This window comes from Pangasianodon hypophthalmus, chromosome 24 (assembly GCF_027358585.1).
Source record: "Pangasianodon hypophthalmus isolate fPanHyp1 chromosome 24, fPanHyp1.pri, whole genome shotgun sequence".
Classification (NCBI taxonomy): Eukaryota; Metazoa; Chordata; class Actinopteri; order Siluriformes; family Pangasiidae; genus Pangasianodon; species Pangasianodon hypophthalmus.
In genome coordinates this window covers 10363624-10507802 of record NC_069733.1, presented here as the reverse complement: position 1 = coordinate 10507802, position 144179 = coordinate 10363624, and the positions used below count along the sequence as shown (strand labels likewise).

At 38.0% G+C, this 144179-nt stretch overlaps 7 protein-coding genes and 1 non-coding gene across 10 annotated transcripts in view; 4 read left to right on the top strand and 4 right to left on the bottom strand.

The window, feature by feature from the left end:
• The window catches only part of sv2ca (synaptic vesicle glycoprotein 2Ca), a 31201-nt gene extending 2093 nt beyond the window's left edge, over positions 1-29108 (top strand). The window contains exons 2-13 of the mRNA XM_026931611.3: positions 3541-4219; positions 13545-13725; positions 15810-15961; positions 22197-22330; positions 23079-23168; positions 23745-23855; positions 23954-24042; positions 24153-24317; positions 24694-24827; positions 25091-25294; positions 26092-26251; positions 26467-29108. Of these exons, the coding sequence (XP_026787412.3) occupies positions 3631-4219; positions 13545-13725; positions 15810-15961; positions 22197-22330; positions 23079-23168; positions 23745-23855; positions 23954-24042; positions 24153-24317; positions 24694-24827; positions 25091-25294; positions 26092-26251; positions 26467-26650 (2193 nt within the window). The 5' untranslated portion in view covers positions 3541-3630 and the 3' untranslated portion in view covers positions 26651-29108. The remainder of the gene's footprint in view (positions 1-3540; positions 4220-13544; positions 13726-15809; positions 15962-22196; positions 22331-23078; positions 23169-23744; positions 23856-23953; positions 24043-24152; positions 24318-24693; positions 24828-25090; positions 25295-26091; positions 26252-26466) is intronic.
• A 6795-nt stretch (positions 29109-35903) lies between these two features.
• iqgap2 (IQ motif containing GTPase activating protein 2) lies at positions 35904-77666 on the top strand. Its single transcript, XM_026931152.3, has 38 exons — positions 35904-36175; positions 41348-41447; positions 50006-50162; positions 50601-50678; positions 51585-51661; positions 53790-53857; positions 54432-54545; positions 54931-55109; positions 55993-56080; positions 56249-56412; positions 56782-56869; positions 57248-57408; positions 57912-58078; positions 58367-58491; positions 58799-58962; positions 62899-62989; positions 63283-63450; positions 63712-63854; positions 63970-64140; positions 64918-65001; positions 65383-65454; positions 65676-65745; positions 65861-66069; positions 66232-66384; positions 66595-66758; positions 67062-67286; positions 67424-67564; positions 68036-68120; positions 68255-68487; positions 70034-70166; positions 71578-71680; positions 72113-72254; positions 73510-73597; positions 73968-74180; positions 74644-74804; positions 74889-75032; positions 76433-76541; positions 76772-77666. Exons 1-38 carry the CDS (start codon positions 36130-36132, stop codon positions 76883-76885), a joined length of 4992 nt encoding a protein of 1663 aa, XP_026786953.2. The 5' UTR covers positions 35904-36129; the 3' UTR covers positions 76886-77666.
• Positions 59181-62852, bottom strand: f2rl2 (coagulation factor II (thrombin) receptor-like 2). Its single transcript, XM_026931154.3, has 2 exons — positions 61180-62852; positions 59181-61013 (listed from the first exon to the last, which is right to left on the bottom strand). Exons 1-2 carry the CDS (start codon positions 61274-61276, stop codon positions 59983-59985), a joined length of 1128 nt encoding a protein of 375 aa, XP_026786955.3. The 5' UTR covers positions 61277-62852; the 3' UTR covers positions 59181-59982.
• A 128-nt stretch (positions 77667-77794) lies between the features above and the next one.
• On the top strand, positions 77795-81187 carry f2r (coagulation factor II (thrombin) receptor). The gene is made up of 2 exons (XM_026931283.3): positions 77795-78202; positions 78431-81187. Exons 1-2 carry the CDS (start codon positions 78133-78135, stop codon positions 79597-79599), a joined length of 1239 nt encoding a protein of 412 aa, XP_026787084.1. The 5' UTR covers positions 77795-78132; the 3' UTR covers positions 79600-81187.
• ssbp2a (single stranded DNA binding protein 2a) lies at positions 79958-103951 on the bottom strand. Of its 3 annotated transcripts, none has more exons than XM_053228789.1 (17): positions 103808-103951; positions 95855-95927; positions 93560-93621; positions 93387-93471; positions 88070-88150; positions 85478-85537; positions 85312-85378; positions 84929-84999; positions 84768-84829; positions 84589-84637; positions 84444-84479; positions 84303-84360; positions 83498-83568; positions 81823-81901; positions 81683-81711; positions 81467-81565; positions 79958-80573 (listed from the first exon to the last, which is right to left on the bottom strand). In XM_053228789.1, the coding sequence occupies exons 1-17, from the start codon at positions 103855-103857 to the stop codon at positions 80544-80546; spliced, it is 1062 nt and encodes a 353-aa protein (XP_053084764.1). In that variant the 5' UTR covers positions 103858-103951; the 3' UTR covers positions 79958-80543. The 3 variants fall into 3 exon arrangements, with proteins under 3 accessions (XP_053084764.1, XP_026787085.3, XP_053084765.1); XM_026931284.3 differs by having other exon boundaries at positions 85312-85369; XM_053228790.1 differs by lacking the exon at positions 103808-103951 and adding an exon at positions 103658-103783.
• A 4269-nt stretch (positions 103952-108220) lies between these two features.
• Positions 108221-118989, top strand: zgc:110626 (uncharacterized protein LOC550588 homolog). Its single transcript, XM_026931427.3, has 7 exons — positions 108221-108781; positions 109416-109460; positions 111134-111194; positions 111285-111432; positions 111516-111612; positions 113157-113413; positions 113688-118989. The coding sequence occupies exons 1-7, from the start codon at positions 108508-108510 to the stop codon at positions 113832-113834; spliced, it is 1029 nt and encodes a 342-aa protein (XP_026787228.1). The 5' UTR covers positions 108221-108507; the 3' UTR covers positions 113835-118989.
• LOC113537217 (U5 spliceosomal RNA) lies at positions 116103-116217 on the bottom strand. Its single transcript, XR_003403729.3, has one exon. It is a non-coding gene; the product is annotated as a U5 spliceosomal RNA (small nuclear RNA).
• A 2212-nt stretch (positions 118990-121201) lies between the features above and the next one.
• LOC113536866 (piggyBac transposable element-derived protein 4) lies at positions 121202-123214 on the bottom strand. Its single transcript, XM_026930994.3, has one exon. It carries the CDS (start codon positions 123212-123214, stop codon positions 121202-121204), a length of 2013 nt encoding a protein of 670 aa, XP_026786795.1.
• Positions 123215-144179: the final 20965 nt, after the last annotated feature.

Genomic DNA, 144179 nt, shown 5'->3' with positions numbered 1-144179 from the left:
ACAGTCTGCTCAGCACAGAGCGTGCACCAATGCATCTTATCGTTAACACTACACCATATACGATTATGTTTATTCTTTTTTGTGCCTTGCTCAGTTTTGTGACTCAGACCCTATAAATGCTGAACTTTCCAGAAGACTATAAGGCTTTCAAGGTTGTATCCTTGAAACGGGCACTTCATCAGTGATGCTGCATTGCTGAAGCTTTTACATGAACGGTCACAAAGTTCAAATATATCAACCCACTGTCGTGACTCACCCTCATTAGATTGTATTTTAAGCAAATGGGCAATTTGGAGCTAAATAATTTATTACAAGAACATTGGTGAGTCGGTGTCCAGTAATTTTATTACTCAGCTATGCTCCTTTCAGAGAAAGAAAGCAATGTGATTAAGTCTCAAAGTCAATGTAACCTGTATACTGGAAATAATTCTTATTTAAACCCACAAAACTGCACACCAAACACTCTCACAACACACAGTAACTAATATTTTTATATTCATATTCCATTCATTTCTGTGGATGACCATGCCAACATTCACGGCACATTGGTATGCAGAAAGAAGCAGGTGAGGAATAGATCGTTGGCTCTGCTCACATGCTGTGCCATCTCACTGGGGTAAAGTTGGCTCATCTAAATGAACATATGTCTACTGCTTGGATCAGGATCTGCCACGGAAATCCGCAATCCTCAGCGCGGCTCCTGTAGCTGGGAGTGAGTGGCCACTCTGCCCACTGAGCAGCGTCTTTATTGAATCACCTGCAGAGCAGAGCAGAGCGGTCGGCCGTGGACTTATTGAGAGCGACAAGGCTGATAAGATCATCCAAGCCTCTTTTGTTTTAGTGCTCAGTGGGTTATGGCATTGTGCCACATTCTGATACAAGGATGGATTGAATTAAGGCTGGAATAGAGGTATTAGTTAGAAAAGCTGTGACTTTATTAGAGCTTAATTAAATAATAGATTAATAGCTTAATAGGTTCATTGCACTAATCAAGAGCAAAATAGGTACATGAAAAAAGAGCTAGCAATGGATTGCTGTCTTTAGGAAATTAGAAAAAAAAACCTCTTCACTTTCAAGTGTGTATTTATTCCCTGACAAACAGTGCCTCCAAGAAATATGGGACATCACGGTGTGCTTTTCCATTTGCATTTGTTGCCCCACGCATATCTCATACCATTCTCCTATTCATCTGTCTGCCTGTCTCTCTCTCCCTCTCTCTTCTTCCTCCCCCATTCTCCGTAATAGCATCAGTGCCTGATGCAATCTTTTAACACAAGATGTCCTAGGCTTCTCCTTATAGACAAGCTTATTCACTTTCCGTTTTGATTTGATTATATCCGCCTCCAGCCATTAGGAGATTGGACTTGGCTGATTCCTGCTGGCTGACATTAATGAAAGGAACCATTACTTTTTCCACTTACCTTGTTTTTCGATTATTCTTTTGGATATGTCTGTCAAGGTCTAAAATGACAAGTGTACGCACACAGGAAACATGATCTTTTGTCTGTTAGAGATTTAGGGTTTTTTAAATTCACATTATAAATGGCATTTGCTGAAATATCCTGCATGCGCTGCTAGAGTAAAGCCATGCTCTTTTTTGACCCATTCAGGAATATAGCTCTGTGTGCTCGTAAGCATTTATTTATCCTTGGAGACAGTAACCTTGAATTTATGAACTCATTTTCTATAATAAAAAAAGCGATATTTATTAAAAAGAAATGGCTCTATAATTTAAACACAGTCCTAATATTATTTGTATCCTCAAAGAACTGACTCTCAAAGATAACACATAGCCTGCTTTTTATACATAACTAGAACACAAACTTTCAAAAGCTTATGATAGGCATTGTGATGTTTTTTTTTTTACTGTGATGTTGTGATGTTTTTACTTTTATAAGTCATGACTACTTTATGAATTGTTTAAGCACATTATTTTGCTTAATGTCCATGCATATAAATTTTGACCTGTTTGGTTCTTTTAAACACTGAAGACAGAATCAAGTGTGCAAGACCTAGTTTCAGTTTTCTTGTGCATGATCACACCTAAATTATAAAGTAATTTTTTTTTTTTTTTTAAAAACTGACATTTCACATAACCAGACTTTCCATTATTTAACCAGACTTAACCAGCATTTTCATTTCTCTTTTATAACCTGAAAAATAGCAGCAGTTGTTTGATTGAGACTCAACAGAATGCCAAATCAGAATTAGCTAGCTAAACCGTCTACCACCATGAGAAAGAAGTGCTGTATTTCATTGTGGGTTTAGTGGCGAATCTCATCGGGGCTCTCAGAGAAAGTGCAGAGCTCTGTCTCACTGCCTCGCTGACAGACAGCCGCACTACATCCATCTAGCATATAATGGAGGGCTTCCCTGCCTGACCACTGCATCCCACCAGCATACAACGAAAAGTTGGCCACAGCACCCTTCTGATCGATTCAGATTCTGTTAGAGCATCATCTGGAGGGAAGAGTACAAATCTTTAAGTAAATGACACAGCTTATATATATATATATATATAAGCTGTGTCGTATATATATGAGGCATTTTACCACTGACAAGTAAGAAATAAAACACAATGAGGCATGCTGTTAACCCTTTCGTGTCCACATTTTTAGAACTTTAGACCATTTTTTAGACCAAGGCTGTTTTTACATATATTCGAAGCATTAGATTATATGTTGCTCCTCCCAGTCCATCATTTCTGTCTTTGTTAAACATGGCACATTTTTAATCCGTTTATTATTATGGTGCATCCAAATACAAGTCCCTGTCAATGAGTTACTATAGAAAAAATAATGTTTAAGTTAGAATGAATGCATTAATGTAAACCTTTTTTTTTTTAATTGGTAAAGTGTGCTGTTATAGAAAATTAATCAAGACCTTCTGACTAATCAGTTTTGAGAATTAAACAGTGCTGTGAGATATAAAATAATTTTTGCATTGCACCTACAATATGATCATGCACTAAAGGAAATCACAATACTGTGTTCAGCATGAAGACCCACTCTATCTTCTGCGGAACACTGCATCATATTTTCGCTTTTATCCAAGACAATCCATTGATGGCCATTACTTTCTGACAGATGAAGCATAGTGGTCAGTTAATGCAAATGGCAAAAAATGACTGCAGCATCACTGAGCACTCTGCACCTGACTGAAAAGGTGAATGTAAGGTTTAAAGACAATGTGAGATGGGCAACCTTTTTCTTCTGTAAAGTTATATGCGAGTGAAACAGGTTCAGCATTTTCAAGAAATTATATTTTAGCAAGTGAAAATATTATTATTAACTAGAGCGGATTTCACATTTAGGCTTTCTCAGTGAGGTCAAACAATAAGAGCCAAATTTCTCAAAACCTAAGACATCCATTACGCTTGTAAAACAGTATAATACTTGTGAGCCGTGGAGTTAATTAGGTGAATGTTTTAAGGGAATTGATGCATAATGTTACTGATTTCCTTAATACATTTGTACAAAACAGCTACAATCTAACTTCTCACTAATATAAACAAGAACCTTCTCCTCACTTTTTCTTTAGGTCCATCCAATGAGAGCCAAGGTGTTTTGGGCCGTTCTATTGTGATTACTACCATCTCCCTCTCACTGGGTCAATCATTTCAGTTCTGCCATGGACGACACAGACCCCCGGGACCACCTGTCCCTTATTAAGGGGGCTAAAGATATGGTGAGGGAGGCCAAACGGCAAGCTGCCAAGAAGGTCAACACGGTGGTTGACCGAGCATCAGATGAGTACTCACACAGCCGTGCCTATCACCGCTTCCAGGACGAAGACGATGGTGAATACTATGACCCGCCTCAGGGCAACTACACAGGCGATCACGCCAACGATGAAGAAGGTTCCAGTGATGCCACCGAAGGCCACGATGACGAGGACGAGATCTATGAGGGTGAATATCAAGGAATTCCCTCTGAATCCGGACATAGGGATGGACATGTGGCCTTGGGGCAACCTGTAGCAGATGGCCTTAAGGATCGTAGGGAGCTTGAAAGTGAGAGGCAAGCAGATGAAGAGGAGCTGGCGCAGCAGTACGAGCTGATCATCCAGGAGTGCGGCCACGGCAGGTTCCAGTGGCAGCTGTACTTCACACTTGGGTTAGCACTCATGTCTGATGGTGTGGAGGTTTTCGTAGTGGGCTTTGTGCTGCCCAGTGCTGAAACAGATATGTGCATGCCTGATTCAAGCTCTGGATGGCTAGGTAAGATATCTATTGATCCAGAAATATGATAAGCTAATACATAATGCACTGACACATATAAGGTTTAATGATATGGCACATTGTGAGGTTAGATCAACATGATGACACAATTTCACTCATAAAATTTTGTGTGAAAAGTTGCAGATAGTTTAGGTTGATGAAAGGGGTAAGGTTAGTGATCATCTTATGAGTGGATTGCATTGAAAACTTGCAGAATGTGTGACATTCCATTTGAACATTTTCTACTATATACACAGTACTGTGCAAAAGTCTTAGGCACATGCAAAGAAATGCTGTAGACCAAAGATGCCTTCAAAAATAATGAAATTAAATGCTTCTACATTAAAAAATTCTATAAAGTAAACAGTATTAAATGAAACAAAGTCAATATTTGGTGTGATGACCTTTTGCTTTAAAAAAATTGTGGTCTCAGTTTGTGCAGTTTTATAAAGAAATGAGCTGTAAGTGTTACTGAGCATCTTGCAGAACCAGCCACAGTTCTTCTGGAGACTTTGACTGTCACATTTGCTTCTTATTTTTGCAGTAAAACCCAGCAGCCTTCATTATGTTTTTTTTGTCTGAAAAGTGTCTCTTATGTAACATGCTGCTTTCTTTACTGACATACAACCATTTTTAATTTTGTGCTGGAAAACTAATGTTTGTAAATCTAAAATGTTTTTGTACTGACTAGATAATGTAGAAGAATAAAATAAAAATCTATAACAAAGTTTGTACTAAAAAAATAAGGTGCCTAAAACCTTTGCACAGTACTGTAGTTCTGAAAGCTACAGGCTTTCCTGAAGTGAAATGTGTTTCTCTTTTGTATGTTCACTGTTTATGGACACTTTTGTATGTTCAAAAGTTTATGGACACTTGATCACACCTATATGTGAGCCTTCCCCAAACTGTTACCACAAAATTGGAAGCACAAAATTGTACAGGATGTCTTTGTATGCTGTAGCATTAAGATTTCTCTTTCCGGGGACTAAGGGCCCAAACATATTCCAGGATGTGCCCTGTGCACAAAGTGAGGTAAATGAAAACATGGTTTCCCGAAGTTGGTGTGGAAGAACTCGAGTGGCCTCAACCCCACGGAACACCTTTGGGATGAACTGGAACACTGACTGCACCCCAGGCCTCCTCACCCAGCATCAGTGCCCAGCCTTGCTAATGCTCTAAAAACAAACAAACTTAGCTTTAAGCAAAACGACTGCATTTACTGCTACATTTGTTAAACTGACTCCTTACCCAATGTGATCTTTGGGTAAGGAGTCAGGAAGCCTAGGCAAGATTAAAAAATAGATTAAAAAACATTTCTGTGTTGTTTCGGTGAAATATATTGTGGTTTAGTGGAGAATTTAGACTTAGAGTCATCCGATGGGTTTTCTCAAACAGCATATGTCCCTACTAAATGAAAAAGCATGTTGTTCTTCTTCTTTCGGCTGCTCCCGCTATGAGTCACCACAGCAGATCATTGGTCCGCTTATTTGATTTGGCACAGTTTTTACACCGGATTTTTTAGTCCGGGTTTGGGACTGGCACTGGGAGTGCACTGTTGTGTGCGGGGTTGGTTCCGTGGCTGGGAATCGTACCCGGGCCACGGCATTGAGAGCGCCAAGGCCTAACCATTAGTCCTCCAGGGACCCCACTAACTTAAAGAGCATAAATAATAATAAAAGAAATGTTGGAATTGGCATCTTTATACAAAAAAGTGTTATTAGTGTTATTCAGAGGGAAGATTTTGTCTTGGATACTCTATAGTTGTCAATAAAATTTGCTTTATTTCTGTTCCTGATTAATCAGCTCTGACCCAAAACCTCTCTCTCTTTCCCCCTTTCTCCTCCACGTCCCAGTCTGTCTGGGGAGAGCCCTGTGGGCATCACTCTGCTTGCCTTCTTTCCTGGTCCCTCTCTCACTTTGTCCTTCCTCTGTCACTGTCTTTTAAGACATAATCGTGTGTGGCCACCCGTGACCAGTGCTGCATCCTGCCCTTTCAGATTTAAGATCTTCATCACATGAGAGGATTTTTTTTAGGTCTTTGAAAAGGAGACAGAAAAAGCGGCTAGAGACAACATCACCAAAACACTGCTTGAGATTTATAAAACTAGAATAGTGTTTTAATTTAATATCAAAAGTAAAACCAGTACTTGCCAATCCTCTCTTTCTTTCTACCACTGAAGTTTCTCAGTTTCTCTTTAAACTGTTCCGGGAATCAGTTCATTATTTTTCAGTGATGTGTGCTGAGATGAAACTGCTTTCTCCAGATGTATTGCAGGAAAAACATTTTGAAGTTTTAATCTCTTATCTCAGTGATTTTTGGTTATTGGGATAATGATGATGACCACTTTTTGATAACCTTAACCTTAATTGCAACTTAAACCTGTCCTAACGTCTACTTACTGATAGCGATCAGTATAGAATTCTGCAGTATAACTAATTATTCCTGAATTTTAAATATTTCATGAAATCTTTTATCTCTGTATAATAATTTCTGAATTTCTGGGTAAAATGGAAAAGTATGGAACAGAAAAGCCTAAATGAGTTATAAATCAAACAGAGAGCTACATCATGTTCAAAGGCATTGAAGGCTAGTGCAAATCAGAAGCGCTGTATCAGTTTCTCTGTAGTTTCTACAGACACCAGTCAGCATTTTAACATTGCCGACCTCTTAGTCCTGGTCTAGGACTCTTGCCATATCCTATCTACTTTCATCCCACTCTTCTCCCCTGCCCCAGTTCAGATAGTGCCGTGTCTTTTCTGTCTCATTCTCCATCTGTCTGTAAATTCCTGTAATGGACAGCAAGGAGAAAGGACAGACATAATCAAAGGATAATTAAAAAGCCCAGAATGTGGCAGATAATTACACACATTTTAAACACTTCAATTGTGTACTCGTAGCATGTATGTATGTACTGTGGCATTGGTGTATGCATTCTTATACATTCCAAGTCTGAGTCACAGTTAACCTAATGGTATTAGACAGAGAGAGAGGGGTTGGGGGGAGACTCAAATTCAAATTAAATTAAGAAGTGTGATTAGTGTACTAATAATAGTGCAAATTAGTGAAACAAAAAAGGGGTGGAATAACTTGAATAGCATATAAGACATGATACAGTGGGCTCTAAAGTTAATATAATAATAATAATAATAATGATAATAATAATGATAATAATAATAATAATTAGTCTGAAATGTATATTTGTTGTAAACTATGCGTGTCCTTTCAGCTCCCAAACAGCTCTGATGATAATCTTTTTTTCTGCAGAGTGGACTAATACTTTATTATGTTCTTTACTGACATAGAAGCATTTCTCTGAAACATTAAATTTTGGGGGAAATGAATGTTTCTAAATCTTAAATGTGCTATTTTTGTATATTTTGTTCCTCTGACAACAATGCATTTTGCATCTATGAGAAAATTTCTATTAAAAAAGCCCTAAGACTTTTGCACAGTAGTGTAAATGCAAGTTTATGTAGTAGACAAACGGAAATGAGATAAGATAAAGATCTCTGAAGATCAGATTTGATTTTAACTCTAGAGCAGCTCTAGAAACACGAAAACAGCTGTCAGGCTGAATCAGGAATTTTTAACATTTCTGTAGGCCATAATTTTACAAAGACAGTCACATTTGTCAAGGAAATAAGGGAAAGTGGATGGAAAAGGTTCTATTATGAATTCACTTCTGCAAAAAAAAAAAAAACTTTCTGCTTTCTCAGTGTATTTACACTGAACCCGTTTATCATGTGTCCACTAAGAAATCGTTTCATTATCCAACTCCTTCATTGCTAAATCAAGAAATGAACATTAACCAGACTACAGCAGGCAAATCAGGCGAATGAAAAAGAAAGTTGATACATTATACAATTACAATAATGGACTGTGCTTTGAGCGGGTTGTGTAGTCAATTCCATTAATTCTGTCACAGAGCCAGAAGGCTTTTCTCCATCTACTCTTTTTTATTTTCTCTCTCTCTCTCTCTCTCTCTCTCTCTCTCTCGAGACTTAAAGCAGCTGAGCACGGCTAAACTGCAGTGAAGTCACACAACTGCAGAGATTACAGCTAAATGACTCCTGTGTGTGTGAGTGTGTGTGTGTGTGTGTGTGTGTGTGTGTGTGTGAGAGAGAGTGTGCATGTAAGAGTCTAAGTGATTCATTCTGCAGCAGCCATCAGTCACCTGGCATTTTAATTCTCTTTTCTAGTCATTATATTCATCCCTGTAATCATGTGCTTATGACCTTTTCCTCTCCTATTTTTAGTAAACACAAAGACAGACCTACAGTGTCAATAAACATCAAAAAAATAAGCAAGCTGATGCCTTATACTCAATATTTCAATTGACAGACTTGCTTAGATAAGCAGCTTGAAGTAAAAACAGAGTGAGGGACAGAGAGCGAGAGCTTAAACATTTGCAATCCAGGATTTTCTCTGAGGATCTGAAAGCACTGAAAAACCTTCCCTTCCCTTCCCGTCCCGTCCCTTCCCTTCCCATATTGTCCTGGTCTCTTCTATTCTGCTCGCATCCTCGTTGTCTTGTCCTCTTTTTTTCTAGTCTCTTCTGTTCTCATCTCCTCCTCATCATCTCTTCCTCCTCTTCTCTCCTCCTTGTTATCTCGTCATTGTGTCTTCTGTTCTCATCTCGATCTCAATACTTATGTTCTTTTTTCTGTTCTCATCTTGTCCTGTTTTTTCTCTTCTCTTTTCTGTTCTCATCTAATCCTCATTTCTTCTCTTCTATTCTCTTTTTTGTTCTCATCTTGTCCTCACCTCTTATGTTCCCATCTCTTCTGATAACTTTACAATCTTTGCACTCTACCCATGCCCCCTGTGTGGCTTTGAGCTATGTAGAGTTGATGAGCTACCCTTTCAGCCCTCGATGGGAAAGTGTAGTAGTAGGTGAATGTTGTCCCTTCCAGCATCTGCACTAACACAACACCCCCCTCCCCCATCTCCCATAGCATTTACCAGCACACTTCTGCGCTCTGTACCATTCTACAGCATCCCACTTTCCCATCATGTCACATCTCCTTTAGTACTGCTCAACTATTCCTTCAGCCTGTGTTTTAAGTGGCTGTGAAAAATAACCCAGATTAATATGCATCTACAAGCAAATGGACAATTTCTCAGCATGACAGATATAAGAGGTTTTCATTTTGAGATGCTCATGTACTAATTTGCTATGAACATTTTTTGTTCAAGTAACCAAAAATAATTATCAGAAATAGTGAACAAGTGCTGTGAATTACCTATTGCAAAATAATATACTCATCTACCTTCTTAAAGGTTCTGCTGAATCACTATTACTTTAATTGTAGCTTTGGGGATGTGACTGGCATATTAAAAGCTGTGAAAGGGGCAATGCCTTTGACTTTTAATATTGAATGGGGATGATATGATGTGACTACATATCCATTTAAAGTTTAGAGATGATCGTGTTCTTGGCAGAGTGTTGTGTATGGTGGCCCATCGCAAAGCAAAGTTACTGCTACCACTCAGAAGTTGATTATTTTCCAATAACAGTGTTCTATTTCTCTTATACCACAGCAGTTTACCAAGAATTACAATTTATTAATACATGACAGTTTTTACCCATTTATAGTTATATTTAATGTTGTGAAATGTCCTCGAAACAAGTTAGTTCCTGTTATGACTTACATTATAACAGCTACAAACAGTTGTTTACTCACCAGCCTCTGTCTCGAAATTAATAAGACAAAAAATGTCTCCTAACAGAAAACTTCACCATATCAATGATAATTTTTCTTGTTACTACAGTAACAGTGAAATATTAGAACAAGTCCAGTATAAACCTGTTATTTGAATTACGGCCAGCACACCTTCTAATTAGTTCTTTTTCTTCCTTAAAATGTCTTATCAATATTAATGCTGTTTTGTTTACAGTAATGTTAAACTTGCTTCTCAAGTTATATCCACTTGCAACATGTAACAATGACTCTCCATGATCATTTTTGATCTGCCAGTACTACACAACTCAATATTCAATGATTTAACTAAGGACTGTGTTTTGTGCTTAGATTTTAAACCAATGTACCCTAAAAGAGCTCAAGGGCTCATCACTGTGCTGTCATCATAATATTGCAGACTTGTGGACCCATTTGGTAAACAATGAGCGGGTGAATCTTCATTTTCTACACCAACTCTTCACCTCATATGAGGGTCTGTTATGTAATAGATAATCAATTGTATTTATTCATGCTTTGTTTGTTTTAATTGCTTAATTTTCTATTAGTAAGCCCTAAAAGATACACTTAGCAAACAAAATACACTATATAGCCAAATGCTTCATCTGATATGAGAGTCTGTTATGTAGTAGATAATCAATTGTATTTATTCATGCTTTGTTTGTTTTAATTGCGTAATTTTCTATTAGCAAGCCCTAAAAGATACACTTAGCAAACAAAATACACTATATGGCCAATTGCTTGTGGACACCTGACCATCATACCCATATGTGCTTTCTGAACATCTAATTTTAGATTTGCTGTTGTAATAACCCCCACTCTTCTGGGAAGGCTTTCCACTAGATTTTGGAGCGTGGCTGTGGGTATTTGCTCATACAGCCACAAGAGCATTAGTGAGGTCAGGCACTGATGTTGAATGAGGAGGCCTGTGGTGCAGTCAGAGTTCCAGTTCATCTCGAAGGTGTTCAGTGGGGTTGAGGTCAGGGCTCTGTGCAGGACACTCAAGTTCTTCCACGTTAACCTTGTCTTCATGGACCTCGCTTTGTGAACAGGACCAGTGTCATTCTGAAACAGGTTTGGACCCTTTGGTTCCAATGAAGGGAAATTGTAATGCTGCAGCATACACAACATCCTGTACAACTGTGTGCTTCCAACTTTGTGGCAACAGTTTGGGGAAGAAACACATATGGTTGTGAAGGTCAGGTGTCCATATACTTTTGGCCGTATAGTGTATGCCTAATATATTTATCCATTTTTAGCAGCATTTGCATTTACAAAATGCTGATACAATTCATTTCAATTTACACATTACTTTTATGTAATGTCCTGCTGACATTATATACTGACAGGCACAATTTTTTAATACAGCCATATTTTTAATGCCCTCTTAGTGTCCTCCACTTCACTGACATCAATACACTAAACAGTGCAGGGTAATGCAGGATTTCTGCCCTGAAATAGCCATTTTTGTACCCAGTATCTAAGAAAGAAAAAAAATGAATGTAATGTGTATCCCCCTGAGACAAGGCTTTTCCAAGTCAGTGATTCCCTTCTCATTTTCACATGCTGTGCACTGCTTGCTGCTGTACCAGCAAAACACTTTGCTGCCTTTTAATGGGTCTTATGTTTGTTCTGTAGCGGCAGAACATAGATGCTTGCTCATGCAGAAAGCTACAACTCAGATGTAGGGCAGTGCAAGATGTTTCTTGGACTTCTTCTTCATTGTGCATCAACCATACATGCTTTACTCAGGCACGTCTGTAGCTGAATCATTACAGAGAGCTTTTGTGTCTTGTGAGCTCAGAGAAGATGAACCAGTTTCTCTATTTACCTATTACAGTGAGACAGAGAAAGCGGACTGACTCTGCATACTGACTGCAGCAATCTCATTCTGTGTCCCTGAGCAAAGGAACCTGATCTGCACATTAATTTAATGTCTCTGTTTTATAAAGGGAGCACAGTGGTGTACGCTTTAGTGAACCTGCAGGCTGATTACATGACACTAGCTAATAACCTGCTGAAAAAAATGTATTCAGTATATTTTAATAATAATATTCCCCATGTCTCTAGACCGACATTGTGATAGTTTAACTGACTTCTCAGTCACTATGTGTAAATACAGATTCCCACATACTAGATAGGTGTACCTAATATACTGGCTATCCAGTATATGTTACCCTTAATGCTGCCATTAAACTCCAAGGACTCAACTATTGATGAGAAGAAAATGTACAGTTCATGTTAGGTGTTTATTCCATTCGAAAGTGCAGGTGCAGATTAGAACATGACAGGTCGGAAATAGAGATTAGATCAGCTCTGATATCAGTAAAATTAATTGTAGTAACAGAGTTGAAACAGACAGGCTTTGGGGATATACCAAAAACCCCATTAAATACAACTGAATAAAATAAAATTAAATATTCATGAAAAAAGAATTTCAAAAAGAGTTAATAAGTAGGAGACTGGGCGAGCTAATGTTTAAATATTATATATTGATAGGATGCATTTTTAGTTAAATGCCAGGAAGTGGACAGATAGCCCAAAGTGCAGTTTTAAAACCAATGTAGCATGTAGAAAAACTGAAACTTGAAGCTGGGAAATAGTCAGGTGATTAAATCAACTAAACTGGTAAACATGAAGCATGCTGTGATTCTTTCTTCTTCTAAATAAAAATGGCTTGGACTTAGCACAGACAAAATTAACACAGAAAAAAAAAACTGAGTCCGTGTTATTGAAAGGGAGTAGTGTGATTGCAGACAGGTGAGTGTCATTAGTGATCAGGTGACTTTGAGCTGGGATGGGAAAGGGATTTGACTGGAGGTCATGTGATGAGGTTGTGGGCTGAGGATTATGGGAGTTATTCAGAAGTTGCAGACACAGCCATGAGTTTCAAGCACCACCTGGAGACCAACAACCAACAGAAAACTCTAATAAATAAAAATTTTATTATGACAACTACCAGTACAGATTAATAAATTAGATGTTATTGGATTGGATAGATTAGACATTCTTACTTTCATTGATTATCACTGCGGTTTTACGTCTGGAAACATCTGGAAAAAGAAACAAAATGACAGATTTTTGCATGTTGAAGGCGCTGATGAGTTTTATATAATTGCAATTTTCATTCTGTATTCAAGCTGCAGTACTACTGTACTTTTCTGTTTCATTCAGTAGTAATTGTTAAAACTCTGTAAAGTGTATTTGATTGTGTATCATAATAAAAATTACTTTAAATTGTATTCCAAATGCATCTCTTTACATATTCACCCCATGCCAACTATCTGTAAATACATGATGTGTCAAAATGTTATTGTTCTTTAAAGTTAAGTGTGTTGATGTGAGATCACTAACATTTATTTTATTGGGTTTAGTTATGGAAACTCTACTACACAGTGCTGTTAGTTCTCCAAATAGATGTTCCATAAAAAATACCTGCTTCAAGCCAAGTACATGGACAAAAGGAATAAACCCAACCCAGTGTATTTTTTGTGTGATAATACGGCATTTTTCCAAAGCGTTGCTTCTTCTATATATGTATTTTCCTGTCTGAAGTACATGTACCTCCTGTCTCTGCTCATCGACTTGCTCTCTTTTCTTTCCTGTTCCCTTTCCCATCCTGTAGGTAGCATTGTATACCTGGGGATGATGGTGGGGGCTTTGTTCTGGGGGGGTATGGCGGATAAAGTGGGCCGGCGACAGTGTCTGCTTATCTGCATGTCCATGAACGGCTTCTTTGCCTTCCTGTCTTCCTTCGTACAAGGCTATGGCTTCTTCCTGCTCTGTCGCATGATAGCGGGCTTTGGGTGAGTCTTCTGTTCCCCCTACTAAACTTTCGATAAACTTTTGATAACTTTTGGCTTTCTGTAAGTGTTAACAAGATGCCATTGAAAGATACAACGACATTGGAAAATGCATGGCCATGGCCTTAGCAAAAGTTTATCAAATCGGTGAGAAAACCCTTTTAGAAAACTGACTTCTGATCCAGAATGCTTGTTTGTGTTTGGATGTGCCTCCTGTCAGTCATTTTCTAGACACACTACTCTACCTGCCACCTAAAATCCTGGGGGTGGAGCTTTGTGAACATGGGTCAGAATGGGGGAGTGGGGTCAAGGAGTGAAAAAAAAAAAAAAAAAAGCATTCAAATGTCGAACTCACCATAGCTGTTTTTTCCAACTTAATGTTGAAAAAAAAAAGAGAAAGACTAATCTTACATAATGCACCTTTAAAGGCCCATAAGTGACAGCATGTACTTTTGATTTATGGAAACAACTCCTGAATGAATATACACCCAGTAAGTATTAAATGGAGCAGAACAATAATTTGAATATGCTTCGTCTCTGCATTTTGACTAGTTCCTTCTGGAAATATAGCATGGCATGACATTATTTTATACAGTATATGATTTAATTTTTTTTTACACTGGTGAAAAAAAGACACAAACAAGACACATGCATGGAACATACATCCATGCTAAACAATACGGACTGTTTCTCTCTGAGTCTGAACACTAGTTGATCTTGAAGGTGTCACGAGAAATTATCTATTAGGGATCTTTTATCAAATCTCTTCTAAATGAAAATGCCTTCCCTTTGCTTTGCTAGTGTTTCTTTGGATAGATAACACATTTTGTCTGTTTAGATCAATAGTCACTGCAGTGCTGCTTTTTAGACTCTCAGTTTCTGTCATTACTAGAAGTAGCTTGTGGGTTTCTACTTACAGCACTTGTGTCATTAGAATGATAGGATTGTTATGTATGTGAATTAATGTTGTATCTCGTTTTGCTAGTTTGATGCTGTTCTTTGCTGTAAATATGCATATAAAATGAGAAAAAAATTAAATCACTTGCTGGATGAATATAACCATTCTAATTTTCTTCAAAATTAAGTAAACTATAACTTCTTAAAAGGAATTATATTAACTATACCTCTTTGCAATGCTATAAAACAATTAGCACCCTGATCCCATGAAAAACTCATACATACAAATTTGAAGGTGGCAAGCAAATGTGGTTGGATTTCCTTACAATTCATACGAATGATGTCATAAGGATTGATACAAATGCTAACCTCACGTCTAAACTTAACCTTTGTAACTTTTCAAATGACTTAAAGGAAAAAATCCACCCAAAAAACACATTAACTATGTTTATATAGAAATAGTATTTCTTAGATGTTTCTGGTGCTAATTTGTTGGTTGGTACTAATGCTGACATCACACAGGGATATTGCTAGCACAGTTACAATGGTGTTTAATACGATTAAAAAAAATTCTGCGATCTCAAACATAAGCGATAATGGTCAGGTTTTGCTGTTATCTCCTAAAAACAAAAGAGCAAGATCTTCTTTTCTCACTCACCAATTTTCAGTGATGTGCAATGACATATTAATGAGAAAACTAATGTAAAAGTGGAGATAACATAAACTAGTTAGTGATCTATGAAATGATGAGCATTGAAGCTACACTGTTGAAATGAAAATAGACTGTCAGTGTTGAAACAAATAAAAAATAAAAAAACTTAAGAATTTTTTTTTTATGAAATAAATCTTGGACACCACTGAAGAGCAGAGTTTTTTTTTTTTTTTTAAATAGTGTAATCTAATTAATTGTTCAGAGTGAATTTTTAAAACTTTTATTTTACTTAATGGTTAAAGATTTTTGAATGTTTCAAATTAACTTACCATTACAAACACATGAGCACTACTAACATTTCCTAGAACATTTGTTTTATTGGCCTGAGAGTACAAATGAAGTATAAGAGAAGCAATTTCATGTTGAAGGTCGGTCAGCACAAAGATTGCCTCTTTTATCTATTGGTCAACGAATGTACAGGATTCTGATTTAAACTATTATCTAAATGATGATCATGATTTTCTTTGGTCTTGTTTAGGATTGGTGGGACGGTACCTATTGTGTTTTCCTACTATGCGGAAGTCTTAGCAAGGGAGAAACGTGGAGAGCATCTGAGCTGGCTCTGCATGTTTTGGATGATTGGGGAGATCTATGCTTCTGCCATGGCCTGGGCTATCATACCTCATTATGGTAAGCGAGGAGGCTCATAAACATTTTACAAATTTTTCCTTGCTTTGTCTTTATTACATTGTGGAAAGGTATACTGCTTGAAAGAGCATTATAATGATTATGCTTCAGAAAAATATTATATACTGCACTGTGTGTCTAGAATTAAACCAATGACACATAGAGTACAACTGCTATTTAGGTCTATAAGGTCCATCAAATAAACATGAGCTAACCCTGAGGAATCCACATATTCTCACTGCTATCATACATTAGTGTAGTCCACAGTGGCAGATCAGGGAAGATATAAATTTGTGGCAACTTTAGGGCATGTTCATTTCCTAGACACACTACTCTGCCTGCCACGTAAGATCCTGGGGGTGGAGCTTCGTGAACATAGGTCGGAATGGGGGAGTGGGCTCAAGCAGTAAAAAAAAAAAAAAAAAAAAATCATGTAATTTTAAAAAAAAGAAAGAAAGAAAGACTAATCTTACATAATGCACCTTTAACGGAACATAAGTGACAGGGTGTACTTTTGATTTATGGAAACAACTCCTTAATGAATATACACCCAAAAAGTATTAAATGGAGCAGAACAATAATTTTAATGTGCTTCGTCTCTGCATTTTGACTAGTTCCTTCTGGAAATATAGCATGGCATGACATTATTTTATACAATATGTAATTTCTACTGCTTGAAAGAGCATTATAATAATTATGCTTCAGTTATATATTATAAACATTACTGTGAGTCTTGAATTAAACCAGTAGCACATAGAGCACAAATGCTATTTAGGTATATAATGTACATCAAATAAACATGAGCTAAACCTGAGCAATCCAAATATTCTCACTGCTATCATACATTATTGTAGTCCACAGTGGCAGATAAGGGAAGATATAAATTTGTGGCAACTTTAGGGCATGTGCTGAGCCTCTGTCCCCTGGCTGGCAGTGAGGGGTGTAAGTGTGTGTGTGTGTGTGTGTGTGTGTGTGTGTGTGTGTGTAGCTGCAGCGCTTTAGGTTAAGTGATTAATGGGTGCCAAGCACGCTGCAGGATATTTAAAGGATGAAGGCGTTCCTGTGGGAGGAGGCAAAACACTATGATGTATGAGGATTTCAATGCTGGGAATAAGCTGCACTCATCAGAGGAAAAACTAAAGTATCAGGCAGATTGTGTATGAGACAAAGAGACATTCAGCCTGATTGCTGGCTTATGTGCATTCTTCTTTTATTAATAGTATTTGTGTTGGTTTACAATAATTCAAGAGTAATGACCTTTTCTCCTTGTTTAGTGAAGCATTGTGCAGACAGAGGATGATTTATGAACCCACAGTTAGTCGGATTTGAATATTATAGTGTATAAGGCTGTGTCGTTACCATTCAGGATGCTGGGGGGTCAGTCAAAAAAATGACCAGTCAGAAGTAAGCATGTAGTGATAGTTTTGTCACTGTTGGTTAAGCTGAGCTCAAATGCTCTCTTTTTCTCTTCGTATTCCTTTGTGTTCTCTCTCTCTTTTGTTCATCCCTCCACTGCCTATAATGCACCCGGGTTCAACTACGTGCCAAGCATGCTACAACTCATCCCACTTGCTTTTGCGATCAGCAGAAATGGAGCAGTATCCCGCAGCAGTGTAAAGGCAAGCTCCCTGAATGGCAAGATATCTCGCTAGCACCCAGGGGTATGCTGGTGATGGATGGTTATGTGTTAACCACTTAATTTTTCTTAAACAGTCCATTACATTCTCCCTGCTGGTTCTTCACCTCTGCCAAGCTATGCGACGCTGTCTGAATAACACAGGCAGCAACTGGAGCAGCTTAAACTGCCTTACAAACTGAGCGAATATAAAGTATTAACTATCTGTCTTCATGCTTTAGGTCTGTGCTGCATCATTCACTTGCCTATGTACACACATGTCTGCGAGTGCACATAGACACCCTTGTTGTCATCATCTGCACACCCACAATTGTGTGGATGAACACAAATACAGGCACATGTAAAAATGGTGCCTGGAAATGAAAAAAACATTTGTGTCTACAGAAACAGCTGAAGATTCTTTTGCTAAAATGTTCACTGCGGTCTGCTTTTTGGAGGGAGTGGAGGGAGGATAGTGCAACTGTTTTTTTTTTTTTTTCATTAGCTCTGAGTAGGTTGCTTGACATGGCAACATATCACATCGCAATTCTTGGAGACATTTTTAAAAGGAACATTTTTATGAACAATGTGTATCACAATATTTATTTTTGTTAACAACATGCCAAGGAAATAGTATATATAGAAAAGTGGAGGCTTTTATAGCCGCAAAGGGGGAGCACCTTCAGATTAATGCACATGGTATTGGATTGTTCAGCAAGCGCATGTGGAGGTGATGGTCAGGTGTCCACATACTTTTGACTGTATAGTGTACACTGTTTGGTCAATTTACTACATTATTGTGAGAAATAGCAAAAGAGAGCAAGAGTGCTGATGAATTTCAGGCAGCAGTGTGTTGGCATGAGCTGAATTACCTCTCGATCATGTATTATTAAAAAAAAAATTTTGTTAAGATGCCTGCTGCAAACTCAGTCATCCATATATTCAGTCAATTATGTACATAATCCATGTAATGGGATTTCCAATAACATCGTGAAACATGAGCTGTCTGGGTCTGCCTGCTGCTGCCTCAGATAGAAGGGAATTATAGCAACACATATATATATGTACACACATATGCACAAAGATGATACATGTGGTCATTTGTTTTCTCTCTATTTCTTTCAATACAGACTACACTATTCATAAAACACCAAGCTTAAAACGTCCCATCATCCATCACCCCCTGTGTGTTCAACACCCACACTAATCCATCCATGTATAATTTATCAAAGACTCGTTTGAATATGTCATTGGATTTATTCAGAGCTCAACATTTCCTTGCTTTACCTCCCCTCAGCCCCGGAAAAAAAAAAAAAAAAAAAAAACACCCCTTCAACTCCCACACATCAGTGGGTTTCTGTTGTAGTAATTTTCCAAGAAATAAAATACAGTTCAAAAGTGTGTGGAGGATGAATTTGTGATGCAAGGACAAATAATGTGTTAAAAACAAAAAGAGCCACAGAAAGATCAAGTGATTACTAATTATTTATTAACACCAGTGTAAGGTTTGACCCCGCGTTGCTGAGTGGCTTTCAGGGACATCAACTATATAAGTATATTTTAACACGTCTGACCTTCGCCTCAGGTAATGAGACAGAGACTGATGTAGATGATCAAAGTGAGAAACAGAGGTAGGCAGAGCCTCTGTCAGTGGAGTTGGAATAAATGTTTTTAACAGAATTTAGAAGGATAACTTTACTTCTGGTTGAGATGCAGAAGGGGAATTTGAAATTTTCGGAACGGAATGTAAGTTAACACTTGAGGCATGAGAAAAGTACACAATAATATAGACATCTTGAAATACCTTATTAAAAATGTTACCATTGTTGCTGTAAAAAAAATCATGGTTTAATTTGGAGTGAAATCTGGGATACAGATAACAAATTTCTTGTAGTGATATAAATAGGTATACACACACACACACACACACACACACACACTTGTTTATATCACTACAAATGGAACAAGGGGATGGATTTAAGACATGCCCTTAGAGATTTGTGGTTTTTGATTGATTCTGAGATCTGATGCTGTGTTTACTTTTTGGGTGTTATTGTGCCCCCTGTTGGATGAAGAGCTCAGCACTCATTTGGGCATCCTCATATCTGACCATCGAACAGCTTTTTATATTAATACAATCAACATACATATTTAATGTACAGTCATATTTAATTTTGGATATAATTCAACATTTGACCTAAGCACCTTCTTCTGTGTGGAAAAACAAAAGCATCCTTTATACCACAATATTACCACAACAAATTGTAATATTGTGTATTTATAAGTGTATTTATTTATTTATTAACGCATTTATTATTATTATTATTGATATTATTATTATATAGAGTGTATTTTTTCAAAATTAATGTGCCATTAAATATTAAGTAGGGCTACAATGTTTTTTTTACTTACGTCTTTTTATAGTTTTATAGAATATAGTTATTTTTTTCTATAGTAACATGCTGAGAAAGACATTACACACTGTACCTTCAACTTATTTTTAATATATACATTTAGTAAACAGAAACTCCCCACATATCTCTCTGACTATGTAAGCAGTACACATTTTTTTGTTGAATTTGTTGAATTTTACTTCCAAATGCTCTGGCGTTTGACTCAGACACTTCAAATGTGAGCAGTTGACATGGTGTGCAAAATTAACAAGGAAGTCCCTGTGGAGTGAATTAAATAAGTGAGAGCAGAAAAAAGCACCCCTCTAATTCAAAAATACATCACATTAACCTGTCTCTGTTCACCGCATGCTGCCTGCTGCCGCATTTTCCCTCCATATGCAGGAACAGAGTGGCCACTGAGAATGTTAATTACGTTCTCATTTTAATGACCCCTATTGTGGATATTTTCTGTAGAAGATTCAGTTAATTAACCATGAATGTCTCTGAGGTCACCCTGATATGCACGTTTACACTAATCTACTCATACCTGAGACAATAAAAAAGGTCTAGGTGCCAAGGCTAATGGTAGATAATGGAAAATAACTTTTTGGCTTAGGGTTCTCATCCCATTTGTCTCATTCCCATTTGTCTTTATATCCATTACTTATCACTGGCCTACTTCCTCTTTTCCTTCTCTTCTTGTTTTCTCTTTCTCTTTTAAATTCTTGATAGGAAAATTCTCTTCATTCTGACTGAAATCAACGTACATTTATTTAAACTATAATGAGTCACAGACATGCTAATGAGATACAGCAGATGTTGCTCCACTGAAGATTTTCCAGCAGTTCCAGGAATAATTGCATGGATTTAGGTGATCAGTCTTCACAATACTACCCTTCTGCTCTGTCCTGTAGCTATGCCTCTGCTAGAACTCCTTTCATGTATCAAAATGACAGGATATGTCACTCACATGTGAGTCAACAGATCAATGTGAAATCACTAGACATCACCGTGTCCACACAGGTTTCCTCAAAGCTTGTTTGGATGATTTATGGTCCCTGCTGTTGAAAGATGTTGTATTTGGAACTGTTTCTGAAAGAGAAACTATCCGTTGTAGGATTTTACCTTTAAAGTTTTCCAAATCATAAAACAATTTCTTCAGATAGCGTGCCATGATTTATCGCAGTTCAAGGATGATGTCATATAGCAAAGGTTGGAGCCTATTTGGAATAATAAATTTGTTTATTTGTGTACCAGCTATAATTAAAGGTCCTTGTGATGACAGGAAGGTTGGGAATTCAAATTCCAAGACACTTGGATCTTGACCTTGAATTGCTCAGCTGTTGCTCTGTATAAATACATAAATGTACTGGTACCATTTTACAATAACAGTACATGAATAATCATGCACTAATACCTGAATTAGTATTTACTTAAATATGAAATAATCATGAGTTAAGGCATGTACTAATCACAAACTAATGTACTAACTGAAACTATTGAACTAACCGTAACTACGATGTGAGTTATAAATTCATGCGTTAGCAATGACCAACTCAAGTACATGTTAGGACATGTTTGTTAGTTAATGTATTAATTAACACATCGGGGTAAACTAAGTCAAACCTGCTCTATAAGAAGGAATATGAATTAAATGTGCATAATTTCAAATTGTCTATATAATTTGCCATATGCAGCTGCGTACACAAACATCATTGGATGGCCCTGGATTACTTTCCTAATTTACACTGATCCTCTTTATCGAACGTAGAAAGGAAGGCACTACTAATCAACACCAATTTCATCTCAACCCATTTTGCATTTCTCTTCAAATTCCCCTGTCTCAGGGCATTGCTCCTTTACCCACAAGGGTGAAATTAATACAGTAATATTTATTCATTTACTGGATGCTATTATCTATTAACAATTACCAGTGTGTTAAAAACAAAAAGTTTGTTATGTAAGATTATTTTCCGGTGTTTTAGTCTGACAATGATGTACTCTTCATTAATTTGTGATTAGTACATGCCTTAACTCATCATTAGTTCATATTTAAGTAAGTATTAATTCAGGCATTAGTGCATAATTATTCATGTACTGTTATTGTAAAGTGGTACCAGTGTATTTTATTTTAGATTTACTGTAATGTACTGTGTAAGTAAAATGTTCCTTTAAAGCCTATGTTATTTCATTTTGTTATATTACTTTTTTGTGCATTTTCTATATTCAGGATGGAGCTTCAGCATGGGTTCAGCATATCAGTTCCACAGCTGGAGGGTATTTGTAGTGGTGTGTGCTCTGCCATGTGTCTGCTCTGTGGTGGCTCTCACCTTCATGCCAGAAAGTCCAAGATTCTACCTAGAGGTAGGGAACGTTGTGCACTGTATGGTGCACACTATGGATCTTTTATTTTAGGAATAAAACATGATGTTCTGTTATTGAAAAAATTCCAATAACAGTAAGTAAGTTTCATTCCTCCTACTTTTCATTCCTTAGGAATAATAATTGTCATGCAACATCCACAGAACAAGTTAGTTCCTGTTATCACTTAGGTTACAGCAGCTATAAACAGTTGTGTCATCACCAGCCTCTCTATCTCTCCATTGAAATTAATAAGACAAAAAATGCATCTCATCATTTTACCTAGTAACCACAAAACCCCCCGACCTGAAGACTTTCCCATGTCAGAAAAGAAGTAAAGTTACAGCTTTACCTCTGACTGTTACATAGCGCTGACACTGGAGACTCCTTCTAGAAATGTTGACGTCTCCTCACAGAAAACATCACCATATCCACAATTACACACATTTTTTATCTGTTTATGTGTTAAACAGTCTCTGTATAAGTTGTTACCATAGAATGCTAACATATTAGAACAATTGTGTTAAAACAAACCTTCCAGCACTGTGGTATAACCATGAATAACATCCTTTTATAAATGTGTCAAAGTATTGCATATCGTGACTCTAAGTTTCACATCTTGTCTTTATGCTGCAGTTCAATGCACCATACAGTATAAAGTCTATAGAAATAATCTTATAAAGGAAAACAGCTATCTTTGAAGTTAAGTCAACCAGCACATGCTAGTGTTTAATCCCACTAATCCCCTCAGGTGGGGAAGCACGACGAGGCCTGGATGATCCTCAAGCAGATCCATGACACCAACATGAGAGCACGCGGACAACCGGAAAAAGTCTTCACTGTGAGTTGAGCTGACGATTAAGTGTTTTAGCATGATGACATTGCTAAAATGTGCTGGTGGCCGTCTGCTGCCTTGTTATGTGAGCTTTCAGAGGTTTCGTGTCATTCACAGATACGCAGAAAGACGTAAAGAGAGACGACAGCTTTTATCAAGGCTTAACACACACACACACACACACACACCAGATGTGGATATTAAGCTCACTGTCATAATAATATTCACAGTTCTTATTTTACATTATACTAAATGTAAAGTAAGAACTGTGAATATTATTATCAAGCTCACTGTCATAATAATATTCACAGTTCTTACTTTACATTTAGTATAATGTGCACGAAATACAAAAAAAATTAAAATCTTGAAATATTACTGTGTAAAAATTATTACTCTGTCAGTGAAAACAGGCCACAATGAAAGTTGCATGTACATAACCAAATATGTACAGTGCCCTCCAGAATTATTGGCATCCTTCATAAAAATAAGCAAAAGTTTCTATAATGTATATGTATTATATTTTCAAAAAAGCTGGAAGAAACAACTAAACATTTGGTTCTCTATTTTTTTTTCTGTTTGTAGGTAAATAGAATTAAAATCCCAAAGCAGATCGATGAGTTTGTGGAATTGCACCCAGAGACCAGTAACCTTGTCTCCAAAGTTATTTTCCGAGTGAAGACAGAACTTTATGGGGTGAGAATGACTGACTGGTTTACCTTTAATTCAGCTGGATCGTTTTTTATATCATGTTTGGATCTAATTCACATATCTATAACTATTTTCTTTCACAGATCTGGCTAACCCTCATGAAGTGTTTCAATTATCCAGTGAAAGATAATACTATAAAGCTGGCCATTGTGTGGTTTACGTTGTCATTCGGGTAAGCATTTAGTCTTATAGGCATTCTCAGGGAACGTTAAAGTGTGTTTGAGTGATGGAAAGCCTACAGATTACATTTTCTGTGTACCTTTTCCTGTCAAATTTTTGCAGGTACTATGGCTTGTCTGTGTGGTTCCCTGATGTGATCAAGCACCTTCAGGCTGATGAGTATGCTTCTAAAGTGAAGAGGCACATTAATGAGCAAACTGAGGACTTCACATTCAACTTCACATTAGAGAACCAGATACACATCAATGGTGTGTTCATCAACGACAGGTACACTAGCCTCATTAAAGATAATAAATTTGATGTATTACGGAAAGAATTGTGTTCAAAGCACAGGGAGGCAGGGTAATCACAGGCACATCTCTGTTCATCGGTCAGTGAGAAACAAGAACGAGGTACATGGAGACAAAGGTTTGGTAACATATGATACTATACTATGAGATTTATCAAAACACAAAAAAATGACATGAAGGCACTGCTTGTTGCTCTAGGCAATGCAACATGTGCTGAGAAGGGGGATTTGTGACAGTTGATTACTGAAATATTGCTAATGTCAGCTATTTGACACAGATTTGATTATATTATTATATAATCCATATTACTATGGATAGTGTCTGAAGTTTTCGTCTTTTTATCGTTTGCGCAGATTCATAGGTATGAAATTCAAGTCAGTGACTTTCATCAACACCACGTTTCAAAGCTGCTACTTTGAAGATGTGACGACTGTGGGCTCATTCTTCCGAAATTGCACTATTATTGATACTTCCTTCTCTGACACAGGTAAATTTACAGGGAAAAAGTTTGAAAACAGTCCTCACTGGACCAAACTAAAATTTTCTAATGTAGTTTTAGTGGTTAGATAAGACTATAGTATATTATAGACTATTATATATATAGACTATATATAGTATATTATAGGTGTATTATTTATTAGATTGTTAAATGTTAAATGTCATAAGACAGCAATTTGATAGCCAGAATAAGTATCATCTGTGTATCCAGAATTTGAATGGAATTGACTTGTTATAAATCTTCATGCACAGATATTGACGAGTCCAAACTCATAAACACGAAAGTCACAAACAGCACGTTTGCTCATAACAAAACGGGTTGTCAGATGACGTTTGATCATGACTACAGCGCCTACTGGGTCTACTTTGTCAACTTCCTGGGGACGCTGGCTGTGCTACCAGGAAACATTGTGTCCGCACTGCTCATGGATAAAACAGGACGCTTATCCATGCTGGGTAAGAGAAACATTTGTTTGATTACAGCTTATCTAGGGGTCCACATTTTTCTATTTTCAATATAATATTGATATCAGAGCTCTGAGCATTGGATAATGTGCAATTCTGAGCTGATACTGACATGCTTTAAGTAACTGCGCAACACTCTGAATGCTTTTATTTGAAAATTATGTGAAATTAAAGACAGCTATTGTGTTATGTTCATATGCAAGATCTGTATTGTATCCATCAGTATCATACACATTCATGGAATAAAATATGTAGTATATTAGAAAATCCAATATACAGTCTGATACTGATGCATCATCTTAGACCATTGAAGCTGCGTCACAATATCAGAATGGTACATTCCTAATCTTACACTCTCATAAAATTAGAGTGCTAGGATGTTGCTAGGATGGTACCCTTATCTTTTGTACCTGTAAGGAAGATTTAAGGAACGTAATTGGATCATAATTACCTTTTAGAGGAAAGCTTCACAAGTGCACTATATGCACGTTTCTAGGTAGATACATGTTAACGCGCAAAAGGTGTGCGCTCGAGAGTATCACATCGTAATGGTATAGTTTAGTGTATAAGTGATATATTTGTTTAAGTTAAAAGCTGACATTTCATATAAAACAAATTATGTAATAAGCACATGTGTATGAAAACTCATTATGATTATGATTTATAGGCTTCTATCAAGATGCAAGTATATAAGCTACTTTTTTAAAAATGAAACAAGTGTATCACAGGTAAAATCAGAAATTTAATCTCCACCAAACATGATTTCTGTGTGTTCTGTGTGCTCACAGGATTCTCCATGATACTTTCTGGGATCAGCTGCTTCTTTCTGTGGTTTGGCACAAGTGAGGCCATGATGATCGGAATGCTGTGTCTTTACAATGGCCTCAGTATCTCTGCCTGGAACTCACTGGATGTGGTCACAGTAGAGCTATATCCCACTGATAGGAGGTATGTATGGAACAGGAACACACAAGCTTACAGCACACTCACATGTGCCAGTATAAATACTATTACAACATACTGTTAATGTACCACCATTGCAATCTCTCTTGCTTCACTGTTGACCTCTCACACTAACATGTAGACCAGCATGAACACCATTACCTCATAATGTTAATGCAACAGACTAGAATGCAATGCTTTGGTCTCTTTCTTACGTTTAGAGGGACTGGCTTCGGCTTCTGTAACGCCTTGTGTAAGCTGGCAGCAGTGCTGGGGAACCTGATCTTTGGCTCTCTGGTCAGTATTACTAAAGCCATCCCGATCCTGCTGGCATCCTCTGTGCTGGTGTGTGGCGGTCTGGTGGGACTGCGGCTCCCGGACACAAGGTCCAATGTCCTGATGTAGGAAGTCAACAGCTTCACTCAGCCCATGTATCTCCTATCCATTTTTACATTGTTTGAGGCATCCTTTTCCATTTTGAAAAGCTAAATCATGAACTAGAAGAAGAGAAAAAGACAGAAATATGAGAAATATGATTACGGTAATGGAATTTGCAGAAGTAAATGCTTAAGCTTAAGCAGACGTGAGTGATAATGTGAGTCATATTATGTCTGAGGGCATTGCGGTTATGAATGGCTGAAATGAGTGATGCATTTAAATCTAAACATACAGTTAAAGATCAGAAGCCCAGGAGGATTGTGAATCAATTTCCTAACACTCTGTGTTACATGTATGGTACTACAGATCGCATTATTGTCTCTCTATTTTTAAGCAGCCTGCAAGTCTCATACAGTATGCTGATGGTATGATGCTGGAAGCTGGTACTGATAGAAGTGTAAATATGAATGCCTCCTTTTATTAAGATGCTTAAAAAACTCTTAATGAGCATCCCTAAGAGAGCCCTTAACTGAACATGATGAGCAGGACTGGGAGAACTATGCAGCTATATCACAGCTATCATACAGATCATAGGAGCTGAAAGAAAAATATGGTTAGAGTCAGCAGTTATTTTGTTTATTAGGACTCACTATAGCTGTATGATTGATTATTAATTAATCAGCATATGACTTATTGACCATAAAATGTCCTAATGCTTGTGTGTATAGGAAGTATAACTGCTGAATAAATAAAATAGATTCTCCACAGTTTAACAAGATACTGTCACACAAACATTTACATTAACTCACCTCAAAAGTGTTTCATACCAGTGCAAAAAAGTATTAATGCACATACATATCAAATGCAGTAAGTGAAAATAATTTACTTGGAGCTAAATCTAAAAAAAAAAATCACATTCCTGCTCTTTTACACATATTGTCGAGGACTTTTAACATTGCTTTATTGGAGTAATTGTAGCAAATATGTTAAAATTGTGTGTGTGTGTGTGTGCGTGTGTGTAAGGTCAAATGGTAAAAGAAGCTTTTCACAACATCCTATACACATGAACCCATATCTGGAAATACTATTGGCCTTTAGAAACTGTGCCTCTCCTTTGTTTAACTGTCACTCACTCTCAGACAAATAATCTTGACAAATAATCAAACAAACTCCACTTAAAACAACAAAAAAATAATAAATAAATAAAAAACCCTTTAACGACACAACACTGTGCTTCAATGAGATTTAATTTTCATATTTTTTTTTTACACCTAGGCGTCATTAACAGTGTAGGTTTTGGTGACCCTGAGGTTTAGAAAGACCATCTTAAACATGTAGATTGTCCATCTGGTGAGTCTAAACCAACATGAGTTCATGAAGTTTATTATAAGTTTGTTAAAGGTTGTTACTGTACACTTATTCACAATTATACAGGTACTACTGACCTTAAAATAATTACTTTAAATATAACCATGGACTGGAGATTGGAAGTCTTTATCAAATCAGTTTCAAAATATACCAGATTGGAAGTAATTATTGTAGCTCTAATTGGATAATTCATGTAACTTGTGGTGTCTTTTAATTGTGTTCATCCAGAATCGGAGTCAAACTACCTATTTATTTATTTTTGATATTATATCATCATTATGTGCCTCCACAGGCCATAATTTTCCTGACAAGGATACTTTCTATGTGCTGCTATATATGATTGGTGTCTGTCATAACAACATTATAATTGTTGACACTACTGTTTTAAAATTTGGCAAAGACATTCATCTGTTTTTAAAAATACTATTTTACAAAGATTCTAAGCCATTTTGTTGTAAAATAATAATAATAATAATAATAATAAGGTAATATATAATAATACGAAGTGTCCTATACTGTTTTTGATTAGGCCTCTGACAAACCAAAGTGACTTACTGCTGTTTCACTCTCAGCAGAGCTAAGCAGTCTCTGAAGTAGAGGTTTCTAATAGGAAAAATAACTGTAGCTAATTAATTAATTTAGCCAAATTTTAATGAAGCAGTGTTTATCACTATTAGGATGCATAATATAATGTTATAGTAGATTGTTGTGTGTGTCAGCTTATGTTTGTATGTGTTGCTTATGAATGTGTGTGTATTTGTCTGTAAAATATTGTATATACTGTACGATACAGTGTGTGTGTGTATTGGTGGACACAAATGGACAACGATACAACATTTTCATCTTTCATTAAACTACAGCGAAAAAAAAAAATCCTCTCAACCATCCAACATCACAGACAACCTTGCATGTGCGTATGAAATAGTCTGTCTTTGTGCTCAGTTTTGAGTTTTCATGTCCCCTTGCTGAGGGACAATCAGAACATGATTATTTGGAGCAAACAAAAGAATGTTACGCTGCTCTGTGTTTTATGAAGGTTGTGTGTATAATTTGTGAGCATAAAAATACTGAAAAAAGCATACTTTTGTGAAATTAATAAAGATATGTGTTGAAATGATTTTGCGTCTTTGTGAGAAAAAAAATGAGTGCATGCTTATAATAAAAATAAGTACACTTAAGTGCAAAAGTTTGGATTCCACATGGTTTTTGCTTAAAAATGGACAATTCAATAATATATTCAATAATTGTACAATGTAAAAAAAATTAAGTTAAACTTAATTGTCTTGTTGCAGACTACTATCTAAACTGCTAAGCAAAATCAACTGAAACATAGTTTTAAAAGAACAAAAAGAGAGAAATCCAATTTTTGTCATGACTTTCTCTTAACATACAGTTTGACCACTTTGACCACTGTAATAATGAAGGAACATCTGTGAAACCTAATGATCTACATTTTTTGATTATGAAAGTAGAGTTGAGAGTGTGCTTTATTGATCCCCAACGAGAAATTTCATGTCACAACACCCACAACACAACGTAACAAGGAAGACTAAGACTTAACAGTTCACAAGACTTTAGCAGTGCACAATAAACTCACAATATACTATAAGAAGCAATAAAAATACACATATAAAGAGCTCTCAGAGTTATTTAGAGAATATGATTCCTGTACAGATTAACTGTATGAAATATGTTGCAGCTTGGCAGGTTTAAAACTGTACATTAGTCATGTGTGATGAGCAGTTGTGGTAATGTGTGTATAAAAATGTACAGTAGTAAGTAAAGTGGCAGTGTATGTGTAAGAATGTGCAGTGACCCTATATAAGATTTTGTTGTGCAATATGCAGTGTAGTTGTTGGGTATGCAAAATCAGTAACCATGTCCATCGTCTCCAATATCCACACAGCTCCCCAACCTCGTTGTTGACTCATTGCAGAGTCGGATAGCAGTTGGCAAGAATACCTTTCTTTATTACAGCAAAGCTGCTGTAGTCTACTGGAGAAGAAGCTCTGCTGTTTGGCCAGTGTGGCATGGAGTGTCTGCTATTGTCCATGATCCTCTCAGTATTGTCCACCTTCACCTCCAGGGTGTCCAGTTTGCAGCTTAAGCAGCTTCTTTGCATTTCCAGCTCTGGTGCTGCTCCCCAACTGATTGCAGCAAAAAATATTGTACTTGCAACCAGTACAATATTGTACTTGTAACCAAAGTTGATTATATAAAGGGTATACAAATTTTCACACTCAACAGCATCTATTTACCAATTAAAATTTTTAACAGAGACAATGATAAATGAAAAATAACAGTGCAAGTGCAAGTATTAAATTATTTGGTTATTTTCTGTCATTAAAAACCCACTAAATGTTCAGTAGTTTATTAAAGCAATCCCATTTTCTCTAGTTTTCACTTGGTATGTTTGCACTTGTAGCAATCTAGCCATGGGGGTCACAGTCCAGTGACTTCTGTGCCGGTCCCAAACCCGGATAAATAGAGAGGGTTGCGTCAGGAAGGGCATCCGGCGTAAAACATTGCCAAATTTAATCATGCGAATTGTCAGTACTCCGAATTTCATTTCATCGGTCGATGCACGGGTTAACAACGACCGCCATCGGCGCCGGTGACCTACAGGGCTACTGTTTGTCAAAGAAGTAGAGGAGGGAGGAGAGTACGTAGACAGAGAGAGAAGAGGAAAGGTAAGAGTGTAGGACTGAGAATAGGAACTCTGAATGTTGGTACTATGACAGGGAAAGGTAGAGAGCTGGCTGATATGATGGAGAGAAGGAAGGTGGATATACTATGTGTACAGGAGACCAGGTGGAAGGGTAGCAAGGCTCGTAGTATAGGAGCAGGATTCAAGCTGTTTTATTATGGTGTGGATAGTAAGAGAAATGGGGTAGGTGTGGTCTTGAAGGAGGAGTTTAGCAGAAATGTTCTGGAGGTGAAGAGAGTGTCAGACGGGGTGATGAGTCTGAAGTTAGAGATTGAAGGGGAGATGTTGAATGTTGTTAGTGGTTATGCCCCACAGGTAGGTTGTGAGTTAGAGGAGAAAGAGAGATTCTGGAGTGAATTAGGTGATAGAGAGTATTCCCACTGGTGAGAAAGTGGTAATAGGAGCAGATTTTAATGGACATGTGGGTGAGGGGAACACAGGTGATGAGGAGATCATGGGCAAGTTTGGAGCTAAGGAAAGGAACCTTGAAGGACAGATGGTAGTGGACTTTGCTAATAGGATGGACATGGCTGTGGTTAACACTTATTTTCTGAAGAGGGAGGAGCATAGAGTGACTTACAAGAGTAGAGGTAGGAGCACACAGGTAGACTACATCTTATGTAGAAGAGGCAATCTGAAAGAGATTAGTGACTGTAAAGTGGTAGTGGGAGAGAGTGTAGCCAGACAGCATAGGATGGTGGCCAGTAGGATGACTTTGATGATCTGTAAGAAGAAGAGGTCAAAGATAGAGATAGAGAAGAAAACCAAGTGGTGGAAGCTGAAAAAGGAGGAATGTTGTGAGGACTGGGAAACTACAGCAGAAGTGATCAGGGTGACAGGAAGAAAGGTGCTGGGTGTGTCATCTGGAAGGAGGAAAGAAGATAAGGAGACTTGGTGGTGGAATGAGGAAGTTCAGGATAGTATCCAGAGGAAGAGGTTAGCCAAGAAGAAGTGGGACATGGACAGGACTGAGGAGAGTAGAGAGACAGGAATACAAGGAGTTACAGCACAGAGTGAAGAGGGAGGTGTCTAAGGCCAAGCAGGAGGCATATGATGAGTTGTACACTAGGTTAGACACTAGAGAAGGACAGATTGTACAGACACTTGTACAGGTTAGCTAGGCAGAGGGATCGAGATGGGAAGGATGCGCAGGAAGTTAGAGTTATTAAGGATAGAGATGGAAGGGTGCTCACAAGTGAGGAGAGTGTACAGAGGAGATGGAAGGAGTACTTTGAAGAGCTGATGAATGAGGAAAATGAGAGGGAAAAAAGAGTAGAAGGGGTGACCTCTGTGGAACAGAAAGTAGATAAGCTTAGAAAGGATGAAGTCAGGAAGGCTTTGAAGAGGATGAAAAGTGGGAAGGCAGTTGGTCCTGACGACATCCTGGTGGAGGTCTGGAAGTGTCTAGGAGAGGCAGCAGCGGAATTTTTAACTAGTTTGTTTAACAGGGTTTTAGAGAGTGAGAATATGCCTGAGGAATGGAGTAGTGTATTAGTGCCGATCTTTAAGAATAAGGGTGACGTGCAGAGTTGCAGCAACCATAGGGGGATAAAGTTGATGAGCCATACAATGAAGCTATGGGAAAGAGTAGTGGAAGCTAGGTTAAGGAAGGTAGTGGAAACTTGTGAGCAGCAGTATGGCTTCATGCCCAGAAAGAGCACAACAGATGCAATTTCTGCTCTGAGAATTTTGATGGAGAAGTATAGGGATGGTCAGAGGTAGTTGCACTGTGTGTTTGTAGACTTGGAGAAAGCGTATGACAGGGTGCCAAGAAAAGAGCTGTGGTACTGTATGAGGAAGTCAGGAGTAGCAGAGAAGTATGTCAGAGTGGTGCAGGACATGTATGTGAGGAGCAGGACAGTGGTGAAGGTGTGCTGTAGGTCAGACAGAGGAGTTCAAAGTGGAGGTGGGACTGCATCAGGGATCAGCTCTGAGCCCATTCCTGTTTGCTAGGGTGATGGACCAGTTGTCAGAGGAGGTCAGACAGGAGTCTCCTTGCACAATGATGTTTGCGGATGACATTGTGATCTGTAGTGAGAGCAGGGAGCAGGTGGAGGAAAACCTGGAGAGGTGGAGGTTTGCACTGGAGAGAAGAGGAATGAAAGTCAGTCGTAGTAAGACTGAGTACATGTGTGTGAATGAAAGGGAGGGAAGTGGAACAGTAAGATTACAGGTTGAAGAGGTGAAGAAGGTACAGGAGTTTAAGTACTTGGGGTCAACAGTCCAGAGTAATGGAGAGTGTGGGAAAGAGGTAAAGAAGCGAGTGCAGGCAGGTTGGAAAGGTGTCGGGAGTTCTGTGTGATAGAAAAATATCAGTGAGAATCAAGGGGAAGGTGTACAAGACAGTGGTGAGACTGGCCATGCTGTATGGTTTAGAGACAGTGGCAATGAGAAAGAGACAGGAGTCAGAGCTAGAGGTAGCAGAGCTGAAGATGTTGAGGTTCTCTTTGGGAGTGACAAGGTTGGACAGGATTAGGAACGAGTACATCAGGGGAACAGCTCATGTTGGACGTTTGGGGGACAAAGTTAGGGAGGCCAGATTAAGATGGTTTGGACATGTTCAGAGGAGTGAGAGTGAGTATATTGGTAGGAGAATGTTGGACATGAGCTGCAAGGCAGGAGGCAAAGAGGAAGGCCAAAGAGGAGATATATGGAGGTAATAAATGAGGATATGAAGCTAGTGGGTGCAAGCGTTGAGGATGCAGAAGATAGGAATAGGTGGAGAGTGATGATTCGCTGTGGCGACCCCTGAAGGGAAAAGCCGAAAGAAGAAGAAGAAGAAGAAGATGTTTGCACTTGTAGCACATTTTGAGTGATCTGCCACATAATTTCTTGAGTTGACATTATTATCTGTCATGTATGGCATTACATCAAGGGAATAGTTTGACATGAGTAGTTTGACATGAATAGTTTGAAATTAAATATACACAATCTTCTTTTTCCCCAAAGGGAGTCAATCATCCTACTTATCTGAACTCAAGCTATGGTGCTAAAGTTGCTAACAAGTAAGGGAAGCTTATAGTTAACAGCTGAGCATTGTGCAAACTGCATGTCATCACACACTTATTCATATATACTGTAGTTTCAGAATATATCATAGTGTATTTAAATGATTGAATATGTATCTATATTAATAAAATAGATACCTGAAACTCTAACTGCAACTATATTATCCTTAAAGTCACTTAAAATACAATTTTGCTTTCATTTCTTTGGGCCAAACCTGAATATACCTGAATCTAATGCTTGTATGGAATGATACTGTACTGTGTTCCAGCTTCAAAATGCTGCTGCTACTAGCTATTGCTTTCAGCTCTGTGGTCCACGTCTGCCCATTTTTGAAGACACAGTATGCCAGTGTCAGAAGACAAAGCAAATCTCTCTGCACTTGTTTTAACAATTCAATACAGTGAGTGTCTTATGACTTGGGTATGCAATTTGCAATAATTTTAACTGGTAGCTAAAAGATTCTCTTTATTGTTAGGAACAGAACTCCAGTGGAAAACTAAAGAGGCAAACATCTGATTTTTCTTCTGACCAGTGTTTAATGCCACTATGTTAGCCACAGTCATAAATACGTCAATAAAATTAGGATACATTGATCTCACAGTTATAGACGTGACTACTTTAAGAGACTACTTTTTGTGATCTTAAAAGACAGTACAATAGCAATACAAATATGCAAGTAATAGATATGATACTTCTGTTATAAATAACTTTTTATACGGGTTATATTAGACTCCAGAACTAACTACATAGCAACTAAGGATAACTACTTAGAGACTGCATAGGTCAGATATACATTTCAACATTGCTGAACCACTGAACTGTTGAACCTGAACCGTTGCATTACATAGGCCACTCTGTGGCTTACAGTTGTCACCACTTCATTCATCGTTATCTCCACTATTAGAACAGTCCTGCTTCCTTCTTTGTGTTTCCTCTTTCTCTTTGACTTCCTGATAGGTGAGTACTCTTCATTTGTAGTAGGGCATCCAGCATATGTTCCTTTATTTAAACAAACAGCTGTATATTTTTGTCTATTACTTTTATGCTTTGTTTCCTGGGAAGGTCACCTGAAAGTCAACCTCTGTGGATGGGATCAGCAGTTATAACTGATTTATGAAAGACTACAGAACGGTAATTCATCCATCACAAAATATATATATTAAATTGTAGGATACCTTTCCTTGTTGCTTGGGTGGTTCATCTTTTGTACATTTAATAGGTATCTTTTAACTGGGGTGCATAAAGCTTTACTCTAATTAAACGATTTATTACTTAAACCAATTTAAGGATACAGTGGTCCTTAATGGCCAGTGACGTACCTTAAATATTTTTTAAAGGAACAGTATCCAGAAGAATTAAAGGTGCATTAGGTAAATTGGTCAATTGGTCAAGATTAGGTCTCTAACGGTTAAGTAAGTGGATCTGAATAAGATTTGAATTTTTTTTTAACCTTTGAGCCTGTCCCCCTTTTCCCACCTATAAACCCAAAGTGGTGGTTCAACTACAGTTAGCATTAGCAAAGACTGTCATGACATCACTTTCATGCTCACTGTATAACACAAACACACAAAATCCAGCTCATAATTATTTTTGAGAATGGTCTCGAGTGCAGTCGCTTCCCTTTTTTCTTCACAATAAGCTCTTATGTGCACAAGGCTGTGGTATTTAGCATGTCAGCAGGGGTGGAGTGAAGGTGTGTGAGGGACTGTTTATAAAATGACTGACAGGAGGGCTATGTAAACACAAACATGCTTTCCGGACCGTAACGCAGTTTTCCAAACAAGTTTTCTCAGCCATAGAATACTTTTATCCTGAGGTCACGGCTTAAACCATCGTTTTTTATCATGTTGTACACATTTTTCTCCAGCTTATTTGTATTATTAGTAAGGAAAAAAAATTACTATTGTAGCTTTAAAGGAACAAAAGATATCCCTGTGAAATATATATATACATATATATATATATATATATATATATATGTATATATATTTCACAGGGATATCTTTATATATATATATATATATATATATATATATATGCATTCAGTACTCAACCACATACTGTATATTTTAACTTCCTCACAGGTCATATTGTATGTCACGTGTTGTGCCCTTGTTTGTTTCCCGCCTTTTCCGCCAGGTGGCGCTGTTTACGTCACTCCACTCTGCGCTCTTTCAGGGGCGATATGAGCAAACTGACAGTAAAGGAAACTGTTAGTGACAGCCACTGAGAGCAATGGGAAAGCTGTTTCACACCAGACCGCAGACATGACAGGACACTTTTTTTAAACAGAGTCTGGCTAAAAACACCGGGATATACTTTCTTTCAAAGTCATTATTCAGCAAGGTCTGAGAATAAAGAAAGTGTGAAAGGAAGCGCAGTTGATGTTGGGAGTGTAAAAAGGCGAGGGCACAGTGACAGGATGTACTATGAAGACGGCGCCACTTCACACAGACCCCGCTATGGATGTAAGTACACAAATTTCATTTCATGTCATGTGTCCAGGGTGACTTTTTTTTTTAAACCACTCAAGGACGTCGGGTCATGAGAGAAGTTGTAGGCTAAAACTCAGCAGCAGTGGTTATAGCACTTCAAACACTTAAAGTTGTAACATAGAGTACAGGTAGCTAACCTGTCAGGCCATGGCATACTCTCTGTGGCCATTTTGCTGCCCTGATGTTACAACAAGCTCATATCTTCCTGGGCGTTTTGGTTTATTTAGTCACTTATTTTTATTTTATTTATCTATCATTCAACCAAGTGATACAGTAGATATGAGGCAAGAGAACCCAAGGCTCAAATCAAATCCTGAGGCATTTAGTCACTGTACTGACAGTTTGAATAGGGATTAGTTAAAGGAAGGGCTTGCAAACTTTCTCTTGTTAAACATTAGCTTTGGCAGTTGTTAAAGCACATGATATCAAAGAATTAAAAGCTCTAAATGACTTCCAAGTAAGTACATGAGAATTTTTAGTGCTGTCAGTTGTCCAACACTGGATGTGTCATATGCAATGAGAATCCTGTACTGTAAATGGACAGATCACAGCAATACTTTGCTTTATGTCGGAAATGCGTGTTATATATTTCGATTTAGAATATGTCATTTGCATGATGTTCGGGTTCACGTTTGATTTGGATAAAAGCCTGTTTCTCAATCATTTTGGCAGTCTGTGAAAGTTGCTTTCTGGTTTAATATTAACCCAAACTTGCTCCACTAGGTCAAATGTAAATTTGGAGTTTTGCTCGCCAGTCTTAGCCTACTCATTCCTGCCATGTTTGCTTTACACAAAACCTACCATCGCTGTTGAGCAGTCCATCATGTTCCTGTTAACCCAATAACATCCCGGCTTATTATTAAGTTATTCTACAAGCACATTATTCAGCAACCACTACGAATAATTCACTGCAGTGAAACTAATATGAAAGGTATGCAGTAAGAGAGAGGAATGTAAGTCTGGACTCATGTGTGAGTTCTGGGCTTTAAAATGGGGTTTAAATGCTGCCAGTGGATAAATGACATTTGAAATTATGTGTTTAGTTTATGAGGTATACAAATAAATAGCTCAGAGTGCCAAGGACAGGCAGATTCTGTGTCCAGGCTATTAGTTTTACATCGCAGTTGCCCGGTGGACACGTTGGTTCAGCAGTTGTATGTAGCTACACTATATGGCCAAAGGTGTGTGTACACCTGACCATGACACCTATATTTTCTTGCTGAACTTCCCATTCCAAAGGTATGCCATTAATATGGAGGTGGTCCCCCTTTTACTGCTGTAACAGCCTTCACTTTTCTGGGAAGGCTTTCCACTAGATTTTGGAATGTTGCTTGAGGATTTGTGATCACTCAGCCACAAGAGCATACAAGTAAGGTCAGGTACTGAGGTCAGGTACTGATGTCAGACGAGGAGGTCTGCAGACCTTCCAAAGGTATTCAGTGGGGTTGAGGTCAGGGCTCAGGCCACTCAAGTTATTCCAATCTTGGCAAATCATGTCTTTATTTGTGCACAGTGGCATTGTCATGCTGGAATAGATTTGTGGCTCTTAGATCCAATGAAGGGAAATTGTAATGCTACGGCATACAATGACATTCTATACAATCATGTGCCTCCAAATTTGTGCAGGCCCACGTATAGGGGCCATGGTCAGGCATCCACAAACATTTGGCCATATAGTGTATGTTTAAGCTACATCAATGCTGTATCTATAGCATGGGCTTCTTGGTCCAAATACCACAACCTGCTGCACTACACTCATCAGCTGTGTACTCAGATGACAGATTTTCAGAATCAGGATCACACAGTTATGTGGAAACACTGACTAAAATGACCAAAATAAAGCCCAGTGCAAAGCTGTCAAGTAACTCTTCTGCTGTAAGTAGCAGTAACCTTGCAGCATCTGATAGCCGAAACTTTGCGCAATGAGTTGCTGACTTCTTGTCGAAGGCACAAACACAGTGACGCATTAGAAACATTGTTAGAAAAGGTAATAATCATATATTCATTCCTTTAGCATAATTAATTAGGTTTCCTGGCTATCAGAACATGGGAGCTTCCACTTGCATGTTGGGCTAGCAAATGAATTCATCCCTGAGTTTGGATAGTTGCATTTGGACTTAAAAAATCAAGGTGTATGAAAATACTAGAATTTTCTCAGTGCTCATCCAGAAAGCTTCAATTGGAAAACAGGATCTTCATCCATATTCTACAAATACACTTCCGCATATTTTGCCTCAAGTAAACACAAAAGCTCCCAGTTCTGTTCCTTACAGAATGAAATAGAATTAACTGACATATCTTGTACTAGTGTTGTGTATTTGTACGTGCTGCACAGTGTGTGGCAAACCATTGATTGAGTCACATCCTGTTAAAGGCATCCCTGGAGAGGGTGTGTGTGTGTGTGTGTGTGTGTGATTTTTAAGTCAGAAAACTTTTTTAATATGTATGCAAAAATTTTCATCACATTCTGGTTCCTGCCAAAAAATAAATCTGCACAGAGGAGAAACCCCGGTCAGTGTGGCTGCCTGTGTGTTTCTTGGGGGTGTGGCTTTAATGGGAGCACTGAAGAAATGGGCTGTATTTGTATTATTTTTTATTTTTAAAGCATCTAGTCTCAGCTGTCTTCTGCCAGAAATGCAGTCTATACCATCAGTGTCTTGGAAAGTGAGGAATTATATAACCAGTTGGCCTTGGAGACCTGTATTGAGTGCCAGAGATGATGGTTGATACACATCATGACCTAATCATTAATTATGAAAGAAAAGTGAGATAAGCTAAGAGTTACATCTTGCTTTGCTGGGCCATTTTTAAAAGTGTAACATGCTTATTGGAATGGTCCAGTAGAACAACTTACTAGATATAATATTTAATAATTTATTCATTCATTAATTTTCAGTTACCACCTGTTCAGGGTTTTGGTGGCTCTGGAGCCTATCCTGGGAAAACTTGTCTCAAGAGAGAACACAGTCTGGATGGAACACCAGTCCACTGTATTATTTAGCTTTTAGATATCACAATACCAGTCTATCCTTTATTCACAGCTTATGGAATTATCATAATATTGTATTATATATTCCTCCTGGAGAGACATTTCTGTCTATTTGTTTTTTGTCTGTGATTCTTACAAGGGCCGCTAAAATTATCAAAACTATTATCATGCTTGATAGTAAAATAATGTCTTTTAAATGAACAGAAAGGGGTTTTCTTTCACATTGTACATTATAAGCCTATATTACTTCAAACAAATAGGCCTAACTCTGTGAATTAAGGCATGTTAAGCGGCTCTTTTAAGGGCTAAAATAAGCGTGTAATTAAATGCACCAAAATCAGTAAGTATCAATACCTAACATTAGTTAATTATCTTTAATTTTAGCTAAATTCATGAGCCCATAATGTAACCAATTATGTTTAATTAAATGAGATAACTCATGATCTACACTCAAATAGAGTGTGCAGCCCTGCTTTACTGTTGATCATTTACTCCCACATGGGGTCTGATGTAATGTTTTTAGTGATCCTTTCTCTTAGCAGTGAGGTGGCCATGGGTAGATGGAAGCTTTAAGGTTGAAAGCAATGGCTGTGCGATGAGGCCCACTGGAGATCATTTGGCAAGCCACAGCATGTATGTCTGAGCTAAAAGTTTGCCAGGCTGTTAATCATGATGAGGCTCTCATTTACAAAAACAAAGGCAAGCATGTGATTGTGTCATTAGAATTCATTTTTGTTAGGTAAGTGGAGATTGGGAAAACAGTTGGTGTTGCGCTGGCTGCATTCTGTGTGTTCATCTTCTGGCACAAAGTGATAATGATGAATCAGTCAGCACATGATGCGTGTCACATGCTAATACATCATACACAATAAACTGTTTTCATGCACAATATTTACTAGATGTTATGTTTATGAAAGTGATGTCCTAAACATTTTTTTTGTTTTATTTTCAGCATCAGTGGTACCCAATACTGATTCTATCTTTACATGCCCACACTAAAGTTTCTGTAGTGTGCAAACGTCAGTAGTGGGATGGCGACATGCTTTAAGATAATTTCTGTCCTGTGGGCTGTTGTCATTGTCATATGGGTCAACATCACATGCATGGAATTCATATTAAATCAGTTAGTGGGTTGTATCCAAACACAGAATGTGTTAAACCAGAGAAAACACAATTCTAATGCTGTTGTGTCTCAGGATCAGAGTTTGTCAATCCTGTTAAAACTTATATGTACTGTATATGTTTTTAATCAACAGCCGCATCAGTCTCTTCTCAGTCATGTTAGGACATCACTGCCATGCTGATATCATGAATACCATGCTAAGAAAATAATACCATTTTCACCCGGATAATCAACCCTGAAGATTATTTTTTCAATAACAGCACATGACCAACATCTTATGCTATAGAAATTTACTACTGCTAACAATAATTTATTTATTAAACAATGTCATAATTGTTTTTCTGTTTATATGTTGTTACATTTTATTTATAGTTACTTGTCTTATTTAAAGCACCGACTCTGATAATGTCTCACAGAATCATACCAGCACTTGCAGACAGTTTTTAAATGTTTCCAAACTACTGTCAGAGCTGCTTTTATAGAGCATTAATCAACACCTTCTGACCAGGGTGTGGTGTAAGTGGTTTTAATATGTGGTGGTCTTAATAGATTCATAAATATTACAAAACATCCTTCAGGTACATTTCCTAGTGTCATATGTGTAGACAAAGGAAGCCAAAAGTCAAACTGTAGCCCCATTTTGTCATCTATTATTACAGACAGAACACACCAGTTAGCTCTTTTGCAGCAGGTATAGTTTTGAAGTGAGCGTGCTCTCTGTAATCATAGGCGAGAATCAAACACACTTGTGGCACTGATACAGCTGATCTGTAAGTGTCAGGCAGGAACTCACCCCATTATAAGGATCAAGAATTGTTTTGATTAAGGAAATCTCTTAATAATTGTACCATCAGAAAGACCTTGATTTCTATGTTTTTTTTTTCTAGTTGTCTAAATTAACCTAATGAGCAAATTGTCATGTTCATTGCTGGTAGAAGATTGGTATGGTGGCACTGATTGGTTATGTGCAAATTGAAGGTGGTGATTTTTGTGCTTCAGGTTCTGATTGTCAATTCTCCTTTGTTTGTTACAGCCATTGTGGATGATGAGAGGCTCTCAGCAGAACAAATGGATGAAAGAAGACGGCAAAACATTGCCTATGAATATCTCTGTCACCTAGAGGAGGCCAAGCAGTAAGTTAACACTTTAAGCTTTAGAATTGTCAAGGCTCTTTATCGGTTTATGCAGGTCTTTTTATCAGATTGCCCTGCTTGCATTTGTGAGGTTTATGGACAGATCGTGATACTTCAGCTCTGTATGCAAAAGTAATTAGCATTGCTGATTGACATTATCTGATTGTGCTATGTTTTACTGCACATGTTTTATGTTCACTCTGAAGTGTGATGACTAGGGCTGGGTGGTGTTTGAAAATTTTTTTCATACCTTTTTGTGATTGTGAGAATGAATAAACCACGCATTAACGTAACAGTAAACGTTGTTAATCACAAAGCCTATACTGTTGATATACTATATAATTAGCAGTGTATGTATACTCACCATCCACTTTAATAGGAACACCTGTACACATGCTCAGTGTATACAAAGCTTCAGTTAATGTTCATATCAAACATCAGAATGGGGAAAAAGTGTGATCTCTGTGACTTTAACCGTGGCATGGTTGGTTTGCCACCTGGGCCAGATGGGCTGGTTTGAGTATTTTAGAAACTGCTGATCTCCTGGGATTTTCACCCACAGCAGTCTCTAGGGTTTACACAGAATGGAGCAAAAAACAAAAAAACATTGAGTGAGCGAAAGTTCTGTGGGTGGAAACGCCTTGTTGATAAGAGAGGTCAGATGAAATTTGGCCAGATTGGTTCGAGCTGCCAGGAATGATATAGTAACTCATATAATCACTCATTACAACCGTGGGGAGCAGAAAAGCATCACAGCATGCACAAAACATTGAACCTTGAGGTAGATGGGCTACAATAGCAGACGACCTGTGATCCAAGAACAGGAATCTGAGGCTATCATGGGCATAGGCTCATCAAAACTGGCCAGTTGAAAATTTGAAAAAAATAAAATAAAATCACCTGGTCTTTTTCCAGTCTTCAACTGTCCAGTTTGGGTGAGTCTGTGCCCATGATAGCCTCAGATTCTTATTCTTGTCTGACAGGAGTGGAACCTGATGTGGTCTTCTGCTGTTGTAGCCCATCCACCTCAAGGTGTCATGTGTTGTGCCTTCTGAGAAGCTTTTCTGTGCACCACATTTGTAAAGAGTGCTTATTTGAGTTACTCTAGACTTCCTGTCAGCTCAGAGCAGTCTGGTCATTCTGCTCTGATCTCTGATCAACAAGGTGTTTCAGCCTGCAGATCCACTCAAAGGATGTGTATTTGTTTATTGCACCATTCTGTGTAAATTCTAGAGACTGTTGTGTGTGAAATTCCCTGGAGATCAGCAGTTTCTGAAATACACAAACCAGCCCATCTGGCACCAACAACCATGCCATGATCAAAGTCACAGAGATCACACTTTTCCCCCATTCTGATGTTTGATGTGAGCAATAACTGTAGCTCTTGACCTATATCCGCATGATTTTATACATGGTGCTGCTATATATATATATATATATATATATATATATATATATATACATATATATATATATGTATATTTACAGCTCTTTTAAGGCTTAAAGAAAAGGCAAAGTGTCAACTATATATTTATCAACGATATACTCATACACGTATATGTGTGTATATATATATATATATATAGTTGATACATATATAGTTGAGACTTTGCCTTTTGTTTTAGCCTGAAAAGAACTGGCCCTAGCATTGTCACCTACAACATGACATCACATTGTGGTTAACAAGCCTTATTTATGAAATCCACAGAGAATAACTATTCAATACGCTAGCCAACTAGATAGATAGCTGTTCTCACACTTGTAACAGTAGCTAACATTCTCTTGAAGAAGTCAGAAAGCTGATCTGTAAACTGTTTATTTCTGTGTTCGGTGATGATCTCTGGTGATGACAAAGCAGTGCTGCTATTCATGCACTCAAAAACACTGCAGTTTTATTGACAGAAACGAATACCATGTTTAATCAAATGTTTCATCAGGTTTGACATATCACCTGACTGTAGAACTACTAGGTTAAGGCATTTTCTGCACTTGGAACTGTTCTCATTTTACTTTTTTGAAGTACAGCGAGACTTTAGACCTTTGCAACATATTTATTTTCACTCTCAGTGCATTAAGAATCCAATTAGACTGTAAAGTCTTTATATATTTTGTTTTCATTTTCTTTCTAATATTTAATATTTTTAATAATGCTTAATGATGTGATTTTCGTCCACAGTATCAAAAATAGGTACCAAATTGTTCAAGACTTTCTCAAAATTCTTCACTCGATGCCTTTCGTATACCAGTTTTTGGTACCCAGCCCTAGTGATGACAGCTAGTGCATGCTGGAGTTCAGGGTATTTTAAAATAAGGAATGCTCAGTTTAATAAAGAGAAGATTAGTGCATTATCAGATGTCAGTTGTATTATAAACAAAGGATAAAAGAAAAAAATGTGCAGCATGGATTGTTTGAGCCATTCTGACCTGTTAGCCAAAATCTTCTGTCAGCTGTGAGTCAAAACTGCAACCACAGGTGAATACTGCCACGAACAAAGCTTCACATGCTGCTTTTCTACAGATTGCATGACTCTTACCCATGACTCTGTCCAAAGCCTCTGTTCCAGGAAACCTGTCAAATTGCATTAGGATTATAGTGCTGGTCACTAATTGGCCTGTAAAGGTCCTACAGGCATTATGTCCTACTGTTCTACTTGGCAATTATGAGTCACAGAAACCTGACCATTGTCGCAAAATGCTCCTGCAGTGTCACAGGTTATCCATCGAATAAATACTGTATAAAAGAGTGAGGTCATTGCAAAAGCTTTATAGGTTTTTTTAATCTAACTGTACAAATCTCTGTAGGTATCAAACATCTTTTGTGTTGAATTCTACAAGGTATGTCACAGTGAGACAGTATACTGTGAAAAGAATAGATGGTAAATTTGATTTTTAGAAATTGTTTTCCAAGTCTAAATGCTTTAAAACTTAAACTCCTATTCTAGTCATAGGTCATGTAATATTATCCTATGCAAAAGTCAGAAGTATAATGAGATGTGACAAATACAGCGATATTGAGTTATATAATTTTTTACTTCTTATTCTGTTCCACCTCTATGTACCACACTCCTGTAAGTTTCCTTTGCTTAATTTTAGTGACATGTATGGCAGTGTGTAGTTTGGCAGCTGACAGGCACACACTCTTTCCCACACTTTTTTCCCTCCTGCTTTACTGACGAGACTTTGTACCTGCTGACTTAAGTAAATAATACATGTTTACCCATGTGTGCTAAATAGATAAGAGTCCTTTGGGAGAACATTTTTCCCATTAACTGTCAGTGCTGTATGACGTTAAAGATCTATCAGTTTAGTCTACTAGAGGTTGTGATATTAAGTGAGAATGACTGCTGTGCAGATCACTTCTAATCCCAGAGAAACGTGTCTTTGAGTCACAGCTTTTATTTTACTCCTCCATCAGATCTTTCACTTTCTTTCAGCTTTTCAAATCAATGTAATTTTAGATATATTACTATCTGCAATCAGTCCTAAACCCAGTGGGCTGTAAAAGTAATTTTAAGAAAGTCCTTTGCAATTTAGTGGACAAAGTTTTGCCTATATGGTTAGCATATTTACGTGTACAGTACCGTTGATTCTACCATACAGTCCTGGATTAATTTTAGGAGGGCACATATTAATGAAGTTTAGTCGTGGAGCAAGGAAAGTGACAACATTATATGCAATATATTTTTCCCCCACTGTAGAAAGTCACCTAGTGCACAACACTGTCAGCATGGTTACAGGGAGAGGGTCTTTCTCTTCCTCTGGTACATATGAGGCTTGGCTTTTTTTTGGCAATCTGGTATTCATGTCAATTAAGTCATAAGTTTATTATTATATTTTACTGATCTTATCTGTGGTTAGAATCGTATTATATTAAACATAATAAGTGTTTAATTTCAGGTATTTGTACATTCTATAATAAAAATGAATAAAAAATAAATAAAATAACAGTCAGTAATAAAATGACAGTTATGTGTACACTTCCGTTGTGCAGTTTCAAGTCTCAGAATTACTCTCCAAAAGTAGCAACTATTTTTAGGAAGTAAAAACGAGATATAAAACTAAATTATATATAAAACACAGACCAACTGAAATACAAACTTTTGTACAACTATATTAGTAGAAACCTGTAAAATCAAGTACAAAATTTTATACCAATATAGTAAGGTTATCTATTTAAATTTGTACTGTGTAGGTTTGTTCACTTAAATAAACTGAAACATTACCTTTGATATGCAGTGTTCCCTATGCACACAACTGCTATTTGTAAAATTCACATGAACAAGATGGTAAGAACAGTAATGAATGTTTAAAGTTGCAGTGATTGGTCATAGGGCTTTAGTAGTCATAGCTTTTCATTCACATAAAATTCAATGAAATTAATGATACTTTAAGACTACTAATAAGTGATATTAGCATGAGGTTGGATTCTTTCTGCTAACTCAGTTATAGGGTTGATGCATCTCTCAGTATTGGCCCCATTGAAGCCACTACATTTCGTAGTGAGATGGCCCTACCTATTAACCCCTTAAACTCACAGTCTGTTATTCAGTTTTATACAGTCTATTATTACAGTATATTATTCAGTATCTGCTCGGCTTATGCAGTATTGAAGTGTTAGATTTTACAATTCATTGTTTAATCTTTTTAGGTCAAAATCTTCGTTATTATTTCTTTTTCATGCAAAAATCGAGAGTGCTGCTTTTTTTTTTTGCTGGCATCCCTGATAAGTATAGTTACCTGATGTTAAATAAATACTTGTCTAAAGACAGCTAAATCAAACATACATTGATAGATCTGATTTCACATTAATGAACTCAAAACATTGTTTCATTCGTTTACCTTGATAGACAGTGAGGGAACCACACAAGCATATGTGGTGGTGGGGAAGGGGGCAGGGTTTCCAGGCAGTGTCAGTTAACATTGGAGAGTCCAGAACACCTGCACAAATCAACCCAGGATTCACATGACTCATATCGGCTCCTCTCTCATTTTATTAGGGAGAAAAGTATTGAAATATATTGAGCGATAACTTATCTTATTGTACTCCGATGTTAAATTATGGAGCTCTTAAACAAAATGTGTAAAAATTGTCAGGTCCGGTAATATAATATCATTGGAGACTGGATGTGGCAGCAGAGTAATATTATGTAGAGACGATTAAATTGTAATTTTACAATTTGCAAAAGCCTAGTAACTACTATAAATGATTCAGTAACTACAGTGAAAATAATAGGAAAGATGTATAGTCCTGGACCCCATCTGGACCTGCTGATGAGTCCTGGGAGTTTAAGGGCTTGAAGTTGGTTAATATTAAATTTTTTAACATCATGCGCTGATCCATCATTTTCAGTTTTCAGTATGATATCAATATCATATTGAACATATACCCTCTCTTAGTAACCAAACCAGTATAATCATTTGTTTATAATTTGCAACATCAGATGGTGATAACAGTGTACTTTCAGAAGTTATTTCCTGTGTTCATACAGTCGTGGTCATAAGTTTACATACACCTTGCAGTATCTGCAAAATGTTATAAAACAACAACAAAAAAAAAAAAACAGGGATCATAAAAATTGCACTTTGTTTTTTATTTAGCACTGCCCTGAATAAGCTATTTCATATAACAGATGTTCATAGTCCACAAGACAAAATAATACCTGAATTTACACAATTGAACCAGTTCAAAAGTTTACATACGCTTGATTCTGTGTGTTGTTACCTGGATGATGAACGACTTATGATTCCCATCTGTATGTTAGACTTGTGTTGTGTCAGTCAAATTCTATCATTTGTAGTTGATGGGATCTGAAAATATATCTAAACAAATTGCCTTTCAGCAATTAGAGACCTGTAACACTCTTCAGGTGCTTCATCCCCAAGAAATATCAAAGACGTTCACTGAAGGGACATTTAACCAAATTAAAATTTCCATTTGTTTTCTCGCATAACACCAAGAGAACAATTCTATTTTTGTCTCATTGTGTTTTCATGTTGGTGTTGGAAGTTTTGCAATCAAGCCAGACAAAGCCAAGTTTTGAAGCTGAAGACAAAGTGTTGTTGTAAGGCCCCCACTTGAACAATAAAAATCTCTCACTGACAGAGGGTTTATACACATTGTTTGAGATCCATACATTTGTCTGTTTTTATAGATCCAAATGTGATTCATTGTTATTGGAATATACAGCTTGACACTGGTGACCTAGTTAAGAAGTAATACCATGCTCTCTGATACACTTGGATGCAAAATAAAAAAAAAGGAAATTACTGGAATTATCCTTCAGATTTTTAGCTGAAATCCTCAGTTAACCTCATCAGACTGTCATTCTAGATAAGAGACAGTAGACTGACACAACTAGAGACTCTCTGTCTTTCTCTTCAGTGTCCAACTGATCAGTTTGTGTTGACAAAGAGCACAGCTTGTGGGAGGAGGCAGCAGAACTGCTGATGTGTGATGGGGCAGCATGTTGTCTCAGCCATTGTTGATCCATCTGTGTTGTTTTTAATTAAACTGCCCTGAAAGTCATATAGCACATGTAGTAAGGTGTAAAGAATAATACAAACATGACTGTGCATACATAAACTACAGTATCAACAGCTAACTGTAAATAACAATATGTGCATGATCATGACCAGTGTTAAATAAAACAAACAAGCACAAAATGCTAAGAAATAAAACTATGTTCAACATGTTATTATGTAGTAGGGTTAGCTTGTAAGGCAGTATACACAGTATATACAGGATACATTCCAGTTCTTGAAACTTGTAGTGAATCTCAGGATCTGGTATTTCTGAGATCTCCAAAGGAACAAAATGGGTTGCAACATAAGATGATGCTTGGTTTAAGTTAGATGAGACTCAGCCTATTACATCTAATAGGCTTTTAATGCAGGCCCTTAAACATTCCCACAAATCATTAACACAAGTTCTGCAAACAGCATGTCAGTGCTCGCATTTCAGCTAATGCTCTTAAATCAGCTCATTTCATATGCAGCTTGGCTCTTTGTAATGCAGTATAATGTTTTGGAGGGACACCAAGCAAACTTCCCATTTGAGAAGCTTTTTTCAACTCATGTTAATTGTACACAGAGTTTTCTCTCCATTTCGAGCAAGTACCATCCTTTTTAATAGATATTGACTAACCAGAGATGTCAGGAAAGGTCTTCTCCATGTTTTTGAGAAAAATGAGGACACCGAGTTAGATTAGTAAGACAGCTCGCCAGCACCTGGGACATTTCCATTACCCCTACACAGGCATGGCACAAACTGTACCAGCGTAGGTGCCATGACAATGGAGCCTTGTTTTAGTGGGTCAGGGGTCACTCGTTCGTTGGGTCATGGACCAGTGATTGCCACAATAAAAAGGAAATTGCACTGGCCTGCATCATTTAACCAGCATTTTCAGGAGTCAGTGATCTGTGTGGTATACAATCTTGGGATGTTTTTCTATTAGTATGATCCTTCTTTTTCTTAACATTTTGTGGTACTGTCTTGTTTGTTAGCCCACTAATATTAGCTTTCTGTTATTCTGCTTGAGCTTGCTGCTTACCAGTATAAAAACCTGCACAAGTAAACAAAAAAGCCCTTCTATTTAGGCCACACCCACTTCAGGTTTAAATCCGAATATAGATACAGATGCAAATATTTGGAGCACAAAACAGATCAAGATGGTGATAGTGGCATTGTGTTACACCACTAGTGCATGTGTATTTGTTTTGTGCTTGCACTAAACACAAAGACTACATGTTTCCTCTACTCCTCACTTCACTGCCAAACTAGTATGGCAGGAAGGAAATGTAATCACCCTGATTTTAGCAGAAAAATGGAAAGCTCACTCAAGGCAGACCTTTACTAGTTAGATTATCACCGTCTACCTCTGAAGCTTTTTCCTTGACCATTGACTGGACACTGCACAAAAGTCAATGTTGACTAGCTGGCCTAAGCACTGATATCCTCAAATTCACAGATCTGGGACAGTCCAAGGTTTCATTTGTTTACTGTACAAGGTTCCAGTGGTAAAAGTTAATGCCATTTGTGTAAGGAAGCAAGACATATCTCAAAAACAGGCTGCACTTGGTTGCATTACGGAACTGAAACCCTATTGTGTGTGTATTGAGGGAGATATTGTGCAGGTATATAGCTCTTTTTAAATAAACTTATCACTGAGGTAGATCAGTAGAATGTTATATCTGATTGTTAGTGCTGGAGCTAGAGATACCCTTTGGCATCATACCAACATAATCTGCCATCATCAGCCTAATATTAGTTCACTATGAATATTTTACAAGTAGACCTCACTTGTAAGTCTGGACAAGCTGATGGCTCCTGGGAGTTTGAAGATTAATTTGTACTAAAAGCCTAGGAGACAATTTCTAATGCTACTACTAAAGGAATGTACTGAACATTTCTATGATTTCAGACTGCTGACAAAATATTTCTTCTGTCACGTGTTGCCAACATATGTACGAGGATGACGTAGGTCGGCTTTTTAGGTTTGGTTTGAGGTTTGTGATTTAGAGCCTTTATCTGAGATAATCTAAAAATAGTTTCTTTTCAGGTGGATGGAGGCCTGTCTGGAGGAGGAACTTCCTTCCACCACAGAGCTTGAGGAGGGCTTGAGGAATGGCGTCTACCTCGGCAAACTCGCAAAATTCTTTGCTCCCAAATTGGTTTCTGACAAGAAGATCTACGACAGAGACCAGGCCCGTTACAAGGTATGTAGAGTGAATTAAGATTTAAGGTTTACAAGTTCAACTGGAGTAGTGTCAGTGAGTGAATATAATGTTCACTAAGCTTAAACACTTTGAGAAACTCTATACACAAATGTCCCAGTCCCACTGCATTCACAGGAAGCTCTGTATCCTTTATACATCACAGACATTCTCACTTCTTCAATATTCCCACGAATGGAGATAAACCACTGATTTGTATTTAATATAGCAGTTTGATATCTTTGACCTTATTGCTTTGAAAAAAATAAAATTATATATATATATATATATATATATATATATATATATATATATATATATATATATATATATATATATATATGTATTCAGCTGTTTCAGAGACAGTTAAGGATTGAAAAATTTGCTATGGGCTATTTGTGCATTTTGCCCATTGGTGTGTTTCTTTCTTGTGTTGCCCAGCACACAGGGCTACACTTCAGACACACAGACAACACAGTTCAGTGGCTCAGAGCTATGGAGTCCATTGGTTTGCCAAAGGTAAGGCTTTCTGTGAAGTACATCCACACACACACAACCTCACCCAGACACTGCTTGTATAAGGTCTTCACACTTTTATATATTTGTGTTGAAATTACCTTGATGTTTATTGCACTTTTAGACAGTGTGTAAACCAGAATCTTACATTACAGTATATCATATGCTGTACTGCGAGATTGTCAAATCTCTGCATGATTAATGACTAAAACAAAGCTATTTTCCTACATATTATATAGTAATCCTTATTTTTATGTCTGTGCAAGGCCCTTTATATAGATAACCTGTACCTCTTTGGGTGACAGGTGGTCCTCAGGTTTGGAAATGCTATTTGTTTACCTAATTAGCTTACGTGCTTCTGCACCTTGTGCCTAGTTGCAAAGATTGTTTGAGTTTGCAGTACCTGGCAGAAGCTTTCCCTCAAGGGTGGGAAAGTTGCAGTGAGCTGTAACGTGAAACCCAGTGTAGTGTGCAAACCTCATACAGGTCTTGAATCCTCGTCAGGTTTTAATATTAAAAACCTGCTACAATATAAGTTTTTGTACTACTAATATACAGTGTGTTCTTTTTTATTCTTTGAAATTTCAAACTCAGTTCTCGTCTGAATAATTAGCTCAGTCCTAATCGTTGCGTAGTCTGACAGTGGTTTTGCATGTGCTAAAGATGTGGTTACTCCACAGTTCTGCTGAAATCTGTTTTTGCAGTTGAATAGTAGAGTTTCACATTGTTTATGCACCCATAAACAATGCATATGCATATTTTCACATTGTTTATGCACCCATTCTTGTTCTTTACTTTGTCTATATGATCTATATCTATGAAAAGGTAGCAGATTAAATTAACATATGAAATAAATTTCTTTGCTTCATGAAGTAGGCCACGAACACTAATACCGCATTCTTTTTTCAGATATTCTATCCTGAGACGACTGACGTGTATGATCGTAAAAACATGCCCAAAGTGATCTATTGCATTCATGCACTCAGGTACTGGAAAATGATTTTTTCTTACATCACTCTGTCTTGCAGAAATGACTAAAAATTTAAGACTTCATATGCCACTTGTGCAATTATATAAATTTTCGCTGCATAGTATACATACATAGCAATAGGATATTGACCTGAAATAATGGAGCGTGCAAATGCTAGCTCGTGGTTTGTGTTGCTTAAGCGTTTGCCATGACAGCCTCACCCAACATACCAAGCTCACATCCTTCATGGTTTCAGTGACAAGTGTCCTGTGGTACATCATCTCCAGAGCCCCATCGGCTTACTTCCTGCCTACTTTTAGTCATTTCCTGTCACTGTTTCCTGTCAATTCCCGCCGTTTTGACACAGCAGCAGACCTTGTTGTTATGAGGTGGCCTTTACAGTCTCTACAGTGTGATGAACTGCATCCGCAGACTATTCGTTTCTCTATGTCTACATTTATGCATGGTAAAATGCAGTTAAAATTATTTATTTATTTATTTTTGGTAAGATTCAAAATGTGTATTGTTGTCTATAAGATTCACAGTAAATGTTCATTCATAATCAGTAGTTGTGATTAAGTAACATATTTTAGACCACAGTTTCCACAAGTTTTGGTCTTTCAAACAATACATGTTTTTTGTTGATATGACGGCACATGCTGTTATATCAGGTGCTGAGCCTAACAGGAAACCTGTCTAAAGAGATGGTTTCTGTTTCCTTTCTGCTACATGTTGCATACATAGTACACTGCTAACCCAAAAGTCAACAGCGCCCCCCTGTAGCATTTCAGCCTCATACAAAGGGAAGTTCTGAGGCTCATCACAAACACATGACCCCTTTAGTTCAACTGGTCATTATGTGTATATTTTTGTGTATGACTTGCACTAAGGTCTGTAATCTGTTAAATACATTATTTAATAAGTCGTCCAATTCTGTACATGCAATTAAATATTCATAATCCATCATCTGAATAATCCAATAAAAGGACATAACAATGTAAGTTAATCTTGAGCAGCCTCCTCTGCTAAGCAGACACATGATTGTAATTAGCAAATACATGTCAGTGTGTTTACTGACTGACAACAGGAAGGCCTGTCTGGCTGTAGTAATTGTTTTATGGTGTTTTCTTGCTCTTATACTTTCTTTCTCTCCCTTGCATCGCTCTGTTTCTCCCCATCTGAGCCTGTCTGGCTTCCTTCCTCTTCCTCACAGAAGCACTTCCTTCCTGACCCTATAGTCAACTCAGCTTCTCAGCTGGACTAAGCAGCCTTGAGACCACATGGATCCAGGGAAACCCCCCTCCTAAGTAAAGGAAATAGCCACAGGCATCAAATAACCCAAATCCTCTGCATTGTGTTTAGCCTGTGTTTAATTGTGCACTGCGTATATGCATGTGTTTTTTTCATTGGATGCTCCATCCATTGATGCCTGAAAAAAAATTTGTAGCTATGTATGTGGAAAATACAGTTCCCCTCCCCTCTCCAAACTAGTGCAAAGGCTGTAAACAATTTAATTAGTGTGAGCCTCCCAGTCTTGGTTAGTCATTGTAAGCTGTTTCTCTTGTGCCAGGGGTTAAACATTTCACCCTTTGCCTCTCCTGTTGAATAAAGCAAAGAAACTCCTTTTCTGTGTCTATTGTCTTTAGAGGTCAAAGGTACAGGAAGCATGCAAGCTTATCTTGCACACATACCCATGCACACAGTACACTAAATGCTTTAATGATTCATGGCCTACTTATCCTTTATCAGCTGGTAGATGAAAGTTTAATGGAGTTTCCAAGCACCTGTAACAGGCAGACTGCAGGATTTCTTCTAGTATATCTGCAACATAGACATGACCTGAACCTACTGCATACTGACCTCTTGTGTTAGGAACCATGCCATTACACCTTTCCATTTTATATGGTCCTGTCAATGCTAAATTATTGCTTATTTCAAACAGTATATCTGGCATGGTTAAGGTTTGTTGGTCAGGCTACATCACATTACATTTGAAGTTTAAAGCTTAAATGGTGTACCATGTCAAACTTTGTTCAAATGCTGTTCACCTTAGAACCTTAATGTGTTGTGGTATAGAATCTGGCCCTAGATTTCCTTATACTCATATTTGTTTGTAATTGCATAACAGTCTTTTTTTTCTGCAGTTTATATCTCTATAAATTGGGGATTGCACCACAAATCCAAGATCTGCTGGGCAAAGTGGACTTCACAGGTATACGCAACAGATCCTAGTCTTAGAGCCTTGTAAACTCGTACAATTACATGCTGAACAGTAACATTATACAGTAATCTCACAGTATCATTCTGACTCCATTAATATGAAAAATCTTTGTAATTATGCCAAATTTGAGTCCTTCATTAGTCATAAGCACACAGGTGTCTAGCAGGCAATCTCCATATGCATAAAAAAACATAAAAGCACAGAAGGTAATTACCTGCCAAGCCTGTGGGCAATAATGTCAGGTAATTACTAGCTGTGCCTGACTTAATTGTAATATTATGTTTATCACAGCTACTGATGTAGTGTTGCCACCCATTGTTTTATTGCTTAATGATCGCATAGTAAGTTTTCCTCATAAATAATCAGCAGTAGCTCAAGATTATGAATTGAAATGTCTTGTTGATGGGAAGGAGACAGAAATGTTAAGAAAGGATGCAATTTCTTTACACATGACTATTCAAGGAGAGGCCAATTATTAAAAGTATCACCATTGCTGATATGCTACAGGATTTTAAAAAATGTACATGTTTTTAAGTGAATCAAAATAATTGTTCCCTTTCTCCAGAGGAGGAGATCAGTAACATGAGGAAAGAGTTGGAGAAGTATGGTATCCAGATGCCAGCCTTCAGCAAGATCGGTGGCATCCTAGCAAATGAGCTCTCAGTGGATGAAGCTGCTTGTGAGTAAAGAAACACATATGAATGAAATAACTGTGGCTATATTAAATTAGAGAATTATCACAGGGCCACATTACCAATCTAAGTACTTCAACACTGTTACAGATTAAATAAATTTGTGGATCAGATTGTTCCCAAAGTGTGCTGATTAATTTTCCTTTAAATACACTATATAACTTTTGTAAATTTTAAGGATTTTCTTGGTTGACCAACTAAAAGTTGACTAGTCATTTATTGATCTACTGAATTGTATTATTGAGTATTTACTACTAGTGTACTAGGAATACTCTACTGATTGGTCGACTTGTCAACTTGAAACCCTAAAAATATGTGTTTATTGTTCCTCCTAATTAATCTGGGTCCTTTTTTTCTGTCTTCTACCTGCAGTACATGCTGCTGTTATTGCCATTAATGAGGCCATAGATAAAGGTCAGGCTGAAGGCACCATGTCAGCTTTGCACAACCCGAATGCGATGCTGAGGAACACCAACAAGGAACTAGCTCAGGGCTACCAAGATACACTGAGCCAGGGGAAGAGGAGGAAAGAGAAACTTGCCTCAGGACGTGTAAGACATGGACACATTTTTTGTAACAGGTTTAAACAGTGCAATGGTTAAACGATCATGCACATGACTGATGCTACAAGTCACACAGACATAGTTATTGTGTAAATCTCAGCTGTTTATTGTTAGAGTAAGAAGAAAATGTTGAAAACATTTGAAGAAAAGAGAGTATAACACATTACACATTGGCATGGCGGGTATTTATGTCTTTATGTTCCCAGAGAACAGATGGTGCATGCTACTTTCAGTTCAAAGCTAGGCACTTTGTAGATGGTGAAACTGCTGCTTTTTGTGAGTTACTTAATATACTAATGTCTTGTACTTATTTTTTAAATGACTCCCATCTGCCTTTGAGTGATGTACCTCATCTGATTTTATCACACCAACTTAAATATGAAGAAAGGCTCCCACATTCCCAAACACAGTGCTCAAAGGTACAATGGCGATTATTCAGAGTAGCACACTGAGAAATAAAAGTGCATGTGTCCGTGTCCAAAACGTAAAACGTCAGTGTTGTGAAACGTAAAACGCGAGGTAAGCAAATTTTCCAAAGGACTGTGCAAAGTGGGTCATTTAGATTTGGAAACCTCTCCCTAGAGCCTCCCATAAAGTCAAGCATTCCATTAAATGAAACATCAGCAAAATTTAGGTACAAAAATAATACAACTCCCTCAAGAGTCCATTTGCTGACTCTTTGAATGCTGTATTACCAGGTCAGAGCTTAAGGTTACTCGAAGTTGTAGCGCACATGACTGTATGTGCCTGACGTGTTAATGCTTTTATATTCTTAAATGCAGGTAACTGAAGCATTCACTATAATCACTTCTGTCAAATTACATTTTTGATGGATGACCTGCTAAATTAGTTTGTGTTTGTGCCTGTCCAGCGTTCTTCCATTGCGACTGAAGAAAGGGATGTATATGAGGAGTTACTGACCCAGCAGGAAATCCAAAACAGTGTGGACTTGGTCAACAGTGAGTGCACAGATTGTCTTAACAAAACTACTCTGATTTTTACTTTCCATGAGCTTCGTTCAATTCAATTTAAATTTCCAGTGTAAAAGGCATTCTGCACAAAAGAATAGTTATTGAGATAAGCTTTGCTCAGCTCTCAACCTGAAATTATATATCCTCTTTTTGCAGTGCTTACAGCTGTGCAGAAGGTGAATCAGGCCATTGATGTACAGGATAAAGAGGCTCTCCTGGCTGCCCTCAGGCTACCTGCCCTGGGCATTCTCAGTATCTTAGAAGCTAACTCTCAGTGGTACCTGGAACACTTTACTTCATACAGAGATCACAAAGCTAAGGTGGGAGTGGCTACATAAAATACCGAAGTAACTACACTCTCATTAGCTAACAAGTTAATTATTAAGTTAAGGAATACAAACAAAGCAGGAGTGGAAGCAGGAGTGTCTGAAGGAGTATCTGACAGAGCAGATAGTCTCAGAATAAAAAAAGACACACAGCTACAGTGATGTTATTAGTGATTCATATATAAAAATGATGAATAAGATTTTTGCTCTCTCACTATTATCACATTCTTCAAAGTCACAAGCTCATACATGTTTTGTATCTATAGCATGATTTAAAAAAACAGATTTTTAATTTGTACTGTTGATTGAAAATATGATATGAAGAAAGTAATTTGTGACTCTGAAGATCATCCTTCTCTGCAGGATGTATTTGCTGCAGCTCAGCTGGAGAGAGATGAGATTCAGAGGGCCGTGAGCACCTGCAATGACTTTGCTGAAGCAGAGAGACGAAGTATGCATGACCTTTAACTTTAACTTTATATTATGCAAACAGACTTTTTGTAAGTTTGGCAAGCCAGAAATCTTCTGCAGTAAAGATTACTCATGTAGAAATGGCATGCTTATTAATTTTTCAGTTAAATGGCCAAAAATGGCCAATAAAGAGAGGTGTGTTTCCAGAAGAGGGAGTGTATGGCAATGAGGCATAACACAGGAACATGGCATAACACACCAGAAAGTAGTATTGACAGATAATATTGTAGCATTTTAACACTTATAACAAAATTATAAGTATTAATTATTAATTATTATAATTATAATTATTATAAGTAGTAAGTAATGTAAATGTACAAGCTAGTCTTGATGTATGTGATTGTTTTGATGGCCGCAGAGCAGGAGTCTGTTGCTGCCATCAACGCTGCCATTCGTCAGGGTATTGCAGAGAACACAGTAGAGGAGCTGATGAACTCAGAAGCCCAGCTGCCCCTGGTGTATCCCACTGCTGCCAACTTGTACCAGTCTGAACTCTTCAGCCTACAGAACAGCTCAAAGGTCAGCCTTTTGGATTTCAGTGCTTAAACTGTTGATAAGAATGAGCAGTTGAGATTAAGAAAGCTGCCATGTTAAAATATGCTGAAAATACAGGTTTGCACTACAAGAGACTGTCTTTATCTAGGTGATACTTATAGTGCATATAGTGCACCATGGAGGATCTACAACATCATTCATTCATTATAACCAATGTGGTGAGCATAGTATATAGTGAATAGAAAGCCAGTTTGGCATTGTGATTGTGCACTGGCGGGACTTAAATAAAAAGAAATATATAGAGGAAAATATTATCATGAATAAGTAAATAAAGTGAATTTTTAGAGTCAGTCATTGTTTTGTTCTCTTTAAAAATAAAAAAAGTGACACCACAGTACAATTTTCAAGTAACTGACTACTATTTATTATATGTTTGACTATTGTTCAGCCAGAATGACCATCACTTCATTTATACCATAAGATTTACTTGATTTTGACTGCTGTCATTTGAATGTTTTGTGCCTCAGAATAAGGCGGGTCTGAGCCATGAGGAGCTGTGTGTTGCTGTCGAGATGCTGTCAGCGGTAGCTGTCTTAAACGAGTTGCTGGACACTAAGGATGTTGTGGCTGTCAGCGAGCAACTTTCTGACTCTCCACTTGGTTTCAGCAACATTGACCATGACAATATGCAGAGGTAATAACAAAACTGGTGCTTGGCAGTTTCATCTTTAGTGACTGACTCAGATGTTACTGATTCAGTTACTCAGAAAAAAATAGAACCTTTGCCCATATGTTTAAAGCATTTGAAAATAAGAGTATTGATGCGGTCCTGTACCTTTCCCTATAATTGCATTCATCTTGGATGAGCGGTCTTACTACAAATAATGTAATAAATGTGGGTCCTGATATATTATTTTGTTTTTGTTTCATAATCATAATGGGAATTAAAACTGAAATTAGTCAATGTTTGATTTTCCAACAGGTATGCAGACATGCTGATCAAACTTAGAGCAGAATCTCTCGCTCAGGGCCAGGAGTTTCTCACCTGGAACGATGTTCAGAAGTGCATTGACACTGTCAACTTTCAGGTTCATGAGGAAAATGAAAGTAAGGGCTCAATGCAGACATACTGTTTTACATTCAGCTTTCAGAAACTTAAAAAAGAGTCTCTTGTGGCTATTAGATCTATGTAAATGACAACATTTATTTAATTGCACAAAATACACAACACATTTAACACTAGACTGTGTTATACTTTATCTTTTTTTTTTACACTTTATCAATATACGTATAAGTCTTTTAGGTTCACTGCACACTTAAACAGCACTTTGATTCATTTTTAAGTCCAGAAATTTGTGAGGTTTTTGATGTATTTGTGTTAATTACACTAACCATATGATGTCTGTGTCTGCAGGAGTCATTGCCATTGCTGAAATCAATGAGGCTCTGAATTCTGGAGATGCAGAGAAGACATTTGCTGCTCTAACTCTCCCAACAGCCAAACTACAGGGAGTTAATCCAGCTACAGCCAAACACTACTATGATCTGCTGCTGCACACCAAAGACCTTATCTGCAAGGTGCTGACTTACTGACATCTCATTTGTATCCAGTGTACCCAGTGGTACTTTTTATGTTTTAAATCTCTGATTATACAATTTTCAATCTCTGATTATATATTGTGAAAACAGTCATGCATTGTTGGAAAGAAAGCTTAGTTGTCTTTGTCCCAGGACACAGGTGCCAAACTCAATGGCCATGGACTGAATATGGCAATGTTCATTACAATTCTGCCCTTCTAAAGTAAAAAAATGTAAATGGCCAATAGCCACTAGTGTACAAAAATGTCAAGATGAAGTAAGATTGATGGAGAGATTGAGAATGTGAATTTTTTTTTAATGAAGATGTAGCACACAAAGAAATACATGTTACATCAACACTGTGAAAAAGAATATGGAAGCTCCATATATGACTCATGTTTAAAGCTGAAAAAAGCCTTTACAAACAAAACAATATTTCTAGAAAAACAACAGCAGAGGAAGAGACAGCATTTTTTTTCCAAAGAATTACTGTCTGCCAGTACCAAAATGGAAATATATCCTATATAAAATGGCATCGTTTTTATATTCATAAATTGAGAAACTGCTTTAATCAGTATAATGTGTTATAACCTAATTGTGCATACAGTTGATTAAAGTGTCTTTTAAGATTTTTTTTTCTTGAAACATCACACATTCTGCTTTAGAAGCCCAGATTACTGAAGTAACCTGTGTTATACTATAGAATAGATGCATGTGGCCCAGGCCGAGGAGTGTGTCAAACACTCCTGTCCTTATATTTATGCCCAAAGTATGTCAGATATATTTTAACAAGGTTTAGAATGTGAATTGTGAATTAAAGTTAGAATGTAGTGAAGTTAGAATATGGTTGACTTAAATGTATTTCCATTTTACTGGGTATGGGTTTGCAGTGTAGTTGTTCATATGCCTCACTTTTCTCCTAAATAACAATAACATCCTGTAACTATTGTTCAGCTATTTTGGATCTAGACCACCCCCTGCCTACCCTTGATAACACCAAAAACTGCTCTTCCCAGTTGTTTAGATCATCACTGAACTCTTCAGAGATGTTCTTGCAAGGGACGTAAATTCCACCCTGGAATTTGGAGTCTTTGTTATAAAATAAGAGAGGAATGGGTCCAGGCAGTTGTGAAAGCAGCAGACACACACAGCTACACTGAAATAATTATAGAAGTCGTCTTGCTTGCTTGTATACAGTCTCACATAATGTATCAAATGGATTATGTTACTTGGAGTGAAACACACTAAGAAGATCACAAATACAAGTGTGCTTGCCTTGATATAATACGTAAAATCACAGCTAGACCTGTGTAGCTGATGTACAATGGATGTGTAGGCAAATATGATAATTGTGAAAGGAAATATGAAGCCTAGAAAAATGAGGCATAATCTATAAGGAATCAGGAAGTTGTATAGTTTCTCGTCGTAAGGCAGAACATCATGACATGTGACGATCCCAACCTCGGTGAGGTAATGGCTTTGATGAGTGAGAAATTCCGGAGCCATGGCCATAGCGAAAACAATCCACACGGTCAGGCTTGCCCAGGCTGTGCAAGATCTTTTGGAGAGTCTTCTGTACAGGAATGGATGTACCACAGCTAAATACCGTAACATGCTAACACACATGTGGGTATGTATGCAGCAGTACATGTTACCATAAAAGCAGGCTGTCACAAGTTTGCAGGCAAGTTCTCCAAATACCCAGTTGTTGCCGTTCAGATGGTAGTGCACTTTAAGTGTGAGAGAGAGCAGGAGGAGAAGGTCTGAAGCTGATAGGCTTAAGTAGAGGATTGCACTAGACAAACTTCTAGTCTTCCGACTGAGAAATGCCAGTACCAGGGTGTTTGAAGGAATTCCTATTATAATAGCAATCACATAAGCTACTGGAATGATCCTGGTGCTGACAAATCCAGATGTGTATTCCACATGGTTGTTGGAGATGTTAATCTTTGGTATATCTAGGGTGGCATTATGTTCGTTTGCACTTATAGCTTTTTTCCCATAAAATGTTCTTGGACCAAGGGCACTCGTTGTTACTACGGTACAGTTTTCTGTTGAAATGAAAAAAAAAAATTGAAATGTTGGCAAGCAATCCCATTTATAGATATTTTGAGGTTCTAATAAATAAAAGCTAATAAATTTCAATGAATCACAGTTTTTAACCACAATAATCCAACTAGACTAGAAGTTTACTACATATTTTTTTATATTACTTACGTCTGTCTTGAGCATGGCTTGAGTCCGCCAGCACAAACGCATAGAAGAGTATCAAAAGCAGTCTCCACATATTCGTCTCCTCTTGGATTCCTGCCATTCACTCAATTTTCCATCTATCGTTCTTTTTCTGTTGGTGGTCACAATCAATACAATTAGTTAAGCCCATCTTTAAATAAAAAAGCCAAAAAAAGTTAAAAAAAAAAATAAATCCAGCCAAAGTTCTCTGTAATCTTCTACATTTACAACTGTGGGGTGGTTTCCTGTCCAGACTTGTAGGACACTGGCTGCAGAATTAGTCAGAGTCTCTTTATTGCGCTTGTCAGGAAGTTGTTGTGGCGTTGTGGGTGGAGATTACTGATAACTGTTTTTTATTATTTATTTAACACATTGTGCTTCTATGTCTTTTTTTTTCTGAGAATCATACAATGCCTACATGTTTTATTTTAATATTCAAATTTAAATTTTTTTAAATTTAGAATTAACATGGTTCATTTTACTTGGTTTCTTCTTTTCTTTGTCTCTAGTTTCTGTCTCTGTATAGTAACGGGATTAGTCATTCAGCGTTTTAGAGTTAGAAAAAAAAACATTTGAACATGACACATGGTACAATATGATACATACATTTTGTGTTTTTTTGTGGATCACACACACACACACACACACACATATCTTTTCATTTTAGGTAAGTCTTCTTACCGTATACAGCTATACCTCAGCACTGCAGACTTTGCCACTATTGCAAGCAGATTTAGTCTCGTCATATTCACTGGAATAGAGGTTGAAATGTGCAATTGGGCACTATTTGAAACATACCTTCACAAGAGTTATGAATTGCTACCCCTAGGTTTCAACAACTTTCAGAATTGCTTGTATGCACTTGTATGAGTAGAAAACAGGCCCCAACTGTTCAGTGCACATTTTTTTAAATTAAAGGGCACTGCTGACACAGATACAGTCCTGCAGATACAGTCACCTCCTAATCATTGACATGAGTGGCCATGGAAAAACCGCGTCATAGAAAACTACTCTTGCATCCTCAGCCAATTGTACAGTTTTTCCCTATGTCTACTGATGTTCTAGTTTTAATTAGCTTTTAAATCTTGGGAGTTCTGCAAATAAGGCATTTTGTATCCTGCTGCTCTCTCCTCCTTCTTATGAATGAATTACAATGGTCTCCACAACCTTGTCCAGTGAAATCCCAAAACCCACAAGCATCAAGACTAGAATATCCTCCAAATAACTAGCATCACTGTTAACAGCCTAGGTAGCTCACAATACAAAGTAGATAAATATTGTAAACAGCAGCAATAAACACCACCATCTGGATTTTCTACTGTATTTTATAATTTCCTTTAATTCAGAGACTGTTATTTTTAGTTCAGTAACTTATTTTGTTTATCGTAAAGTTCTTTGTTTTGCCGCAAAATCTGTCAGACATTTGGCAGTACAAACTTTTTGGTATTAGTGTACAGAGATTTGGCTGTTTTTTTATTTTTGGATGGATATTGTACAATTGTTATGAAAACATCTTAAATTTGCAGCCAGTTCACCTGTATTTACATTATTAGTTTTGTCACTAGATTTTGTTACTTCTTCACTATCTTGCTTATGTTATTTAAGTAGCCAGTACTAATTCTGTAATTTTTAGAAAAATGTTGTATTTTTACGTGTGCATGTTAGTGCTCATATTGACTCATTGAAGTGTATTTTGTAATGCAGAGATCAGGAGATGAATCTGCAGTCCTGTGGCTGGATCAGATTCAGGAGGCGATACACACTGCCAATCAAGACCAGGAGGATGCTCTGAAATGTACGATTGATTGTACTTTTTACCTAAACATTAAATCAATACGCCACACTGCAGCTAAACATGTTGGTCGCTAAAATGCTCATAATGTTGATAATGCTGGTAATGGTGTAGTGCAGTTTTTAAAAAATAATATTTTAAATAAAGGTACCACGGAGGCACCACAATTATGGATTTTACTAATAAAATATTAAGATTTGCCTTATAGATAAATGGCAAATATTTCAGATAAGGAATTTCAGACAAAACTCTTGTAACTTGGAACTGACAACACTGACAACTGTGTCTCATCCCAGTGGCCGAGGCAGTGGCAGACATTAACCGAGCAATAGCTGCAGGACATGAGGAGGACACTCTGAGTGCTCTGCAAAGACCATGTGTAGGACTGAGGGGAGTGCTGGCTGAATGTGCACACCTTTACCAGACAGAATTAGAACAGCTGCAGTCTCAGCACACACAGCAAGGTAATGTGATTTTGTAAAGGTATAGAGTCCAACAATTAATATATGTTAATATAGAAATTTAGAAGTTTATTTTAGTCTCAGATTACGTATGGTTTGGGTCTTCTCTGTATGAAAGCAGTCTATTATTTTAACTGTTGTTTCTCTCTTTGTACTTAAATATTTAAGCAGTCATATAATAGTAAATATGTTTTTTTTTTTGGAATGATTATATAAATCAAATAAGTTGCATGTCCTAATTAGCTTTTGCTATCTTGTCCATAGGGAATAGTGGTAGCTTTTGGGTGAAGCACAGAATCAAGGACAAATATGACTATTTCTACAACCTGGAAAGCCAGAAAGGGACATGGGTGGAACCAGATGACTTTGTCCATGATAGCACACAGCTCACAAAAGAGGATATTCAGGTAGGTTACAGTCAGAGAGGTTTATCAGCACTGAGAAGCATTTCCGATTATCAGAGCTATTTACCTGTTTGCTGTCAATTTCTAACAGCTCCTTTGAATCATGCTTTTACCTTAGATGGTTGTAAGCAGGGTGACAGCAGAATATAACCGAGAACAGCTCTGGTTGGCCAATGAGCCGCTCATCATTCATCTTCAGGCTTGGACTCGTGGATATCTGGTGAGACGGGCTTACAATGACAGACTGAAGTATTTGAAGCAACAGGAACCAAGTGTAGTCAAACTACAGGTAAGACAAAATGTTACATTACAAACTATTAGATGGAATAGTAAGATAGTAAGATTAACTCCATTATGTCTTTGGTGGGTGCCATCCTGTAGGATCTAGCATTAACAATATCAGCTAGGTGTTCATATCTCATGAACCTTAGAAGGTTAAAATTGTTTCTTAACCAAAGTAAATCACGAAAAGGCAAAATCCTAATTTTATGAAAATTTAATATTCTAATTGTTAACGTTCATGAACTTGAATGTTTCAGAGTTATTTTTATTTTTTACCCTCAGTAATGTTCCTTTCTTGCTGATATATAGCTGGTTGCATTTCTTGTGCTATGTGATATCCATAAATATCGGCTCCCTCCAACACATTTTAGCTGAATTCCAGACAGCACCCTTTTCACTGTATTCACTACATAGGGTATAACATACTTCTAAAGGTCATGTTATGTACAATATTCCCAACAGAGCACCATTTTAAATTCAGTACATGGTGGTTTTTCTTATTAGGGATCTATATCTATGCATGGATTTCTGTAAAGCTGCTTTGTGGCAATGTCAATTGTTAAAACAGCTATACAAAAAAATTGACTTGAATTAAACATGGATTTGGATTGAGTTGTAAATATAATGCATATTGTTCAGACAGACATAATATATTTAATAACTCCCTGACCCTCTCATGACAATAAATATAGTCATGCAAGAAGTTCCGAAGTTTTTTTTTTTTTATGTAGATTTAGATTTGTTTGTGTACATAGTTGATTGATGGTTTATCCTGTGTGTGCAGGCGTCCTGGAAGGGATATAAACAGAGGAAAGCTTACAAGGACATGCTACAGACATTCCAAAGCAATGTGCAGACTGTGGTCAAGGTGAGCAATAGCTGTCACTATTAAAATCACTCCCATACACATATATACATACGTTATTATTAATATTGTTATATTGTATACACATATACGCACACGAAAAAAAAAAGGAAAAAACACTGTGGCTTACACCCTTAGAGCAAAGGGTCACTGCAACTCAATACTAAGCTATTCTGACTGATCACCTTTATCATATGATGAAACATTTCTATCCTAATGGGAGTGGTCTCTTCCAAGATGACATCCACAGGGCACAAGGGCTTCCTAAATGGTTTGATGAGTTTGAAAAAGATGTAAATCATATGCTATGGTCTTCACAGTCTACAGATCCCAATCCAGTTGAATATACATAACATATATGTATATATATTATTCTCAATTTAGTTGCAATCTTTGGTGAAAATGTGGCGGGCCAGACAAGCATACAGAAAGAGACTACAATATTTCAAAGACCACGTAAGTCATCTAGTTTATATACTTATGGGGTAAATGACACATTTGTTGTTAGATTGAACTTACAACCTGCAACCTAAAACAATATTTTACATACAGAATACAACAATAGTATTCAATTATAATGTACTTTCCACATCTAAAACAGATGGTGTGGTAGCATGATTCCATTAATGGAATATTAGTAAAATGTCAGTATTAACCTTTACCTTTTGCGTGCACAGGAAAAAGAGATAGTCAAGATTCAGGCTTTTCTAAAGGCAAACAAAGCCAGAGATGATTACAAAACTCTCAGTGAGTAAACTAACTATTTGATACATATTGCTGTCAATAAGGTGTCATATTACTTAGCATTGTAAAACAACTTTTGTTTATGTTTGTTATGTCTGTTCATATGTGTGTGCTTTAGCTGGTGCTCAGGATCCCCCTCTCTCTGTGGTCCGTAAGTTTGCTCATCTCCTGGAGCAGAGTAACCTCGACCTGCAGGAGGAACAGGAAGTGATACATCTCCGTGAAGAAGTGGTAACTAAGATTCGTGCCAATCAGCAAATGGAGAAGGACTTGAACTTGATGGACATTAAGATTGGCCTGCTGGTGAAAAATAGAATCACACTTCAGGTATGAACAAAATGCAAAAGGAACTCCCCCTTACATATAAATACATGTAAGAACTGAAACAACGAACAACACTTTGTGATTCTTATCTGTTGATACATGAGAACACTGCTTAAGTTTTTGAATATAAAAACCCAACCATTGTTATGTACACTATTTAAACAGGATGTGGTGTCACTCAGTAAGAAGATGAAGACCAAAAAGAACAAAATGACCAAAGAAGATCTGGCCACAGGAGATAAACAGGGCATCAAAGGCCTGAGCAAAGAGAAGAGGAGGAGACTGGAGGCTTACCAGCATTTGTTTTATCTGCTACAAGTGAGGCTTTGACTGGTCCTGTCATTGTAGATTTAAAAAAGCTCAAGCCTAACTGTAATGCTTATATTACCATGGGGTATTTATATATGCCTCACTGTGGTTTATAATCTTATTAATCTTTAGAAAAATAAGACATCATGGTTTGTAGTTTTGTCATTTGATATAAATTCAGTTTTATTCAGTGTTATTGATTTTCTGTTGTTCAAACAGACACACCCATCATACTTGGCCAAGCTCATCTTCCAGATGCCTCAGAACAGGTCCACTAAATTCATGGACACAGTGATTTTCACCCTGTATAACTATGCCTCAAACCAGCGTGAAGAGTACCTGCTGCTCAAGCTCTTTGAGTCTGCTCTCAAAGAGGAGATCAAGTGAGAAAATACCTTTTTTTTTATAGTTTGTGCTTGTATGTGGGTATTAACAATATAAATGTTAAGTCACTGCAATACTGAATGAATCAGCAGCAGTAACTCTCAGTTTATCATTATTATTATCTCTGAGGGCACTTTTCAGTAAGCATAGATTTGCCCATGGAATAATTATTTCAGTGATGCAATAATTAAATTGTGTTTAATTTGATGTCCTGAACTGAGGCTAAACGTAAAATAGCAGTGTGTTTATAATAACAGGTCTGCTTTTGAAACTGTGTAACCCTGTTGTAATCACACGTCCAGGTCAAAAGTAGACCAAATCCAGGACATAGTCACTGGGAACCCAACAGTCATTAAGATGGTAGTGAGCTTTAACCGAGGTGCTCGGGGTCAGAATGCCCTCCGGCAGCTTCTCTCCCCTGTGGTGAAAGACATCATTGAGAACAAGACCCTGGGCATAAACACTAACCCCATAGACATCTACAAGGCCTGGGTCAACCAGATAGAGACTGCTACAGGAGAGGCGAGGTAAGTGATGACATATATGCATATTATATATGAACAAAAATTCAGTAGATATTTCATATACAATGCAAACAGTGCAAAAAATAAATGGAAAAAGGTACAGAATAATTAAGTTTTCTTTCTTTGCTTGTGACTCTCAGTAAACTGCCCTATGAGGTGACAGTGGAACAGGCTCTGTCACATGAGGAAGTGAGGGACAGGCTGGAGGCGTCTAATCAAACACTGCGCACTGTTACAGACAAAGTGCTCAGCTCCATTATGTCTTCGGTGGATGCCATCCCGTAAGATCTAGATCCGCCTTTGTGACTTTGTGGCCTCTTACACTGATCTTGTTGTTGTAAAACTATTGTTATGGAAGTTATGGAAGATGGAAATAATTTAAAAGATGTGAGAAACTTTAGAGTTCATTATACACTAGGGGGCAGCATTATTGTTTTGAACTGAAAACTACAGACTGACCTTCCCATTTCTATTTCAGAGCTAAAATATTTGATGAATTTGCTCAGAGTGGATAAAGTATTAGCATTTTATTTCAAATAACCTTTCCATCAATTTACTGTAATCATACCGTGATTATTTGCAACATTTTTGTGTACAAAACGAGACTTCGTGTTACTTTTTCTTTGATATTTTTGGTCCTTTTTTGTTTTGTAAAATTTCTGTGATAATGCATATTGTGGTGTTAATTCTTCAGTGGATTGCAGGGAATTCCATTTCATGCTTTGTTTTTTTCCCTTGTTGTTTTCTTGCAGCTATGGCATGAGATACATAGCTAAGGTTTTGAAGGATACACTTCATGAGAAATTCCCTGATTCATCTGATGATGAGCTACTGAAGGTTAAATGAAGAACATTTCACTACAACTTCATATCTTTTATACTGTAACTAGGTATAGTGCTAAACATGACCAATTTAAATTGTTAAAATCTGTGCAGTAGATCTGTTTTTTCTGTACTTTAATTTTCAAACAGATTGTTGGAAACCTTCTCTATTACCGGTATATGAACCCAGCTATAGTGGCTCCAGATGGATTTGACATCATAGACATGACAGCAGGAGGGCAGCTGCATTCAGAGCAGCGAAGGAACCTGGGCTCTGTGGCCAAGATGCTGCAGCACGCTGCTGCTAACAAACTGTTTGAGGGCGAGAGCGACCACCTCACACCCATGAACAGTTATATCTCGTCCACCTACCAGAAATTCAGGTTAGAAAAGAACATTATTTATGAGGGCTCCAGCAACTGAGAAAAGACAAGAACAAGTAATACAGTGGTCTATTATCACATATACTCACTAATCACTTTATTAGGAACGTCATACTAATACTGGCTAGGACTGCCTTTGCTCTCAGAACAGCCACGTTTCTTCATGGCATCAATTCCACAAGGTGTTGGAAACATTCCTTTGAGATTCTGGTCCATTTTGACATGACCGCATCTCATGACTGCTGAAGATTTTTCAGCTGCACATGCATGCTGCATATTACCCATTCTCCGACATTCTAAAGGTGCTGTATTGGATTCAGAGCAGTGACTGGGGAGGCCGCTGAAGTATACTGAACTCATTGTCATGTTCTTGGCTGACAGGAATAGAACCTGATGTTGTGTTCAGCTGCTATAGTCTGTCTGCCTCAAGGTTCAGTTTATTTTGTGTTCTGAGATTCTTTTCTGCTCACCACAGTTGTATAGAGTGGCTATTTGTGCTACCATAGTCTTCTTGTCAGCTCAAACCAGTCTGGCCATTCTCCTCTTACCTCTCTTATCAACAAGACCTTTCCACTCCAAGTAATTGCCACAAAAATCTTTTTTGTTTTTCACACCATTCTGTGTAAACTCTGGACATTGTGGTGTGTGAAAATCTCAGCAGCAGTATCTGAAGTACTCAAACCAGTTATTAATGATGTGAATGGTGTATGTGTAATGCTGTGGAAATGACTACATGGAAATTCACATTTTAACCATTATTTAACCAGAGGGACAACTGATGAAGCTGAAAACCTTAAAAGCGTCTTAGATATAGGTGATACAAACTTTATGTTGAAACAGATCTAGCTAAGTTAGTGTGTAACCTGAATATAGGCAACAAATTATATTAAAATTAAAAGAAAGATGTTTTAGCTTTCCTGAATAACCCAGATCATTGTCTTGACTGATTAGTTTCACAGTGCAGAAGCTGAAAGTGGATACAGTAGCAAGTTCATATTACCCTCCTTGACTCTTTCAAGAATTCTAACTTTATTAGTTGCCCCTGATTAAATAATCATTAAAATTTTTTAAATTGCATGTAGTTGTTTCCAGAATATTATGCACAAATGACCATACTTGAAATATGTGGCTTCTTACACGTTCTTGGACAGTTTTTAAAACTATAATTACAGTAAGGAAATGTGGAACTTGCACATGCAAGAGTGGTGACCAACAAAGGGTCATTAAAAGTGGAAATGGAAGTGAACAGGGAGGAATTGCCTTTGTGTTAAAGTGTGCCATCAGCAAAGAGGAGGGAGGTGTGTCACGACTTTAGAGCGTGTGAGAGTGTGTAGATTTATTGCACATACTCCTAGAATTCAGTTTACTGCACGTACCCCTACTCATGAGTCATATTTACTGGAAATCCCCAGCATTGATGACCAGGAATGTTCTTTTTTATCTGTCCTTTTCCTACTTATTTATTTTCACAGGAATAACATCATGTACTGAAGTAGAATAATGAGTACACTTCAGTAATATATTGCATGTGTGCTGTACTTTGCAGAGTATTCTTCCAGGCTGCATGTGACGTCCCAGCTCCAGAAGAGAAGTTTAACGTGGATGAGTACTCTGACATGGTGACACTTAGCAAACCTGTCATCTACATCTCCATAGAAGAGATCATCAACACTCATTCAGTAAGACCAAGCCCATGGGCCCATTTGTGTAGAAGTGACATCCTATTTTTGTTTCCTGTCTAGAGAGAGTGATTGAGAAATGCTGCCATCACCTCTCACCATCCATAATCCTTCCTTGTAGTTATTCCATCCCACTTTCTATTTGTGTTCCTAAGCTTATTTAATATATACTCATGTTTGTATGTTATGAACTTTATTATCCTTTAAACACCTTATGAAACAGTAGTCAAAATCTTTGGTAGCCCCATGTAATGAATACTTTGGTAAAGGGGAAAAAGTGTTGCACATGGGAAATTAATGGGAAATGTCGCTAGGCTGCTGTCGCTAGGCTGCTGTCGCTAGGCTGCCGAACGTCAAGGAATCAGAAGTGGATTTTACGTTTTCTCCCAAGAGGTACAGGGTGGTTTATATGCATCATCATAACTGTAAGGAAGATGGGATAACAATGACTTTTAGACGTTTTCGAAAAACACTTCTTCAGCATTCCAGGCACATCAGCCTTCAGCAGCTTAAACACAACTAAATTCAAGGCAATTAAGCTAGAAAAATGAGAGCTTACCGAGAGGAATATTGAATATGTAGAGTAGCAAATGTTCTCTGAAGTACAAATACATGAGGATTGCAAAATACCATCAGCAGCTTAGACAAAGACATTCTTTGCAACCACTATCTTATAACCTTGTTCTTGTGATAAAATGATGGGCAGATTTCTGAAGGCTTTCACTGCATCTTCACTTCTTGGTTTGTGGCCTTCTTGGTAGAGATCTAAGAATGAGCTTAAGGAACATGTAATAGCTCTAATGACTTAGCTATGTTACTGAGTCTGCTTGTATATCTGCATGTAGGTGGTGAAAAGGAACAGTGATTTATGGGAGAGGTCCCTGCTGTTTTGGCTGAGGTGCTTTGAAGCTGTGCGGAATATTGGCTAAATCAGCCTGTTGTCTTAGCATGCCATCAGTGTGAAGTGCTGAAGCTTTGTCTTTGTATTGGCTGACTTCCATGCTCCAGACTGCTCCAGACTTCCCTACTGCTGACAGAGATAACAGACTTTCTGCACATATTATCAAAAAGCGTCCAATGGTGAATCTGTTTTGAATTAGCTTTGGAAAACACTAGAACAAAAGAACACACTGTACACCTGATCTAAGGCTTGGTTGAAGACACCGCATTGACACGTTGCCTTATATTAGCTGGAGTAGCAGTGACTCAAGGAATTCATTGCTAACCATGCTGTTTTGTCATTAAGAATTTATGGTTTGACACTTTTGGTTTTAGTTTTTCCTAGAATCAGTGTTGAAGTTTGTTGCAGATGCTTGACGTAGAGCTTTGGTGATAAAAGTTTATTACAAACAAGCTTTAACCTTTTTTACAACAAAATGCGTAAAGTATTTTGCTCATGTTTATCCAACAGCTTGTGCTGGAGCACAAGGAGGCCATTGCTCCAGAACCAAGTGATCTTCTGCATGAACTCCTGGATGACTTGGGAGATGTTCCTGACATGGAGTCACTGATTGGTAAAATTCACCTACTATGCATCATGTTCATAAATGTTCTATTACAGACATGCAAAACCTGTTCTGATGACCATAGTCTTTTCATAATAAAAATAATAATAATAATTGACATGGCAGTTATGCCCTACATGCATCCACCCCCATTTTGTTAAATGGTGTAGTAGAAGGGTTTATATGCTATATAGTCTTCATTCTTTCAGTTTCAGTCTGTATAATAATATGACAAAAAAAGATTATTATTAATCATTTTGCAAAATTCAGGATGATGTTTTAAGTTGCTCTGAAGAAAGGTTAAATAAATGCAGGAACCTAGGAATTAAATAGCTTTATTCCCCTTTAAGGTTATACTATTGCTTTTGTCACAGTTATGATTTTGTTCAACAGTATTTGTGTAAATAGCTAACAGACTAAGAGGCTTTCTTCTTTACACAGGTGAAGGTGCTGTGGATCCAAATGATCCCAACAAAGAAAACACACTGAGTCAGTTGGCTAAAACTGAGATCTCTCTTACACTCACAAACAAATTTGAGCTGGTGGATGGTGATGACAAAGACATGAAGGGACTGATGATGAAGTGAGTCTTATCACACAAGCTCTGGTGAAATAGAGATGTTACACATCAGTCTGTTTTGTTTCCCTAGTGGGTGTGATTAACCTGACTGTAGATTATATAATTGTCATGTTCATTGTTATTTTTAGAGACAGCCTTCATTTCCTGTTCCATTATCTCTTACACACCATGGTGGGAAGTGATGCACAAGCCACTGCTATCTCTTCCTCTGTTCAAATGGTTCTTCTGGTGTTTTTTTAGCCATAGTAAATTAGTGAAATTCCAAGAAGTGAGGAGAAATGCCATAAGTCCATTAGTTTCTAGACCACAAGCATTAGTCTCTAGTCTTTTAGGATATAAATCCTTACTGATTCCCCAAGCTTTTTATCATGATCCCTTCTATCTAAGCATGTCTGCTAAATGACGAAATATAAATGTGACTGTGCAGTTGAAAACACATTTTCCCTTGATGTGATTCTCATTCCATCTCAGCTAGCTATGGGATCAGGCCCCAGCTGTATTCTCTCTCTTTATCACAGTACTCATAGTGTCATAGTGCAAGGGGCCTCTGGGGAGGAAGCAGGACGAGTGAGTCAGACTGTTCCCCACTGGTGCAGACAGAACAGGGGATTGATGTCAGAGCTTGCTTTCTGAATGCTAACGCAAGTTTCCTGTCATGTCACACCCTGAAATAAAGCTTCAGATATATGTGATACTAAAGTGTTTAGTAATATAATGATATGAGCAAATGCATATTAGTAGTATGATGAGATCTTTGAAAGGATGGGTTTTAAATACAAATACATTATTAATGTTCTATTGGTGGATAAGCAGTTAGCTCATGAACATACTTATGTGTTTGCATATGTAGATAGTGATCTCGTATTCTGGTAAGCATTTTAAAAAGCTCAGTCATCATCATCACTGGGTAATTATACCCAAATTGTTAAAGTCTGGAAGCCCACTTCTGACTCCTTTAACTGTGCTGCATAATCTTTGAGTGTATGAGATTATGTAGAGAGAAATCTACACTAAACTTCTATTACATCAAATTGTTTATTCTGTTAGTTCTAAAGCTATTAAAAAACATGATACACTTGCAGATGGTTACACGGATAGTGACAGCCATCAGCATGGAAGCCAAATATAGTTTTAATAGCAGATCTGAAATTATCATTTACTTTTCTTCCACTAGGCAGGATAATGAAGAAATGCTATCATATCATGACCCTAACCCTAACAGTATGTATATCTGTTTTTTTTTTAAATCATTTCAAAGAACAAAGAAGCTGATAGTGGATGTGGTGAGAATCCAGCCTGGAGAAACACTGACAGATATCCTAGAGACTCCAGCTACTTCTCAACAGGTAAGGCTTTAAACCTCTAACTGGTTATCCTAGTATTATAGTGTGTCCTTATAGATAAGAAAACAAAACAGAAAAATCTGATCAAATGGTCAGTTGACTGGCCAAGTGAGAACAGTGCTGTGTTTAAATAACACCTTGAATTCAGTACTTCAATATTCACATAGTTAAATTTAGATTGAACTGGCTCAGTTATCTGCCACTTATACAGGTTTTCAGTTACTCTGTTTGAAACAATTACAATCCTTCAAAATATCTCTTATCATGTCTTACACAGAGGTTTCTGCACCGATGTGCTGACCCTCAGATTTTCTAAAACCTTCCTGCTAAACATTCTTTAAGTCTGCATCACTCAGACTTCTGTGTCATGCAGGAATCGGAGCATGTTAAGATGGTGGAGCGGCGGGCGGCGCAAGACGCTACTGCTCCAGAGGGGCTGAAGAGCAGCCAGGCTGTACTGGAGGACACACAGCTGCCCCTAGAACAGAAAAAACGTAAGATCCTCAGGAATCTGCGCACACTGGAACAGGCTGGCTTGGTCAGCTCCGCTAACAAGTACCAGGAGCTCATCAATGACATCTCCAAGGTAGAACACTGCTATAGGCTTGTTGATGTTACTGGTATTGTAAGATGTTTCTGGTTTCTTCAGTGAAATTCTGACCACTAATATATGGCCACTAGCAGTATTTTTAACACATCTAAATTTGACATCTAAATAATAATGATAATAATAATAATAATAATAATAATAATAATAATAATAATAATCTTGGATTAAAGTTCTTTTAAGAGGGTTTATATTTGCACAAATATTTACTCAATGTAATGCAGTTTTTACATACCTCGGAAAATGTACAGCTGTGCTTTCAAACACACTATCTTCAATGAGATGCACAACACACATGTACATTTTTGTGGTGGTGACCTCACACAGGGTCAGCTAAAATAAAAAAAAAATCAAATAACTTCTTCATGACTCACTATAAACAAATATTCACACAGCATTTTTAAAGGCAGTAAGTTAATCCTTTTATACCCTTACATAATAGGACATTCGCTACCAGAGGCGCTACAGGCAGAGGAGGAAAGGGGAACTGGTGAAGCTCCAGCAGACTCTGAGTGCCCTTAACTCCAAGGCAGCTTTCTACCAGGATCAGATCAACTACTATGACACCTACATCAAAACCTGCCTTGATAACCTCAACAGAAAGTAAGTGGCCAAAATTCTTCATTCATTTCAACTTGGAAAGGCTCAGGTTCTTTCAACACAATGCAACTTAATGTTGTGTCACAGGAACTCTCGCCGATCCATCAAAATGGACCGAAAAGGCGAACAGAGAGGAAGTAAGAAGTCGAAGCAGCAGTCTTTGAAGTACACAGGTGCCAGGTTGCATGAGAAAGGCGTCATACTGGAGGTTGAAGGACTCCAGACTAACCAGTGAGTCTGTATTCAGTTTTAATGAGAATGCATTTTTTAAGATTAATTTATACTCTGAAAAGTTATGCTTAGTGCACAGTTAAATTTGATTTAATAAGCTGCTCACATGGAAGTGTTACCAGGAGAAAATCATATACTGTTCTCAGAATAGTAGGACTCGCAGTTAATGGTGTACTAGGGCAGCAGTTTGGTTATGACGCTGGCGGTAAGATAGCTCTGTATGAGCACTGGGCCTTACTGTTTTGATCTTTCTACTCCCAATAAGGGAGGTTGTTTAAGTGCAAAGCCAGCTTTACATGAGTAGCACTGATAAGAAAACTTGACGAGGGGGGTGATATGTTTTCACAGTATGATAACCTGTCTAACAGTATCACAGTTTCACAGTATTAATCGACCATTTAAAAACACACAAGCTGGTTGTAAAAAATTAAAGGAAAAGTTTATTATGGATTATTTTTGCACATCCTTGTATATATAACAAAAACCAAAGGGAAAAAGATCAAATCCTGTAATTCTTCTTCTTCTAATTCTAGAAAGATATTTTAAAGAATGACTTTCCCATAAAACTCTTACATTGTCAGTATTTATCATGTTGTCTTTATAAGCTGAAACAAAAAGGTGAGTGGCTATGAGGCAACATGGTGCACTGAGCCAAAACAAATCTAAGTAGTGAGACAGTGTGCAGCACTGCTTAGTTACAAATAGATAGGTGTTTTGTTTAGTTCTGGTCAGCGTTGCAATGTTTTTCTGTGCGTCTGATAGTCGTCATGTGTGATAAAGTTACGAACATGCTAGGAGTGGCAGCAGCGGTATCAACATAATGTGTTTACAACAGAAGAAGATTACACAGCCAGTTTTTCAGTGCAGTCCACATCCCCCACACAGAGAAACAGAAGTTGCTGTAGTATTATTATGGAGTCCAGAGGGAGCGGGTTGCAGAATTTTTGAGGAGTTGCATCTGGACACAAAAGGGATTAGAACCACTGGGGTAAGAAACGTGAGAGGGTAAAAAAAATAGACTGTAGTAGATGGAAATGCATTTTATCAGTATCTTGAAAAAATCAAGAGTGAGGTAACCGTCCGATCATATACCATGACTAACTGTAAAACCACGACACCTTAACCACTCTACTTCACAAATAGAGGGAAGAGATCTAAGCATGGGTAGCATACATTATTGTACATTGCATAAATATTTAGAGGGAGTTTTCACTTTCACTCACGATTCATCTTTTCAAAATGAATTCTAATAATAAAATATTGTTAATAATAAAAAAAAATAATAAAAGCAAATAAGGTGTACTTTCCACTTGGCATGAATAGTCTTCTGAATTTTGTATATATTTATGTTTTTACAAAACAATTGCTGGATATTATTTTTCCTTTTACCTTGTCCCTAGGTTGAAAAATGTAATGTTCGACATCTCACCCTGTGAGGAAGTTGGGGATTTTGAGATAAAGGCGAAGTTTATGGGAGTCGAGATGGAAAAAGTCCAACTGCATTTCCAGGTAAATCCCTCTGAAACATTAGGATATGTGCTGTCAGCGTATCTTTGTTCTTCCCATTAATTTAATCCATAAAGGAAACGCTGCTCACAAATAACGTGCCTTACTGTAATTGTTTGAAGACACATAATGTTAACGTAATTTGATTTTATGTTCCTACTATTAAATCATTACTTTTTACATACTATATGTAATATTTACATATTGTCTTTTTTTCTATATTTCACTTGCAGGATCTGCTGCAGCTGCAGTATGAGGGAGTTGCAGTCATGAAAATGTTTGACAAGGCCAAAATCAATGTTAACCTCTTAATTTTTCTACTAAACAAAAAGTTTTATGGAAAGTGACTTTAACATATGAAGATTCAGTGAATGGTCTTATGTGATGCTTAGTAAGAGTGGAGTGCCTTCAATTTAAGTTGGTTTTGTAAAATTCAGGAGGAACTAGAGCAGGAAATTCTGGGATTAGGTATTTAATTATGCGATATCTAAACATATCAAGAGTTTAAATATCAAGGCTGTACATGAACAATTAGCACACACGCTAAAATACTGTGGTATTGTTCAGGGCTGAGTTTCCCAAAAGCATAGCAGCATAAAGATCATCGCAAAATGATTGAGAAGGTATCACACTGTACACTTTCCCTCCCAGTTAAGGTGATCTAAACTGACTGATACTTTTGGGAGCCCAGAACTGGGATCAGACTGAAACCATGAAGACCAGCATGTCATTCCAGTGAATTGCTTGGCTGACATCTTTTATTTTTATGCACCCCTTTTCCCAATAATTGTACATGAATTATATTTTAAATGGTATTAAATTTGAAGTATATATTTTATATTTAGGTAGTACTGTATGTGAAACACTGTTTTATATTACTGTAAAAAAAAAAAAAGGGGGGGGGGGGGATACGTTTTTCAATGAATTTCACAATGCACTACTGCCTCCTGTTCCTAAATGGAAATTAAATGGAAAATAGCCAAAACAATTCAATGGAAATAGACAAAAAGGGAAAGCCTACCATTTCTACCTGATTAAGCTGTTTGCCTCTTTGCTCTTAACGTGATACACTGAAATTATGACTATTACTTAATAAATAAATCACATCACCAATTGTTTGCTTGCAAACTTATGGGTCTGCACAATTTTTTAAACTTGCATATATATCTGTCTGCATTAAAATAAAAAAATAACAACAACATGAGAAATAACATTTCTCAGTTCACTTCTACCTACTTGTTACTTAGATTTTAAATATCAAAAGTGAAGTTTAGCCAAAAACGTCAATTCAGGATGTGCAAAAACTTCTGACAGGCAGGCAATGTCTTTATCATGACGTTGGGCGCTTGGGAATGCTTGCATCCGGGGGCGTTTATACGAGTTTTTTTGGAAAAAAAAAAAAAAAAAAAAAAAAAAAAACAGCAGAAGGAGGGAACTTGTGCCGCTGCTCCGTTACTCCAGCAATAACACAAGCACCAATCTCTGAAGGCTCCTGAAGCACTGAGCGTTCAAACGGGAATTACTGTTTATCATCGAGCCGTTTATCCGCGCTGTGGATTTTAATAACTCTGTAAAAGTGTGGCATTTGGACATTATGGTGCGGTACTTTATTCTAGCGGCTCTTCTGCCTCTACTCGCTACAGCAGCCCTGATACCAAACAGCGGTGAGTTAATGTGTGAGAAATTCTTCCTGTAACCGCAACTATAAATCTTCATTATTATATTTTTAGGGAAAATACTGTGAAAAATAAATCTAATACAGGAATGAATGTAGCGTTATGTCTTCTGTGAGAAAAAAGACTTTAATTTCAGCTATCTTTGTATTTTAATTAGTGGCTTTAGTAGACCTAACTACTTTATTACTTCCTCTGACTGGTCTGTTGATTTCTCAGGTAACTCGAGCATCGTGCGGACGTTTTCTGGCTTTTTCCTGACGGTCACGGACGAGCCGTTTGACTATCTGGATGTGCTGGAGGGCAGCGGCTCAGGCTTCAGCCAAGAGCGCGAGAGAGAGCAGCGCCACCCTGCGGGAAAAAGGCACTATCACATCTCCAAAGAGGCCTCTCAGTTCCTCACGAGCCCTTTGGTGACCGTTTTCATCCCAACTGTCTACACGCTCATCTTCATCATCAGTGTTCCTCTAAATGTGCTCGCCCTGGTCATGTTTATCCGCCGCGTGCACCCCAAGAAGCCGGCTGCGATCTACATGCTGAACTTGGCCTGCGCAGACTTGCTCTTCGTTTTGCTGTTGCCATTTCGCATCGCCTATCATTACAACGGAAACCACTGGATCTACGGCTCCGCCATGTGCCGCGTGGTCACTGCTGCCTTCTACTGCAACATGTACTGCTCTGTGCTGCTGATCACGTGCATCGCCGTGGACCGCTTCCTGGCCGTGGTCTACCCGATGGACTCGCTGATGTGGCGCAGCCCCAAAACCGCTTCGGCCGCGTGCGCCGCCATGTGGCTTCTCTCCATCGGTGGGGTCACGCCTCTGCTCGCGTCCGAACACACCGTGCACTTGGCCGAACTGGACATCACCACGTGTCACGACGTGATGGACATCGAACACCTCCGCGGCTACTACCTTTACTTTTTCCCCATCTTCTGCTCGCTGTTCTTCTTCATCCCGTTTATGTTCACCACAGTTTGTTACATTGGCATCATTCAAACGCTGTGCGCACTCGGCGGGGAAAACCGAGCCCGGAAGTCGCGCGCCGTTGCCATGGCAGCCACGGTGTTCGCCTTGTTCGCCGCGTGCTTCGCGCCCACCAACATCATCCTGCTGACACACTATGTCCGCTTCGCCCGCGCGCACGACGACGCTTCATACGCTGCTTACCTGGTGGCCACGTGTGTGGGAAGCCTGAGCTGCTGCCTAGATCCGCTCATATATTATTTCGGCTCGTCGCGCTGTCAGAAGCAGGTGCTGGCCTTCTTCAAGTGTCGCTCTGCACTGGCGCGCTCCCAGCTCAGCAGCACCAGTGGCAGCACCTCATCCAGCAAGCTGGAGACTTTCAAAAGCAACTTAAGCAGCCAGTACAGTAAGCTGGTTGCGTGAGCTCCACAAAAAAAGTATGACTCCACAAAAAAAGTACTTAATCAGGCTTGGGACTGATTTGCACTCATAGCAAATGTGCCCTATACTACCCATAATGACTGCGTTCTTAAATACGTTGTTAAACCACTATCTTTACTGAGCAGATAAGCTTGTAAAAATAAGCTGTTTGCATCTATTTAGTTACCCCACCAAACTGGCCAAGAAATTCTGCATGAAACTGTTTACATCCCCTAAACATCCTCCCAACCAACCCTTAAGGGTTGTTTTGATGAAAAGGAAATATTTGAGGAAATATGTTGAATGGGGTATCTTAAGGTATCTTGAAAGGCATTTAAAATGACAGACTCCACTATTACAATTGTATTATGTAAACAAAATTTATTGTTACAGGAAATGTGCAAGAAAAACGTAACTGATAATTGAAACTGCAACAATATACACAATAATTGGAAAAGAACTTGGCCACTTTAGAAACCAGAAACATAAGCTTTCTATCAGTATTCCTTTCAATGGAATTATCAGGGGCAATTAAAAAAAATACATTGCATCTGTAGACAGCTGACTAGCACTGATGTCTCCTAAAAAAAAAAGCAACAATCCCCACTGTTTTGTTCCTTTCATAGCAGAAGAAATCCCCGACACTCCCTATGAAACTTAACAAAATGACTCATGAAGATAACATTACGCAATAACAAGACATGCATCAAGACAGAGAAATAGCATGAGAGATGAAGCAGAAATCCTGCAAAAACATTTGGATTGTTCTTTTCCACACTTGAGCTACAGAGCGACATTAAAACAAGCCTAACAAGCCTGCTTGTGGTTTGTTCAGACTGGCTGTGCTGGACCAGGGAAATGTTTGAATGTTACACTGCAGCACTCCCACGGGGAACATCCACAATGAGAATCCAAGTGCGTTTGTTTCTTCATTGCTCCATTCAGTCTCACACGCTCATCGTCATGTTGGGAGAGTACTGCAGATAAACAGAAACCTTCCTCATATACAGTACAGAAAAAGGCAAAGGCAAGGAAAGTATTAAATAAGTACCTGTAACCTATAATACAGCTTTAATAGAAGCCGTGTACCTACTCCAGGCTATGCCCATGAGCACTGTAATATTATTTGTAAAAGAGTAACATCACGTTATGTTAAATAAATGTCTTACAAACTATTTCTTGTCACATGTGAGAGTTAAATTGTCCAAAAAATCAAGAAGCCTACTGGGAAGAATCCACCCTGAACAACTTGGATAGTAATCTTGCATATTAATTAACATGTAACCTCTAATTTGTAATGAAATTATGAGTTGACACATTGCTCTATTTTCACTTTGGTTAATGGTTTCCTGCATAAGCCACAATGCCATTTGACTACCTTCTGATGCCTAAAGAGAGCAATACAGCAGAGCTTTAGTCCTTTAATCTGTCCAGCTCTTTCATCTTATCATCTATACACTCTGCTCAAACAGATCAGGCTCCAAAGCTTTAACTGTCATGCTAATACCCCTAACTTCTCTTGGGAATAATGAAAATACAGCACCAACCAACAAATTATGTAGCACCAGAATCATTAAACACATCACAAATATTTCAGTGTAAATGTATTTCTTGTTTCAGGATGGAGTTTTCCTTCTTCTCCAGTCATAATCAGAGGTTGACATATTTAGGTTTGTTGTGTTCTTACAATTTTATAGTGTATTTGGACACTGTAGGCTTTAATCAGGCTCTTTCAAAAAAAAGGCAAGCTCCACTCCTGATCAAAACTTTTTTTTAGCTAGACGCTGTCACATAAATGATCTTTCTTCATTTTTCTCTTTGAATAGTTAGACCATTTCAAAAGAGAAATCTTAGAAACTTGGTGACATACACTCTCATTCTGAAAGGGGTTGAGGAAGCTGCTTGCCATTTCTCCATCACCTCTTGGCGTACTGGGCTGGGTGTTCATACTCAGGTTCCCAGGGGAGCTCTGGGAAATATACAAATACAGATAAACATTAGTAAATTAGTAAATGTCAGTAAATTCACATGCCTTTACATGGACATAAATCAGAGTTTTTCAGGGAAGCAAAGAAGCCTCGCTTACCTTTGGGAGGCTGTCAATGTCACCTGATGCTGATGAGGCAAAAAGAAAGAGTCAAGTCTATTTATGAATGGAAGGAGAGCAGAAAACTACTATGATGCTTTACTTAGCAGGGTTTTGTCATATGCTGGTCATGATCATACCTAATGAACCGTTCAGAGGATGAGCTTCTATTCCTGCAACTCCTCCCATTGCACCATCGACACAAGGACCAACAGGAAACTAAAGCATCATGAAAAAGGACAATAACACAAATACACACATGCATTCAATTCTATACAAACTTATGATCTGTATGTTTGATCCAATGGTGTTTCTTTTATCCAGGGCCATATTAACTTCCACTGTAAGGCCAGAGGAGAGACTCACTCTGATAGAAACATTGGCATAATCTCAAAATATAACAGCGCAAAATATTTTATGACACTGAGGATATAACTGTCTGGTGTCTTTCTGGTATTACAGAAGTGTTGAGAATAAAATCTTGTGCACATCAATGTGACTGTCACAGTTACTGAGGAGAAAGAGGAGAACTACATGTCGCATAAAAGATACAGATTGCTGGATTAAATTCAAACATACTGATGGCAAATGCACAGAAACACAAGTTATCCACTACTCACTATCTCTTTAGCTTAACAACTTCGCAACTGGGTAAAGATACAAACTCAACAGTAACGGCTAAACATCTGGCTATCATTCACTAGCTTCCCACTCAATAATGTTTATTTCTTAGCCAAAAACATCCTACACACTGCAGATTTAAAAAAAAATAATCTGTGTACAAATGCAAATTGCCAAGGCTCATCTATACCTTCACCCTGTGAGCCAGGATTTATAAATGTGCATTAATATGCAAACTGGAAATGTCCCAATGCAGGTCTCAGCAAAATGTTCAACCCAACTACATCTCAAAAACCACACAAAAAGACTAGAAACTAGCCCAAAAGATTTGAGGCATTGGAAAAGGGAGACAAAATTGTCTTCTTTTTCCCAGTCTTTGTGGGAAACAAGTTCACCACGATTTGCAATATCTGCAATACACCATTGTCTATTATGGGTATCATCCTTTCCATAATCTCCCTTTCCTCTCCCAGCTTTGCAATATAGCTTACAACAGAAATGGTTCTGTACATCGTAAATACACTCTCTGCACTTCCACGTTCCCTTGCCATAGCCAATGTTTGTGGAAACTGATTAGACTTACTTCAGATTTTTTATTTTTTTTTTTTGCTTTAAAATGAGATCTTGGCAGCCACAGAGTATTTTTAAGCTAGTCTGCCTAAACCTAGCCCAATTTGCCATAAAAAAGGTGATCCTGGCAAGCCTGCTAGCATCCCACTTAACTAGTTGGCTTGTTAACTGCTGTTTGTTAACTATGTGGTACTAGACTCTTGATTTGCATATTCACATATCACGGTAGCCTGACTAGTCCAGTTACACAATATCCGTCACAATTTTAGTGATTATTAACTAAGCCTAGTTAGCTAACTAACTAGCTAGCTATATAGTTCTCAAAATAGTTTGCAGGTACTATGTCATCCTCTGACAAACTGCATATCGGATGTGAATCATATCAGTTTAAAGCTGTTGTGATTACTGTAGAGATAACAAACTGAGCTAACAAATCTTTTTTTTTTTTTTCAGTTTTTCATGAAAAAATGTTAATATAGCACTATGTTACTTAATGTAACCCAACCCCAGTCTCTGTAATTAAAGTCAGCTAATTATCTAAGAGTTAAAAACATTTAAAAATCATGTTCTTGAATGAAAGGGTACTCCAACCAAGTTGATAAGAGGGTGCTGGATGGGTCTTACATTTGGCCTGTTTCCATTTGGAGGAATTGAATTCATCACACTGTACATGTTGTCCCCTGAACTGGTTGACTCTGAAATCAAACAGATTACAAGTTATTCCATAGGCCATAAAAGCATTATTATTTAAAGTACAATCTAATACACTATATGGCTAAAAATGTGTGGACTCTTGACCATCACACCCATATGTGCTTGTTGAACACCCCATTCCAGATTTAGTCCTCTGTTTGCTGCTACAATAACCTCCCTCTTTTGGGAAGGCTTTCCACTAGATTTTAGATGTTGCTTGGGGATTTGTGCTCAATTCAGCCACAAGAGCATTAGTGAGGTCAGGCACTGATGTCCAGTGAGGAGGCCTGGTGTGTAGTTGGCGTTTCAATTAATCCCAAAGGTGTTCAGTGAGATTGAGTTCAGGGCTCTGTGCAGGTCACTTGCGTGCTTCCAAACCAAACTTGGCATCCACACCAAACGTGGCAAACCCTGTCTTAATGGAGCTTGCTCTGTGCACAGGGGCATAGTCATGCTGGAACATGTTTGGGCCTCTTAGTTCCAGTGTAGGGAAACTGTAATGCCACAGCATACAAAGACATTCTAGACAATCATGTGCCTCCAACTTTGTGGTAAAAGTTTAGGGAAGGCCCTCATATGGGGTCATGGTCAGGCATCCACATAGTTTTGGCCATATAATGTATTTCAGTCTGCCTCTGTAATGTCCTCTCAAATCCTCTCTGTGAACATTTAGATTGATGGTTTAGTGTTGCCTTTGCTCCTGAAACATGGACTTGATAGAGGATCAGTGTTTTACCTGCAGGACTGGGCATGACTGGTGTCCCTGGAGCTCCTCCTCCACTTCCTGTTGGACCCTATGAATACACTCAATCAGCTCAGTCAAAATGTCTAGCTTTTCTTATGCAGAACAGATTTTCTCTGTGAAGAAGACACCTACTGTGTAACTTCCTGGAGATGACGATGAGTATGGAATCTGCAATGAGAAACAAAGACAAAAAGCATGTGTGAACAAACTATTTATATAATAGTACATTATGAATGGTTACTGGCTGTGGCTTTGGGTTGGGTTCTAATGCACTCACTGAGTTGGTGTTTGGAGGATTTATCCAAGTCCTCCCTCCTCCTGGAGCCCTACACACATCAGAACAGAAACAGCAGTTCCAGCCTCCCACATGCAATGGACAGATGAATGGGTGATACAAAGTAAAAATATGAAGGGAGTTATTAAAACTAAATCAAGGTGGCTTCAGTGCACACTCACATGCCAGGCATCGCTGGTCCCATTAATGAATGTACAGGAGGCCTCATTCCACCGGCCAAGTTCTGCAAAGAAGCCAACATCAATGGATAACCAGTTTAATCATAAACTTGTAGTTATACCCATCCACAACTGGAGCTGGTGAGAGGATATGGTGTGCAAACCTGTGGTCCAATAGGAACCATTCCTCTTGGAGGCATCATTCTTTGCATTGGCCCATTCATGTGAAGATGGCCTGAGAAAGAGCAGGATATTTCACGAAAATGCTTTAGACATATGGAAGTAAAGTACCCAAAAAGCTCAGGATGATACTGTGGACATTGGTGTCTCAGAGGTTAAGGTTCTGAGCTAGAAATAATACAATTTTGAGTTCAAATCCTGGAGAATTGTCAAAGAACCACCGCTGAACCCTTAACCCTCAACTGCTCATTTATATGCATGGACTGTATTGTGTCTCAACTGTAAGTCACTGTAGTAACATCTACCAAATAAATAAATGTGCTAAAATATAAACCCTTCATCCTGAGAATAGTGGGAAACATCTCACCTGGCTGTCTCATAGGATCCATCCCACTTAAGAGTGGCTGGTTGCCTGGGCCCATCGCCTGGATATACTTTTAGTAATTAGTGTGTCACAATATCTTTACTAAGACTCAAGATATTTAATACATGAAATAGAAAGTGAAATGTGCACTAGGGATGCAAGACTGTACCTGACTGGGCATTCTGAGAGGAGCTCTGGGGCCTCCGGGGCAACGAGGGGACATGAACTGCTGTTAAAATTCAAGAACATGGACCTCTGAAAAAAGACTGATAGAATACTTACAGGTGATATTGAGTGGAATATACTGGAAAACAATTAGCAAGGTGTCATTGTAATTAGCCAAAGTTACATGCATTGTTTTGACCCTACGCTACTTTAAGTAAGCCATATTTTTTATGTTTTTTCCCTTTTCTAAGAGTAGAAGTGGGAATAAACAGACAAAGCCTAACGACTTTAACTAATGACCAGCTCTGAACAGCACCACCAGAGGGCAATGTGAGACCTACTTTCATCAACAAACATCAGCTTTGCACAAACCACCTAACATCAAACCTTTAAAATGCACTTCAGTAAACTGCTTAACACTGATCAATTTTTTTAAAAACTAGAATGCTTATTCTATGGCTTTATGATCTTATGGTACATAAAAAAGTTATCTAAATAAAAAATAAAATAAAACAAAGCTCCAGAGGCAAAGGATGGCCAGTGAGTGCTGGTTTCATCCCGATCTTAAACACAGACTTGACTTTTAAAGGGCAAATAAATCCATACCCTCAGATTCTTGTTCTTGGCTGACAGAAGTGGTACCTAATGTGGTCTTCTGCTGTTGTAGCCCAACTGCCACAAGGTTTGACATGTGCATTCTGAGATGCTTTTCTGCTCACCATGGCCGTAAAGAGTGTTTATTTGCGTTACCGTAGCCTTCCTGTCAACTCGAAAATGACCTCTATCATCAACAAGGTGTTCACCACCTGCGTTGTCGCTCACTGGATGTTTTTTGTTTTTTGCACCATTCTGTTCTAAACTCTAGAGACTATCATGCATGAAAATCCCAGGAGATGATCAGTTTCTGAAATACTCAAATCAGCCTGTCTGGCATTAACAACTGAGGTCACATTTTTCCCCATTCTGATGTTTGATTTGAACTGAAGCTCTTGACCTGTATCTGTATGGTTTTTATGCATTGTGCTGCTGGTACATGATTGTCTGATTGGATAACTACATGAATGAGCAGCTGTGCACAAGGCCAGCGAGTATATATTTCAGAGAAACTGGCAATGGAAAATATACTGTATGCCAATCCTCATGGTTGTACATACAAATTCTTTTGAGGTGTAAACTGATTACAGGATAAATAGGCTTTTATTGGAGATAGACGTGGGACTGGAGTGATGGATCTTTTCTGGGAGCTGTGTTGAAGAATGTGAATGAAGAATGTCAGTTGTCATTAGTGGGGCAGAAGAGTGGATCAGAGTTCAGCTGCTGACATTAAATCAATCTGTTTATTCTCTGCTCTCTGAGTGGATCTCCATAAATTCCTCACTGATGTACTCCAGAGTATTATTATTGGCAAGCACGCAGGAGTGCAGGCTTTTTACAAAAGAAAAAAACAGCTAAACAAGTACAAACACAGACTTCCTTTGTACCTAATGAATTCCCGATATCACACAATAACACTGTAACACCGGTTTCTGGGAAGAAAAATATAAAATAAGATTCACTATCATTCCCCCACATGTTCCAACCTCGAGGTAGGTCTAGGGTAAATCGGGGCTCAACACCTTATGGTAAAATATGGAGGGAGGAGAACGGAGCCAGTAACCAAGAGACACACACAATCCAAAAATACACACACCACTATTTTTTGTGACATTGTGTGCGGTGTACAGGCAAATCTGGCATTACTCCAACCCTGACAACAACTAAATCAGAGCATTAAGCATATACAGTATCATGTAGGGGCCCCTGAATATAGCCAATCTCTAAAAGTGGTTTAGTGAACCACTAAAGGTCTTATCTGACAGTGGTAGCACACCCTCTCAAATAAAAGACTGGGTAGACTGGTGTCACATAATAAAGTAAATGACATCAATTTCCTCTTAAAGGAAAAATCCACCCTTAACTTGCACATTATTCTTTAAAATTCAACCTTCTGTCTGAGGCATCAGTGGGATTTAGGCCTCTCATCATGTCTGCTTAAAGAGAGTGATGCAGCAGTGTTTTACTCTTTTAGCCTGGCCAGAAGATCACTTCCTCATCTGTACACTCCACTCAAACAGATCTTCCAAAGCTTCAACCTTCATGCTAATACTGCCATAAACATCATAGTGCTTGCCATCTCATAGATCACTAACTAGCCATGTCGAGTCTCTGCTGTAATTCAGCATAACTGGGTCGTATTTTTGCACTGCATTCTGGAACGTTTCCACTACTGGAAATTGGTGAGTGAGAAATAAAGTTTGTTGCTCTTTTGTTTTTAGGTGCTAACAGTGAAACCTGACCATTATTCTTTAAGTTTGAGATTAAATGTCTTTGTAATTGTGCTAGAAATGTCCCCCTGTGACATCAGCACCACAAACAATTTAAAAATACAGCACCACCAACAAATTAGCAAGAGAATCACTAAACACATCACAAATATTCCTTCAGGGTGGACGTTTCCTATAATATTTTTTAGGTGTGTTGTTCTTCAATTTTCACCTCTTTTGCACTTTTCAGTAAAGGTTGATGTATTCATGCATGTCAGCATGTGGTTTTTTACCTGGAAAAATCCAGGGGGTAATGGCATTCCCTCTCCTGGAGGGAGATTCCCACTTGCAGGGCTGGGCACGGCTGCTGCACTCTGGGAGGAAGGCGTGCACGCACACACACACGCACACACACACACACACAAAACAAACTATATCACTTGTTAGTTCCTAAGGAAAACTAAGCTAAAAGTCTGTAGAGTGAGGAATGTAAATCGGTGATAGTTCCAGGGAGTTTAAGGGGTTAAACACCCACATTGAGTAAACACTTACACACAGTACATATAGTTTACAAGAATGAAAACACAGGGAGGAAATCCGAAACAATAGCAGGTAGGAAAACCTCGCACCGTCTGGCAAACTCATTTGGTCCACTGAATAATTAACAGTGCTGCTGTTGAGTAACTAGTATTTCATGTGAAGGTTTTAGCTTTCTGCTTGCTCTAAATGGAAGTGAAGCTAGCTTTTTCCAGTTCTTCACTGTTGTACATCTATATTTATTGTGAATATGTCTTATTACCCTTTTGAGACCAACAAACCCAACTATTTATAATACTTTGCATAAGTAACTGGTTAAAGAAAGACAGAAACAGAAGTAAGTGAGACCGCTAAGTCTATATAATCCACCAAATAAATTATGGACTAGAAGTTACAATAACTACAGCAGTGACTGTTCATCTCCTCGTTGTAAATAATTGCATTTATGGAAACGGACAAAATACTAAAACAGACACACTGACATCTAAGATAGCTGCCAGTTGCCGAAACCATATTTTACTTTAAAGTAATTACAAGAAAAGAGATTGGGAGGTAGATGTTTGGTATATACATACAGTACGTAGCTATAGAGTTATGTACCTTATTATCAAAACGGCCTATAAATTTATTTTTTTTTGTTGTTGTTGATAACAAGACATCACAACTGTTAAGAAGAGTTTTCAGAAAATTCACTTACCAACTGATAATTATGACTGTGGCAAAAAGGTTTTTGCATGTTATGAGAAACTCGTAATTCTGAGAAACTCTTAAGTACCATAATTTTGACATGACATAAATGCTTCCTCATTTTTAACCTTGTCTGTGTTATTTCTTTTATGTTAAAGTGCATCTAACATTACCATGTTATACAATTGTTTTTTAAATTAACTGATCTGTTTTTTTTTTTGTTTAAAAAAAAAACAAAACAAAGCTTTCACTATCTCTAAAATCAGAAACTGTATCTGAACAAATTCTCCTGATAATTTTATACACCAGTTTGATGATTGACTCAATAGTGGTAGAGTAACTGTCTATTTCATATCTTGTAGCATGGCCCAGAGGGCAGTGTGGTGTGAGACAGAGTTTCGGTAATGAGTCAATAACAATTCATCACAACAGACATCACAGCTGCGACATCTGACCGCAAGTGAAGGACAGTGGAGCAGGTCATAGCATCTGTTTCAGGTTTGCATATGGAGGTGTGCACCATTTCCAACCATTTCAAGAAGCCGGTGAGCACTGTAGTAGTATTAAGTTCAAATAATCCAAAATGATACGCTTCACACAGGCATTCACTACAAGCATACACTCTACACCAAGGATTTAATTTGACTTTATAAAATAGTTTTTTGTACATATGTTCTCCAGGGATCACGATCAGATTTGCTAAGTTATTTCTAAGTTAGCTTTGTCTGCTTATCAGTCCATATTGATTAGATGTGGTGTTTCAGTGTGTGTGTGTGTGTGTGTGTGTGTGTGTATGTGTGTGTGTGTGTGTGTGTGTGTTAACTTCAGTAGAGAGAAGGATTCCATCTCTCTCATTATTAGAGGAACGTGGCGGGAATGACAAGTGACCTAGTCTAGACAACCCCCACCGTGGAATAAGCATCTGTCAAAGACACAGAAAAATTGTGTGTGCTGCTGAACAGAGACATTAACAGGTTCAGTTTCTGTAAAACATTGTCCTATTCTTCTGTTTCGTAATAACATTGTTTACACAGTCTCTAGACAGCTGGTTGATTCCAATCATCCTGTCTGGAAATCTCAGACAGTGGTGAGATGATACTGGGACTGTCTTATTCACAAAGCAGGGAAAACAGCTGAACTACGTGAAGGTGATGACAGTATGCTGGAATCAGGACAGCATTTATAATAATATTCTAGTCACAAAAAAACAGTTCTGAAACATTTTAACCCATTAAAGACTTAGGTTATTATTCAGTTATTCGCAGTAAAGCATGGGTACAGACTGGCCATCGGGAAGTTAAAAGTTCAGGAATTTTCTCAGTGAACCGGCCTTTTTTTGCATTCTCTTCTCTCTCACGCATGCTCATGGGCGGCTAACAGGTGTGACACACACACACACACACCATGTAACAGGCCACCACTAGGACACTACCAATCAGAGACTTATGACTGGTTCAGTCAACAGTTTCTCATGTGAATGTACATGTGCAAACTAGACAACGATGGAGAGAATGAGGAAAATCTGAGAAAGCCGTAGCAGGATACAGCAGAGTATAAACTGTGGAGGAGTCTTGCCCTATATTGTAATAGTAGTTGATTATTTTGGACAGTCTAATCTAATCTATTCTAGGGGGCAACGTGAAAGCAAATTCAATGACTAATTTAGTTCACAGTCCCTCTGGTAAAGCATGTTATAAATTATTCAGTTAATGTTACAAATTATATCTTAAAGCCAATACAGTAACAGTAACCACGTAAGGAATGACAGTGTGGAAAAGCAGGTTGTTGGTACTTCCTGGGACATGCAAAGAAATTAATTTCACTGGACTGTAATGTATAGGTGACAAATAAAGACTTTATGTGACTTACAACTAGTCAGTTCAACAGCACTAACGTAACATAATGACAGGAAATATACAGATGCCAACACCCTTTTTTCTCTCTTGTCCTTCCTCACTACTTCCATCCATCCATCCTCGGCTATGCCATTAACCCACTTCCTGTGTGAGCTTTGGGGAAAGATGTAATTTAAAAACAAAGAGGGGGGAAAGAGAGATACACTATTGCTCTTTCATTGCCAGTGAACTTTGGAAGCTTGGTGGAAAATGTGAGGAAGGAAAGAAATGCAAGATGAGGGATATCAGGAAAGGGGAAAGGGACACCAGTTTTCACAGGCAATGTCATGACTGCCTATATACTTTGGTGCCATACGTTTACTATATGGCACCAAATATGGACAAGTCATGAAAACAGTTTTAAAGAAATATTTACACCAAAACATAATTTAGAGCTTTTGCAATGTAGTGCCTAAAGTGCTGTGGACAAAAAACAAGCACAACAGATCCAGACGTGTGTAATCAAAAGCATTTTAGCTTCATGATATTGTCCTAGCTGCCAACATTAGTTTCCACTCACCATTAAGAGCGCTGGTTTGATCTTTCTCTTTAAAATGCAAATGAGACCCCAAAACAGCCTCTCTTTCCTCCTCTGCATTTTGGGTTGAAAACCTTCATTAACATACTTAAATGCCAACAAAATATTACAAGCTATTTCATGCTGGCATGCTTCTCATCTTGCTCCTGTTTACGTTCAAGCGTGTGTGAACACAATAAAAATGAGTGTGTGGGCAACACTGGCTCTCAGGCTGAACAACATTATGTCAGCAGGAAATCTAAGTGTTACACAGACTAGTGACTACTGAAGAGGAGATATCTGAAAGGAGCAGGTTATAATGGAAGTGCAGTGTAAAATACATGCAAACTGAACAGAATCTGACGTGAAATTCAGATAAAAAAAAGTATTTTAGATAAGCCTTCATTCTTAGTAATGATTACTACAGTGACTTTACAGGAACATAAATCTCAGGTGACTCAGACACTTGGTGCATGAAGTATAGACTTACTGCCTCTTAATATCTTCAAAAGATGACAGTAAGTTGTCTCTTTTAGATGGAACATCTATATACATAAAAAAAAGCAATTAGGTTGTCTAGTTGACAACCCTAACCCTTTTCTGAAACACACTAATGGATTGTGGATAAAAATAGTTTGTACTCATGAAGCCAGTTCTGCTCAGATGCAAGGTGTTCCTTTAGAGAGAGAACACGATGTTTATAGTGTTTGCAGAAGTGTAAATAATATGTGATTGCTAAAAAAAAAAGGTAAATGTCAGAAATCAAGATTAGACATTGCAAAGCAAATAACAGGTTTACATGAATGTGTGTCTCATATTATATGGGAGAGCTGGCACAACTGTAACATGCTTATTGTAAATGCACACATGGTGACCTCTTTAGGTGCATATAGAAGTTCATCACTTCTCTGTGTCTGTCTGGACAAGCCAGCGGGATATCACCTGCTGTAGATATGGTGAAAACCCCATTCTGTGCCATATAGATAAAAACGACGCTAGAAGTATTTCTCTAATATTTCTTCTGTGCAGTTGTGTACACTTACCTCTACACTATCTGTTAGCATAGTGTTCACAGTTTGTGCATGCTATTTCTGTTTGCAGGATTGTGAGAAATCATGGGTACAAACTGGTAATAACTGTAACAACTGTTATAATTGTACAGCATCTTGCTTCAAGGCTCTTAGAATGTTAACCATACTGAAAGATGCCAGCACTGAGACAGAACACACACACATTCCTGCCTGCATAATTAACTGCAGTTGCAGGGTGCATAAAGATGTTATCCTATTTTTTTTATTTTATTTTAATTACTATAGTAATCATGGTTACTATGACATAAGAAAAAAACTATGAAATAGGAGCAAAATGAAAACTATATACACACACACATACACACACACAAAGTCCCCTCCGAAAGTATTGGAACGACAAGGCCAATTTTTTTTGTTTTTTTCTATGCTACTATATACTGAAGACATCTGGGTTTGAGATCAACAGATAAGCCCTTTTGTAAGTAACTCATTTGAATGATCAATGGCTAATGGATTTGTTTATGATATTCTGGCAAAGTAAAGCAATGTATATGTGCTAGCTGTAGCAGCACTATTGGGCTGTACTGTGGTATCAATAAGTTGCATTTTGCAAAAGACAAAGAATCCTATGTTATCCTACATTGAACTCCCATTCGGCATTTTTGCCTTTAATCTCTCTCCTCTTTCTAATGGTGTTGACCACAAGGGTATGACATCATCCTTTGTGTCCCTTCACAACCCATTTATCATCCCTCCCAGGGTCCTCTCTTTCTCTGTCTCACAGCTGCAGCTGCTCTAATTCCCAGTAATAACATCCCAGCTTGTTAAAAAATCTGACGTATAAACATAATACATGCCCTTATTTGTCTTACAGCAAATTCTAACCAAGTATTACTACAGCAGTTCTACAAAGTACAAAGCTCACCATTAGCAAGTCACTTACATAGTCATGGAAAGCTTTGGCCTCACTTGAATGTTCACATGTTTCTCTCCTTTCTGGAGCTGCACAGTAGAGATCCCAGAAAACACTGCAAATCAAAGTAACCTCTGCATTAATTAACTCAAGCTTCGTCAGGCACGTATGGAAATTCGTTATGCTGGATGTGAGCAGCTTACCACCACCAGGAGTGAAGGAACCCAGGTGGCTCTCCCAGCGTGATGTTCTTCTCCCATCGGATCTGTCAGGGTCAGACAGAGAACACTAGGATGAGTGATTACAGTCTTACTGAAGAAGTACTGCTGAGTCATATCTCTTGCACGTAATTAATAGCAGTTTATTTCTGGAGTCATGGCTATAACCGACGAGAGAATAAAGTCTGTAGTCTATAAACCCATCAAAATAGTATTTAATTGTGCTATCCACTGTGTATACTATTACAATTATATCATGGGTTTTGCTCTTGGCTTGCATCGAAAATTTATTCACTGACTACTTATGAAACAAATCTTAACATGAAATCATTGTTTGTATTAAAGGAGTCATTTGTAGAGTTATCTGCTGCCTATGAAGTGAATCATGCAATAACAACATTGAGCTTCCCCCTTCCTTCAATCTGACCACATCCCTTCTGATAAAAACACCTGTATGCATGGTTTGTGAGTTGACTATTAAGGAGGCAAATTGAGCAACTGCACTCCATCTGAGGCATAGATAATATAAATGAAATATAAACAAAAGTCTGAAATTAAGAAACTAACTAGAACTACTGCAATATTGCAAATCTAATTTTATCTAACGTATCTTTTGAAATTATATTTTTATTATAGGTTTGGGGGCACCACAGTGGTACAGTGGGTAGCACTGTCACCTCACAGCTCCAGGGCCCTTTCTTATCTTTTCTACAGTAACTGCTAGTTAACAGGGACTTGGATGGCAGATACTTCACATAATCTAAGCCTAAGGATTCTCAGAGGACAGAGACTGAGGAGTCTCAGACCCTAAGGAGCCTGAGTAGGACTTGGCATTTTGCAGTTTCTCAGTAAAATGACAATATGGCAGTATTTTTGGCTTATTAACTTCAAGATTGAGAAAAAAGAAAAGGCTGGCGAGGGAAGGACTGTTTATAGTTGCTATAATGTAAGTGATAACAGGAACTTTCATGGATGACCCACAACATTATATGTAATTGTAATCAGATTAAAAGTATGGTGTACAATTCTTCAAATAAAAAAAAAAAAATACCATTGGGGTGGTAGCACCTAACACTACGCTGTCACTGTCATTTTCTTATAACAGCATGCCCGTAATGTTTTATTCTTTAGTTAACAACTAATGTAGAATGACAAATATGTGATTATCACTTGCACAGAGGCAGTGTTCTACTTAACATTTGCATTTATGTTCGAGCAGTGAGCTGCCTGGATGAGCTGGCCATAATTTCTGTCCACACAATAATCCAGCGGCTGCTGTAAACAGTGTGGGTGTGCTGAGTGCCCATGTTATCCATTGTGCTTGTTTGTGTCACTGCTAGGGAGATACAGAAGGGTTATTTTGGGGGCTGCGTGGGCTGGCTGCATGGCCAGGGTGGCAAAAGATGGGAATCGCAAAGGAAGCAGTATACAATAGCAGGGAATGTCTTAAGACTTGTCTTGTTCGTGTCGGAGTCACAATATGCTTTGGGTGTCTCGGAAGTGCCTGTGTTTATGGAGTGATCTTGTTTTCCTGTTTCTTTTTTGCCAGGCATGTTTTCTTTTTGATTTTTGATACTCCTTTTTTCTATGCCTCTATACTGTGTTACTGTATCATATGAGGACTGCTGTAGCATCACATTTGTCTGAAACAACTTAATTAACTATTTGTTTTCAATATATTTCTTTAATACTGTCTAATTAACAGTGATGTCTAAACATAATAGCAGATTATTTCTGGACTGAACCTTTGTAATATAGAGTTTCTATGGTCACAAATATTTTGAGAGAAATTAAAACTTCTTGCAGATCAAAAGGATGATACCGATTATATTCCAAGATGTGTGATCTGGTGTGACTGTGCTTTCTGAACGTTCAATTAGATGTAATAAAAATCTGAAATATCAAAAATGAAACAAAATCTGTCTCTGATCAAATGGCTACATAGTATAACTGCACTAGCTGATGTAGCGGGGAACTACATATATAGCGTTCAGTCAGTGTATGATACTAAAAGCAGCATGGTGGATGCTAATACTTGCCCTTGACAAAGTGTGAACATGCACACAAGCAACTGTCTGTGTCTCTCTGAAATCATCTGTGCGCAGCGTAACTCAATTAGCCTGGAGCAAGGACAAAACCAGAGTGTCCTACAGCTTATACACAGGGAACTGTCTAAGCTTACTCTATGGATTCTAGGTGCATATAGCAACCATGTTTAAAAGTACTGCATTGAGTTGACATTATTTAACGTGATGTTGTGCTGCATTTCAGTCCACCTACCTCTGAGAGGAAAGTCTGTGCTGACTTCTGAGCTCCAACATGTAGCAGATATTCATAAACATAGAGGGCTAGCCTGCAAGGGACAGATGGAAAAAAAGATAATAATTCATAGTAGAGATGTACCAATCTCTTTTTTTTTTTCCTCCATTTTCATTATGATAGCAACACAGGAGCATTGTGCGTAAGGCCGATATCTGATGCTGAACATCCTCTTAGTGCCAAGCTGACTCTCTGCAAGCTTCTGTTGTTTTGCCAACATGTGTGAAACAACACAGGCGTGATGACACCATGCTTTAAAACAATCAGTGTCAGTTAACACCACGTCTTCAAGGCATGAAATATGTCAGTGTATCTGATCAGAAAGCATCAAATTTAATGTGATACAATCCAATTTTTAGGACAATATAACCTCCAATAATGATACCCCACATCAAATCACTGCATCCCTAATTTAGACTAAAGAACAGGGTGTCCCAAAAGACTCCATACATATAAGAAATTAACACTTTTTAGCAAAATGTCTTGCAAACGGTTTCATGATTAGTTTTTCTTTTTTTTTCAGATAGCCTTTAAGAATGCCTTTGACAAATGAAGAACATATTGAAATCATTCTCATAGCTGGATCGGGAAGCTGACGCAAGGTTGCGACAGACTTTAACAGAAAACATGGCAAACACATCACACATGACACTGTTGCCAAACTTATTAACAAATTCAAAAAACTGTAAGTGTTGCAGACCAACCGAGGAGTGGACGTCCAGGAATATCCACTGACGAAGGCACAACCAACTTGGCTGGCGTACATAGTCTCCTACGTATGGAGACATTTGGGACACCTTTTACATAAGGTTAGCCATAAGAATTAATGCTGTCATACAGTACAATCAATTTGGCCAGTTTGGCCATGATTGAAATACAGTACTGGTATTTTTTATTACTGGTAGATCAAGAAAACCATCGGTCTCTTTGTCAAGTCAAAACATTATCAGCAGAACCCAACTTCTTTCTGTTTGCTACAAAAGCTTCCTTAGGGCTGCATTCAGAGTTGGTGACTTAAGGTCAAAAGAAATGTCAATATTCTGTGTACACAGGTGTATATATGTTGAGTAGAGGTGTCTGAGATGGGGTTTTTCATAAGTGTTTAAACCACTGCCTTAAACGTAAGCAATACACTTTAAGCCAGAGAAAATCAGGGGATAGAAAATGAGGACTGAAGAAGGAGGTCTTTTTTTTTTACTTTGCTGTCAACTCCAATATCATGTAACATAAAATCAAGTGACAATTTAAAAATAATCAAATAAAAAGAAAGAGTAATACAATGATAATTACAGTAAATGAGAAGGTGGCAAGCATTTAAAAATCTAACAGGAGTCTCGTATTTTGTCAACATATGAGTATGAATAGCTGCATGAATAGTCATAGTTGTAGTTAAAACATTAAACACTGCAAATTTGTCTTCATTTAAAGAAGATGTCCACCCTCAGTTTCTGCTAGTGGTGACCCCTTCTGCAGATTTGAGAAATGCATTTTGGGGACATCTGACCGTCACACCTGTATGCACTTTTTGAACATTGCATTCCAGAATTAGTCCCCTTTTGCTCTTATAATAACCTCCACTCTTCTGGGAAGGCTTTCCACTAGGCTTTGGAGCATGGCTGTGGGGATTTGTGTTCATTTAGCCACAACAGCATTAAGAGCATCTGATGCAGTCAGAGTTCCAGTTCTTCCCAAAGGTGTTTAGTGGGGTTGAGGTCAGGGCCTTGGCAAACCATGTCTTCATAGACCTCAGAACAGGTTTGGACCCCTTAGTTCCAGTGAAGAGAAACTAATGCTACAGCATACAAAGACAACCTATACAACTGTGTGCTTCAAACTTTGTGGCAGCAGTTTGAGGAAGGCCCAAATATGGGTGTGATGGACAGGTGTAGCATACTTTTGGCCGTATATTGTATATCAACTATTAAATTCTTACATATATATGTTCTGAAATAACATAGATAACTTTATTGTCAATGCTTTTCACTGGGGAAAGACAAATACATGTGCACTAGTAATTGTGATGTGTCTGTGTTTATTCGCAAATTATTCAGGTCAGCCATGCAGTCCCAAACTGCTTAGGCTGTGGAAACCACTACACGTGCGTAATTCAACTCGGCTCTTACAGCGTAAATGCAGAGGCATCATAAAATAAATTGAAAGCATACACTGTTGAGAGCTTGGGAGTATGCGGTCTGTAATAAAGCTTTGTGTTTACAGTCAAGAAACATGACTAAGAGAAAGAGGGAACAATTCAATCACTGCATCATACAGAACTACTAACTTTCATGTATGTGTATGACATACAGAGCAGAGGATGTGCAGAATTTCTGCAAACCTCACCAACACACACAGAACGCAAAGACATATTGACAGTACTGACACGGTAGAAAGCTCTTTATGTCTCATCTCTTTCCAGATACTGATACTGCTGCCTGAGGTTTATATGCATGTTGTGTCCTGACCTCATCTGCACATTGAGCAATGTCTTGTGAAAGGCACATATTCCATTTATCTGTAAGCATCAACAGGAACCCTGAGGAAAAAGATATAGGACAAAAATAAATGTAGCAGAACCAGAGGGAAGAGTGTTCACAGGAGGAGGCATTTCATGTGCGAGAGGGTGGTGTAGAGGTTGGAATAATGATAGCAGATTTCATGGAAACTAAGATGAAAGAGAGGCAGGGTTGAGGGAGGAGACCCGGATGCTGGAAATAAGTTTAAAATTAATACTCCTGAGATTCTGTCAGACTCAGTGAAGCATCGAAAAGGGGATGGAAAGAGGGAGAAAGGGAGAGAGACTCCCCTGAAGAACAAAGACAAAAGCTATAGAGCGGAACAGAGACTGCCTCCAATGTGAGACTGGTTTACTAGATAAACATTTCAGAATCTCTAGACCATAAAGTAAAAAGGAAGAGGTGGGCACATATTTTAATTCATCATACCTTTCTCTGTATAACAACATTTAAAGAAGAAATGCACTCTTTGAGTGGAAAATCTTGTGGCAGTCACAGATATTGTCATCGGTGTTTTAGAAAATTGATACCATCATGACATTTGCAATATGTAAATTGCTTTTGCACAATCATTAACAGATTAGCTTAACATTTATATATATTTCTCCCACACTGTGAATCTGCTTGTCACTTCCCACTTGGTTCTGGAGAACAGCTACATAATCAAAGAAAAGAGATGAAATGCTACACTACTGAAGAGTAAGACCATGTGACCGCTCGCACGCATGAAGAGGAATGGAGAGCGCAGACCTGCGTGCCAATAAAACACATTCTGTAAACGAGTCACTGAAATGTCATTCAAAAAGATGACTGTTCTGGAGGAAATGTGTTTTCCAACGGCTCACTGATTCACAGATGGACAAGTTCAAAACAAGGTCTTGAAAATGCAGATCCACCATATAAATGTATCACATGGACAAATTGTCATTATACTGCTACATATTACATATTATATGCTTTGCAATATGTTAGGCCTATTATATTGATAAAGCCTTAATTTGATATGGTTACCCACTGGCTCGTGTTTCTGGCAGCATTGTTTACATTCGTCAGTACAGTAAGAAGCAACTTGTCCTTCAGATTTCTATTATTTCTATATTTATAAAAGGTATTTATATGAGTTATATATAAAACAGGCATTTTCATCAGCTTGCTAGGGCTTCACACGTATTCTTACATATCTGCTACATGTCACTGCAGCTCTTGCAGACAAGGACTAACAAATTTTGCCACTGCGAATGTCGGGAAAGTACCATAAACACAAAAGCATATTTACATAGACATTTATATAGCATTTTTGAAGGAGTCTCCAGTGTCAGTGCTTTTAACAGTCACAGATACAGATAAAGCAGTAACTCTGATGCATAAAAGTCTTGAGGATGGAGAGCTTTGAGGTTTCATGACAAGCTTTTTTTTTTGTCTTATCAACTTCAAGAGATAAAAGAGAGGCTGTTGATGGAACTACTGATTATAGCAGCTATACTGTAAGTAATAACCAAAACTAACATGTTTTGCAGACTCAATGAAGCTGTAAATATATAAAAAGTATGATGTGTTATTCATAAATAAATAAATAAATAAACAGATAGATAGATAGATAGATAGATAGATAGATAGATAGATAGATAGATGTAATCATTGGCAGATTGCTATGGTATTAAGAGGAATAAAACACTTAGGGATTTGCTGTTATTGGAAAATTATCAAATTTATTTCCTGTCGGACCGCATCACACCATCCTTTTTCCTAAACCATGTTTTTTTTTCTTACACTTACTCAACTCCACTTAAAACTAGACACATAAAGCTACATGAAGACTGATAAAGCATTAGGCCTATTAGCTCCACACTGAGGCTGGCAAAGTCGCATTAGAGAAGCTTCCTTTCTGTCTGTCTTACACTATATGAGAGGATCTGATATCAAGGAGAGGAAACAGGGTATTCTACATTTGTAAACATTTGGGTCACAAATTGCATAGCAGAGACACAAATAAGAGATCTCATATCTAGAGGGAGGATAAAACAGTTGCTGACATAGCAGTATAGCAATACACAGCAAGAGGAAGAAATTGGAAAAATTAAACACAGAAAAAAGACAAAGACAGAATAATGAGTAATGAGGTCATTGTAGGAAAAGAAACAGCAGGATGAAAACAAAACAACTGCTACCATGGAGATGAAAACACATTTACAGACACCATTTACTGACACCAAAACTAATGTGCTCATCTCTGTCATCACTCAAGAGGAGAAATAACACATGGACACAGCTGCTGAAACGAGTACTGCTGAAACAGTAAACACATACTACAACAACTTCACATATCTTCTTTATGACCTTGAAATTAAAGTAAGTGATCTTTGTGGGAATTCAAGATTATGATGTTAAACACAAACATGTCACAATTTAATTATTTTTAAAGTAGGGTTTAAAAAATTTAAACAGTGTTTACTCTTTTTCATTTGGAAATTAATATCTCAGAAATACCTATGGATTACACCACCTCTGCTTTGCAGCATGTAAAGAGTCAGTCATCAACTTTACACTCATTTCTGAAGACCTGTGCACAGACATTTTGGCGAGTTTACGGAATGAAATTATTCATTAAAGAAGCCACCGCAAAAACATGTTTTCAAGTAAGATCAAGATAATGGTTTCTTTTTTCTTTTTTAGCAATTCAAAGTAAATTAAGGAACACGTTAGTATGCTTATCTCCTTCGGAAACACGATTATATTAAATTATAGAAATTGTCTGAGATTCACTGGACCAGTTTTATCTTGTTTGGTCATTATAAATGTTGATAAAATCCTATATTAGGAATTCAAATATCTGAACTGCTTGTTATAATCAAACTGAACTGAACCAAAAAACCAAAAAAACTTGTGTATCATTTTGGCTAATTCAGTGAAACGATGTACACACTATGTATATCTCAACCATCAGAATGGGAAAAAAAAAAAAACTGATTTTGACTGTGGCATGATTGTTGGTGCCAGACAGGTTGGTTTGAATATTTCTATAACTGATGATCTCTTGGGATTTTCATGCACAACAGTCTCTAGAGTTTACTCAAAATGGTGCAATACAGAAAAAGCATCCAGTGAGCGGCGGTTCTGCAGACTTGTTGATGAGAGAGGTCAATGGAGAATGGCCAGACTGGCTCAAGCTGACAGAAAGGCTACAGTAACTCAGATAACCACTCTGTACAATTGTGGTGAGCAGAAAAGCATCTCAGAATGTACAACATGTCAAACCTTGAGGTGGATGGGCTCCAACAGCAGAACACCACGTCAAGTTCCACTTCTGTCAGGCAAGAACAGAAAGCTGAGGCTGCAGTGGGCACAGGCTAACCATAACTGGACAGCTGAAGACTGGGAAAACGTAGCCTGGTCTGATGAATCTTGATTTATGCTGAGGCACATAGATGTTAGGGTCAGAATTTGGCGTCAGCAGCATGAATCCATGGACCCAACCTGTCTTGTGTCAACAGTCCAGGCTGGTGGAGGCAGTGTAATGGTGTGGGGAATTTTTTGGCACACTTTGGGCCCGTTACACGCTTCACAGCCTTTTTGAGTATTGTAGGTGACCATGTGCATCCCTTCATGGTCACAATTTACCCATCTTCTAACGGCTACTTCCAGCATGATAATGCACCATGTCATAAAGCAAAAGTCACCTCAAACTGGACATGAATATGACAATGATTTCAATGTTCAGTGGCCTTCCGAGTCACCGGATCTGAATCCAATAGAACTCCTTTGAGATGTGATAGAACAGGAGATTCACAGCATGAAAGTGCACCTGAAAAATCTGCAAGACTTGCGTGATGCAATCATGTCAACATGAACCAGAAACTCAAAGGAATGTCTACAACATGTTGTGGAATCCATGCCATGAAGAATTGAGACTGTTTTGAGAGCAAAGGGAAGTGCTACACAGGATTAGTACAGTGTTCCTAATAAAGTGAAAATTGGTGAGTGTATACAAGAAGGTTATATAAGAATTACTAGAAAGACATGGGTTGACATTAACACACATCACTTAGGCAAAACTTAAATATGGGCTTGATATCACATCTATATTTATAAATGATAAAGAATGTACATTCAACTAACATTAGCATTAACTACTGTTAAATAGGCAGTTTATTTGTTCGTAGGATAACAGACAGACCTGAAGCAAACAGGTGGGTCCAAGTTAAAGTTTAAATGCATAATTCTGTTCACACAATAATAATAATAATGCTATTGTTTAAACAGTGCTATCTCAGTTAAAGTGCAAAATGTTAAACATGGAATGCTCGTGATGTAATGACTGAAGTTGATTGCTCATTGTTTGCGCCGATGCTATGGTGAATGTGTGTCTGTGAATGTGTGTCTGGACTGAGGTGAAATATCCACAACTGGCCGCTGACACAATAGGGGTGAAGCTCTTGGAACCAAAGCTGACCCATCTCAAGCGTGCCAAAGTCATGTCGTGGAAGGTTGGTCTTACAGAGGTTTAAGCTTCCCCTTTTCAAACACACCATACTGAGGCCATGCTTAAACAGCTTATGAGTTGAATCAGGTGTTAAAAGCAGTAGAATGCTGGGACTAAAGTCTGACGCTAAAGTCTGCACTAGCTATATTTCCAGATCAAGGTAAATCTTGGACACTGGTGCATCCAAGAGCAAGACCCTGGGCATCCAGGTACGCATCTTTGGAGCTCCTTTTTGAAAAACATTGCTCAGTGTTTATATAACACCTACAGTGTTTACACCTCCAGTTGGACCTTGATGAAGAAAAGTTCAAATTATAGTGTAGGTGTTGAACACTGGACATACTGCTGTGTACACAGGTCTAAGCAAAATCAGTGTCATTTCCCTGAAAGACAGCATTGCAGAATAAAGTAACAGATGTATACATGTCCAAAACTACATTTCAAGATAGTACAGTTTTATCACACTTGTCAGCTTCACAGCTTCAGACGGTTAAAGACTAAACGCATCCAATTGCGCATGCGCGCACCCACACACACAAAACTATGACTGTTTATGTTTAACACTCTTACTGCTCCTCTAGACAATATACAGTATAATTTATAAACAGCCTAATAATATGGAAGAGCAAATTCTCCTGTGATTTCAAAACCCAAAACGCTTTATGTATGGGTTTATAACTTCATCCATTGTAATTGTCCTTTTGAGTAAACACACACAAACCATGTATATGTACATAAACACCGCTAACAAACAGCCGTCGTGTAGCCTACCTACTAACGCTTCTGATATTGGACATGCCGACAACGATAACGCCGTCTCTCGCTTTCTCTCTGAATACAGCTGTTTGAGACGCATGTAATGGGTTCCACAGTGGCCATTTCGTTTCCCCCTCTTTCCTGGGAATAGATAAATAAACTTACTTTTCTCTGGCTTGACTATCCGACGGTACCCGCACACTCTTGGAGTACATGCTCGCGCAGAGCACTAACAGCCGCGCGCGCAACCTGTCAACCCATCACGCAGTCAAGCCGAGCGCCGTCACCATAGCGACTCGCGCAGTGTTTCCTACCATTGGGTGGACCACAGTGACAAGCCACGCCCTCCTGCTGGACATCCACTGAGGCGCTACTGCGTGGCCACGCCCTTCAAGACGGCCAGGTTTCATGATCCCACGTGGCTCTCAGTGTAGCAGGGCTGTCAAGCAGTGGGCGAGAAGGACTGCATAAACAGCTACTGAGAACTCCAGCGAAAACAGATTACTGTAACAGATTATTTTAGTCACTGTAGATATAACACGAATGTTTGCCAGACGACAAATAAAACAATGAGGAGTGTGCTTTTTTCTCTGTAGCCGGCGAGAGGCTATAAGGAGCAGTGTATGTCTTAAATCCGGAAAAACAGCCTAAGAGAAATTATTGTATTATTGATCACAGAGAATGATAGAAATGATAGACCACTGACTGAGCAAAGCCCCTAACCTTCATCAACTCGGCTCACCAGTAAGTCACTTTGGATAAAGGCTTCTGCCAAATGAGTAAAGCTAAATGTCCATTAATAGAAATTACACATTTTTGTCAAATTCACAATCTTACAAAGGTTCACAATTCATAAAATAACAATAAAAGACAATGGACAAATGATACTATATACATACATACACATGCATACATACACACACATACATATATACATACATACATACATTGCATACATACAGACAGACAGACAGGCACACAATAGCTTTAGATTTATAGTGTAATCAAATATTCTGTCAATTTCTAAAAATAACACTTAGATTAGAGCACCACTGGTCGTGTGCTGTTCTGACTTGTTAGTTGGTGTCACCAAATAAAATGACACCAATTACAGGTTTCACAGAAAAATGAATATACAGTTATTATTTCTTTGAAAGCTTACATTTTGTATTGGAGTTACATGACGTTCATTACAAACTGACTGTAAGCAATCAGCATTAGGCCTATTCATAACAATGGGCAATGCTTCAGGCCAACCAAGAGATAATCTTGAACAGAAGTACTTTTGGGAATTAATTATGTGGATGAGAGCCAAAGTAATTATAGAATTTCAAAAATCACCTGAAGGCTTTTACTGAAAAAAGACGCTGATTATATTTCAGTCTGAACATTCTTTAGTTAAACAATATCTTAAAATAATATATTATGACTTAAAATGCTTTAAAGAACAGATAAATAACAGTTGCTTATTGCATTCAATCCTTTTATAATAACAGCTGAAAGAAAACTACAGTGACTGTATTATTAATAAAACAATTCGGTATTATGGTGAAGTAAGCTGTCCTTAATATGTATAAGGTGCTCACAAGAATGTAACATATTTAGAAGATATTGCAATATAATATATTTAGATTTTGAAATATACTATATAAGAAATATAGACTATTGTTGTATTGCAGAAAAGAATATGAATCTACACAACTAATAAAAAAAAATACAATCTACATACAGAAATGTGGTGATGTTGCAGTGTATGAAAACAGAATCAGCCAGCAATAATAAAAAGTGTTAAATAGTATTTCTATTTTTCTGATTTTAGGAAAAGTGGGGGGGTTTATTCTAGATGGTTCCCGCTAGCAGACATTTTAAATGATAAATAGCTGCTTCAGAAATGTCATCCAGTAAACACTGCCATCATGTGGTTTAATCATACTGTAAGTTTCCCAAGGAATTCCTGAACTTTTCAGTAAATAAGCTGCAAGTTATTAAAGGAGCCAGAAGCATTTTTTCCTGTACACTACAAGATAAGCTGAAACCACTTCTTGGCTATGTGTACAAAGTAATAAAAGCTAGTTATTTCTTCCAGAACCTATTTCACAACTATTCACTACCATTGCTTCTTTTTGTCTACATTCTTGATACACATTATCTATGTTCTTGATAAATATAAGTATGCTATTTTGTAAATACTTTTGTAAACAGCTGGTTTGACTTGGTAATTTATTTTAGAATTACTGCCTTGATCAAAGACTTCTTATTTCTATAAGAAACAAATTACAACCTTTTATTTTCTATTCTGATAAAAACGATTATATTCCATTCCTCAGAAAACATCTTGAGAAAATGTTCATGTAGCAAGTTCTGATGGCCATGGCAAAGAATATCAATGAAAATTAGTCTCTGACGTCATCCGACGACTTCTAGCAACTTTTTGAGCATGCTTTAGAGTTGGCAACACTGCACCCACTTGCTCACACCCAACTTCACCCTCATCATTTGCCTAGAGAAGCTACAACAGGGCGCTAACAAATGCCTCCCTATTGGACATGTCATGCACTAGCAGGGGTGTAACAGCCATTTGCTTATTCCCTTGGTAGTGTGCTTGTACAGGAAGGAGGCAGATATTTGGGAGACGGGTCGAGTCGGAAGTAGCTCTAAAGCATCACTGTGCTTTAACAACCTGCAACAGGTTTAAAAGTGGGACAAATGAAGCCAACCACCTTTTATCTGGACTGAAGACTATGGCATGTAAAGTGAAGAACATATCAGTGGCATTTGATCCTTTAAGTGAAAGCAACACATTTACTAATGGAGACTACATCTCTGGACGAGTAACTTTAGAGGTGGTGAAGGAAACTCACATTGAGAGTCTGTTTGTCAAAGCCAAAGGAGAAGCCTCTGTGCTGTGGTCGGAAAATCACGGCAAATACAACATGGTTGTTTACCATGATGAAGAAACATGCTTTAAGTCAGTTCAGCACTTCATTCAAGAAAAGAAAAAAGGTAAAACATCACCTGCTTTACAGATGTATGGCTACCTGTATGGACTAGGCTAGTATTAGGCATGATTTCAAAATCCTGCTCCTTGTTTCCAAGTTACATTTATCTTTAAAGATGTTTTTATTCTGTTTATTCTACATAACAAGAACATTTTTAATGCTGGGTACTGTTAGTTTACTGACTGCATATGATAATGTGCATGTGGGATGCCATATGTATATCTATTTATTTCAGAATCTATATATATTTGATTATATGCATGTGAATTCATTTTCTTGAAGAAGAAAAAGATTAGATCTAGACTCTTTAAAGGTTTTTACCTTCCATCTCCTCAAGTGAGGTCCAGGGACAGCCAGGGGCCCACGATGTAAATCCAGGGGATCCCTGATGGTATTGCTTTAAATAATAATATAAAAAAAAAAAAAACAACAACATTAGCTTAATAGATAGATAGATAGATAGATAGACAAACACATGAATAAATAAGTAGTTAGAAAGACCACTTTTATTAAGATTATACTGTTCTGTTGCCTATTTATTTTGCATTCAATATTTAGACTAAAGAAATGCTGTAGATGTTTCATATTTGTGCTGGCGTTCTTCATTTCCATAATTTTGGTTGCTCTATGTTGCTTGTAACCCTGGTGGTAGCCCATGGAACGCACTTGACACTAGAATAATAAACATAATTGAAACAGATATGATTTGCATCTGTTTTTATGATCAGTAATGCAGCTAAGGCCTGGACACAAAGCAGCTTCACTTTCATTCTGTAGCCAACAGGAAGTAAGAGAGCCAGGAAAAAACAAGGTGTTGGTTCACTATACGGCCACCTGAATAAAGACCTGAATAAAGACCGCCAGTGGGGGCTTGCTCATCAGAGCTGGCCAAGACACAGCTTCCTATATAAATGGTAGGATAAAATATGAAAAAAATATAAATTTATGACTGAATAACAGCAGGAAAAAAACAATGGAAATTTACAAATAATACTTTTGATAGTGCAAATTGTGCAATTATAGCCTCATAGATTTAGTTCAATAACTCTCACAGTGTTGTTACTGTCTCTCAGAAAGCTTCCATCCATTTTCTGTACCACTAACTCATTGCAGTGGGCACTCACACGTTACAGACAATTTGAAACGCCAATCAACACATCTTTGGGCTGGGGGAGGAAACAGAAATACCTAGAGGAAACCCAAAAGGGGCAGGGAGCAGAGGCGGGAATCGAACCGGCAATCCTGGTAGTGCGAGGCAAACGCGCTAACCACTAAGCCACCGCGCTGGGGAGACTAGAGAGTGACACGGGGGGAGGGATTGGCGAGAGATGCTCAGGTAGTGAAATTACTCTTGGAGTGTCGGGTCCTTTGATACCACAGAGTTGTTACTGTTGACAAGAAGTTAAAATGTCCAGTCGAGTCTGGACAAAGTTTGGTGTGTTCAGTTTATGAGAGACTTTATGAAGGAGTTAAGGTGTACTAGTGAGGTGAGTTCACTGTTTGTTAGCATCACTCTCATCTCATCTCATCTCCCCTTTGACTTGTACTGGAACAGCTCTCTTCGCTGCTAACATGGCGGGGTGTTGACATAAGAAAGTGGTTAGCGACATAAGAAAATAGTTAGCAACAGAGGCTAAGGCAACTAATTTTCTTATATCTCTGTATATTTATATAAGGATTTGGAGGGGGACTTCGAGGGTTAGGGCACAGTTTAGGATACTGTGATACGAGTCATCTCATGCTAACCGCAAACCTAGTTGGAGGTCGAGCCGGAAGTAGCCTTAACACCTTTGTACTTTAGTCATAGTAGCGGAGTGACGTCATGATCACAGGAGGCTCACGCACTACACCTACTCACGAACTGTAATGAAGACTATGGCTTCTAACGTGAAGAACATATCAGTGGCATTTGATCCCTTAAATGAAAGCAACACATTTACTAATGGAGACTACATCTCTGGACGAGTAACTTTGGAGGTGGTGAAGAAAACTCACATCGAGAGTCTGTTTGTCAAAGCCAAAGGGAAAGCCTCTGTACTGTGGTCGGAAAATCACGGCAATAACAACGTAGTTGTTTATTACGATAAAGAAACATGCTTTAAGTCAGTTCAGTACTTCATTCAAGAACAGAAGAGAAAGGGTAAAACATCATCTGCTTTACAAACCTACCTGTAATGTATAGCATCAGGCGTGGTTTAAAAATCACACAGAATTTTCTAAAAATCACACACTGTTTCTAGTTTCGTTTTATCTGCGAATGTTTCAGGGTGTTTATTAGTGTGTTTAATAGACTGAAGTGAAACAAGAGTGAAAAGAAATACAACTGGTCCAGTCACTCCTTGTTATGGATCTGGTCTGAGAAAACATTACTGATTATTATGATTATTGTCAAATGGCTAATCTGGTGTCTATATCTATGTATAAGGTATTGGCTTTGTCACAAAGTGTGTACTTGGAGGGGCCCTGCAATATTTAGGGCACCATTTGAGACACTACCAGACTTGTTTCTGACTTATTTACACACTCCCAAAAAGGGAAAAAAACTTACTATACTATACTATATACTATACTATAATACAGTATCTGTTACTGTATTAAATGATTGCAAGACTCAGACAGTGGATGCAACAACGCTGGTGTACTGCACTGGAATCGCTTTAATCAGTGAGCAGTGTGGCATAAAAACAGACGCAGAAAGATTGGATAAGATCTAGTAAAAAGAAGGAAAAGAGGATATTACATTTCACACTCAATAGAAGTATTTTCATTTGCAGGTCAAGACGGATACTCACTGTTACCAGATGAGTCTGGGCCATATTGTAAGTTTAATCAATGTTTTAAATTTGGTTTTTATAGTGCTTTTATACTATTACTCCTAGTACTTTCCCTACTCTTACTATTCAGTAATAATAATAATAATAATAATAATAATAATAATAATTAGTAGCAATAGCAGTTGTAGTTTTATATTATTGCAGCCTATTTAGCATGCAAAATTATAAGGAAGTTGTAATAAGATACAGTCAGGAGTTTAACAAAAAGATTGCATTAACCGTTTAGGAATTACAGCCATTTTTACAGAGTCCCTCCATTTTCACAGGCTCAAAAGTAATTGGACAAACTTACGTAATTATAAATATAAGGATTATTTTTAATACTTGGCAGTCAAGGACTGTCTGAAATCTGGAACCCATGGACATCATCAAATGCTGAGTTTCCTAAAGTTTCCTTGAGATGCTTTGCCACGTATTTACTGCAGCTGCTTTCAGGTGCCTCTTGTTTGTGGGTCTTTCTCCCTTCAGTTTTGCCTTCAGTAAGTGAAAAGCCTGCTCAGTCAGGTTGAGGTCATCAGACATTTAAGAACATTTAATTTCTTTGCCTAAAGAAGCTCTTGTTGCATTCGTTGTATGTTTTGGGTCATTATACATCTGTACTGAGAAGAGCTGTCCTATCAGTTTTGCAGCATTTGACTGAATCTGAGCAGAAAGTATAGCTCTGTATGCGTCAGAATTCAGCCTGCTACTTTTATCAGCAGTCACATCATCAATAAACACCAGTGACCCAGTTCCATTGGCAGCCATAAATGCCCATGCCATAACACTTCCTCCACCATGTTTGACAGACGATGTGGTATGCTTTGGCTCATGAACCCTTCCTTTCCTTTTCCATACTCTTCTCTTCGTATCATTCTGGTACAAGTTAATCTTGTTCCAGAACTGGGCAGGCTTTTTTTTTTTTTTTTTGCAAGTCTGGCCTTTCTGTTCTTGAGTGTTACCAGTGGTTTGCTTCTTGAGGTAAATCGTTTGTATTTACATTTATGGAGACGTCTTCTCTTGATTGTAGACTTTGACAATGATACGCCTACCTCCTACAGAGTGTTCTTGACTTGACTAGATGTTGTAAAGGGATTTTTCTTTTACAAGTAAAGAATTCTGTGATCATCCACTTTAGTTGTCTTCTGTGGTCTTCCAGGCCCTTTTGTGTTGCTGAACTTGCCAGTGCATTCCTTCTTTTTAAGAATGTTGATTTGGCCACTCCTAATGTTTCTGCTGTCTCTCTGATAGGTCTGTTTTGTTTTCTCAGCCTAGTGATGGCCTCCTTGACTTGCATCAACACCTCTTTGGACCCAATAATAGTGAGAGTTCCCTTGAACCACCAAACTACCAAATGCAAATTCAAAGCTTGGAATTAACTCCAGATCTTTTATCTCCTTAATTTGTCATGAAATAACATGAATTAAACTGCTTATCAGTTAATTGTCCAATTACTTTTGAGCCTGTGAAAATGGAGGGACTAAATGGTTGTAATTCCTAAACGGTTAATGGAATATTTCTGTTAAACTCCCTTGAATTAAAGCTGAAAGTCTACACTTCAATCACATCTTGATTGCTTCATTTTAAATCCATTGTGGTAGTATAGAGAGGCAAAATTACGAAAATTGTGTCACTGTCCAAATACGTATGGACCTGACTATATCTATTCTCCTTATCAGACTCAAGAATTGTTGAACCTGGAATCCATGTTTACCCATTCTCCTTTCAGATCCCCCATCAGTGAGTATTAGTCTGATACATTCCATATGTTCTATAGTCAATCACTCAGACATTTTTTTAAACAGTTCTGCTTGTGTTGTATTTTTACAGAGACATGCCTGCATCTTTCAAAGGCTGCCATGGAAAGGTGGTTTACTTTTTAGAGGCCAAATTGTGCAGGTCAATGTCAATGCCAAAAAAAGCCAAAGTACATTTCAACTATGTTCCTCAGGGAGACATGTCTATACCGGACTTGATGGTAGGAACCTGAGTAAAAGCTACAAAACAGCAGAAATGCAGTCTGTGTGTTGGTTGTGAAGCTTATTTAACATTCTGATTTAGATGTCTCAACATGGGTATAAAGAGAAGAAGATGAAATTCCTCACATCTGGGAGTGTGGCCATGGATGTACATACAGAGAAGATGGGTTTCCACTTAGGTAAGACCCCATCAACATAGTTATAACTTTACAATATTATATTATAACTTTACAGTGTCATAAGACACCATATGTTATTAACGCTTACGTGGTGCAAGTGCAAGATAGGATTTTTCACAAATTCATATTAAAGAAGGAAATTCTACCTTAATTTAGGAATAATATCTCATCTCACAGCATCTTATAACATGTTAGGGAATCCTAAACTAGTAGGTACTGTATATTTCAAACAGGAAAATTTGACACTTAATGCAAGCTAAGCCGCTGTTAATGACACTGAACACTTTATCAGTCAGCAGACTCCTAAAGCATATGGTCACTTCCATAAAATGTTATGTCAAGTTAAAAAAAAAAAATCTTTTATTCACCATTATAGCCTGTGTTTTGATTTAGACTCTTATGTTCATACTTAAAACAACCTGCTTAAAATGATCAAACTACTTCTTCAGTTAACCAAATGCAAGTTATCTACCCAGAGGTACTGCCTACGTGTGCATGTACAAATATTCTAGGTCTATAGAGGCTGCTGGCAAAGTCCCATCTGCCTTCCAAGCTATCATTGACACCATTAGCAAACATTGACTTGGCACCAAAAATAGTTTACCATCACCACCCAAACAGCAGTCATGAACAGTAGGAGTGGTTGCTTCTAAATGCTGCACTGAATGTGTAATTCCCTAAAAGAGCCTTTTAGTTTTATTAATTATGTGGTTTTACATTTGTATGTTAAACATGACTTTTTGCAAAGAATTCTGTGTTGAAACAGTCATAATTTTGTTTAACAAACCTTAATTTTTTTCTGCACTTCTGAACTGGGTGTGCACCATATTTGGGCCAGATATTAAAAAATGCTTTGGCACAGACCTGTAAAAACAGATCAGTTCTGGTATTGGGTTGTCACGCAAAAAGATTTCAGGCCAGCTCTGCTATGAAGATCTGGAGCTAGTAGGGCTACAGTCAAGTCTCCTATTTTCAAATCCAAGACCAGGTCTATACAAGATCAAGTATTAAAGGGGTCAAGACCAAGTCAAGATCATGTCCAGTAGAAATCGAGACTGAGTCAAGATGTAGACGAGACCAAAAACTATTAAATCCTTTTTGAGGCCAAACTTTTACTTCAAAAAGTTGGCTTCAGTTTTGCATTGCACCGATGAATAGGCTATGTTTTCTAGAAGAAAGAATTACTTCTTGACAAACCTGTCAGAAAAAGACAAGATGAAAATTATTTTTACAAACTCTCAGACAAGTCCAAGACCATATTTCATGAGACCAGTGCCCAAGACTGAGACAAGACCAACTACAAATGCCAGTGAATCTGTGACAAGTCCAAGTCAATACAGAAAATGTCTCAAGACTGTAGGACTCTAGTCCTACAGTCCTAAGTGCTACATTTGGCCTTAATCCAGTACCACTAATGCGCTCATTGCATCTGTACTTATTTGTTGAATTAATACATATTTTAATATAGCAGTATTAAACTTATGTATCCCATCAACATTCTCTATTCTCTATTTATAATTAGCACAAACTTTGTTCATTTACAGGTGAGCAAATCAAGGTGAAGGTAGACGTTGTAAACAATTCCTCTCGTACAGTCAAACCTAAGATCAGCTTGTACCAGAAACAGAGCTTCTTTGCCTCAAAGAAAAGAAAAGTGAGCACCAAAGAGCTCCTGAAAGAGAAAGGTGACCCCATTGATCCATCGACCAAGCAGTGTGTGACCAAGGTCTTGAACATTCCAGCAGATACCACTGTTTCCATCCTCAACTGCAAGGTTCTCAAAGTGGAGTACAGACTTAAGGTGGGTTACCTACAAAATCAAAAGTCAGAGATATAGAGTTTTAGGTAACATAAGCTTTATTTTGCTGTTTCAAAACAATTTAATTTTGATGTGCAGTTGGAAACATGGGTATATTTAAAATTACACAGTCTAGTTATTCTGCAACAGAAATCTCCTCTACAACTACTTATTAGTGTATGCATAAATACACTGAAGTCAGAGAAGTTTCTTTATACAGTGAAGTATAAAGACTTTTCAGTAGCACTCAATGCAGTCAATGTGTTTCCTCTCTTAGGTATATCTGGATATAAAATTTGCTTATGATCCAGAAATTAAACTGCCTGTGGTGATTCTTCCTGTCTGTGTGACCCAGAAAGACACAGATGTAGTAAATACAGATATGGGCATTGGCTTCGAATCCTGGACCAGCAAGCAGACTTGATTAACTCAAATTTTTTCTTTTCAGTTAGTTGATATTACATCTTAGCTTTGGAATGGTAGCTATGCTTTTTTATATTCTATTGTTTTGTTTTGTTCTTTGTATATAATTCTGTGATCACTATCTTAAACTCTGTTGACATTGTGGGTAACTAATATTAATTTCTTATTACACTTAATTTATGATTGGCTACTGTTTCCTTCCCTTCCTTCACTTCACTTCATATTCAGTTTAATGATCAAGCAAATATTGCATAAAAGATATTTGTATTAAATATTATGATCCAGGAATTGAGGTGTGAGAACCCAGAGAACTCCATCTGCTCTCTCTCTCTTTCTCTCTGTCTGTTACATGTTGTATCCCACAGTATTGCTCCTGATTTATGACCCTTATATTGCCTGCTTTTATCCACCGTTTGTAAAGTATCTCAGCAATGACTTTGCGCACTGACACAAAACTTGGTAGGCATCTTCAGGACCATGGGTTGACGCTATGCAACAAATTCCATCTACTGGTCACAAGTAACAATAACATGCTAAAAAAATTGCCTATGTCTAACGGCATTTTTGCTAATCCTCCTCCATATTTTGCCCAATCTTCACCAAATTTGGCTCACATCATCTTGACACCTGTCTAAACAATGCTGCAGCAATGCCACCTTGCTGCCTATTTGTTCCTTTCCTACTACAGTCAGAGAATTCCACCACTGTCCGTGGTCAAAACATACACATCATGAGTGAAACTACAAATCACTCTTGAATCCCTTTGCCTAAAGTTATGGCTCTGCTTTCCTGTGATTACTTAGGCAACAATTGTAGCGTGTCTGTGAATGTGTGGCTCACCGACTCTGGGTGCTTGGCCCCCGAAAATGCTGCTTGCAGCTTTAATTATTATTATTATTATCATTATTATTATTATTATTTATTTATTTTATATTTTAGGGCAAATGTAAAATACATCTGCTCCCTGCTAGCCTATGTTTTCTTTTTTTAATGGATTATCTATGGATACAGATACAAATGAGAAGATGATCAACCTTTTAGTATTTATTATGTTCTTTTTAAGCTTTTACAAAAGCGTGAATGTACATTTACCTTCTGAGGCAGGATAGCCTTTTCTGGGACTCTCTGTAGTACATTCTACTACATTCTCATTAATATTTTTCTTGTCATAAAAAGGTGTTACACCCTTGTTACTCAACAAGTTAAATGTTATTGTGTAAAGTAATCAAGAATTCATTCATAACTGAAATTATTAAAACACAATCCAGCTAAATGCCCTGTAAAGGAGGAGTGCACATGTATATAAATATATATATACATATATATATATATATAATTATATAAATAAAATAGATTTCTCAACACCAAAGTGATATGGGCTGTATCCCAAATGTCTCCCAAACGTGAACTTTAGGGTTTTATTACATAATATTAAAGAGCTTGGGACATAGAACATAGAAAGGCATGTTGAGCTCAATTGACAGTAAGTTTTGCTAATGTGAACTGGTTCTGTATTTACCCAAGTTACCCAAAGATTTCTTTGCCAATGCCACTTTAGACTAACGGCAATTCCACTATCTAGCAATTCAGTACAATATGCTGGAGTAAGCAATGAGGTGTGCCTCCTTTGCCTCCCTTGAAGGCATAAAGTCCATCTAATTTGAAAAAGCATATTAAGTTTCTAATGTGGTAAATTTAACTGGATCTATTTAACTAATGCCAGGTTGCACCATGTCGCTTTGCTGATGCCAGGTAGTATTGATTGCAGTAGCTGATATGACAGGCTAGGGAGGAAGTCAAATTCTAGCTAATGGTAAATATTGGTTATTTACAGGAGTTCTGATTAATTCAGTGGCAAATCTAGGTAGGACTGGGGATAACCAGCAAAACCTCCAGAGAGTGAATGATGTCTTCAGGTAAAATAACGTAGCTGGTTTAAAATGGGGAAAAAAACCCAAAACAAACAAACAAAAAAAACTTCATACTGGTTTATATGTATTTTTCCCATGAAAACATTATTCAAGTTCATCAGTTAAAAACCAGTTCCTTTCTTTTTAATTAGCAACTTTATTTTTGACTCGAGCAGATTCCAAAATTAAAAATCTTACCTGAGTAGGACATTTCGCTCTATTTGTTTATTATGAACTTAAATACAGATTTCTATCAATTCCTTCTGCGTTATAAACAGACATCAAACCACAACATAACACTTTAAAACGTGTTGAAATATGTAGTGTCATAAAAATTCTATTATTTACACATCAAAGAAGCCCCGCTGTAAAGCAGGGCCACAAAAAATTAGTAAATACTCATAATGCTCCTCTCCACGGAAATCTTTAGTAAAAGGCGAAAGATTTATACGATATGAAGAGAAACATGAGTGGATAATTTCTCCCATTCTCGGCTCAGGGACCCGACCGTAGACAACACGCGTCGTTATGACGGTGAAGGTTCTTAGTGGATTTTTATTATTATTATTATTTTTATTAATCTTATTATAACATTAACATAAGTGATTATAATCACTATAGTAAAGATAAGTGCGCTTAAATCCATCTAGCGTCTACAAATACTTTATAAATACTATTGCAACAAATATTTATTCTTGAAACTCGCAATGCATTGTGGGAAGTGCCACCCAAGTCATGTCGGACCGCCCACTTTTCACCGGCATCGGTCCTTAAAGTAATCTCCAAACTTCAGTGCTAAAAACAGCAAGATACGCGATAAATCAGGAATTTGTAATCGATTTTTTCGGTGAGGAAGAAAAGAGAGCAAATGTTCAAGACCTTATATGCTTATGGGTTTTATGAGGGCATGAACTAGCTTAGTGGTCTATAAATAAAGCATGACAAAATAGGTTTCATAGTTTTTGTATAGGCATATACTGTATATATTTTAACTTTTTTGTTAACATAACGCGTTGTATTATTTCAGCTTGTTGTGCTTCAGGTTTCTCCATATTAACTGGTTTCCAGGCTTCTGCTTGTCAACAAAACTCCCACAGCTCTTTATGATCTGCATGATTTCATCCCTTAGCCCACTTTTCTCACCCGCCCTAAAACAACACATACCTGCCAGGTACCACATGATAAATCACGCTGAAGAGAGGGCTGAGCTTATTATTGCCACATGATTGGTGAGTGTTTGTGTAGGATTGTGGGTAATGTAGTGCTGACAAACTCTCCTACCTACTGAGACATCCTAACCAGCGCATGCGCACTTCACTTCTGCAGCCCATACATTCATATTTCTTTGTGTATTTTAAAGCTGGAATCATTTTCTGATCATAAGATAGCCTATCAAAATATGTTCCCTATAATTTCATGCTGGAAGCATTTTCTGACAAGACATTTTACACTATTCAAATATACTACAGAAAGTTTTCAACTGATAAGTTTGTCTCTCACAGTAAGAAACAAAATAGCACAAAACACTTGCAATATTGTTTTTACAAAGATCTATAAATGGTGCTATGGTAGGACAGTTTGGTAGGACAAATAGTTAGAACACCAGCAATTAAATATGATTCAAATGGATAGTCTTTAAATACGATACTATTTATAGTACATCTATCATTCCACCTTCTCTCACTATTACACTGTAGGTAAGTGATGCCTTTGAGCAAGTGACTGGAATAGACAGCTCAAATCTTATTCCTACATATCCCACCTACACCTACTATTCCTCCTCCTACTCCAGGAGCGTGATGTTCAGATACTGGAGAGCTACAGCCCTACAGAGATGTGTTTTTAATCCCTTGAAGACCTTGATAATTAGATTAGGTTGAGTTAAATCAGTGGTTCAGTGAGGACTGCAGTGTGTTACTAATACTAATACTAATACTTCATAATATTTATAAAATTATCTGCTTTATCTTACTTTTACTCTTACAATACTTGCAGTAGTATTTGTCATTACTAGATATCACTGCTATTATTTATTATATAATATTTAATGCACCCTGAACTGCATTCAGCTGCTATTTCTACCGCGGCTGTATTGTAAATTACAGCTGAGCCTACCATTTCTGTTTAAGGTGTAATATTTGTATATTGGGTGCAATATTTGTGTATTAGGATAGTAATTGTGCTGTGTTGTGTTGTCTGTGATATGTGTGTTGAATGTGTCATGTTGTGACCAAACACCAAGCTAAATTCCTAATAAATGTAAATGTATATGGTACATAAAAATGATTCTGATTCTGATCTTGGTCAAGGTCATGGTGGATCCCTGGCTTCTCATGAATGCTAGGCACAAGGGACATACACAGTGCAAATCAGATATTCATATACCAGTATTAAAACATCGAGATTTTCTATTGCTTAAATATTGAGCACAAATTCAACACAAATTGAGCGCAGTCTTCCCTTCTCTGCAGGAGAGGGACCGAAGGTGAGCATAGATGTTCTGAGCCATCCTTCTCACAAAATCAAACCTGAGTTCTGCCTGTATCAGAAGCAGGAATGTGTGCACAGAAGAAGAGCTCTTGAGTCATCCGCTAGGCAGTGTGTGCTCAAGGTGTTCAACATTCCAACAGACACCTGTGTTTCCATCCTTAACTGTAAAGATCTTAACATGGAGTACAGGTTTTAGGTGGACTACAGTGTAAGTTACAATTTATAGTCATTTTATAGGTATAGTGAAGTGGCTAATAGTGACATATCTTGGGTACTAGGAGTCCAAATTCTTGCACTAGCTATCAATGGACCAGAGATCAGCATTACATTAACCTGAGAATGATGATTGTTTGGAGATGTTTCAAGGCTCTAATTATGAAAAATCAGTGCAAAATATAGCTTAATTCTGAGTGATCATTGTTATTTTTAAGGACAGCACTGTGGCACAGCTGATCCTGAGCTCAGGTTACTGTCTGTACCTCTCAGAAACATGCTGGCAGCTGGATTGGCTACTGAAGATGATGAAATGAGGTGATGAAATCTGAGATACAGTAGGTTCTCTGGGACCTCAGAGAAAGATTAGGTAAAAGCACTCCCAATAAGGTCAGAAAAACATTTCTAGAAGCATCCTTGTTTCCATAAATGTGAAGTGGTACTGAATGGATTTCAGATGAACAGTTTTCAATGTTTAGTCGAACATTAAATTAAAGTTTTAAAGTCAAAACTACTTTTGCAGCCGTTAATTGTTTTTGTTAGCATTTAAACATTGCCATCTAGTGGCCGATCGAAGCTTTAACAGCAACAAGACATGCTAGGATCAATACCAGGGTAAGGCTAAAAGAATGAATGAATGAATGAATGAATGAATGAATGAATGAATGAATGAGATTCAGCATTCAACATTCATTGAAAGGTAATATTTTCCTTGTAAACCAAAGGGAACAGGTTGTATCTGCTGTCCCTATTACTACAACCATACAACTAGACTTTTCCATTTTAAAATAACCATACCAAAAAAAAAAAAAACAAACCAAAAAAACCCCCTAAATTCAAATGCATAAGAAAAATATAAATATAAGAAACACTTTTTTTCAGGTTTAGCTTTTATTATAAGGTGCTTTGTTAGCTCTTCCTCACACCGAAAAACCGCCTGATTTTGGAACTGCACTCTGTGTGTGTGTGTTTGTGTGTGTGTGTGAGAGAGAGAGAGAGAGAGAGAGAGAGAGAGAGTGTGTGCGCGCGCGCGCGCGCTATCTATCGGCCCACGACAGGCACGTTACCCATGACAACAGCTCGAGGCTCCTGGCAACTCCCTCTCTAGCCTCTTATTGGAGTTGCCATGGCGAATCCTCGAGGGACTCACATGACCACGCCCCCACCCCCACCCCACCCGAGAGGCGGGGCGTTTAGCGGAGTAGAGCTGCAGGGAGAAAGAGACGGAGCTTCTCTTTCAGCTAAGCAGGACTCGTCAGAAGTTGTATGAATTACAAGAGCACACGTATATCAGGGAACAAAGACGTAAAATCTCTGACCTCTAACCACGCCATTTGATCTTGCCTTAAAATGTGTGTAACTTTTCATACTATTCTGCTTCCTATTAAATATTCCATGGTGAGAGTGTTTGTACAGAGCACACAGTGACTGAGTGAACTGCAGGCCTCCACTGTGCAGCTCTGCTGTTCCTGCCAAAAATCCGGCTTAAAAGGATACCATAGATTGTTATTTGGTGGGACATATTACTTAAAAACTCATGTCCTTTTAAGAACAATCAATGTTTTTTTTTTTTTTTTTTTTATTAATGGTTTCCACTCCTGGATGATGATCACCATTAGAAATAGAATTAAGTAGTCTATAATCAACACTGTTTAAATGCCTAACAAAGAACAAAAGAAAAAATATACTGCAGTGTGACAGATATTCGTTTAAGATGTACAGATTATGATCTATTTAGTTTACTATCTCTAACAGCTTCCCTGTTTCACACACACATATCGTCTTATATGTAGACTGTAGTCAAAATCTCTCTAGTCTTCAACACCATAACAATAACTCAGGTCAGTAACTCAATTAAATGTACTATCTTATGCCACTTGTCTCCTTTCCAAAACTGCACAGAACAGGCTGACTTGAAAAGAAGCAGAGCTCAGTTAAATGCCTTATCCATATAATCAGACACACGCACATTAAACTGGAGGAGTTTTTCGAGAGCTCTCTTTAGTGGAGAGGCAGCTCTTTGCTTAAAAGTGGCTCATTCAAAGACTCTGTACTCATATTAAGGCTCTTGCTGCCAGGGCACAGATGGTCTTGCTGTCGTGGCTTTTAAAACGGCTACAATCTGTCCCTCCTCTGAGACTACAGGGCCATTTTCAGCCTTGCCACTGCTACAAGCTGTGTTCCCTTGACAATTCGTAACGTATGAGTTTCATACTGTTTTGCAAAAGTGTTCCCAAGGCACAGAAATACAGCATGACAATTAGTGTATCCCTTATTAATGAGTTCACACATATGAGAATTTTACATACAATAAAGTGACTAAAAATAATTGAATTTCTTCTTGGAGTATTTATTTTGGAAAAGTGTAAGAACTCACAGAAAAATGTAACTGCTATTGTCAATGTAAGAGACCAAAGGTTTTCTATTCTGTTTCTATTTCTCAATAAAATGCATTTTAATTAATGATTATAAAAAGTGACACAAAGCCTTTGCTGGCAATGTGAAAGGCAGTTAGACAAAACATTCTATACTAATGTAAATGTATAATTGCTGATTTTCTTGTAAATTCGTGCAGCTCTACAACTATTACACTATAACTAATAATCAAATCAGACTACAAAGATGATTACAGTACTTGTAACAATTGCCTTTGTATAACAAAATCCTCAGTATTCATTGTGTCACATAACCAAATGAGAAAGCAAACATCAACATAAACAGTACAAAGTCTAATAAAAAAAAATGGAAGGAAGGCTTATTTATGGAATTCACTGAAGCACCCCCCTCTACACAAGTGCACATTGCAGATCTTGCAGCCAAACACACTTTCGTGTCGCAGGCCTTTGTTGGTGCAGTTCCGGCAGCGGCGTGAGCGCTCTGACATGCGCTCCAGCCGGTGTCCGTACTCAAGGGGTGAGTCAGCGTGGCGTTTGCGGGCAGCTCGCTCCATGCCCCGGGCACCCTGGTAGTCCCCAATAAGCTGCTGTGCCAAGCGCACACGGAAGTGGCGCTGTGTAAACTCCTTGCCATTAAAGCCGGCTGGCGGAGCACCACTGCGACTCTCACGCAGGATAATATAAGCATTAACAATGCACAAGTTGACGTAAAACCATAGGAAATAGCGCCACCATTTCTTGCACGGCCGTCCAACCTGATAGCACTCCCTCAGCTGGTCACACAAGTCCACACCACGCATGTTTTCCTGGTACAAAAGCAGCGGGAGCGGCCGAGCGATCCCAAGGCTCGAAAGGCTGCTGCAGTCCCCGTCGTTGCCTTCCCCATCCCGCTTGCCTGGCCCTATGCCCACAATGCCTGGTGCAGAGTTGGATGACAGGCAGCTGACCACCTTGGCATCCCGAGTGACAGTGGCCACTAGATTACCGCGCTGGCACTGGTAGAACTCACCTGGAGCCAGCTTGCCTACGTTGCGGGGTTTAAGAGCGTCAGGGTAGCCACGACGATTTGGGTTGGTCGGCCCGCAGGCATACAGGCCGTCCTGCAGGAGCCGCTGCAGCAATGGCACAGACGTGAAGAAACTGTCCATAAAGAGGTGATGGTAGCGTCCCTCCAGCCCTCTTACCAGCGAGGTAACCACTCGGTGGCCCACTGTGCTGGCGGTTGCATCGTCACTCGGCTTACCCACGTAAAGCCGCGTGCGGTGGCAGTAGCCTGAGCGGGAGTCGCAAAGCATCCACACCCTCAGGCCTTTCCGCAAAGGCTTGGAGGGCATGTACTGCGTAGGGGAGAAGCGCCCCTTAGTGGCAATGGCACACTCATCTATAGTCAAGCACCGATTTGGTAAGTACGCTTCCCACATGGTGCTTCCCACTATGTCCAGCAGAGGCCGGATTTTGTACAGGCCGTCGTATCCCAGCTCGCCTTTGGACGGCTCGGACAGGCGGTCACACAGATGCAGGTTCTGGTTCAGCTTTTCAAATCGCCTGGCGGTCATTGTTTTCTTAAAGCCAGCATTGCCTATGAAAATATCACTTGCCCAGTACATGCCATAATCTGGAAGCTGATTGATGCCCATCAGGACATTGAGGCCCACGTACGCTCGCATCTCCCTCACATCAGTCGGGTGCCAGTGGGCGTCTGATCGACCGCTCCTCCTCTGTCGATAGAGGGCGTAGTTATTTGTTTGTTCCACCATGTGTTCAAACAATGAATCTGGGAAGAGCAACCGGAAATAGTCCAAAGTGTCAGCATCATCCCCTAGCGAGTGCTGAGGGCCACTGTCGGCGGTAAATGGCTCAATCGAGATGACTTGGTCGGGCTCACCCCAGAAATCCGGAGCGCCGCAGTCGTCGTCCAGCAGATCATACGAGCCGAACAGATCCGGGCGCTCCTCCTCCTCCAAGTCGGAAAAATCAATATCCGAATCGGTTGACGCGGTCTCAGAGCAGTTGTTGGAGCTCGCATAATACGACTCATCTTCGTACTCGTCGTGTTTGATGCCGTTTCCCGTGACCAAAATAATGTTGCAGCCGCCTCCCGCTACATATTCGCCTGAGTCCGCAGCGTCTTCCACCAGCGCCGCCGCCGCCGCCGCCGCAGCTGCTGCTGTGTTTTTCAGCCCGGACTCCCCCTCTTCCTCCTCTGGCTCTTCCTCCTCGTCCGACTCGGGCTCCCTGAAAGGCAACTCGAACCACTTTACGTCCACGGGCAGATTTACCGGGCACTCTTCGCCGTCGGAGGCCGCGTTCGCTTCTGTGTCCGCACTAGTTTCCAAAATCGTAAAAAGCTCGCCTCTTTTCCGCGCCGCCATGACGGGGTATCGGGCTGCCCCTGCATGAGTCCTTTATTGGTTTCCGCGCCGTAAATAGTCGTCGAAGCGGACCGTGAACGCGAAATCGGCCCAAATGCCGTCGCCGGGAGACTCATGGGTCTCGAGATGATGCCGTTTTTAGCGGTTCGGAGCTCATGGTTTTCGCTCGCGCGGCTTCGGTACGCGTCGTTAGCGCAGTGTGGCCGCAGACGTCAGAAGCTGCTTGCATGTCCTGCTTTGTAAGGGCGTTTTGCGACTGCAGCTGCTGGGGTTGCCAGTTCCTAGCGCTCACAGATGGCCGCTCGCTCTTGTAATGCCCGTCGGCGTTTGCCGTTATAACAGCTTTTGTCTGCCCTTCTCGAGAAGCCGGGAAGCGAAAACACAAACTTTATATCATTAACCCAAATCTTTTTCGAAACAAAAGTTATTCGGGGGTGTTTTCGGCGCGGTGAAGTTAGTAAGGTGTTGGACTGAAAGGCTTGGCGGAGAGACAGAGGCAACCGCGCTGGCCATGCTTACTGCCGCCAGGCACCGTTTAAAAAGCTGCGATAAAAAAAAAGCGCCAGTTTTTTAAATTCGAGAATGAAAATGTCAAGTGGTCTGACGTTGGATGAACCCTAGCCAATATAATGGCTCCTTGGTGATATTGTTGAAACAGCATAGACATTAAGGAGACACCTGCTGTAGGCGAATGAAACACACTGTGAATACACCAGTATAATCAGCTGCTAATATATACAGGCATGGTTTCACATAAAATGAGCTTATACTGATGAGTAAAATCATTCACACAATCAGAGTATTGGCTTGTTTCACTGTTAAGCTGTATTAGCATGTACTCAAAAAAGACAGATAAATTGGTATTTAAATTGCAGAATAAAGAGATTCTTGTCACTAGAAATATTATAAACATCCGTATAAAGCTTAAGATCAGCTCAAGACCAGAACAATCAAGTAGCTTTCCTCAAATCATCCACATAATAACAGACATAATGTACATCAGTGGTTCTCAAAGTGGGGTCGAGGACCAGGGGTTGGTCAAGTATATACATTATGCCTTTATGGAAATCACAACCCACCATATTAAAGTTATTATATTATTGAGTTCTTGGTTATTACCCTGTTTAACTGGTCACTTGGGTTTAAGGCATAACAATAAATCAAAAACATGTAGGTCTATACATCATGTCAACTTGCATCTAATATTAATAAAAGTGATTTCTGTGTGTGAAAAGTTCAGGAATTAAGAGGGTTAAATAAATAAGCAGAATATTACACCTTTAAATAATGTTCATGAAACAATTCTGTATTGAGGGGCTTTGTGGAATTTATTTTACAGTAAAAGGGGCTACAAAAAGTTTGAGATGTGTATAACCGCCACAATACAGGCTACATGAAATTTCAGTCTATTATTAACTATTTATATATTATAATTAAATTCAGAATGACTCACTTCGAATATTGTATTATAAGCAATGCATTTAAATTGGTGTTTAAAATCATAAAATCATGGTTACACAAAAAGAACTTGGGAACATAAATAGAGGGAAAACTAGATGGTTTAAAAAAAAAAAAAAGCCTCTCTGCAGTATTTGCAGGTTCCTGAAGCTGTATGCAGCTACTGCTGCATCCCCCACTGACAGTGCTGCTGGGGAGGAGAGCTCTGAACCAATAGGGGCAGAGAAAGAGAGAATGAGAGGTGGATGAGAGATGGAAAGGGATAGGAAAACAGAAAGAGAAAAAGGAGGATGAGGTTCACTCATACTGTAAAGAGTTAACCTTTTTTTTCTGGACAGCTAAGGTGGCAATTGAGTCCATAGCTAAGTCTGCTTGTGTCCATCTTTGTGCTACTTTGGCATAAATATTTCTACAGCACATCAATATGTATAGTGTACAGTAGGTTTTTTTAATCCATTGAAAGACACTGCAGATGAACTCTACATATATAAATGCAAGAAATAGGACATATTTGAGAGGACAGACATTATGCAGTACCTCAGTGTTTTGCTATAATACATTTAAAACAGGATGATTGCATGAAATCTGCTTCTAGTGCTGATAATATGCACACATCAGTATATAGACAAAGCAATTTACTATTGAATTGAGATAGAAGTAGAACGAATAAAGGCCAGTTAACGAAGGAAGAATCAGATTCGTCTTTGGGTCGGCTGGGATGATATTATGCAGTACCTTGCATAATCACGGAGTAGATGAGACTTTTGTGAAATAGGAATACACAATGGCAGAGGCTAGATTTGCACCACTACATAAATGAACTATTTCAAAATCATTGTCAGATCTTTCTCCTGAGCTTTACTACAACATCCTAAAACACTGTTTATGCTGTTTATCTATGACCAATACTGACTTAGTGAAAAACTAAAAACATATACACCTTAAGAGTAAAATGAAAGATATAATTTATTTGCTTTAAATAGCAGTAGTAAAGCAATTTCTTTTGGCCGCTATCTTGTTGGCTACCATGCTCAAAACAAAGTGAGCCCACTTTGACTGGACAGTCTGCCAACCCTGTACCCAGGTGTCTTCCCTTTGCCATCTGCCTCAAAAACAGCACACTCCACCTGGACCTGGAATATATTGAGGCTGTTTTCCGTCCACCGGGAATATGATTCTATTGTGCATAACTAAAATGCCAACCGTGCATAGCAGAGGACAGTGCCAGTGTCACGCTTCAGCAGTTTTATCCACCTTTTCCAAAGATGAAACTCTGTTTAGCAGCATCAGTAAGTGGAGTAGCTTAATTACCACAGCTCCTGTGCATTTCATATGTATTGGAATTAAGATAACCAGAATGGATTTGAGTATAAGTGGTAGACAGGGCCTTGGCTGATCTTAAGACTGATTATGGTGTGATACATTCCTGTAGATAATCTTATCATAAAATGAATGATTTAATACACAGTGTAGTGCAATACTAGCTTGTCTGTAATGCTGTGTAATGTACAGTACTTATAGCTTGCACTCACCGTGTACTTAGGTGTAACACAAGCATATATAGTATCTTATAACTTCATGTACAGTATCAGAATCATACTACATAGTGCAGATGTAAATCAGAACTAGGGAGACCTTATTTCCACAGATTTGTTTCTGGTTACTGACTTTGTTCTGCGTACAGTCTCCCTAAATACACAATGAGCCTAAGTGTAAGTGGCGAGCTGAATTTTAGTAGTCATGATCATCATGCTATAACAAGAGTGGCATAAATTAGTATGAACAAGGAGAGAGTTGATGTGCAGAGACGTATCTCAGGGTGTAGAGTATAAACATGAGTACAACTGTGTAAAGTTCACCAAAAAATGCAGAGAATTACTTCAGTTGCATTGTGGTTGTTTGATTATTCTGGGTATTTCCTTTTTTATTTGACATGAGGTGAATCAGGACAGGAAACTCTCAGATATTGTTATTACGTGATAAAGAGATAATGCTAGGGCTCTTGATTTGCAGGTAACATTTTATTGAGGTACAGAATCAGTATTCATTTCCCCACTTCAGGCCAGACAGAAATTTGATGTATGAAGTCAGATCAAATGACATTCAATATATGTGCAACGAAGCATGAAAACAATACTCGCAGACACATCATGCATCTGTAACATATCACATATCACAATGACTGAAATGTAACAAATATTTAAACTTTAACTATAGTGTCATAGTAAAATAACACCTCTCTACTTTGAGTGGAGTCACATGCTTGATCTCCCTTTCAGCTGTGCTTGAGATTGTTTTCCTCTGACCACAAGATGGCGGCACTGGATTTATTCAAGCTGAAAAGATTTCCTTCCAAATGCTGAACCATGAAGGCCTTGAAAATTCATTGTCCTTAGAGCTATGACAAATAATTTCCTTATGGAAATCTATTGGCTCTTTCTTTGTGCTAGCAGATGATGTAGAAAAATAACAGACCTTATTCAACAAATGTACCTTCCTGAGTCAGTAACAGAGGTGATTTCTGAATGTAGTGTGGCTTTTCAGGTATTGCCCATGCTGCTTCAACCTTGAATTATAGCATAGATCCTACAACAGACCCCTGTAATTACGCCTTGATGTCAATGATACCTACTCATTATCAGATTCTTTCAATTAGTAAGGGGAGTTCACACACACACACACACACACACTGTGTTGCTGATGATCAGAAATGTAAAATGAATTGCTCACTTAAATGTAACATAATTAAATGAAATTACACTTGGCACTACTCAGTTTACTGTGTAGCAAGCAGATGCTCTACTTCACCACACCTTTGATATGAACTGAGTTTCAGAAATGCAGTTCAGGCAAGACAATATGAGAGTGAATCCATGATTGGGGTGCCTTTTATCCCTTGTAAAAATTAAATTGTGTTTTTAAAAACTATTTGTCAACATTTCATCTAGGAAAACATGCAAAATGTGTTAACCCATCAATGAATTCAGATGATGCATTGTCTAGTTGAACATGTGACTTGTTCACAACATTTGGAACACAATTAAAATGTAATTTTTCCCCCATAATCTATAATGGAGAACTCATGTAAAAGGATGTTTCATGCATGGGATGTTAAATGGATTTGCACATTAAAGCAAAAAATAAAAAAAAAGTTTGTATTTCAAGGCAAATGTTTTCTAAATGCTGCTGATAGGTTTTTAATTAATATTTTATATTATTTACTAAAACATGCACGTGGGTTTGGGTGAAGGGCACTTTATCTGTGTATAAAATGTCCTATACCTTTATTTTACATACATATTCCTAGTATAAATGTATGTATCACACTAGTATACCATGTATCACATTATATGTATCACACTAGTATACCAGTGTGATATAAATGGCACCACGAGGCTTTGCTCGTTAGCCTTTTATGTTGTGTTGTGTCTATTATTCTGTGCTTTAACATGAGGAAAACAGGGTCCCATTTGGAATGTCACTTCAGTCTCAGTTGGATTCCTCTGCAGAATGAAAGAATTTACTCAAGATAAGAGTGACCTCTGTTTTTTAAGACTTCGGTCTCAGTTGGTCTCTGTTTTTAAGACTTTGGTCTCAGTTGGTCTCTGTTTTTTAAGACTTCGGTCTCAGATGGTCTGTTAAAAATAGTTAGAACACCTTTTCCAAGAAGAGTTTATGCTTGTATACATTCTGCATGCAGAGGAAACAAAAGTAGAAAGCTTTTGCTTTTTGGTGGTCACCCTACGTGTTTCCTGCGGCTGACTTTATGGTGGAAGACTAATGAGTAATAGAAACAGCTCCAGTAAAAATGTGTGTCTCCTTGAATTTGCCTGGAACCAGACTCAACAATGACTAAGCTTTATTGCAGAATAGCGTAGTCTTATTTGGGCATTTGATATCTGCAATTTGTCTTAAAAGGCTAAAAGGAAAGGGGAAAAATGCAATACCATGGGCTTGTAAACTCACTGAATGGTCATGAAAGTCATGGACTAAATTTGGGGCAATAATTATGATTTCTTTTAATAATGTTGATAACTAGTAGCTAAATCATTTCACATTTATCTACAATGACCAAAAATGCAAATATTTGTAAATTTATGAATTTCATTAAAAGTGTTCCATATAAAATACTTCATAAATAAAGTATGGAATCAGGTCCAGTATTAGCACCGAAACAGTGTTTGTATTGGCAGTGGCTTATGTGTGTGCGAATTTGTTAATTGGATGTGGGAGGTGTGATTGAGCCTGTTGGATATAAAGACCCTGAAACTTTAAATGTAAACCCAAAATTGAACTATAAGAAGCACAACCGTATGAACTCACTCACTCTATTAAACATCACCATGCTGGCCTGGATCCTGCTGCATATCCTGCAGCCAAGCAGGGGCTAATGAAAAGAAGAAAATTGTTGAGGCTTACTTCCAGTTTAAACCATATTAATTTTGTGACATTAATTGTGACATCTCATTTAACTCTGGGGGGCATAATGTATCTTTAGACTTATTAGAAGAAACTTGCTCTCATATAGCCTGAAGAAGATACAGAGTAATGTGTTGAAGTGGACGATGATGAGATCCTCTGAAAAACTCGACTAACAAATGATGCTTAGCCATATGTATTAGTGTAACACATGATAGAATCCCAAGATCAGGTTACTGTCTTTGTTGTACATGTTCTATCTGTGTCTGTGTGGGCTTCCTCCACGTTCTCCAGTTTCCTTCGAGCTCTCTAGATGGATCCCAAATCCCAAAAACAGGCATGTATGTGGAATGTGTGTAAATTTGTGTGTGCATGGTGCCCTGTGATGGACTGGCATTCCATTCAGGGTGTGTTCCTGCCTCATGCCTAGTGTTCCTGGGATAAGCTCTGGATCCAGCATTACCCTGAACAGGATAAAGGAGTTACTGACGATGAATGAATGAATGAATGAATGAATGAATGATGGAAGACAGTCTAACACAAAATCATACAGCATCAAGTACCCTGGAACACAAGCATGGTGGGAAAATCTTTAATGGTTGATGAATATGCAAGCATGGCATTCAGAGTGTGCATGAAGAAAGCTTGGATGTGACATGTAAGACCTCACATCTCCAAGTTTTTCCATTTGCCTCTGAGTAAGCATGGTTCAGGAGAATGTGTGAGATGAGAGTCATCAGATGTTATCATAGTTTCCTAGACTTGATTTGGAGATAAAAGTTGCTTCACTGTGAGCAAAGTCAGATGTTTCTACAGGAGTTCAAACCTTACCCCTTACCCCTTTTCATAGCGATACAATAGTGAAGAAATGTGTTTTATGGGCTTTTAATAATGTTAGAGACATACAGATTTTGCTGTGTTTATGCAAAAAAAGTCATAAAGCACATCTCTAGTTACACAAAAACATTTGCAATGTCTCAGAGTTTATTGCTTTGATGTAACCATTTACTTATTTGTTTAGATACATTGCATATACATTATTGCTTTGAGGGCTTGCAGTTGTAGTTGTAGTAATGACGTTTCCAACATCAAATTAAGTGCTGGCTTTAATCCATTCGTCCATCCATCTTACATCCATCTGTAACTTTTTTTTTTTTTCTACAATTCCAGCTGTACAGAGTTTGTTGTATGTATGTAGTTTCTTGCTTACACTCACTCATGCCCACTGTAGCGTATACGCACTTTATTAGCAGCACCTGTACACCTGGTAATTCGTACAATAATCCAATCAGTTCATCATATTGCAGCACCGCAATGCAACAGATGGGCTAGTTTGAGTATTTCAAAAACAGCTGATATTCACGCACAACAGTCTCTATAGTTTACACAGAACAAGGCAAAAAACATCCAGTAAGCATCAGTTCTGTGGGTGCAGACACCTTTTTGATGAGAGAGATCAGAGGAGAATGGCCAAAATCAGGGAATCTGAGGCTATAGTGGGCACACGCTCATTAAAACTGGAGAGCTGGAGAAAGGTTTGAAGAAGAAGGTTTGAAAGAGACCAGGCGATGTTCCTGTCCTTCGCTGACAGGAGTGGAACCCGATGTAGTATTCGACTGTTGTAGCCCATCTGCTTCAAGGTTTGATGTGTTGTGCATTATTAGATTCTTTTCTGCTCAGCACGGTTGTAAAGAGTGGTTATTTGAGTTATCAAAGGCCATTCTGCTCCGACCTCTCTCATCAAAAAGGCATTTCTCCCCACAAAACTGATGCTTTTTTTAATTTTATTTTTGCATCATTTTGTGTACACTCTAGAGAAGGTTATGTATGAAAATCCCAGGAGATCAGCAGGTTCTGAAATACTCAAACCAGCCTGTCTGGCATTAACAACCATGCCATGGTCAAAGTCACTGAGATCACATTTTCCCCATTCTGATGTTTGATGTGAACATTAACTGAAGCTCTTGACCTGTATCTGCATGATGTTTTGCATTGTGCTGCTGCCACATGGCTGATTGGATAATTGTATTAATGATGGTACAGGTGCTCTTATTAAAGTGGCCAGTGAGTGTGTGTTCTGTATATTGTTTATTTTGTCAAAATGAGTGGATAACGCACTTTGATTACCATTAACATGTAATTATTATGTTCACTAGAGAACAGGCAAGAGAAAGAAGATTTTGTGCTTAAAAGGCTATGCCAAGATCCATCTCATTCAGTGGTGTGACATTTGGGCTACACTACAACTCAAACAAAAAGTACCAAAAACATGGCTTATTTTCTCTGGCTTAATTTAAACTCAAGCTCGACAAGGCTGATATAATATTGCATTTATCAGTCTCATATCATAACTCATCGGCTTGAACCATCTTATTTTCCTACCATTCAAATATGAAGGTTTATAGTGGATTGTATGTTTCTTATAAACACTTGGAAGTATTTATGTTATTGGAAAAAAAATTACAGAAAATAAGTATTGGTAGTTCAATTTCACATTATTATAAATTATTTTCATTAGAACCTCACTGAAGAAAGCGGTCAGTCATGATGAACGACAGTTCAGTTTATCTACGTTCATGCCAGATTTCTGAAGTCTTGAAAGCAAAAGCTTATTTTGTCTGCAGCGTCATAACTCAACCATCTGAGACAAAAAAGATTTGGAGCATGGAGTAACCAACAGTTACGGTCATATATTTGGTCTCTCTCTTTTTAAAACAAACTTTCCCTTCATGTAGAAAATTATGTTTGGAAAGACACCTGTGTTCTGTGCCAACATAGTCAATAATCCTCTAATCAATCAACGTGCAAGCATCTCTACAGACAAACTTTACAACCCCAGAGGGTTTTAGACTGGTATTTTAACAGGATATTCCTTTACACTGAAAATGAATGAGGCATAAACTGTCTGTCGAATTTCTCTATAGGTTTGTTACTCTCCCTTGTTCTCTGAGTGTGTACACTGCTGCATTATTTTATGCTTAGCTAGAACTGGAGCACATGTATTGTATTAGTCCTATAGACAAAGCAAAAAGTAAATAAGGAAAATTACTAAACAAATTTTCCACCAAAGATTGCCCATTCTTAGATCATATTGGGTATTTTGTTAAACACATTTGGAGGGTAACCCAATTAAATCTATAGATATAGATAAAAGACTCATAGCCAGCTTTGGTATTGATTGGAAAATGATGAGACGCCATGGTGGAGCAGCAAGTAGTGTTGCTGCCTCATAGCTCCAGGGTTCTCTGGTTCAATCCTGAGCTCAGCTACCTTCCTGTATGGAGTTTCACATGTTCTCTCTGTGTTCATGTGGGGTTCCTCTGGGCTCTCCAGTTTCCTCCCACATGCTTGTAGGAAGATTGCTAACTTGTCTGTTGGTTGTTAATGAGTGTGTGACTGTGTGTGTGTGTGTGCATGGTGCCTTGCTATTGGCTGGCATGCCATCTGGGTTGAATTCTCCCACCTTGCTCCCTATTCCTGGGATAGGTTCTGGATCAACCATGACCCTGACCTCCTGGTTATTAATGACTGAAGGAAACACCTAGTGTCTTTTCCAATCTAGATGCTTTCCGCTATTATAGAAAGTAAACATTTCAAATAAATTCACTTATACTATCTCCTTATACTCTTTCCTTTAATATTTAATTTTAATATTTATAAAAATGCCCATATTGGGTGTTTAAATACGTTTGACTGGTAGACTATTTGAGTATTTTTTAGTGTTGTTAAAATATTAAACATAAATTAGTAAACATTCTCCTAAAGTGAGCTTTTCTCTAGATTTACCATACTTTTTTATCCTTTCCCTTTATGCTAGTAAACTAAAATTGGCCTCACTCTCTCTTTTTCTTGTCAAGCACCCCAGCAAGAAGCTTCAGGAGGAAGTAGCTACATCTGTGAGTTGTTAGTGTTGCACTCTTGACGCAATCATTAACAACCTCCAAATCTGTTAGCTCAGGCACAGTCCAGCTCAGCAGGACCCAAACTCAATACATCCTTCATCAGATGCCCAGGCATCAAACTTACCACGTCAGCTCCTCTGCTGGAGATCTACCACCCCGGGGTTTAGTTAATCTCCCTCCTCTACTACTACTGCTCCTGAAAAAGCCTTCTATATTCCAAATGTTAGAATTTCAGTTGGATTAGTGTTATTATTAGGACATCAGAAATGAACAGAAAGGAATCTTCTATGCTAACAAGTTTCTTTGTTGTCATTGTTTGCAAATGTTCACAATTATTGTAGTCTTAGTTAAATAACCGGAAAGTGACTTGGTTTATAAATGTAACAAAATAAACTGCAAACATAGCTTTATTATGTGCAATACATGATTTGATTTGGAAGGTCATGTGCCAGGCTCAGCTGGGTGTGTTGATTTGTACAGCCTCCGTATGTCCCTACTACATAGCATAGGTTTATGTATGTTATTTTGCACACCAGCTTCTAATTAGCTAATTAGCTGGCAAGCTGTTTATACCATTACTTGGTTAATGTTGTACTAGCTTTTAAGTTGTAGTTCTCACATTTTTTGTGACACAGTATCTTTGTTGACTTTATTCTTAAAGACTGCTACTTATTGGCATTAAAATAATATGAAATCTTCTATCTTCTGTACTATCACAGCTTAAGGGTCCCTAGTTCAATCTTGAGCTCGGGTTACTGTCTGTGCAGATTTTCGCATGTTGTCCCTGTGTCCTTCTGGGTTTCCTTTAGGTTCTCCAGTGTCCTCCCACTTCCCCCACTGGTAGGTGGATTGGTTATGGTTAATTGCCCCTAGATGTGAATGAGCATGTGTTCATGTACTGGCGTCCCATCCAGGGTATATTCCAGTGACACTGACCAGGATAAAGCGGTTACTGAAGATGAATGGATGCAACCATTTGCAATACACCCCTTATGGTTGTAACTAGTCTGCATTGTTTTCTTTCCTAGACTATCAGTGCTCTGCACTTTTTCTCTGTCTTATTAAACACATTTACACTTGTGAGCAGGACCAGGCTTGAGAAACACAAAAATGCATTGCTAATTTTAGGAAGTTATGTATCAGCATTGCATTCATTAACTAGCAAAATATTAGTATATTATACATTTGTCTGAGTCTGCTGAGGTATCATGGTGACACTGTCATGGTGAGTCAGCTGAGGTGTCATGGTGACGCAATACATAGTTTAGAGTAGTGAATTTCCTCTTCCAATTTTTCTTCAGGTTTGTGCAATCACACTTAGAAGAATTACAGCACAATGTTACAGTTAATTCAGGACACATCAGAGTTTTGGAAGCAATAATTAAAATGCTTATACAGACATTATCAGTGATTACAAATGGTCAAAATATGAATGGAGAATTCAATGGAAATTTATTCTGAACGCATTCTGAATAAAAGTGTATGCCTTACATTAATGTTTAGTTTGAGTGTCTTGTCAAGCTAAGATTTCATAACCAACAGAACCACCCTTGGTTGAGTCACTGGTGAATAATTCCCAGTGCAGCCCGGTGATCCTTAAGACGTTTTCTACCATGTTGATTGGTTGCAGGCACAAGTACTGCAATAAACGTGTGGCACGGCTCACACGTAACCGGCCGTATGTGAAAGTGATCTCATGGCCTGACCTTTGCTTGCCTGCTTTACGTCCTCATAGGAAATGAGAGCAGGAGGTTTATTTAGAGAGAGAGAGAGAGAGAGACGGGGGTCCCCTTCTATAGGTCTCCTCTTTCTTAAAGAGGAAAATAACTCTTTTTCTTTTCCTTAGATCTCATTGTTTGCTGAAATATGTTGGAAGCAAAATTAGTTTCTCAACAGTTGCAACCATTTTCCATCCTGGATTAGCTGCATTAAGCTCTGCAACTACTCAGGCAAGATGTATAACTGACTTTTGGCATAAAAAGGACATTTTTGGCAAAGCATAATCTGAAGGCTCTGAATTTGCACAGAGAATAAAACCAATCAGTTTATCCCGCCAATGTGAAAAACTAACCCATAGTTTTGGGCTTTGTACCATGCAGTGGTATAAACAGTTGTCACTCACTCACAGTCTTTATGATCTGAATGAGCATGTAAATAGGTGAGGTTTATTGGTTACTCTGTGTAATGGCATCTAGGCATTGGGCTTTTACAGGGAGTCAGCAGAGTGAGAATGAAGAGTGAAGGTGTTTTACCAGAGCATGTGTTTGAACCATTGACCTATCTGCACCACTACTGCCTGAAAGCAGATAAGATTTACCCTTTTTTGTTTAGTATATTCAATCCAAATTTGATCTGTTTCTGTGTTGTGGTCTTAATTATCTAACTGCAGTAAGGTGGGCAGAGTTTTCACAATGTAATGTTTGCTAGTTTGACATCAAAATATCCTCTGATTATTTTCCAGGAGAGAACAGCCACACGGTAAAGCAGTTAAACTTGCCTTGCCTGAACTGATTGTATTTTACATCTCAAAAGAATTTCTCTAGAAAGCTGAAACCTTTGAAACCTTATTGCATCAACATTTCCACTTTTATGCCATGCTATGGTTTATGTTTCTATCAAATTTCCATCAGCTCCTCTTGCTGTTCCCATAAACCAGGTGCAGGAGTTCCACTCCCTGGTGCTACCACATCAGTGTAACCCCTGCTTATGTCCACATGCTAGGATTTTTTTCCTGTTCTTGAAATAGAGGTAATTTAGGACTACATGGGATCTTTTTGCATAATAAATTGCATTCCAGTCTTTATAATTGTCTTAAGTGATAGATTGCTATACAGCAATCCTGAAGTGTCTGTTGATACTCCGTTGCTACAGAATCGTCACAGGCAGTAACTGGTCCCAGAACTTAAAGGCTCTATGCTGACCTGAACCAAAATCTGCATCATTTTTTTAAAATTAGGTTGTAACAATTATAACTTAGCTTTTCCTTTAGAGTACCTTTACCAGTTCACACAAACCCAAAATGCAGAAGGGAAATATTTATTAAAACTTCAAACTGATAATTTGAAACTGAAATACCCATGTGACCTCTTCCACAGCCTCCTCTCAACCTAGTTAAAGCTTAATCATGATGGGGACCCCTGTGGATTGTTTGGATTGTCACTGCTGAGATCTTGGCTGATAAAATGGTTAACATGATAGAAAGTCAAGACCATTATGATCAGACCTATCAGATCTCTAGCTCCAACCTATAGGAAAGGATTATCATCAAATGACATTATTTTACATGTATCTCTGTAGCAGCAGAACTCTAGCAGTGCTTTTATCTGAGAGCATTTCAGATGACCCCTAACCTGGAAACTGCTTTGAAGCTCTTTGAGTTTTATTCTCTTTCCTCATTCAAAGCTGGCTATCGCTGAGTCAGGAAGTTAGCAGTGTGAGCGAGCGCTCAGGCTGTGTGGGAAAGGCTTGTTACCTGCTCTTCTGGCCTGGAGCCATGGCTGCAGCAGAGCATCCTTAGACTATATGGTCATGCTTCAAAGAGAGCATGCAGAGCCCTGCTCCAAAGACCAAAAAGTCTCTCGTTAAAATTTATGTAAGCCACTAGTTTTGTGAGAAAGGTCGGTCACTATAATACAAACGTTTGAAGACAGTATAAAGGATCTGTTTGTTTCCACTTCATAAAACCACTCTTTGTCACAGTTACATTTAAAGTATTTTTGAAAATGTGACACATTACATTGTGCATACTTGGAACTTGTCATAGTGGATTGTATTGTGTTAAATTAATTTGGCAAATATGTGGTTTGTAAGCTTGCATTAAAATCTGAACAAAACATAGTCAGGAAGTGAACATACGTGTGGAACAGGGTGGAGCTTTGAAGATATGGTTCAGTGAAACTGGGCTTTAGTAAACCCAAAAGCTGTGTGATTGGACTGTACACATGAGCTAGCTCAGAGGATTAGGGTACCGAACACTGGTGTGTAACTATGCAAAACTCACTTTTTCCTTCAGCTGTAAAACTGGGTATGGCCTGCAGCATACTGTTTCAAAGCTCTTTTCATATCCCTGTGGTGCATTTAGATAGAAGCTAAAAAGATTTTGTTCACGTAGTACTTGAGTTTGTGGTCCTTCAAACGAGGTTTTGAAATTCCACTTGTGTAGTAGGTGTCTCCTCTATTGAATAACAAAACCACCAGATAAAATTGATCAGCTCACATATCCTTTGAATGCAAAGTCTGGTTTCTTGTTTTTGAACTGGAGAGAAGAGTTCACTTGTGCTGTTGTGCAGATATTTTAACGAGGAGGTTAGAGAGATCCACTCATTATTCACTTCCAGTGAGAAAGTGGCCACTAGTGACCTCAGGGTTAAAGGGGCAACTCTGTACAGCTAATCAGACCTTTTTATGCATACCCCTTAAAGCCAAGGTAAGGTTCAGTAAATCATGTTCTGAGAGAGTATTATAGGGAAATAGATGCATCACTATTGGAAATGTCTTACAAGTAGAAATGTTTTACTACTCAAACTTCAGTTGGATGGACAGCAAGATGAGCTGTCCAGGGTTAGTGAGTTGTCCCGCATGCCAACTTTTGGTGCTTTTCCCAGAAGCCATGATGAAATGCTGTGATAATACTTGTCCATTCAACTCACTGCCAGAAGCAAGTGTGAGAAACTGAGGAGCATATTCCGCTGCTGTATTCTGAACCTAAGTGACATTTTTCAAACTCGAACGAGATGATTGAACACAGCCTAAATACAGGTCAATTGCTTGTATTGCCGTACCTCTGCTATGAAAGGGTGGTTACCCGGGTCTTGGCATTCCTTGTAAGTAATAAAATCAAAATGGTAACTTTAGACTTTTCTGTAGCAAAATGGAAAGATTAATAAGCACTGCAACAAAAGTCCTCTACATTCTGTGGCATTGGCGCTATATTTCTTGGGCATAGCTACTTTTGACTGTATGAGAGTGATGGAGAGATTTTGCTCTATCTCCCCTAGGATTCATGGTGGTGGGGTGGCCAGACATAGTGTGAGATTATTGACTGTGGTGGCAAGTTCCTGGAGTTGTTGTTGTTGAAGATTATGCAAGAGTTCTTCCAAATTAACCACCCTGGTTTGTTGTGTTGCCTCTCTCTCTACAGCATCCATTTTATGATGACAAACCCTCTGGTAACACAACACACACTAGAGACCCAAGATACTAACACAAGTTTTTTTGTTTTTTTTAACTAAAACGCACTAATAAAAAATTTAATGGGAAGAGACAAGGAGCAAGGCAACAATGAAAAATATAGACAAACATTCAAGATCAACAATGGAAAGTTTAGGCTACAATGACTTAAGCTTGTGAGTTTAAGTTTGGGGCATTTTAAATCTCTGATAAACAAACGCCAGATTTTAGTACTGAGGGTAAACAAAGCAGATCTGTGACAATCTGGATCAGACCTGATAAGTTCTATACTACCATCAGAATTGGCTGTCTTGCTGAAAGTGCGGGGAATGGATGTGCTCAAATATGGTGTCCTCACAGGTGCTGCAACTGTCTGCAAGAGCAGCCAAGTCAGTAGCTCCTCATCTATCTTGTGGCCAGACATACACTGTATGAGGAAAAGGAGGTTATCAAGTGGGCCACAAGCTTCACATTCTGCTTAGATAGTCTCAGGTTGGCACTTTAGTTTTTTGTGAAGGAGAATGAAATGGAACACTACTTGTCGCTGAGGTAAATAGTGATAAGCTCCTTTTTTTTAGTGATTATGGTAATGGCCATCATTCCCTTCTCCATCAATACACAAATCATAATCCTTAACTGATCCTTAGCACTATGTGTGCTATTTCTAGATATTCCATACTCCCTGCATATCAGATGATTGTCTTCTTTTTTAAAGGAAAGAGGAAAAATGACTCATAAGCAAGCCGTAAATCAACATTTCTTTGAAAAAAAGAAAAAATGACAATATTCCTCAGTCACAATGAAAGCAAATTTACCATGACTAATGTCAAACCCTCAGCTGTACAGACTGATTACAGATTAAAGAATAACTCAATGGTTCTATTATGTTGTGGGAGGCTTTTTTGATAGCATGGTTTGGGCCCACTTGTTCTAGAGATACATTTCACTGCAAATGTATACAAAATTATTCTGACTCGCTGAATGGTTTATGAGTATGAAATTGATGTAAATCATGTAATATGGCCTTTACAGTTTCCAGATCTCAACCTAACTGAACACATACATTTGGACTGAAGTGTCAGATAGTGCTCTCTATCTCCATCATCAAAACACCAGATGAGGGAATATTTTTTGGAAGAATGGTGATCATCTCTGCAGTACAGATGTAGAAACTTGTAGAATCTATGCCAAGGCACATTGAAACTGTTATCTTGTCTCATGTTGACCAAACACTTCACTGACACACTTCATGTTGTTTGTTCTTTTAATTTGTCACCCGTCTTTAGTTCCTACATCTCCTAGTGCCTTTACCAGAATAGCTTAGAGGAGAAAACTGGAGCAGACAGTCCATCAATCACACCCATACAGCCTCCTAATTTGTTTGAGCTGCCTACCAGAAGTCATTTAGTTTTAATAGAGTTTTAGTCATTATACATTAGGCAATGAATCATCAAACTTGTTCATCCAAGAAAAACAGTACTATGATGGTGAAATCTAGCACAATGAATGCTTGTTTGTAAATGCTAGTTTACCACAAATGAATGCTCCAAAGGCCAACTCAGACCACACTGAAACATGTACATTTAAATTTACTGTTACATAATTCTTATATAAACTTGTCTTGTTTCTCTATTTTCCTTTGCCGCACACTCTTTCTTGAGTTTCATTTTATTTTGTTCATTAAGTATTCATTTAATTCATTTGCAAATGAGGCTCTTCTAATTTTTACAAATACAATTTTAACTTCTAAATTATCTTCAGATTCTTTAACCTTCTGGCTTTCAAAGCCTTGGTTATATTCTATCATTGGCTTCTATTATTATTATTATTATTATTATTAGTAGTAGTAGTAGTAGTAGTAGTAGTAGTGAAAATCAGTTCTTGTTTTTTTTTTTAAATTACTGATAGAAAAATGACTCATCATAGAAAAAGAGAGTTTCTTAGTATACTTTCTCTGAAGTTTACACTCTTAGGTAAGGCATAGTTGTCCTGGGGGAGAGCATGTTGGGAATGTGATTTAATTACACTGCTGTAGGGCCATGTTCTGTGTGATTAGAAAACCACTCATCTCAGAGCAACACCATGAATTATTAACCAACTGGTGTTCTCACTATCGTAAATCACTCTCCGCCCCCTTGTCACTATTACAAGCATATTAGAGCCTTAACTGATTCACTACAAGCTAAAGAATGAACAGACCTGTTTCATCACTGACTGTTGGTGATCTTTCTCAATATTCAGAAAGTTTAAGCACAGTTTAAAAAAGAAAGTTTAAGCTCCTGTATTTTTATTTCAAACATTTCAAATATAATGTTGAGTAGTCACTATTACTGATTATTCACTTTTTACTGTTTTTGGTTGTTAAATTCGAATAAAATTTAATAAGATTTAAAAAGTCAGATTATTTTTAAAGTATGGTTTCTGTTCATGGGCAACTATAGTTTCCATCACGTTTTTTATTCCTTGTGGAAAACTGGTGCAGGTCTTGTTTTCTGCAAGATCTATTTTCCTATTATTAGATATTTGTAAATGACATGATCACTTAAAACCAAGATAAGATTAACATCTGTGACAATATAAAACAACCAGTCAGGTAATTGCTGCAATCTAGGATTCTGGAATAAAAAAGAAATAATAATGCTTCAGTTTTGCTACTGATCTAAACTAGCTAATTAAATTTCTTGTAAAACATAGGCCATGTCCTATGTGTTTGACAACCCTATTTACTAATAAGGGTGACTCTGAAATTGTACATTGTTTTAATGCACATTGAATTACTGGCTTTGTTAATTTTATTGTTAAGATTTAGTATGAAACTTTATTCATAACATGGGTCAAATGCCGTGATGTTCCAGTATCCCTTCTGATTTTTATTAGAATTTAAATATTTAAATCTTGACAATTCCTACAAGTTAAAACAAATTTGACTGGTTTGATTTCTCTACCAGTGTCCAAACCTCTTTTTGATTGATCGATGCCGTCTCTTGGTGCACATTTATTACCAATGTGTTATAGTAGAACCTTCGGTGGATGCTTGATATCAGCTTTACCATTAGACAAATATCACATCATTCACATCAAAGCTTTTAGAAATCAGGTGTCTCTTAGGAAGGTTAAGCATTCTGGTTTATTAAATGTGATCTATAGCACTCTATGACAGTCCTGTCCAGTTGTATGAGTAGAGCTGAAGCAGCTTTGAGCAGAAAGTGTTCTTAAACCCCATTAGATCTAATGCTCTGATCTGGTCTGTGACTCACTTTTTCTCCCCTGCTTGCAGCCAGGCTATCAAGTACAACCTGCTGTGTCTGTTTCCTCTCAGCATTGTAGGGTTTTTTTGTCCAGACCAGAAGAGCTTATCTTTATGAAAGTGAATTAAAGAAACATGAATATAAATGTCTAACGACTCATCTCAGTGACTCATTCAGCCGAAGTAGTGAAGTGCTGCACAAACTTTAAACGTTTCAACTTTATGGAATCAGACTCATAATATTTTATTCTGCATAATTTGATTCTCACTCCATGTCTAAATAGCAAACTGATCTGTGATATATTTCAGAGGGAATCACAGAATAAAAAATTACTGTAAGCAGACATGTGCTGTATAAAAAAGAGCATTTATTTGCTGTTATTCTAACTAACATCTGTGCAGGTCATAATAGAGAGTCATGACTGTTTTTATCATGTTAATTATAAACATTGTCACTCTGAAGACAGGTCAGGGCTAGTAGGTTGCTACAAAGGACTGTCAAAAAGTCCTCAGGCCACACTGACAAGATGAGATCAATGCGAAGGGGAAGAGAGATGAGATTCAGATAAAGCAAAAGAGGACCCTGAGTTTCTTTATGATACCATGCAGTGTGTCATAAACCTCTCCGCCACATCCACAACCTCTTGACTTGCTGATAAGGCCATCCATTACCGTAATCCATTGCTATCGGCAAAACAGGCCACTCAGATCAAAGCAATTGTAAAATGATCCGACAACTTCCGCTGTCAGTAATACGCCTAGAAGATAAATGAAAAATACATTTAAAAATCCCCATAGATATATATTTTGTATAAGAAACAAGAAAACAGACAAGTAAAGGGGAATTAATAGGAATAATTTAGGACGGATTGCAGTCAAGGTCAGAATAAAGCTACAAATTCCAATAACCTTAAAGTGTTACATTCAGAGTTCTCACAGATTGAGAAAAGCAAATGATAAATGCTAAATAATTCACTGCATAAACCAACTGCTGCAAATGGTTCCAAACAGAATGCTTTTAGGAAGCTATGAACCCTAAAGTATCCAAAGGTCCCCTTCTTGGAGAGTGTACTGTTTGGAGCTGCATAAAAGCTACTGGATACAAAAACCTAAACTTAGCTGATAGACTGTGATAGACTGTGATATTTTAAATAGTTTCATTTAAGGCTTACATTTAGATTTAAGAGGTGATGTTGCTCTTCATAATTGCTTTATGAGTGCCAACACAGTCCTGTTCAACTTATGTGTTAATGTAGTAGCATAGAATCTCAAATCTGACTTGGTATTCCTTGTTTGTCAGTTTTGGCAGCAAAATAATTTAAAATATCTCGAATGATTATACATTTTATCATTCTATACTGGAAAAGATACACATTACAGTAAAGCCTTTAAACTAACAAAATGAACACATTTGGATTTAATGACATGTATATAGACAGCAGTTAATGGTCCTTGAAGGAAAAAAGATACATTATATTTCTCTATAAAGCAGTGTGAAACTGTATTGCATCATTATTATTATCACCATTATGCCATTCTCTGATTTATATTTCCATCAAATTATATTACTGGAGCTCAGCTCCACTTTTCACATAAACCTCTTTGCTGCCCCCCAACTGCCCCCCTTTTTTCCTCTATTAGTTAAAGTGGAGTATGTTACTTCAGCCAAGTGATTTTTAGCTCTAAATTGCCTAATTAACAAAATAACAAAAGCTTTTTTAAACAATATTTTACAAAAAATTTTTTCTAACACAACATGGCCTTTTTAGGAGCTCCATTCCACAGTGGCAGCACCTTATTTCATTCATTTGCCCATATGTCTGTCATTACAGCAGGGCTCATCACCCGTCTTGCAGATGTTACAAATACTAATGAGTAGCTCAGGTCCTTTTTATGAGGTTAAAGTTGAATGTTCAGGTCAGGTTTGATCTAGGAAACGGGTCCTCTGTCCTCTGTTCTGTTCCCTCAATGTCACCTGGGAGAGCTCCTCAAGTGAAAACGGTGACTTGCGGCTTTTGGAGTAATTCAGCCTGACCACTTAAAGAGCACTTTCTATATGTTCGTGCGCAACAGTGCTAGCAGGCAATTTCCGTGTTCCGACTCAAACTGCGGGAGCAGCATTTTGCTTAAGACAGGCCACATGTTTCATTCAGGTAACCATATGTAGGTCATAATGAAGAAGCTTTCCTGAGGATAACCATTATCAAGTTTTGTTTTCTGAAATTGCTGCATGAACCTCGGCCATTACACTATTATCGTAATAGTGTTAATGCTCTCCAGCAGGCTCCATGCTGAGCAAAGCTTGACTCTTCTCCAAACTCTTCAAAGGCCTATTTGAAATCTAATTTAATGTACTGATGGTAGCGTAACACCTACAACTGAATCTTGTGGAGCTGCCCTGTGGCTTTGACCCCCCACGATTTTTGCGTTGGTAAAGTCCTGACCTGTTATTTTCTCCCCAGCTGAATTAATGAGAACCTCATTGGTAAAATAATATAGAGCAAAGATTCAAAACCTTATGCAGCTCGTGTCAGACCACATGTGACCAACCACAATTTCCCTGCAGCCCCTGACTGTTGTAAATGCAGGGTGATGAAATGGAATAATTGGCTTCAGCAATCACAACTACAAAATGTCCAACACACCTTATAAACTTCTCACATTGAGTAAAGACAGAGCTTTCATATCATCTCTTTACCAAATGGACCCTATGCGTATAATTCACTCAGAGATGTGTCTGTGTGAATATCACTCAACACTCAGCATTTTG

Coding starts and splice junctions, on each gene's coding strand:
- iqgap2 (XM_026931152.3), top strand. CDS start 36,130: ATGTACTATGAAGACGGCGCCACTTCACACAGACCCCGCTATGGAT. Junction 57,409..57,911: donor GCCTACAGAACAGCTCAAAG/GTCAGCCTTTTG, acceptor TTTGTGCCTCAG/AATAAGGCGGGTCTGAGCCA. Junction 58,963..62,898: donor CCAAAGACCTTATCTGCAAG/GTGCTGACTTAC, acceptor TTTGTAATGCAG/AGATCAGGAGATGAATCTGC.
- f2rl2 (XM_026931154.3), bottom strand. CDS start 61,276: ATGGCAGGAATCCAAGAGGAGACGAATATGTGGAGACTGCTTTTGATA. Junction 61,014..61,179: donor AAGCCATGCTCAAGACAGAC/GTAAGTAATATA, acceptor TCATTTCAACAG/AAAACTGTACCGTAGTAACA.
- f2r (XM_026931283.3), top strand. CDS start 78,133: ATGGTGCGGTACTTTATTCTAGCGGCTCTTCTGCCTCTACTCGCTACA. Junction 78,203..78,430: donor AGCCCTGATACCAAACAGCG/GTGAGTTAATGT, acceptor TTGATTTCTCAG/GTAACTCGAGCATCGTGCGG.
- ssbp2a (XM_053228789.1), bottom strand. CDS start 103,857: ATGTACTCCAAGAGTGTGCGGGTACCGTCGGATAGTCAAGCCAGAGAA. Junction 88,151..93,386: donor CCAAAGCTTTCCATGACTAT/GTAAGTGACTTG, acceptor CCTTCCTCCCAG/AGTGCAGCAGCCGTGCCCAG. Junction 85,379..85,477: donor CTCTCAGAATGCCCAGTCAG/GTACAGTCTTGC, acceptor AATTACTAAAAG/TATATCCAGGCGATGGGCCC.
- zgc:110626 (XM_026931427.3), top strand. CDS start 108,508: ATGAAGACTATGGCTTCTAACGTGAAGAACATATCAGTGGCATTTGAT. Junction 109,461..111,133: donor AGATGAGTCTGGGCCATATT/GTAAGTTTAATC, acceptor TCTCCTTATCAG/ACTCAAGAATTGTTGAACCT. Junction 111,195..111,284: donor TCCTTTCAGATCCCCCATCA/GTGAGTATTAGT, acceptor GTATTTTTACAG/AGACATGCCTGCATCTTTCA.
- LOC113536866 (XM_026930994.3), bottom strand. CDS start 123,214: ATGGCGGCGCGGAAAAGAGGCGAGCTTTTTACGATTTTGGAAACTAGT.